The following is a 144,179-nucleotide window of genomic DNA, read 5'->3' on the forward strand; positions in this document are numbered from 1 at the left end:
ATAATAATGAGAAGCAGAGCGTCGTCCTCTGTGGTTTCTGTATAAACTGGTGTGAGAAGAGAAAGATTTCTGGAGAGAATTTAAAGCCATTTGAGCCCGACGTTGCCAAGCAAACCTCACAGTTTGTTCTCTGCGAATAAACATGAAGCGCTGAGGGTTTGGTACTCTGTAATTTGGCTACTTTTATTCGAGCAGGGTCATTTTCAAGAGAAATTACAAATTAAGAATTCAATAATACTTTTACAAAGACATTTCAGGAAAGATTCTTCTTCAGTCATGATATCATACATAGTATTTAACAGTCCCTCTTCATTTTTTTTAGCTTAAAAAAAGAAACAAAGATGAAGAAAGTGGAATTTTTCAGTCGAAAATACAGTGTTTTCACAATTGTATAAAAGTTCCCAAATTTGGAATTTTCCTGTAACTGGAAAATAAAGGAAATAAAATAAAATAAGATTAAACTTCGCATTTCACAATGTTTCAAAACACAATAAATGCTCTCTTTACGTAAAATTTGCCCCTATGATCGACACCATGTTCCTTTTTACTAAAATATATCTATATATTGAAGAACTATAGTACTGTACACAACAGTATGAAATAAATAAAATTAGGAAATATAAAATGGGCCACATAAATAATGTCTTTTTTCAACCTACAAATAAAATGAATGCAATTTGCTGTTTTCAAAGAAAAAAAAAATGGTTTGGTGTAATACTGACAAGTTAAAGAAAAGAAACTGAAAACATTGCACAACATAATGTAAACTAAGGAACTGCTGCCTATAAGTCTTAATACTGACACGGGTGCTTCAAAGAACAACGGTGAACCATTTTATAATACTGAAGCTGGTGAACAAAAGTAACCTTCCTTACACGATACGAGGGTGGCACTTGCAGAAAACACACAGGTTAAAAGGTTTGCATATAAGGCTTCTTTTTTTTTTTTTTCTTATCAAAAACACCTTACAAAGGCTTCGTCCTTCATTTTTTTTCCCCCCATACCATCTGTCCATAAACTGTATTTTCCCTTAAAACGAAGGTCTCTTTAAAACTTCATCCTCTTAAGAAAAAAAAATAAAACCCCAAACAAAAAAGAAAAAGAAAAAGAAAAACCCCTCTAAGCTTCTTCATACAGTCTTTTGTTTAAATTCCTTCATTTGAAGTTGATTCAAGAGGCCTAAAACAGTGTGGCTGGAGATGTTTGTGGCCGGGCAACAGGGCAAAACTAAAGACAACACCATAGGTAGGTAGGTGATAACAAAGGTAATATCGAAGGACTGTAGTGCAGACACTACTGCTCTTTTTCCAACACTGTATAAATATATACATAGGCAATACTTTTTATTATTTTTGTTCATGATTATAGAAGCGGAGTGCAATTTGTACAAGTCACTAGTTGTGCTATAAATACTATGGAACACAGGGGGTTTATTTGAGGAGGTTAGCACCACACATATTTTTAGGCCTTAGTACTGTACATTTTTTGAAATGTATTCATTTATTCATTGTTCGGTTTGCATAATGCAGCTTATTTCACAAACCCATGCCTCCCTTCCCTAAACGCCTCCTCCAGATTGATTTTAGAGTCCATGTCTTGTTCGGCAGACATCTATCCCCTCAGAGGAGTCTGTCAAAGAAAGCTTCCCGGAAGCTTCAGGCACGTGCATGTACAGCTTAAAACACGGTGTTTTAAACCAAGTAGGTAAGAATACTGAACCGAAAGAGAGAAACTTAAAACTTCAAAGATGGGAAGCTTTTGAAACGCTGTCGCCGATTACATGCCATCCTCCATCGTGTCCTCGTGATCCGATTTGGTTTCCGTTTTGCCGTCCAGCGAGCTATCGTCCATTGAGTGCTCTCCGTTCTCCTCCTCGTCCCTCAACGTGTCCGGGTCCGTGTCCATGCTCTTGCTTTCCTCCTCTTCCTCCTCGAACTCATCCTCCCTCCGTCCGATCTTGGCATACGTTCCATCCACTTCCTTCCGTCCCTCTCTGATCCCTCCGTTCACGGCGTCATGCCTCAGGATGGCCTCGCGCTCTGCCATCTCCGGGTAACCCTGAGGTGTCATGCCCTGCAAGTACGCCCGGCTCATCAGCAGCTCCGTGGGCTCCAGGTGGCCCTTCTCGCGGGCCTCCCTCTCGGCCGCCTCCCGCTCCTCGGCCTCTCGCTTGCAGTAGGAGTAGCGGTGGTTCATGTGCTGCGAGTAGGAGCCAGAGTGCGAGAACCTCTTCCCGCACTTGTCGCACTGGTAAGGCTTCTCACCCGAGTGCAGCCTGGAGTGCTCGATGAGGTGGTGTTTGTGTTTGAAGGCTTTCTTGCAGATCTGGCACTGGTGGGGCCTCTTGCCTGCAGAGACACAAAACACACACCGGAGGGGGGGGCGTGAGTGGCCTGCCTCGCTCATCCTGCTGCTACAACAAATTACACAAGTCAGCAGAAAGAAAAACGTTGAGGAAAAACTCTGATGAATTGGATGGCATGGAGTAAAATGACATCACAGAGCATTAAATCCAACTCTGACTTACGACTTAAGGCTATTTGTTTATTCAAATGGTGAGCACGATGAGAAAGTGCGCTCGCATTCATGGGTCTACATTATGGAAATTCCCTCCCGTGGTTGAAGCATGGAGAAACTCGACCACAACTACTTATTTTTAGGCCTGCGTGAAACATTGATGAATGCAACATAAATAAACTACCCAAAAGCAAACAAACAGAAAAGGCGCAACAAAGGCGGAAGCAAATCCGAGATGGGCCGGCGGGGGGAGTGGGAGGCTCCGAGGGGTTGCCCTGCTCATCTCCGAACACAATTCAGGTTCATGGTGACGCCTGGCCCTCCATTAAGTATTGGGCTGGGGCTGCACGCTGACCAAATGTGACGGAGGCTTTGGATGCCAAGGCAGAAATGAGGAACCCAAGCTGGCCACAGGGGCAGGGCGAGATAGTTTTATGACTCGCGGCCATAAACTGTCTGGCTACACAAACGTCCTCCGGCCTGTACTGCGGCCGCACGGCTGCTGTGACACTTGCCGTTTATTCCCAAACACTGACTGCTCACCAACTTCGACTTCTTCACTCGTCCAAAACCTGAAGTCACCGGCACATTTTTCTCCTTCCACTAATAAGTCTCCAAACATCTCATTTTGGCTTCTTCTCTGAGTCACTGCTGCTCACCACGTGTGGAAATATGGCCGTCTGTCTCACACAAATCACATGACTCCCCTCTGACACTCGTGTCCGCCAGCCAACAGGCTTTCAAGCTGCATTTCTGTCCAACATCTGGGCAGCTCTTGGTTGCACTTCTGAGCCTGATATTGTTAAAAAACAACACACGGCGACACGAACATGAAAGCGTCGCGTCCTGAGCGAGACGCAGGGGCGCTCTGGAGATAGTGCGTCCCTTTTTAAGGAGTTCAGTGCACTGTTCTGACGGTGCACCCTCCCTCTCTTTTATGTCCAACCAGATAACATGAAGGCTGCATAAAACACTGAGCACTGTGCTACAGATAGTGGATAAAATAAATGATGCAACCTAGTGAAAGAGGATCTCTGTATAATAACTATAATGAAAGACTTGTTATCAGTGCTCTGAAGCTTCTGAGCGCTTCCGTGCTGATGTGATCTATCGCCAATAATGGGGCCGATAAAGGCATTAGGGGCCCTTTGCTTGGTTTTATACATCTAGGTGAATTGATGTGTGTCTTTTGAGATAGCAGGATGGTTCATACAGCAGGATATGATTGGAAAATAAAGAGCACAATCACTAGAAAAGATAGCTGAAGTCTCCCTTTGCTTCCCTACCTGCATTAATTACAGATTACGCTCTCTTAATATTTGAGAAGAGAACACACAACGCTATAAAAACACACACCAAAAAAAAAAAAAATAAATAAAAATTAAAAAAATAAATAAAACTTTGTGTTTTGAAATTCGTTGTCATCTCAACCCTGTCAATGAAGAAGCATGTTAGGTGTTGGTTTACATATACAACTTAAGGGTAAAGCAGAGGAAGAAAGAAAGAGAAAAGGGGGAACATAATATATATTCATACTGAAAGGATTTGGCAACACAAACATTTAAAACATAAAAAGCATGGGGTTTAAAATAAGGGTCTAGAACAGTATATACCTGTGTGTTCATATTTGTGTCTTAGAAGGGAACTGCTCTTCTGGAATGTTTTGTCGCACAAGTCACACGCGTACATACCACTTTCGGTCTTCTTAATCTTCTTCCGTGACAGACAGGAGTCGGGGTCTGTCATGTCGTCCAGCCCTGACATGTAATCTGGTGTACCGTCGAGCAGGTCCCCCTTGAAACACAGAAAAAAAAAAAAAAAAAAAAAAAGAGAGAGGAGACAAAACATAGCAATGAATTTGCTGTGCGACTGATGAGAGAAAAGATAGTTGGGAGTTGTAGTTTTATTTTCTGCAAGTTTCATGTTTGTTTCTTTTCTCTTTTTTTTTTTTTTTTTTTCTCTCCGTAGGTCATAATGTTGCAAATGATACGATATGCAAATGTGCAAATATTGCTTTTATCTGGATGAAACTTGCTCAACATTTAAGACATAACTTTGTGTGGCACTTTGTGTCAGCCGATAAAACGGTAAACTGAACTGTACCCCCCCCCCCCCACCAAACAATCACACTGTGCTCCGTGTTCTCATGAATTTTTGATTAGCAGCACATAGCAGCATTGATTTCTTATAAAACTTTCAGCTCTGGAGTAATATCCTATCTATAACTGACATGCTCCCCATTATGAAGCTCAGCCATAATGGTATATTCAGTGTGGTCTAATTTTGTACAGGAGCGTTAATTCTGCACATTCCTTTAAAATTCTCCTTTATGATAAAGATTAGTTCCCGACTTTAATTGATGGAGAACAATATTACAAGCAAACTGCAAACTCATATAATGATTAAAATCAGAAGGTGCACCTTAATGGCCAATATTGAGCCACCAAAGCTTCCTTTAATGAATATATGTGTGATAATGTGTGGACAGCTCTGCACTGTGTTTTAAGAAGGGACCACTATCACTCTGCAATCAATTTGAACTAAACGCCTGTAGCTGTATTTTTAAAATCTAATTTAATAACTTAGAATAGGAAACATTATTAATACTTTTTTTCATCAAAATGGTTCCCTCTATGTTAAACAGCCTTCAGCATTCACTGGTAATGAACATGGAGACTGTGCATTATTAATCCACATGTAGAAGCTCATTTTGGCTTTGGCTCTCTTTAAAATGCAGCAAAGTTGCGATGGGAAATTTCACAGAAGTGCACAGCTCCAGGGCTCACCTTTGTCATTTTTACAAAGGCCTTTCACCCATATTTAATAACAAAATATGCGAGTTCAGGCCAGGGCTGAAAGAGGACTGGAGTCAGGAGCATTAATGTGTTCCACACGCAGCAGCGGGTAAAATTTACAGTGGAGAGTGGTAACAATTAGAGCTTTAGTGAGATTAGATTTTAGGGCCAACATCGTCCCTGTTCTTTATTTGAAACCGATGCTGTTTGCTATTTTTTGCCAGGGTCTTTTTATGCTTAAAGTAGACTTTTCTGAGGGTGGAAAATTAAAAACTACTGCGATTCTGGATTAAGGTTCAGCGTGGAAACCCTTCAGAACAATTTCAGTCAATTATTGAGCAGTCATAAATCTCATCACCAACATCCACAACCATCAAACGGAGGGCTGGAGACTCATGAAGGCAGGATGAGATAACTCTTTTCAAGTGATGTGAAAGAAGAAGAGAAGGATGCTGCAGCAAATCCTGGAACCGGCAAAAGTTTGCTCCTTTAGCCAGAAAAATGACTAAATTAGCTGATGAAAATGACAACTTCCTGTGTCACCTTCTCCATCACTGACTGGTATTCACCACGCTATCACTGCTAATATGTCAACCCTCAACTGTACACAGCTGAACCTTGAAAATGCCTCCTGTCCATCATGACACCACTAATTACGTCACTTTCTCTCCGCCCTGCGGTCGTGTCACAGCTGTTTATCTTCATCGCCTTTGTCAGTTCAGTCTACCTCAGGTGAGAATGTCTCTCTCCTGACTCGGAAGTCATTTTTAATTAGTACAGAAATGAGTTCAGATCATCTTAGGGACTCTGAGTGAGCCTGGGGCTTTTACAAAACCACAGGTGGCTTATTTACCTGGAAACCTGGTTTCCGCTGGTACTTTCTCCTCTGCTGCATCTCTGCAAAGGTAGCTGCCCCTGCTGCGTAAGTGTAGGCCATGTGCGGTAGGAAGCCCATTTGATCCATGCCCGGGTAGGGCCTAAGACCTGGTATGCTGGCCTGCATCGGGGGCATGAATGTGGCAGGTGGGAAAGCGCTCTGAGGTGGAAGTGACGTGTACAGGGGTTTGGCAGCAAACGGGTTAATGCCAAAGATGGGGCTAGTGCTTTTTTCTAGGTTTCCGTTGTTGGTCGAGCCTGAGAAATCCTTCTTGAGATAGGCCAAGTTTAAAGGCTCTTCGAAGTGCTCTCGGGGAGAGGGGACGCTGTTGTGGTCAATGGTGATGCTGTTGACTTTAGGTCTGCTTTTGACAGTCAGTGCGTGCTTGGGTTCCTTCATGAGTCTCGGCAGAGACAGGTCCAGCGGCTCCGCTTGCAGGTCTTCGGACGTCAAGCTGTTTGGAGTGTAGGAGCTGCTGTGAGAGTTTTTGGAGGACGTGGAGGACAGGTTCAGCGGGGAGGGGGTGTTGCTGCGGGAGTGGTCCAACTTTTCGCCTGCAGGCTTGGCGCCGCTGCTGAACTGGTGGTTTTTCAAATGTCTGAGTGTGTTGTCACAGTTGTTCACGTTGTTGTGGAGCTCTGCTATGGAGGGGGACGTGATACGGTCAGTAGGTTTGATTAGTGACACAGGTGACCTAGCTGCCATAGAGTCTTTTGGTGGAGTGTGGTGGTTATTTGTTCCAACAACCATATCCGTGTTGTTCCTGTGCTCTAGTGGTGGGGTCCTGGTGGTGCCGTATTGGTACATCTTTCGCTGGTCGAACCACTCCTTGACAAATTCCTGAGGAAGGCCAACTGCTATGGAAATCTTGAGCAGCTCCTCTGAGTTGGGCTCCATGTTCATGGCGAAATAAGCCTTCAGCACAGACATGTGGTCCCTGTAAGGGTTTAGGGGCCCAGTGAGTCCCTTATCAGACAACATGGGGGAAGTTAAGTGGCTGTTCTTCTCCATGAAGATCCCTGGTTTGTTGGGCATCATATTTTCACTCGGCTGCAGCACAGCTTTGATCTCCTCGTTCATTTTACACAGGTAGCGTTCATGCTGATGCAAAGGTATTGGCCCAGGGAAGGTTTCTTTGCAATATTGGCAAGCATAAGGCGTAAACATGTTGTTTTCCTGCACCTTCTCATCCACACCTCCATCAAGCATGTGGTTGGATTTCTCGCGTTTGATATTGCTAATCTGTCTCTTTGAGTCTGTAGTCAAGCTCTGGAGGCAGGCTTTGGCTTCGTTCACTTTTTCTAATGTGTAGTCAATGATGTTTTTGGTGGCGCCGTTGTGATTGACGAGTGGAAGGCCGACCTGAGGTCCCCCTGTTGAGGCCAGTGCCTGTTTCTGCTCTTCAACCTGGGACCCCAACTCCTTCATGTAGGCCTTCAGCTTGGAGAGCTCTTCTGGCTTGCAGTCCATTTTCTGCCTGCATACTGTGTTGTCCACAATCTGAAGAACCTTCTGCACCTCACTCAGGTTGTTCCCCAGTGCTCCTGGGTAGCCCAGGAGCTGGGACTCGAGCCCTGCAAGCCCGAGGTGCTGCAATGGACTCTGGGCCGTTGAGCTGTGATGGACCCCCAGTGGGCTGTTCCCTCCCATGCCTCCATTCAGAAACGGTCCGGGGGCACCGAATCCATGTGACGCCATCATCAGCTTGTAGTCGTTGAAGTCAAGCGGCTCCGTCTTGATGCTAAGGTGGTTGTTATGCTCAGGAAGGCCGAGTGGCTTGCCGTTCTCCAGCTTCTGCCGCAGCTGGGTAATGGCAGTGTTAGTGGGTGAGGAGGAGGCCGAGGTGGGAGAGGAGCCGGTTTTCATGTTGCTGCGCATCCTGCCGTTGACAGCTATCAGACCAATGCACTTTTTGCTGCTGATATGGGAACTGTAGGAACCCGAGTGGGAGAAACGCTTCTTGCAGTTGGGGCATTCATAAGGTTTTTCACCTGAAACAAAAAATATATACTGCGTAAGCTGGCTGATATGACGATAAAAAGATGAAATGAAGTTATATGGAACAGTCAATCAGACTGAAATCAACATTAACCTCATTACAGTTAAGCTGTTAGAGCCAGGTCAAGGTAATTGGTTACTTTGAAAAAATAAAATGCGAGAGTCAAATGAAATTCACCAGAAGAATCTACTGGGAAGTTGCTGCTCTCAGAGTGCAGCAAGATATTGCCTAAAATAAAAAAATTAAAAAATAAAAAGGAAACGAATTTTGGTGGAGAAAGCAACTAAAGGTATGAGAAAACAAGAAAGCTGATATCTGCAAAGGTGAGATAAAAACATTAGTGTTGTGGGCTAGTAGTAGTCGTGATATCAGACTTGAGCTGTGGGTTTTTTGACACATCAGTGTTGTAACTTCACATCCAGGACAATAGATGAAAAAGGCCATTTTGAGCCAAATCTGCCTCAGTTTAGTTTTTCTGCTGATCGGTGGACATTGTTCCCGACAAACAAACTGACAGATAATATGAAACTTTTGATATGCTACACACACACACACACATTTCTTAGCAAATATTACACTTGGCACGTGGAATGTTTTTTAACGCAGCAGTTTTCAGCGTCTATTAACAGCAAGGAAGGTCCAAAATAAACCAAAAGGAATTTCTGCGGATTCACGGTGCTCTTAAATCATGGTTATGAATATTCAAAGAGGAGGGACAGCATTCCTCTCTCCACTCACCACTATGAATCCGGAGGTGTTCCTTCAGATGGTGCTTGTATTTGAAGGCCTTGCCACACTCAGTGCATTTGAACTTGCGGTTACCGGCCGCTTGGTTGAGCAGTTGGTGCTGTGAAAGATAGAGAGCGTGAGATTCACGTTGGGGGGAGAAAGAAAGGAAAAAAAAAAAAAGGCACTAATGTCGGAGGGGTGAGAGTTCAGTAAATAATCACAATCGGTCGGCATGACAACAAGCAACAAGCCGAACAGCTCCAGTTGCCAATGAAGCATCTTGGCTTTCTACTCCCACCTCCGTTGAGCGACTACAGGCAGCGGCAGTGATAACAGAGAGAATCACATACTTTTTAATTTCCTGGCTCTGGAGCCAAAGGAGGCATGCCTTTAGAATTTGGCAGCCCAGAAAATAGAATAAATGAAAAGAGTTGCTTTTTTTTTTTTTCTTTTTTTTTTTTAACAGCTTTTCCCCCTCATTACAACCCCCAATCTGATCTACTTTTCAATTAATTTGGCCTAATCAGTCTAAAAGGTATTCAGAATCATCTTCGAGCTCTTTCACCCTGCGTTACCTGTATTCACAGCATTTCTATTGCACTTTGTACTTTTTCAGAACAGTTTCAAAAGTCTTTTTTAAAAAAAAAAGAAAAGAAAAGAAAAAACCCTCAAATGTCTCTTTAATAATCTTAGGATACAGAACACAGTGTATAGGGCCGACCTTGATTCACTATTCAAAGGTAAACATCAGTTGCAATCCATTGATTTGCAATTCAAACAAGGGCTGATCTGTGAAAAGGCAAATAAATAAATAAATAAATAAATAATCTAAATGTGCAACCCAACAACAACAACAACAACAACATTGGGTGTGTAAACCTGGCTTGTCCCCCACAAAACAATTAATTCCATGAGGGAGGTGAGGACGTTAAACGGTTGGCGAATTAAAATAAAAAAAGGAAAGAAAAGAAAGAGACATTTTCTCTGAGCTCGCTGGGGGGAAAATACAGCAACTCCCTCCTCCCAGTTCAGCCTTGACAAATGCTGGGGTGTGTGCTGACTCTACCCACATTCCTGGGGAGACAGATGGTGGCGCGCAGGACACTGGGAGGACTGGGAGGAATTGTTCAAACAGCCCCAACCTTCAAAGATCAAGCAGGGAGAGTCGGGGGCCCCGCCAAGCGCTGGAGAGGGACCCCACTGCTCGTATGTTGCTGAGTTGCATAAACAAACAGCAACAGCTGCTTCAGTGCCCCCACCTCCACCGCCGTCCCCTTACTTCCCCCCTGAGGACCCCTGCCCGGTAAAGTTTAGTCCCGCCACCACTGCTAATAAGACACAATTGCTCAGCGCTCTTAATTGTGAACGGCAGCGGCAAAATGCTCCATCTCTCCTTCATGGCTTGTTGTCAGTGTGAACCACCACTGCTGATTGTGGGCGGGGACCCGACTGGATGTTTACATATGTATAACCTCTAATTAGTCATATTTCAGCTAAGTGCTTAAGAGGAGGCGGAGTATTAAGGCTTGTAAACATACGAGACAGAGCAACACGGCACATGATTACCTATCAGGACATTATTCTTCATCTTAATCTGATCGCTCCTGAGTCAGCTGCTAATCGCCAAATGTACATTTCCACATGAGCATGTGCTCATTTTGATTTACTCTGTCTTCCAAACGCGTTGATGAGGACGTGATAGATTTAATTTGTTCGTCGTTTGCCCGTCTGAGCAGCGACGCCATGGACAAAAAGACAAAGAACAGAGTGCCACCGACAGAAAATCGAACTGAAGCCACAAAAAGAAAAAAGAAAGGGGAGAAAAAAAAAAAAAATCAAAAGAGTAAGCCATAACCTCGATGATTACCATTTAAACAGGCCAGCTAATTTACAAATCAAGATAACCAGCTTTGTGGGTAGACCTGCACCACTTGTATAGGAGTCTTTGGCCACTGACTCGACTCTGTGGTGGGGGGGGGGGAGCAGCTACAGCATTGTAATATGAGGATTGGGACGGCGGCTCACTCGGTCGGCCCATCTGCTCACGTTTACACCCAGCTGGTAGATCAGGTGAAAGTGCTGGCTGCTGACATCTGATCAAATCAGCCACAGTCTGAGCCTGTCATCCTCGCTTCAGAGAGCGCAACACCCACGACCTGGGACCGAACGCTGCAAAGCATCAGGGTACATGATATCATCTGTGATTGGCTCAAAAGAGGACTTTTTTATCCCCCCTCCGCTTTATTATATCACTGTAGATTACGAGGGCTTTCTATTGGAGGAGGTGCGTAAGAAAATGATCAAAAAAGTGATTTTTTTTTTTTTTTGTAATAACTTAAAAGGAGCATAAACAGATTATTCACCAGCGCTGCAGTTATTCTGCTTTATTAAAAACATCCTGTGCATCACAAAAAAGCTCATTGCTGATTCTTTTCCTGGAGGTTTTTTTTTTTTCCCCTTCACAAAATTAAATACATTTTACACATATTTTAGAGATCAACTTTAATATCTTTGCCACCTCTTAAACAAATTATTTTGTGATAATGATCCATACAAACTGCACCTGCTTAAAATATTACTGCTCAAATTTTTGTTTGCTGAGAAGTTTTAATTATCCCCCAACGTGCAAAAACTCTGTAAGTATGCAATTTTATTTTTTTTTTCTTCTTTTTTTGCTCCAATCTATCTCGCCCCGCATCTTCAACTCAAAGCTGACAAGTGAGTTAAACATCCGTGACTGCTGGATGTGTTTTCACCTCACAGGACTTTAAGGTGATTCATGCCAACTGCCAGCAGATTCACATTATATTTCAGACATATAGGATATAAATCGCTTGAGAAGATTCAAGTATACACAGATGTTTATGCAGTGCATGAAATTAGAAGTGGAGCGAGGGGGGTAGGGTGGAGTTTGATGGAGTGCTACGACTGCAGGCTGCACCAGAAGAACATTAAAGGCCAGGAGTGAAGTGAAGTTAAGGAGCTGATAAAAATTTCCAAATTGGAAATTAACACAATCATTCGATCGTGAACATGAGACTGGAAAATCATATCAGGGAGGGCCATCAAAAAACCATTTAGGGCCTCAATTAAAGTTATTACCATTAAAGGATCTGCATCTTCAAAATGCCATGAAAAATTAATAATGATTGCCAATCAGAAAAAATGATCTCTCTTCTCCGAGGGATCACAGCACATTAGAAATGAAATGAAATAGGCAACAGACAGACAGAAGGAGGAGAAACAGTGGAAGGAGAAGGGAGGGATGATGAAGAATAAAAAACAAAATCAGCCTCACCTGATCCCTCGCAGGCTTGTGTGTGGCCATATGCCGCTCGAGCTGAGTGCGGTAAGCAAACGTGTAGTTGCACAGGGGGCAGGCGAAGTTCTCCTCGTTCTTCTCATGGCGGTACTTGATGTGTTCCTTCAGCGATGTCAAACGCTTGTAGCCTCGGTCGCAGTAGGGGCAGGTCAACAGTTGGGCGAAGGCATCTGGCGTTCCAGGTGGCAGGTCTGCACAGGAGACAGCGGGAGGAGTGGGGAGCGGGGGAAAGGAGGAGGAAGGGGAAGGGAAAGCGGGCCAAAAGGTCAGCGAATCAATGGCAGCTAACGGGCGGGCTGCCCAGAGTGGTATGGGAGTTATCTCTGCAATCTGCTCCACATGAGAGCCACAGTGTCAGGCTGGCATCCGCTGCACTACGACCTCCTCCTGACTCCACACCCAGCACACACACACGCAGCACACACAGCACACTTGTGCAGCTTAACTTCCAGCAGTCCTCTCAGACAGAGTAACAAACAGGGCAATGACACTGTATGTACACAAACACAGGGAGACGCGTACAAAACCAAGTGGACAAACTCGTCGGCGCGCACGTACAAATAATTCCCTGTGCCGTCCTAATTGCTTCAAACTGCCCACACTTTGCTACTGCCACTCGCGCTGACGCGCTCATCGTGTCTGAAGCATGAATCATAGAGCCTGTTGCAATTCAGCTCCTTCCCTCTGGGGAGATTCGGAGGTGCGCTATCTGATTTCAAGCCCCTGCCCAGCTGTTGCTTAAGACTGTAGGTAAACACCAAGGCATCCGGCGAATCTGTGGGACCAACAGCTGCCCAGTCGTGTCAGCGGGAAGAGCTGCTACTCGGTCCAGACTCCTTCTCCCCCGCCCCCCCCAAGTCTTTGCTGCAACATTCATGCTACAGGAGGAGGTTCAGTTGAAGTACAGCCCAGTTTCATTATCTGGGTAATTTTTTTGGATCAACGTTAATGTTGCAAAACCTCTTTGGAGGTTGAATCTAACAAAATGCTACAGTATTTCATAGCGTGGTGTGAGCTTAGCTCGCGAAAACTAACGGACGTGACTGAGTGCGTTCTATACTCCTTGCCTTTCGGTGGACAAAAACTTTATGTGACCCCTCCCAACAGCCCCCCGACAGGCCTCCTACCGTTTTCTTCCGGTCCAGTGGCCTCAGGCGTGCCCAGGCGGGACAGCTCCTCTGGGGCTTCTGGGTAGATGATGGCCGTGTCGCCGCGCTGCAGGTACTCGGCGATGCTCACAACGTGGCTGTCGCTGTCGTCCAGCTTCCGTTTGGCAAAGAAGTCCTCAAACTCAGAAGTGCAATCCACGCTCTTGACTGAATAGAGATAGTAAAAGTGGAGGCCAACAGAGAAAGAAGGAAGGGGTGGGGGGGGTGAAATTGGATTCATTTCTTCCCCAGAGAAATGTCTTACAGGAGGATATTGGGAACCTGTTGGTGGAAATGCGATGAACACTGCCACCCTAAAACATTACAGCCCTGCTTTGAGGAGAATACATCTAAATTACTGGCTTTGCTTGTCATGCCAGCTAAAATAAGAATTGTAACTTAATCCGGCCAAAAGTCAAGAGATAAACACTGCTGAAAAACAAAAAAACTCCACTGACCTAATTTACTCAGGACATAAAATCAGATTTTGAGTTTAAGACTGTAAAATAAAAAAAGACTTGTCTACGTACATGCAGAGCCCTTAATCAGCAACAGAGCCACGTTTCTTTGTATCGACTTTCACATATAAGGTCAATCAAGAGACTGTGGCTTTTGTTGATTCTGTGTTGAACAGATTACCAAGGCCAAACCACAAACCAGTGCAAAAAAGAGAGGGTGGGGGGTGGGGGGGGGCATGCTTTGCCATAGCTAAGCTGTATGTATCTTAAGCCATCCAAAGTGCTGAGGCCACACAATGCGTTTTCTCAAATTATTTCCCAGTCCCCTCTCTTCAGGGAAACTCTTAAGCTGCAGTGTAGAGATAGCTGCCTCCAAAAACAAACCGGAGCTAAAAGAAATCAGCAGCCTTCATTAGTCAAGGGGATGGCCGACTTTCAAAAAAAAAAAAAAAAAAAAAAAAAAAAAAAAAAAAAAAATCGCACACGCTGTTTACATCCTGGAGATTCTGGAGGCTGTTTGGCTATGCTGAACTGAAAAACTGAGTGAAGTCTCATCAGACTTCATCCCCTGTTAATTAGGCTTTTAGACTGTAAGCCAAGGTGAGGTTTAAAGAGCGATTTGTTAGGCTGTGATGACTTGGCGGTCCAATTTGCAAAAGGTCAAGGTAGTAGATATTCGGTTGTCAAAAATGGCACCGAAATGTCATCGGTGCCAATGGATCACTTTTGATAACCGTGATAGCATAATTTACAGCAGTCTCATTAGATGATTCTCTGGCTTTTGAACACTGCGAAGATAATTGTGAGAGCCCGAATGCTGAGATGAGTTTTTTTTAAGTGGTTGTTTAAGATTGAGTGGTGATTGACCAGGGTGCGGTTTGGTGCAATCAGCTTCTGGACCTCAACCTAAGAACCGTCGGCGTGATGAAATGTTGTTTATTTAATGTTTTACTCTCAGTCACTGGCGCTTACCAGCCCTCTTTGTCACTCAGCTAGGTAAAATGACCTTCGCGTTTCTTGTTGAGTCGTTTCGAGATGAAAAATATCAATGTTTCTTTCGGGAGGAACCTCTTGACTTTCTTTCCCCCTCGGTGAAAGGAGGAAATCACCTGGATCACAGTGTGCTTTGGCACCGAGACGTGATCAGACTGCTCATGTCTTTAAATGAAATCACATGTGATCTGGTGGCAGAGAGCTTCCAGAGCAGGGCAACAGTATTGTTTCCAAAAGTCCATTAAGTAGTCAAAATGGAAAAAGCATTGCTATGCCTGACTTTTCAGAACAGAGAGGGGGGGAAAAAGATTAAGAATAAAACACCACAACGGGCACGAAAGAAATAGTAATGACAGATGAAGGGAGGGCTGCGTGGCATTCTGTGGGGCGAGTTACCATAACAGCATCCGGGGCCAATTGTCAGGGTAGCCAGGATGATATCATGGAAGGGAAGGGGTGTGTGTGGCTGCAAATCAGCTCTTGGTGGCTTAATGAAAAATGGCAGGTAGTGTTGGGTTTCACCAGGAGCAGGCGACAGGACGCCAACACATGTAAGGCCTCTCTCAGCTCAGGCTGAAAACTGCACCTATAATCACGGGTTCTCAACATTAGGCTCACTTGAGCTGCCATTAAACATCCAGAGATTTGTCTCAGTGGTCACTGTGTCAGCGGGACAAGACTGTTCCTCTAATTACAGCGCAGTTTTTAGACGGCATTGTCTTGTTCCTGTTTTACGGAGGCCAGAAAAATGGAGTCAAAAGCCCCAAAAGGGGCATAAATCTGAGGTGTCACAGGACGATGATAAGAGAGGAGCAAAAATATATATATCTGCTCCAACATTATGGTTTGCGTGTGTTCCTTTGTATGCATGTGAGGGAGGGAGTGTTACTGTGAATCTTCCCTCAACAGAAAATACTATTTGCTACTCACTCGCCTCTTACCAAGAATTTGGACGCGAGTAGTTTATACAGGCACTTTAGTGTGCACTGGCTGAAATGGTCATAACCTGCGATATGTCACATCGAAGCGACACACTACACAACACTCGGCATCCCGAGTTAACTCACCTGTACCATTTCCAACTGTCTGCAGAGCGGCATCGGGCCCCAGTGTGTCGAAATCATCTTTTATTTCATCTGTGCAGGAAGAGAGCAGAAGAAAAGAAGGGGCGGGGGGGTGAGTAAGTACCTTGTTGTGCAAACCGACAAATGCTTACAATGAGGCATTTAAAGCGAAGGTATAGAGAAGGCAATAAAGGCACCGCTGTGCATCGCGGCACGCCGCAGCTTTGTTCAGCATGCTTAATGAATGCTATCATCTGGGCCAGACAGTGACTTATTTACCTTTAACATGACAACAAGCGGTGGGGGAGGTGAAGAAAGCTTCAATCGCCAAACAGAGCGATTAAATACAACATGGAGCACATCCACCTGAGCAATCATAGAGCTCCAGCCAACACGCAGGATGAGCTTATTACTCCCTGGCTGTGACGCCGCTGCAATCCTCTGCATGCAGGATCACGTTTGTTTTATCATATGTCATTTGGTGGATGCTTTTATCCGAAGCTGCCTGGAGTATTGCGAGCGCACACATTTTTTTGATTTCCCACAACCCCCTGGCAGAGAGTTGCTCCAAACTAAAAAGAATACAACCCTCAACCGCAAATTAACAGTTTTAGTTGCACAAACATTTCTGAGGGGCAAAGCTACTCTGGATGCAGAGATAACCTCATTGGTTAGAGTAAACCTCAAGTGGGCGGAGCCAAAGAATTAATGCTTTCTGGCAAAGAATGTTATGGTTGAAACTAAATCAAAAGACAAGAGGCCATTGTTTCAAAGTCATACACAGTTAATAGAGTTTTTCTCCGTGTTCAGGGAGAGGAGCCTTTTGTCCTGTGACTTCACAGATTTAATACATTTCTCTAATTCAATTTTTCAACGATGGGAATCGGAAGCTCTTTGGCTCCGCCCACCCACGGCTGACCCGCCGTCATTCACATTTGTCCCAAAGAGAAATGCTTGAATTGCTAAAACCTCCAGGAGCCTCGGTTCAGACAGACCAGGTTCTTACTGCCAATCAGGATAATGGCACCCAGTCTGTGCAGACGGGCAGATATTGTCCTGGCACAGGTGAGGCTGCTGTAAATAAACGGTGGATTGACAGACTCATAAACAAACCCACCCTTACCCCCACCAACAAATTCATCTGTCCACGGTCGACAGGAGGACACTGACTGGACAATCAGCTTAAGGAGTCCCTCGTCCCTCCTCCTTGCCTCGCCTGTAAAAATTAAATCAAGGTGCTTCCGAGAACACGGGGGCTTTGTATAAAAAAAAATAAATAAATAAAAATAAGGAACAAGAAACCTGCATTGTGTGCCTGACACGCATCTGTTCTTGCTCTGCTGCTCCTGCAAGGACGTTACAAGTGTTGCATTGTGAAGAGTTTTTTTTTTTTTTTCACTAGTCCACAGCAGGATCTGATGTATCTGACTATCCCTTGGCTATTAAACCAGGATGAGCGCCTACATTGAGAAACCTGGCTGAGATATTACAGGAAAGGTGGTGGGTGTATTGTTGATAATAATGTTATCCTGCTTACATTACTCTACACAAAAGCCAGAAGCAAAAAGAATTTTTATTTTTGTTGGAAACAATGGGCTTAATAGTTGTGGAATGCTTTTTGAGGCTCACAATCAGGGTTGTCTCGAAATTAAAGATTTGGCTTCTGCGGTGAAATGATAAATACCCCTGTCAATGGCTCCAGAGAATAATGACAGACTCTTCTGGTTGGGTATGTCCTAGTTTAACTTTCCCCTCGCTAGGATTTTTTTTTTCCCCCCTCTTCTGTTTTTTTTTTTTTTCTGTACATTTGATTGCATGTCTGCCAAACTGCATCGAAACCACAGGCGCAGGATGAGAAAATAAATGGGTTTTAAACAACATAAATTAAACTATGACAAAACAAAACAGATAAAAAAGAAAACAACCCCCTCCACCACAGATTAAAATATATCCACAAGTATCAGATATCAGCATGTATGAAAACCTCCCCCAGTTCGCGCTGAACACGGTTAAAAAAAAAATAATAAAAAAACTCCCTCACATTTCTGTGTCCTCGTAAGCACCGTGTTTGCTTTGGGTAATCAAATTTGGCTGCATATTTTTAGTCTGACGCAAGGGGATGACCGGTGGGATTTACTGGCCCTCCACTCTCCCCTATTTACCTTGGACAACTTTTGTTATCTGTGGTCTGAAGGGAGGGACCGCTGCTTCCAGCAGGAGGTAGGCTAATACCACATACACCTCTCTGCTACGGCCTCTGGCACACAGACGAGCACGCAGCCATGCCAGTCCTGAATCACATTCAAATGGGACAAAGTGTCGAGTTGGCGAGCCGGGAGCCGGTGAGGAAAGGCATTGCAGGTCGCTGCTATGGAGCAGCGTTTACACGGGAACTGACATTTCATGACTTTATCTGATTGGATAGTTTCTTTTAATTTTTAGATGTTGAGAGAAAAAAAAAAAAAAAAAAAGTCAAGTCACGTGAAAACAATGGGGGGGGGGGCGCAAAAAAAAAAAAAAGAAAAAGAAAAAGGGAGCGATTCGATTTCTTCCACAAATATATGCCTATTCTTGGTCATGGAAAGCAGTTTGGATGAAACTGTCCACTAAATGCTGGAAAAGAGTGTTTTGTCAGCAGTAAATCACAGAGGACCTGAGGCGGTAAGGTACACACCTCCTTGAAGAGCGATGTTGAGGTCTGAGAGCCGACTCTCGACCCAGGAGGAGTCCAGAATACCTTGGCTAGACCGTAATTCCACCTATTTTCATAGCAGCTCTGATGCTGTTTATTTTGAAAACATTCCTACTTTTATGGCTGGTCACCGCAGTCGCAAGGGCTTTAAAGTTCTGCCTTTGTGCATTTAGCCTCATTTATCCAGAGCCGGTCCCGTTTGAGTAAAGCACTTCATGGTTTTCTCAATCTCAGAAACAAAACACAGTTTTGCTAAAACATGTTTTTAAAAACTGCCAGTTCTGATATTTTTAGACTTAAGTTGTCACAAGTAGATAGTTTGTGTCAGTGCTCCATCTCTTCAGATTTGAGCATTTTACAGCCAAAGAATAGCCAAAGTCTCTTCCTCTGAATTTTATTCTTGGCAGCGAGAAAAGCATCAAAAACGCTGCACTTAAAAAAAAAAAAAAAAAAAAAAAAGTGGAAAAAATTAATCGAAAAAAAAAAAAGAAAAAGAAACCTGACAAATGTGCACACCAAGAACCACTGTTTTATCACAAACAGAAGGCTCAATTTGGCCAAATAATATCAGAAAAGAGACAGATTGGGCCTTTTAAACATTGCATCTCCAGGAGCGAGCAAGATGCTTCCATCGTCCAAGAAACATGCAGAAAAAGTGGGATTTCCACAGCCTGTGATTACGGCAGGGCTCAGTACGAAATCCCCTTGAGCTTAAAAAGGGCGAAGGCAAAACAGGTGATTTATTTGAAAATGTCTGTCAGTGATAATGATGTCATAGTTTCCAGCACATCGTGTCCAGCCTCACTGTGGGATGAAGGAATGTCAAGGACAACAGACAGACACAAGACTCTGATTGTGCCCAGGAATCAGAGGAGGCTCGGTGATAAACCTTTTTTTTCCTTTTTTCTCCTTCTCTGTTTTCTGCAGTCAGTAATTATGTCTCAGGAAAATCAGTTAGGCCGTGTTGTTGTATAGCCGAAGAGAAGTCCATAGAAGTCCGGTGAATGTGTTTTTTTTTTTTTTTTGGGGGGGGGGGGGGGCGACAATTCTGGGCTTTTACCGCAATTCTCAAACTGAGGACGTTCAGTCGGTTACAGTCACTCGCACTTTCAAGATCTGTGTTAAATAAAAAAAAAAAAAACAAAAAACAAAACTGAAATCTGTGCGATTAGGAAGGAGGGAGGGTGCTCACTTATCTCAGACCTAAGTTATGTGCTGAGGTATCACTGTAGACACTTAGGCACCGAGGAAGAAGAAGAAGAAGAAGGAGGGGGGGAAAAAAAAAAAAGCAGGCTGGGAAACACAGCACCCACAAGATTGGGAAAGAGACTCCCAAATGCTCTAATGAACTTGACTTGCTCTCTGAAATATGTCAGACACTTTATCACACAAGAAGCATATTATCTGGGAATTGCAACATAGTTGAATTACAGACATTATGGCACCGCGGGTCTTTATCAAATAAACAATTACCGTATGCAACGACAGCTTGTTTATCCTTTATCTTGATATATTTACCAAACTGTCCCCCCCCCCCTTAAGGAGCCAATGTTACTTAGGAGAAGCAAATGTTGATACCCACTCAGTTTTTTTTCCTCCACCCCTAATAAATGTGTAATTTTCCCCCATATTAAAATTTAAGACTGCTGAATGTTCCCCCGTTTTTCGGCAGTGTGCACAGCTAGTTCATTAGCAGAAATGAATAGCGAAGACCGGCTCATTTAAATGGGCTGTCTTACATGACTTCTCGCCATACTCTGTTCCTGTCACATGCTTCCAAGAATCATTGACTCTTATTATACATGTAAATGGCTATCATAAAAATAAAAATTTCATTTAAGATTGTTAATGACTTTTTGCAGCAGTCTGGCTTCCTTTAATGATTATACCCTGCCCCCTAATTAAAAGTATTTATCTTTCAAGCATCCGTGACTGGAGCCCCCGCAATCAGAGTTGCTCAACAAAAGACAATAACTCAGTCAAGTTTGGGAAGGTCTCACCTGCCTGGGATTAAGCAGCTTGTTATGGAGGAGGTATCGCGTGGCATCAGTCACTGTTGAGGTGGGAGGGGGGGGGGGGGGCGCTGCTGAAATACCATGAACGCTCACACAGTTTGACTAAAAACTAACCTGCCATCTCTTGCAGAATCTGGAAACTGAAACATTGAATCGTATCAACCGCACACTCACCTCCTTTTTCATTTTCTGCAGCTCACAGGCTTTTTTTTTTTTTTTTTTTTTTTTTTTCCATCCTGCAGTTATACATTACTGTAAATATTTTTTGTTGTTTGGCTCAGAGCGGGACTTTTCTCTAAGCATGAACCAAATGGTCCGTCGCCCGCAGAGAAACTGTTTATCGTGTCTGTCTGCTGAGGGGAGAATCATCAGGACTTCACCATCAGACCTGGCTCAAATCATGTTTGCAAAACGCTTCGCGGGGTTTGTTTAAGTCTACTCGGGCACCAGATGGGTGGGGTTTACGGCATAAGACGACACCACGAGTGGCAGGATGTGCACACAATCGCAATGGCGCGTCTGAAAGTCAGCTTATTGGCGGTTCTTGTGATTGACGGCTCACCTGAATCCCACACATCTGGTAAAGCAGATAGGACAAAAGCTAGAAGTGTTTTTTTTTTTCTTTTTGGTCTTTCAATGAGAAATATTGAAAAATAAAGTTGTTTTATTTCATATTATACTTTAACTCGATCGTGCATAGTGGAAATCTCAGTTTGGAACAAATCTCTCCACATGGTCTTTGTCACTCAAGAGAACAGATTGCAGATTTGATTTCACAAATATTTCCTGGAGGCAGAAGTAATGTGACTGGTTGGAAACCTCAATGGGCAGAGCCACAACTATTATGGTCAACAAAACTGACAGTGAATACCAGTGGAAACTATGATTTAATTAAGAAATTGTCGCTTTGCCCTTTTCGAAGACTTCCAGCTTGGAAACCTAAACCCTACGTTCAACCTGAAACACTCACCAGTACCATCCACCGAGGCACTCAGGATGTCGTTGTCAGGCCAGATGTGCTCCACGCCGCTGTCCCGCATCTCATCGTCCTCGTCCTCCTTGGTCAGCAGGCCGTGGCTCTCGGCGTGCGGCGAGGCCTCCGGGTTGGTGAGGCTGGCTGGGCTGCCTGTGCCGTTGATCAGGGGGTCTTCCTCAGACACTGGCAGCTTGTCCTCCTCCTCTGTCTCCGAGCCTGTCTCCACCACATTCTCATAGTTGAGAGCTGTAACACAAAAGACACACAAAGGACAAGTCAGCACAGCTGAGTTTGGGAGAGGGGACAGTGGGCATATACTCTTTCGACTTGCTAAACTGCGAGCATAAATGACAGAGGAATCTGAAAAGTGTTTGTGACTTGTTTTGGAAATTGAAGTGTATTCCCAGATTAAAAAGGTCACCCCACATCAGTGCCTCCTCCAAGGCGTGGGTGCTTTTTTTTTTTTTTTTTTTTTTTTGTGGGTTACACCCCAATTACAGCATCCACGTCTGGAATTTGTGACTGAACCACAGCGGTGGGCAGACAGCTGTCGAGGAGATGCGAGCCAAAATAGCCACTAATTTTCAGTCCTGCTCACATGCCTCGGATGCCAACGAGCTGCACCTTTCAGGACGGCTCTGCTCCGCAGCATGCCTGTCACGTTTGAGATGCACCGCATAACACATGCAATATTACAAATGTCGTTGCTATGCATACAAAAGGCTTAACCTATAGTAATTTTGATTATTTGCTGCGCGTAGCCCTTGGATGTCTTCAAATTTGCATTGCCAGTGAACCATGAACATAAATATAAATGTTTCCTAACATGAAAATATAGAGACACGGCAGGGCTTTAAGGCCGATTGACTGCACATATTCAGGGTGGTAGGCTGACATATGTACCGCACACACACACACACAAAACTCAGTAGAGCACGTCTGGTTCCACAACATTCAGGTCCCAGACATATGCCTGCTTTGCTCAAAATAGACGCCCTGTAAATAAGGGCTGTGAACTCAATCAAAGGTGGCTCGCGTGCAAATTAGTCACCGCGATCGACAGCCATCGGCCGCAGCGTAAATCGTGGCAGAAAAGGACGTCAGAAGAGTTATTGGAGGAGTGCAGATGGAGCACTAGGCGAGCCAGAAGCTAGGCATGGGGACACACCTCATTGGCAGCTTGTACAAGAATGTTCTGTGGTGAGAGCCAATCATGGGAGGGCCCAGACTGAGAGCCACCATAGTGAAGGTGGAGGCTTTTTTTAACGTGCTTCAGCTGAATTTGTTTTAAGTTATATGGAAAAAAAAAAAAAAGAAAAAAGGAAGCTGCAGCACGGCCACAGATTAGCTCAGTCTTTCCTGAAAATCAACATATGACATGTTTTTATACGTTCACATAAGAATCTAAAATATGTTACAAACATGCCTCACATTCTGACCTTGCACTACATCAACAGCCTGACTTAAAAGACATTATTCCTGAAAATTATAGCTGCCGACGCCCGAGAGTGTCCCCTGCCTCTTGAACTTTCCCAGAATCAAGAGCGGCAACAGGATGAAGTTCACGCATGACATTTCTGAAGACATTATACATATGAAAAGATAATCCTCCCCACTTCTCCTTCTAACACGTCTCCATGCGATTGACTGGTCTGCACTTGCCTTCAGCGAACAACTGCACAACAGGTGCAAATTAAAATGAAAACAGGGCTTTCAAATGTGGGAGGGGAGGCGCAGGGTGGGGGGTGGGGGGGGTTGGCGAGGGTGGGGGGGGGGTGGCAGGCAAGCAAGAGGGGGGTAGGAGGAGGAGGAGGGTGGGAGTGCAGTGACCTGCCTCGAATACCAATCGACAGAGGAAACAAAACCTTTTCAAGAGGTGTGATCACAAGGGTTTAGGCAAGTTCAGACTTAGTAATGCTCCTTGGAGATGACAAAAAAGGCAACCGAGGCTGGAGACCCAGGAGCGGAGAGAGACGTTAGGAATTCCTGGGTGGTCCACATCTACCTTGGTACAACTGACATTGTGCCTTGTATTGATATATTCGTCTTTTGAAGGGGAAAGCTGACCTGTTGAACCTTAAACATCACGATTACGTCACTATAAACCTGGTCAAACCTGGGAATCTCTCAGCTTGCGAGTCCCTTTAAAAAAAAAACTAAACAAAACAATAAAGGCGTCATTTTGAAGTCTCTGTGCCCGTCAACCCCGAGGTTTCGAACTTTTCATAGCAATGTCCCATCAGTTGTGTGCAGCCAGACTTCCAGAGGAGGGGGTGGCCGCGCGGAGCTGGTAGAACAAAGGGCCAAGAGGCTTGGGAAGCTATCACCCTGTCGCTGTGAACCTGATCTCTGGATGCAGATTCAATGACGGCGGAGCAGGGGCTGGCTGAATGAAATTATCTAAGGCTGGACAGGTTTTAAAGGACCTATTCTTCCCTAATAAAAGGAGTGAGGGAGCTTCTTTTTGTTTAGTAACACATCCACCACAGCAACACGCACCGGACTGACTTCTCTACTCCCACGTCGGGAGCGAGGGAACGAAGCATTGTGTGGCGCTTCCCCAACAAACTTTTAAAAGTAAACCCTGGAGAAGCAAAGTGGAGCCTTTACTTTATTTTAGTCAACATTTTGAACTTTTTTCTTTTTTTTTTTTTTTTTTTGTCTCCCGCTGTTTTCTCTCTCATCTCCCATCTCGTCTCGTCCTCAAGTTTCTGAACAAATTTGAGCATGGGGGCGTTGAACTGTCTCGGAGAGCTGCAGTACTCGCAATCTTCTCCGAACGTCAGCTGTCTCCTCCGCATTCAACGTATACCTCCAAGAAGGCAAAATGACAGTGGGGTGCTCGTCAAGTCAAACGCGTAGTATTAACGTCAAGAAAGCCGCCATTGTTTAGGTGCCACCGTTGACAAGAGCCTCTCCCTCTCTGAGCACGAAGCATCTCTTGGTATTGTGTCATGCAACAAAGTAATTCTAACCTACTAATATTTCACAGGCAGTTACCCCCCCCCCTCCTCAACAACAAAAAAAAAACAAAAAAAAAACATCGCTCTTAATCAGCCTTTTGTGTTGCTGAGGAGAGAAAAAGACAAAGAAAAGATAATGTTTACTTCTCAAATGCCTCTCCTCTCCCTTTCTTACCTTAAGTGTCATCCTCAACAAAGGCAATTACGACTGCCTTTTCACAAACTGCAGCTACCTGTTTGCTTTTCTTTCTCCTTTCACTTTTGTTTTCAAACCTCTCCCACCATTTAAGGTAAAAAAAAAAAAAAAAAAAAAAAGGAGCCTCTTTGACTTGAATTTTGCAGATAATTAAAATGACACATGTAACAGCACAATTCTTGCTTAATATTGGGTTTTAAACTATCTGACATAACCCTTTCACAGCCCTGGCATTATTCTGTCACTCACAAAAAAAAAAAAAAAAAAAAAAAGTACAGAGGGGAGAGGAATATTGTATATTGATTAGGTGGCTAGACGCATCAGCAGTGACAGCCTGTGAGAGACCCAGAGAGCAGGGGATAAAGTCTTATTAAAATCTCATCATTTCTCTGATGAAGATAAATAAATAAGAAAAGAAACAATGGCACAAGCAATACTTCAGCTGTGACAGTCGTATTCGGCAGATACTGAGGAGCCAGCGGATTAATTTAGTGCTGGCGAAACAAGCTCCAAATTTAAAATGATTGTATTTACAAAGCATCAGGTTTGACAGTGCACAAATGGCTCCAGTGATCAAAAACGCCTTTAATGTTGGAGTCATAATCAACTCCTGCAAAACTCTGAGATAACTCACTTTGTGTGTGCGCGTGCGTGCTTCCGACAACAGTTGTCGGACCACATGCTGAATTCAAAGACACCCAAAGTCACTCGGCAGAATACGCGGCCACCAACTTGTGCCTTTGATGCTGACCCCATACAACTGTTTGTCAAAAAGAACGGTATATGTGTGGCATGCGCACGCTGGGTTTTCTCTCATGCTGAGAGAGCCCGACGTGAAAGCGACGGCTAGAAAAATTAGCTCGTCTCGACGCTTGAAATGTAAAGTGCCGGGTTCAAGTCAAGCAAATTAAAATTAGATAACACTACAGTACACGACCAAAAAAAAAAAAAATGTAACAAAACCAAATTGTGCCCCGTCCAATGACTTCAATGGCTTCATTACCAAAACATGAAGTTTGTCCAATTCTCAGCAGCTCGAGGTGGACAGAGAGTTCCTACTTCTCTTCAATATCTTAATCCGGCAGAATCAGAAAGTTTCATCTGTAATGTATTTTAACTTATATATGCTATTATAACTTAACTTATATTTTAACTGCTGCAGTCTGAGAGACAGAGAGCTCTTTGTGCTCGACAGGCCAACGGTAGAGGTGATCGCTGCAGGGGGAATGACTAACACCCACGTTCGCACTCTCACGCTAACCCCGGCTGACTTTTTAGTCGAGTGTCGAGGCTTAGCTCCAGGTGACACGCTCGGCCTCCTACGCCGATAATGAGCCAGGACATTCTCCCTATTGGACGATAACTGCTCGCGCTCGCTCCCTGTCTCATGAATGTGAGCCAAGCAGATCACCTGGATGGCTGCGAGGCAGATGGGTAAGCAGGAGCGCTCTCTTAGTCAGTGTGTGTGCATTTGCATGTATATGTGTGTGTGGGAGGGCATTAAGGTGGAAGCGAGGTCGCTGCCTCGTGGCTATGGCCAGAGGTAGGGGATTCTCACGATGACCTTTTGTCTGCCATTGTTCCTCTCTGCAACTATTTAAACACTTCCCCGGGTAAGTCTTACTCCTGTCGGAAACCTCGCATCTACAGAGAGACATTCTCCTCACATAAAACTAATCATTTCAAGTAGTTTAAACGACCTCCGTGGCATCTTTACTCTTGCTTCTAACATTTGAAAATGTTACCTTCCCATTATGCTTCAGATTGTACTGTCTTGGAAAGCCGGACTGCTCACAGTAACCACAGTTTAGATAAACATATTTCTATAAAACCGAGCTAAACGAATCAAACTGCTGTTTTAAAGCTATGAAACTGATGGTTATCCATTCATGAAGCTCAAATCCAACTCACCGAGATAATCAAACTGGAAAACAAAGAAAATATCAACTCCATTTTCAAAATAGTGAATCTCACAAAGCCGCTGTCCAGAGAACAGATTTATTTCTAGATTAAGCCACAAACTCACCAAGTGACTAAACAAGAGAACAATTCAGACAATATGACAGCTATGTTTAAAAAATAATGAATCGCAGAAAAGTGTCCTTCAAACAGGACATGGCAATAGTGTTGTTTAGAAGTGAACTCAAACATAAGTCATGCCAGACAAAAGAATAGCAGACATGTTTGGATATTTTGTGCTATCTTGTCTCAGTATAATGGTGCGATCGAGCACAAGGGGCAAATCAGGGCCAAGTCGGTGAAAGGACGGTGGCAGAGGGCAAACAAAAGCCCTGAAAAGAGACGGGAGAGAGTGAGGGGTGAGGGCCAGCAAGGGGAGGGGGCGACTTGGGAGAGACGATGAATGGTGAAAACTCAGTGAAGTGTAAACGCAACCTGGGAGTGTGTATGTGTGTGTCTGTCTGGCCGGTGTGTGTGTGTGTGTGTCTATAGAGTGGGGGAGGGGTGTTGCCTCAAAAGTGAAGTGAGTGTGTATGTCTTTGATATGAGTTGTTGTGTTTAAAGGATGCTTTTATTTATTTTTTTTTTTTGGCCTTAAACTTTTGGAATCAAACAAATAACAGGAAGTCGGGTGCTAAAAACACCAAAACGTGCCTCTTGCAGTAGAAATGAACATCACTAATTTGGGATACCAAAACCAAGCAGGCCGTATTAGGTGTTTTCAAATAAATTCAAATGTATTCCTTGTTGCCAATGAAACATTAAACTCTCATTTCAAACCAGTTCAAATTGATTTTTTTTTTCTCTCCGAACCACCTGTTCAGATATTACTGGTGTAAAATGACTTTTTAGCCTCTTAAAGATCAATACTGGTCTAAATCTGCGGTCTACAAGTCGAGGTTTGTGCACACATTTAAATTCTCTAGACTCGGTTATCACCCCTGGCAACTATATCACTGTTTCACAATGTGTAAAGCAGTGTGAGCGCGGCAAAAGCAGATTCAAATCGAACTGAGGAATATTTTTTTTTGGGAATCTTTTGGGCTGATGGGGAAACTTCGAACACGTTGCCTCACATCCGTCACATTGCCACTGGGTTTTGTCCACGAGGAGACCCTCGCAGCAGCTCTGACTCTAATTCAATTAAAGTCCCATTTATTTGCCGAGGAGGCCCGAGCAACAGGCTGGGGAGGGAGACGGAGGCAGAGAAAGCTTCAAGGTTTGTTCAACAGCTCAGAGGTCCCACCTTTGCTGGGTCCTGCATGGATTCACCATCTGTGCCCCCCCCTCCACCCACCCACTCCTCCTCCTCCCCCAGTTCACACATGTTCCTGCCTCCAACAAATGTTCGGAGTAAACCTCCCCACTCCCCCCCCCCACCACCACCACCACCCCCTCCTCCTTGTCACACAAGCCAAAGAAGAAGAATAAAAAAGACACACAAAAGCTTCCCCTGGCTGCCCTCAGGACTCCCAGGCCAGGAGAGTGGGAGGGAGATGAAGAACAGAGGAGGGGAAAGGTTGTTAGGGGAAGGGAGAAAGGGGGGAGGAAATGTATGCGTATGGATTGTGTGTTTGGGGGATGGCGGTTGCAGAATATATATATATATATATCTTTTTTATCCCAGCTCAGGTAAACGTCCCCCTTGCCTCCTGATGTTACCCTGACACACGTCAAGCAACGGGAAGAGGGGGGGAAAAAAAAAAAAAAAAAAAAAAAAAAAAACGGTTAAAATTAGAAAATTTAATTTATTTGATAATTTCCCAGAATAATTAGAGTTAATATGGGTTAATTAATATGCAAATCTCTCAGCAGATGTTCGGCAGCGAGGCTGCGCGTGACTGAGGAAAAACAGCCCCCTTCTACTTTCTCCTGCCTGGTTTTGGCTGTCAGTTATTGGGCCGTAATTACTGTAACTAACCAAATACACACACACACACACACACACACACACACACACACACGGAGTGGGGGAAAAAAAGAAAACGCTTGCTGGGTGAACTGCTTCCAGTTTTGGAGTCGTCGCAGGCAAAGCGGTGCTTCTCACACACATAAAGGGAGACCATCGCTAATTTCCCCTCCACTATAAAGGCTCTTTTTATGCTCCAAGCTGAATGAATGCAGCAAGTACTTTAAACTATTTGAAATTTGCGGGGCTTTGTGTGCGCCGTGATGTATAAATGTAAATTGTAAAGAAGAAGAACAAGCAGCAGTCGAGGCACCGACTACTGACAAGAGCACCTGCATGTTAATATTGAGCAGAAAACAGTGCTAATAAAAGCACGAGCGTGGAATTTGTCTTGCCATAATAATAGGGTAGATATGTGTTTACATGTGTGTTCTCTGCTGAGGATTAATCACATTATATTACATAATACATACATACAAATAATACGAATATATTAACAGGAAGGAGAAGAAGGGGAGATTCATCGATAACGAAAGAAAATCACTAGCTGGGGCCTTGAATGAAACATTTCTCTCCTCTTGTTTGTATTCTTGTGGGAGGAGGGAAGGGTTACCTTTAATAGAAAGATTTAATTCATGAATTCTTCCCTGGGGAGGGAGAAAAATATAAGAGCCTATCTCAGAGTGCTTGCCAGGGTTCTCCTGTGGTCAGCTCTCTCCAATAATAATGTGTTTCTGATAGCAGGGAGTGTGTGTGTGTGTGTGTGTGTGTGTGTGTGTGTGTGTGTGTGTGTGCGTGCGTGTCTGTATGTGCGCATGCCAAAAGCTGAGACTGTTATCTAAATCGTTCCTCTTTCTCTACGGCCTAGAGTCTCCCTCTCCCTCTTTCTCTTCGTTTCCACTCCTCCTCCTCCCTCTCTTGCCCAGTCTCAAAGGGACACCGTGGCTCAATGCCATGAGTCCACGCCCTGGCCTACACACACACACACACACACACACACACACACACACACACACACACAAGCGCACACCTACACGTAGGACACAGCAGCAACATGCATTCATAAAAATAGATGCACAAGCACACATGATGAACCAGCGTGCAGAACATTTTTATAAATAGACGCACACGCTTTCACACACATAAAAACAAGGGCGCACACACACACAGACACACATATAGACACAACACACACACACACTCAGGTGGTGGAATCTGCTGACACGGCCTCGTATCAGGTTCGGGGTGGAGCGGAGAGGGGGCGCCAAATTGATAGTCACAGCCTTGTTTTATCAGGTCTGAGTGTTTAGTATGGAACCTGGCTTCGTGTGTGTGTGTGTGTGTGTGTGTCCATGTGCAGGAGTGTGAAGGCGCCATGAGAGCCAGTGTGGCCTAGTACTTTGTGCGCCTGCTGTGATAACGCATCTGCTTTAGGTTCATCTGTTTATGAATCACTCTTATCTGCCCTGGAAGTGCTACACTGTTCCTGTGTGTGTGTGCGTGCGGGGGAGTGTGCAACAGTGTTCCTGCGTGCCCTAGTGTGCGTTTCTCTGTAGGCTTGTGTCATTGTGTGTATTTACAAGAGAGGAAAGGAGGGAGCTGAAGAGAAGAGTGATGAAGGGGAAGATCTGCCTCAAACGAGGATGACAACGGAAATAAATTTGTATGAGGTTGAATTTAAGGTTTTAGAGCTGAACAGATGACTTTACAGACATACGTATCAGGTCAGTATAATAAATAATTAGCTATGGGACTGGTAATATTTGATTTATGCGAGCATCAGCTTAGAGGGAACGTTTCTCTCTTTGGTCTTCGGTTGCCTTTGATTTTTGTTCTCAATCCAAATCTGGTAAAAACTTGCTAAAGCTCCACAACTTTCCAAAGCCAATGCCGCCTTAATTACAGGCTCCAGGGCAGGATATTGAACCTCAAAACATTTGAAATACTTGTGCATTTTGTTGAAAAGAAAAAAAAAATAAAATAAAAATAAACAGAACTGAGAGCTGAAAGATATAGTTGCTAGGCTTGCGTACTTCATTCTAGGTTTCAGAAGTTATCTTGCAACCAAATCCGACAACAGGTGACCAGTCACACAGCAGCAGGCCAGGTGGGACCCGCGAGGACACTCTTCTTTGCAGCACAGAGTAGCAAAATCCACCAATTTTTTATCCCTGACGGCTCCCACGTGCCTCGTTTTAATAAAAAAGAATCTATAAAAATAAATTACTTGCACTAAGTATATGCAAATTCAAATGTAAGCAATCATTGCAAAATTAATTTTGCCAGAACTGATTAAAAGCTTTAATAAATCTATATACAGTATTGCGCCAATCTGATATTGTAAATTTATTACGCTCCCTGTAAGATTAATTAGAAAGCTACGGTAACATATTGCACTGCCAGGCCAGATTACTGTACTTTTTTGTTAATAACAGTTAAGCAGAACCTGAGCTGTAATTACCGGCTAACAGAAGCTTTTGATGCTGATTTCCTTCACCGGGAGAAGAGAGAATTGAGATCCAGACGATTCACTCTTCAAATGCTATGCATCTATTTAGGAGGGGGGGGGAAAAAAAAGAAAAAAAAAATCACTGCTTGAAGTTCATCTTTTAATATTGCTAAAAATCCAAGCTGGAAGATTTCAATTTGGGAACTGAGCACATGAATTAAAAAAGGATCCTAATTTGGTCTCTGAGTTGAGCAAAGCAGCGACGGTTGAATTCCCAACAAGTCCAGCAAGGGAAAACTATTAATGCAAAAAAAAAAAAAAAACAAACCAAATCCTTGCTCAATTTTTATGACTAAATCTTCATATTCCACCTTTCCCCCTGATATGTTAGCGCTTACTCAGACTCAGTGAGGTTACAGGCACTTATCCAACACTCTTTCACCTTTTTCCTCGCGCTAGAACTGTTGAGCTGACTGCAAGAACGTAGCGAAAACAACTGGTTTGACCTGGCCAAGGTTGTTTGACATTCTTGTCCACAGTGACACGGCCATGGTCATGTTTATCTCTGCAAAACAGCACCTGAGAGCTAAAACAACCTCCTTTTTTTTTTTTTTTTTGCCGCTTCTGCAGCCTCAATACTCCTCAAAAGAAACGACGGAGGGTTTGGAAATGTCTGCTTATTATGTTTATGTTTGATGAAGGGAGGACCACTGTGTTTCCTTTTGGGCTCTTTCTTAAATAAAAGTAGTAAAATATCTTCAACTGAGGCTGACAATTACAAGAAAAAACAGGAGCGAGCGAGACCTCCTGCTGTCATAAAACTCTGCCAGTCACCAGCTGTTTAAAGGTCGATCAGTGTGTGTGTGTGTGTATTCGGGGGGGAACAGAAGGGGGAGTCAAGCAGGGACCTCAGATGGACTAAAGAGATCAGACAGGATGAACCAGGGGGATGGGGGTCCAGGTGAGGGTCCACAGGAGGGCAAAGAGAGGGGGTGAGGAGAGTTGAGTCCTCTCCTTCCTCTGGCCCGAGCCAATCTGGGGGCCCGGGGCCTCATTCACATGGTAATGAGAGTGTAAAATCACATCTGTTACCCCCACGACACACACACACACACACACACACACACACACACACACAAATGCACACACAGAGCAGATCTTTGTCACCTGAATAGCATCCCCACCAGGTATCAAACAAGCTCCAGGAAATGGTGTGTGTGTCTGTGTGTGTCTTGTCCCCAGTAGGCAACTGGCAAACTGGGCCCTCCAATCAGTAAATGACACACGCACACACACACACACACACACCTAGATAAGCACACACTGGAGTGGTGGCCTGGGCCCTTGCAGAGAGGCAGAGCCCTCTGGAGAAAGGCATCTCTCTCTGACACTGTTACCAACTTCCCAATTAGCCACCAGCCAGCTAGAGGGAGGGAGAAAGGGGCGGAGTTTGAACAGATAGGGGGGCTTCGCTTATTGTCACGGCAACAACCCTCGGGCCCAAAACCATCTCCTCAATTTTTTTTTTTTTTTTTCCTAATGTTGGACATAATTCTTCAGTCAAATCTCAGCGGTCTCTTGGGCGTTGCATGGTGTCAGTTTCTTGCTCAAGGGCACTTTGGTCAGACTTCAGCTGCCGAATAATCACCACTTAAATTACTAAAGTTGGGAGATATTTTAGGATCTTTCTGTGAACATAAAGTGCATAACGGCTTTTCTAAATCTGTTTTATTTCATATCCATGCCCTTATTATGTCATCAGCTGGATGTGAGATTTTGGACACCTTCTCATTCTTATGCACCGCTACATCTGTGTGTGTGTGTGTGTGTGTGTGTTAAAAAGTGCCAACGGCAAGGTATGCCAGGTGTAAGACAGTAGCGAGATGACACAACTTAACCTCTCTCTCGATCTTGGTAAACGGCACAAACAGGCAGCGCTGCAGTCAGAGGCCCAAGAGCCCATGACTTATACATGACGTGGGTGGGAGTAAACGGGAGCAGAACAAGGCATTTTGTTTCCTTTCTTCCCTTTTTGCCGGTTGTATTTTTTCATGTTGTACCTGTCTTTCTTATCTCCCCGCAGGAGGGCAAAAACTACACTTTTAATTACATGGTGAGAGTTGAGGGTGGAAGCGGGGGCGGGGGGGGGGGGGGGGCAGCGGGGGGGACAGCGGGGGATGTGGATACCTAGGGCTCTTCCACATACTGTGCTACACCTTAATAAGACAGCCAAGTCCTTAACTGGAAAGTTCAGAACGGCAACGGCCTCCAAGTCCAAAGGTGTGACCCTTAATATGCCCATCATTTGTGTTTTTATCTCCCATCACCTCCCTATGCTACGGTTTCTTTTTAAATGCTCGGGGGAGCGAAAATATAGAATAACTGGTTTCAAGTTAAATCTAAAAAAAAACGAAGGTCAAGGGTCAAACTTGTGAAAGCTGCGTGATAAGCGGAGGAGATGCTCCAATGATACGGTCCACCATGACTGATCTATGACTGCTTAAAAGAAACCGAGTCTCCAGCTCACACGCGTTTAGCATAATGTATTAGAGTAATTTGTAACATGAATATTTGATTTTAGGAAATACTTCGTGTGAGCAGACTTTACTTTTCCCACACAATAATTAGCACAGCTCCACGAAGAGTAAGGTAAAAAGAAGGGCTACATCCGGACTAAAATCTGAATTTCTTGCCATCAGCTGAGGCGACAAAGACGTGTGCGCGTATATATGGCTTACATAATTGAGCACCATTGGCATGACGTGAACGCCTGCAACACACGAACGCTCACATTCACACACTCTGTAGTCTCATATACTGTAAGTAAAAAGGAAATTTTGATCTAAGGCTTTACCCCCCCACCTACCCTTGGGTTCTGCCTCCCCGTGTTTCTGTCAATCCTCTCCTTTTTTGATCAGTGGCTTGAAAGAGTTGAGCATGTGTGAGTGCTCAGGTACCTGGGGTATGCCGAGGTGCTAATTAGCTCAGCAGGATAATTGATGTGTAGATTACACCGTTGAACAAATGCTCTGACTTGTTTGTTCTTCGCACTTCTCAGCCACCATGCAAGGGAGGGGGAGAAAAAAAAAAAAAAAAAATCTCCTCTGTAGCACCTACCGCCCCCCTTTTACCTCAGCCCTAATGAACAATTTACCTGGCTTGTAAAGGAGGTGGTTAAGCCTGCCTAGGCGGAGGGAAAACAAAGACTGGGTTGCACAAGAGTTCATTTCCCACAGGTGGGACTACTGTCTCTTGTGCTTCAAGACCCTGCCTCTACTCCCTGGTGTTAGCAGGGCTGGCTGTGGAAGAAGAGTATGTGTATATACACTTTGCCAAACCCTGAAGGAGAGGATGGCGAGCATGCATAATTCCAAAAGGGAAACAATTTTCAAAATGAAAGAGCATGCCATTAAGAGCGCCGGTAGGCTTCCATTGTTCTACCCCCCCTTTCCTATAATGCTATTTCCTCCATCTTTTGTCTTTGGGACGCTATTATTAGCAGAGCACGCACGTGAATAACCTCCCCCTCCCTCCTGCGTCCGTTCAATAGGGTTTGAATTTGCTCATTAACGGCTAAGAATCCGCAAACACATTCGCTGGAGCTTTTGCTACTGCTAATAAACTAATCATGCCCTCTCGTCTAATTGGGAAATAGAATGAGGGGAGGAATGAGAGCTTCGCCTGAGGATTTTCGGAGCTGGGTTTCTATCGCGCTGGCAGAGAAGTGGAAGTGAAGCCCATTAGCAGGACAGATGTAGAGGCAAAAGGTGAACGGCTGAGACGTCGGCTCCTCGCCACACTGCTGGACCGCCCGTAATCTGTCACCCACACTAGTTTACAAGTTAAACACATTATTGTGCTTATTGAGTCTCATTTCTAGGATGCATAGTGCTGGCTGCTTCTTTTTTTCCCCTCCCTCATGGAGCACTTACAAACCTGCCAGGGCACTGTCACTGCATGCAAGCTATTATCATTTGTCTCAGCAGTCCTGATTAGTCAGGCAGGCGGGGCAGAGAGAGCAGAAAAAGAGACAGATAGGGGAGCTAAGCCAAAACATAAAGTCTCACACACATTGTTTTTTGATACTTCCTTCACATCTTTCAGAAACCTCATCTCAGCGGCACAAGAAGCCCCCAAATGACTTCACAGGTCTCCAATTTTCACAGCTCCCGGAAGTCATATCATTGCTATTTTCCCGTGTAAGGGGCAAATGATTTGCACAGTGTAAATGAAAGGGAATGTGTTCAGTAAGATGTCCAATAGAGCTGTTAACTCTGTGTTTACCGATGAATTAAAGCCCACCAGGACAGAGTTCAGCCATGAAAAATGCACTCAATACAACCTCCCTCAACAAGATCATTTTATTCTCTTGTTATTGTGTTTGTGGCCTTAGGCCCCTCCAGTTTGCTATGTCGGTGTGATAAGAGAGAGAAAAGATGAGTTCTCTCTTTTAGATCAACCCTGAACTCCCTGGGACAGATTACCGTGTCATCGAAAACCCGGGGCGGCATGTTTGGACTACACCGGATTGGGAGTCTTGCTGACTAAATGGCAGTTTCCGTCGCCAACCTGATAACTCTTCTCCAACATCCCTAACCCCAGCACAGTAAGCAAGCCAGCCAGCCAGCCAGCCAGCCAGCTAGGCAGGCAGGCAGGCAGGCAGGCAGGCAGGCAGGCAGGCAGGCGGGGAGGCAGGCAGGCAGGGAGGCAGGCAGGCAGGGAGGCGGGCAGACAGGCAGGCAGGCACATTTTTCTTTTTTTTTTTTTTTTTTTTGTTTTTCCTCCCTGCCTTTTTCCTGTCGCCATCTCGGTATTTAATCTAACACCGGCAGGCGGCAAGAAGGGTTTACTTTTCCCCCCTCAAAGACAGCTTTGCGAGGCGGAGAAGGCAAAAGTGGGAGGAAGAGAGCTGAGCACTCAGGCGGGGAGGGACAGGGGAGTCTAGGCAAGGCACAGGAAACCTGGGCCAAGCGTCACTTTTAACAAAAGCCTTTCATCTTTCTCTCTGCTTTCCCCCAAGACAGTGCGCTTCCAGCAGTGGGATCCTTTTAAGTACATACCTGATAAGGAAACTTTTTTTTTTCTTCCCATTCGAGAGTGCATAAAGGAAAGTATCCCCCTCCCACACACACACACACACACCCCAGCGCGGTTAAAACCCTCTCATCGCTTTGAACGTCAGATACTGTTCCTTTTATCCCTGGCAAACGGGTTTCCTATGGCTATTAACTCATTCAAAACAGGTAATTACGGCGGGCAAACAGAGACGCCACGGATCAGAGTGAGCTGCTCTGGCCCACTCCACCTTTGCAATCAAACCAGGCAATGTCTTGGCTAGCGAGTTAACAGGACAGAGGTAGTCGAGGATCCATTTGTGGATAACTGCACCTAATCCATTTTAGTCTGGAGTCACTGTGGCAGGGCTGTGTGTGCACCGGGGGAGGACCCATGGGATGTATCTGATGGAGAGGTCATAAATCACAGAGACGAATTTGAAAAAGTGGAGCTCCCACGAAGGGAGCGAGGTAGCAGACAGGGGGGAAGAAAAGAGGCCCGCCCCACAGAGGAAAACAACCGAGGCTATCATCACCTTAGTTAAAATATCAGCAACCTCGGGCTGGGGAATGAGTGTGAAACAATGCTCTCCTCCCTGTGGTTGGGGTAGAGAAGGATTCATGCAGAACCTCTGGTGGGCGGTTGTTATTGCGGGACAATTCCCCCAAGTGTAGTTAACATATCATGAACCGGTTGGTGGACATTTTTATCCAAAGCGCCTTCGCTGCGTTCATTTTTAGCATGGGTAATCCCACGGGGAGTTGGGGCTACTGGTCTGCCAGTGTTAGTAATCCTGGCAGAGTTAGCACATAAATTCCAATCCAGAGACAAACACTTAACTTCAAATTTGCTGTCTCTCATTCTCAAAAAGGCAACAGAGCCATATGAGGGAGGGCAAATGGAAAAAAATAAATAAATAAAAAAAATAAAGAGAAAAGAAAGAAATTAGAAATTTTTAATCTAATCTCAGGAGTCAAGTAGACCTTTTTCACCTATCTTCTCATCTGCACAGGAAGTAAATGGCGCCCCGGGGGAGCACTCACTCTTTCCTTCCTCGTCTCCTTTTATTCCCCTCGCTGTTTGTTGTTTCAGGTAATGAAAACAGAGCGACTGACAGAGACGTTTTCATGTTGTTTTTGTGACCTGAACGACATGCTAAGGCCTCCTGCAACGCTTGTTCAACCCAGAGGTGAAGTTTGACAAGTTCCTTAAACATTCTCCCCCTCATCTTCTCCCTCTCGACACTCAAAACTTGGAGCAAGCTGTTGCGTAAGAAACTCTCTGTATCTGTGGTAATGGGCAGCTAATTGATCCCATGGGGTTTCGCTGGCATGTGAAGAACTTATTTACTCTTGCGACAGGGATATTTCGGCTCAGACATTTTTCCTCCCTCCTCTCAAGCCATCCTCTAATGTGACTGTAACTCTCAAATTCTTTTATCTTTACAGGGCCCGGTAAGGTGAAGAGGAGGCCAGTGTCTACACATTTTCCCATTTGAGAGGCGTGTGTTCACGGGGTGACAACCAGCCGCCCGTTGCATTGCAGAGAGGAACCAATCATCCTTTAACACCTCGACTTCTCTCCCTGAATGTGGCCGCTGCCGCTGAGCTGCTTCACCCGCCTCAGTGTCAGTACTACAAATTGGCTTCCAACAGGAATCCAAGGTGCCAAAGACCCATTAGACAGACAAAGGCTTGAAGTCTACCCAGGGATTAATGTGTCAAAATCCTTAGCCTGTGTGATACACAGGAATCAACCCTCTTCATTAGGACCTGCCATAAAAGAACAAGTTAGATTCCCTCTCTGCCAACGTCGGTTCACCTCAGCATGGATTCTTCTTCTAGTGAAGAGAAATTGAACTTGTTTTACAGCTGGTTCAAATGCTTGAGGCCCTCATTAGAATTATTTTGATGTGCCACAGTAGGCTACTCATGAAGTATTCATCAACAGGCCTGTATCGTGTTAGGAGATATTTTATTTTCATAGGTTGGATGAAGTTAAATGATTATCCGAACTAGGTCATCAAAACGTGTTTCCACGATAAGAATGTGGGCTTAGATGGACCCCCGGAAAAGCTGCTGATATTAGTGGATGCATCATCATGCATCCGGCCACCTGGGCAACAACTGGGCTGACTGTCAGTGAAGCCCATCTCCAATTAAACAAAGTCTTAATCTGCTCCTGACAGAGCGGATTACGTATTGTCCTTGTAGGGGCCTGGAGGAAGGAGGGAGAAAGAGGCGGGGGGCGGTGGGGGCAAACATAGCTGGCAACTTCATTTCCTGCGAATCCGCCCTTGTACTCCCATGGAGTTACCTGACTCAGCGCAGTCAGTCAGCCGGGTGGCTGACTGGTCGGTCAGTCGGTTGACTTGCCGTCTGCTTGTAGAAATCAAATCCTGTCCGAGATAACAGCTAATCATTTGTCACCCCAAGAAGCAATTCCCTCCAATCACCCGGGAAGAGAGCGCCACTTTATTCCGTGCTGCTGTCAAGATGGCAAGAAATTACATTCGGCCGTGCTCAACTCCTTCCACCCCCAAATCTCTCCTGAGCCCCGTCTGGAACGACAGCACAGCAGCTGACAAGACTGGAAATGACTCTGTGTCTTTCCAACAGCCAAACACAGACATACACATGCAACTACATATTTCTATTGAGGAGGTTCCTTAAAATATTAATTCTTTCTCAGCTTCAGTTTGAACCCTAAACATGGGCCTTACAAACACAAAATGAATTTGGTCTAGAAACACAACACATTATCACACAGGAGCTTTGGGAAACTCTGGGAAAACACATGCTGCTTAATACATTAATGCAAGCCTGCATATACATATATATATATATAAAACACACACAACTGAACACCTCCCCCCACTGACACACACACACACAGTGAAGCCTGTCCATGCAGCTGTTTCCTTATGGGAATTCTTAGGTTGTTACGCCGTGACACTCTCTCGGCTTTCTCAGTTAGACAATCATTTGGATTAAGCAGCATCCACCAGCCGAGCGCCTGAACCGAAAAGTTACGTGCGTGCAAGACCGAAGCTCCCTCAATGATGAGGACAATTCGCAAATATAACAACCCAGACATGCAGATATTGCCCGGTACAGCTTTCCCAACAGATACGCCACACAGTTCTGTTGGCGACAGCGAGCAGTGAGCGCTGAGGCTCCTTCTTAAACAGATCGACGCCTTTTTCTTTCTCCCAGGAAGCAGCTTATCAAGAACCAACTCCAGTTTCCCCCTCAATTCCACCCAGAAAAAGAGGAAAACACCTTAAAACTAATCCAAGACTAATCAGATTCACGTTAAATGTCTTTTCTGCGAATGTTGCTTGGCGCATCAGTGTCACAGGAGCTGAATGAAGGAAAAGCAAGAGAGTGGCAGTTCACAAGGTTTCATATTTGGAGTTAGGGAGCTGACTGGCTCTGGGATGGCTGCCCACACTGCATTGGCCATACTTAATTACATTATGCACGGCGTGGGGATATTCATAGCATCCATGAGCAACGAATTAAAAGGAAAAAGAGACAATATTGCCAGTGTGGAAAAGGACCTCTGACATTGAACGAATTTGGCGATTTATTTAAAAAAGGCACCGTCCTATTAGATTAGCAATGCTAAATTAACATTGATTTGGAAAGAGGAGAAGAAGTCCAACCTGAGAGGAGATCAGCACGACGGCAGTGTTTGGGAGACACTAGCTTGTTGATGGCATAATGCTAAGTCTGTGTGTTGAAGATAAGAGTGCCATACAGTAGGCCCTAGGCCCAATTCTGTGTGTGTGTGTGCGTGTGTGTGTGTGTGTACAGATGTGTCTTATGTGTCAAAGAGTGGGGGGAGGATGTGTGTTTGTACACAGATATATATGTGTGTGTGTGTGTGTTAGTGTGCAAGACAAATGAGAAAGATGCTTGACAGTGTGAAGCGACTTATCTCTCATTATGGGGAAACATTGGATGAATAAGGCAGTCGATAGAAGGCATAAACAATTAGAGAAAAGCATCTCCGCCTGAGTATAGATTGTTGAGGTGCAGTTTTAGGCGCGTGTGCATTTGTGATAGACATGGAGAGTAGTGAAAATAGCTTTAAAACTGTTAGCCATAAAACCAGGTTACAGGTTATATCAAAGAGACGAGCTGCAAATGATTGCCTAAGCTCCGACTTTGAAGAAGAAATGTGGAAAATTGATTATTTCAAGGCTACACATTTTCTTTTTTCAATTTTGAGGTAGTATTTGGAAAACGCTCCATCAATAAATGGATGGAGCAATCATGAGAGAATAAGAAGTGCAATTGAAGCGCGCAAATACCGATGGGGATGTCTGATTTCGCTCAGGTTAAACGGAATAAGGTATGCATACTTTCACTTTGGGCATGCTGAAGCAATTTTGGCCTTTCCAACTTGCAGGAGCAGCGTTGGGCTTCGCTTCCTGCTCTTCTGAATAATTCAGACGGCCAGGTGGAACGCCTCTAAATACTTGCTATCTTTTTTTTTTTTTTTTTTTTTTTTCTCCCCTGGAAATTAAAGGAGCTGGGTTCTTATTCAAAATGGCGTCGTGAGAGATGAAAATGGGTTTAAAGATAGGGGGAACGAGGGACGTTGTTGTGCTGCGGTCTAAGATGACGCATGCATTCTGACACCCATATGTAATTTGGATTCGAAGCAGGTTTTCAAGACATTACAGGAATCAAAAAGGTCACAAACCAAACTAGGAACCATGATAAATAAAGTCAACAGCCGACCTTTCCTCCTCAACTCGCACACTTTCACCTACATCTGAACATTCAGGTTCAGTCCGCTGATGCACTCTTTGCATGTCACTCTGGATGAGCGCGTCAGCTAAATGGCTAAAATGTAAATGTAAAATGACAGGCCCTGGAGATCTCCCTGCCCTGGATGTGTATGTGTGTGTGTGTTTCCATGGAGTTCAGGTTTGCCCTTGATAAAAGAGGGAGAAAAAAGGGAAATATATTTGTGCCAGAGAGGAGAAAAATGAATAGAGGGATTTGGTGTCACAAAAGTGTGTCTGACAGGTTGAAGGGCTGGAACCGTGAGCGAACGGACACCTTGGTGGGCTTCCTGAGCAAATATGATAGAGGAATATGTGATGCTGGGAACACTTGATGTGAAGAATTACAATCGCACAGTTCCTTGTCCTGAATAAACACAAACACTAGGCTCTGTAATGTAGGGGCTATGATTTAAAAAAAAAAAAAAAAAAAAATCAACACCTGAAAATGGGCAATTACTGAAAGATGAGTGTTGTAAGTAACATGTTAACTGCCTCATCTTCTGTGTTTCAGAGATACAACATGCATTTACTGTGTCTCACCTTCCTGCTACTTCTCGCTGACATGTAAATTTCCCTCTGGGATAAATAGACCCTGTATCTAGCAGAGGCCCTGCTGTCTTAACACACAACCACGCTGAGCTATCTGAGGGGAAGGAAAAAAAAAAACAGGTACTGGTCCCTGCAGAACCTTCAAATTACTTTAAATTGATGCAGTAAAATAAAGCAAAATGCATAATAATGTGTTCGCTTTCCAGTGGGAGCGCAGGAAACCGAGAGGAGGGTAAAGAAGCAAAGGTTTCCCAGGCCAAGCAGCGCTGTCGGTTTCTAGTCTCTCTCTCAAACTCCAAACACCCCACGCTGCTCGCTCCTCTCGCTGCCCTCGGTGGCCAAACAAAGAGGAGGATGTTTGTCAGAAAAGTAATGAAAATCAATAAAAAGCCAGACCCCACAACCAACCACCTGGCCAAAGGCTTGCGTTGTTCATACGCGCTGTTACGAGCGCAGCTCCTTCCTCTCATAGGTTTTTCCTTCCTACGCTAGCCTGAGCAGAGAGGAGCATGGGAGGAGGAGGCTGGGGGCCACGCAGTGATGCCCGTGGGCTGGTTGTGTCAGGGCAGGAGGGCAAATAGGCCACAGAGCAGTTGGACACCATTACCACACACCACGACTACCTACAGCTCGATTTGAGGCATTTAAAAGAGGTGCCTGCAAAGTCAAAATGTTTCTTTTTTTTTTTTTTTTCCTACTTTGTTTCCATCTTCCAGAGTGAACAAAAGGTGGGTGAAGTGGATTAGAGCTGAAGCGGGTGTACTCTAATTTATCTTTCAGATGGAGATTTCCATGAAAACTCAGAGCAAAACTATTGACTTCTTCAAACTTTCCCCCCCCTTTTTTTTTTGGCTTAAATCAGGTTCCTTTTCTGTTATGCTCACGGTCATACAGTATTCCGTTGTTCATTTAATGCCAGATTCTCCGAATGTCATCAGTCATGCCCTCTTTAGTGGCAGATTTCGCTACATTACACAATTTCTTGTTTGTTTGTCAAAGGGGATTTTGTGTCTTGGGTTGTTAACACCGCTTGCACCACTCTGACCCTGGAGTGTATGTGTACATCACAAGAGCTGAGTTCACTTGTTAGCACATTTATAGAGAAATTCAATATTTTGCTTTGAGGAAAAAAAAAAAAAAACAAAAAAAACCCATCTGGAGCTGATTTTAGGATGAGCTAACCATTAAATAGGAGCTTTGAACTTTTGTGAAGTGTTTTCTGTCCTTTTTCCGCCTCAGTCTTCTCCTCCACTGAGATTCGCCATGCTTGTACTCGACACTGTTGCTCCAAAATAAAAAAAAAATAAAAATAAAAAAAAGGGTGTTGAGTTCCTGTGCCACCGGCCATTTCAATGTATTCCTCTGACATCATTTGTGCTGGATAATGACATCAGCTCAACGGCTAAGATGAGCATATGACTCAACGCTCCCTCCCTCTCTCTCCCGCTCTGACACACTGTTCTGGCAACACACGGCGAAACGACATAAACCCCAAACGCACTCCAACTGTGGCTCTCCCCGAAAATGCTGCTGCGCCCTGCAAAGAGAGCACTCGTTTCCTCCCACACAACACGAGGGCAACTTAATCTCAATTACACCCAGAGGTGAACACGGCCTCCCTTCCCCACCTGAGTAATTGGCCAACAACGGCGAGCGGAACTCTTTAAGAGTGGTGCTATTCTGCTCTCCACCGCTCCACTTACCCAGAGAGGAGAAAGAGTATTGTGGTTGAGGTCAGCAGAAATGGCAGCCAAAGCCTTACAATTTGTATTAGGGCATCTTAAAGGAAGGGCTTTAGTGACCGCCGAGTGTTTTCTTGCTGTCTCCCCCCCCCCCCCCATAACTGGATATGCTGGTTATGCCAGCAACGAGAGAAATCCTTTGGATACTACTACTACAGCTGAGGTCCGCCCACGCTCAGACCTCACCGCGACTGGCTGCTTTAGGGGTCGCAGCTTTTGCCCCTCAACCCTGCTGCAGCATCCGGGTGCAAATGTAACGATGTAGGAGAAGGTTACGGCAGACACGTGATACTCTCCTTTCCGACTTTCTTCCTTTTCCTTCGGGAGCGGGGATATTGTTGTGTTCGGTGCGAGTCACCCGATACTGGCATCGCAAGATTGTATTTTTTATGTGATTGTATTTCATTAAGCACGTGCTTGAAGTTGCCCTGCACAACCGCTGACTTGCTTTGCAGCGGGTCAAGCAGAAGAACTGGTGTGCTCAACCTACATGTCCTCGGAGTATAAATGGATGTCGGCACAGAAATAGCTGAAAAGTCGTCAGCGCTCATGGACAAGTGCAAGTTTTTTAATAGGCTAATGCACAGCAGCACACGGTTTAGCCCTGGGCTCCTCAGTGCTTCACAGCAGTTTTCATCTGAAGGCACAAGCCTTTCAGCGTAGCCACCAGTTTGCTTCGCTAACTTCATTTCTTTTTAAACTTTTGCATCGACTAGACATGCTCTCATGTGTTTGGATTATAAGTCACTGTCAAAAATGGTGTCTCTGACATGTGTTCCAGGCCAGAGAACTGTCTTGAGCTCATGATGATTGCGGCCTGAGAAGTGGAAAAGACACAAAGCCATGTTTGGATGAGTGCGTAATCTATCCTGAAGTCACTTTTCATGTCCTCACTCTTTGTGGAGTCCAACTTGTTCTATTTGTGCGATCTGCACTCATTAAGCTCCCTGCAGTTCCCACCAGCCACCACTGAAGACAGCGAAAAGTTCCACCCCCCCCCTACTCTTACCTGCCTCCTCCACCCCTTCAGAGAGGATGGGGTGATGGGGGGGGGGCGGATTGAGGACAAGGACAGGAATGTGCGTTGGTATTTTAAATAAACATGACCCTTGTGGTTTCTCCCAAGGCGAGACATGAAAAAAAAAAATAAAAAAGACATGCCTAAGTACAAGAGAAAGGGAAGGGCTCTCAACAACAACGATACATTCGCCCGAACAAAAAGAGACAAGAGGAGTTATCGCAAAGAGGTTGAAGGGATTGGTGGGGGACTCTCGGCAGAAGTGCTATTCACCACCACTTAGACCTGCACTCTCTGCAAAGGCTAAAAATAGCATCGAGTTAACCTCATGACATTGCTGGATAAGAAATTAAGAAATTAAAAGTCACATGCTTCACCATATCCGAGAATATGTCCCTGCAACTTTCTGCCCTCTCATATTGTTGCTGGCATGAGCTGAAGCGAAACGCTTGTATTGCATGTGAAGTTAAGGGCACTGTGTTCCCGAAGATAGTGTTTATCTGGGGGAAAATAACAATCAGAGGTCAACAGGTAAGAGTTCAGACTCCAGAAAACCAAAGCACTCTGTCTCGTCACTGATTATCTTCACATCCTAATCTCATTTTCAGGGACATTAGTAACACCGATTCCTTAGCACAGGTCACTCAAGCTGTTTTTTTGTAGCTACTAAATAAAAAAAAATCGTTCAGGCTCTTCCTGAAATAAGTGCAAAAATGTTTCTTTAGAAGCATAATCACGCTAAGAATGACTTGTTTCTCATGTGCACTTGCCTGAAGTCACCATTGATAAGAGTCTAAGTAGAGTATAAGACTAAGAAGCCCAGACAGAGGAGCCAGGGAGGGAGAGGACGGAGGTCGGTGTCAGGGAAAGGGGGGGAGGAGGGGGGGGAGTCTGCTTTGTAAAACCTCCACTGAAATCTTCCAATAAGAGATTATGACATAGCTCATAAATATACTCAGCCTTATAAATATTTGAGCTTGGCTACTCCCCTTGCCTAATGTGCTGTACAGGCCCTAATTAAGCCAGTATCTGATAGATGCCACTGCATAATGATGTGCGGGTGTCTGGCGGTGGCGGACGGGAGGCGGGAGGAGTGGCGGCGGCGGCGGCGGCGGCTGGGGACAGAAGTATCATCCGAACCGCTCGCTTTGTAATAATGATAGCAATGGTAATGATGGCATTGCTACTTCAATTAAAACTACTTAGCGACTCCAGCTGCCGCCGCCGCGCTGACCCCGACTGAGCTGGTGAGAGCAGAGAGGTAAGCCGGTGCTCTTGCTCCCGCTTTCACTTCAAAATCCTCAGGTACCAGATCATTTCTGGCCATTGTTGAGTCTTTTAAGTCTCCTTTTCTTCGAGCGGGTGGGAAAATCTGCCTTGTTCCCAATAGAAATCAAACATTTTAAGATCCTAGCAGGTCTGGGTTAAAGCAATTTTCATGAAAGGGAAAAGAACAAACTGGGTATTTGTGTAGGATTTTTTTTTTTTTTTTTTTAATAATTCCAGTACATTTTCTGACCCAATTTCATCTATTTTCAAGATAATGACACGGCTAGACTTAAACTTTTGGTGATGAAAGTCTAGAATGACTTTCGATATCTTGTGTTCAAACTCAAGAGCATTGTGAGATTGAACTTTTCCTGATTCTCAGTCGGCTTTCAGGTTCAGCGCTCCTACTTTTTCTACAAATGACCATCAGTATCTTGACAAAAAGACAGATTGTGGCTGAATCCAAATTAGAACACACACACACACACACACACACACACATATATATATATATATATATATATATATATATATATATATATTACACATTCAATTCATATAATATGATTTGTTTTGGAGACCGGTTGAAATTAAATCCCAACACAGGCTGAATTTTCTTTCATTTTTAGAAAATTACAGCTTTAGGGCTCAATAACAGCCAAAAATGACTTGACTTGAACACTGTTCTCAGTGCTCCCTGCCTCATCACACACACACACACACACAGACCAACAACATACTCACAGAGCCCCTATCTGCATGAGATAGACCGGGCATTGATTTACACGTCTCAGTTTCACTCCCTTCGATCACAGCGAACTACCCTCTCCTGCCGTTAACGCCTGTAAAGCGACGGCATTCTTCCACTGCACCTATTTGTAAATTTCCTGCTAAATTTTGCAGCAGTAAATGCAGCTCCAGCTTTTCTGCTGATGAGGTCCATTCGCCACGCAAGACTTGCTTTGCCAAGCACTATTTGAGCTGTGATTCACTCAGTAACATGGTATCCCAGGTCCCCGTTTGAACGGGGGGGTGACACAAAGAGGAAATTTCTCACTCTTGACCCAATGTTCCTCCAGTAAATTATTCTAATAAAAGAGTGATAAAAGGTTATGAGACAATATATGTTACCATTTTAAACTGAGATGCATGGCTTTTATTGCGCCTGGTGAAAGCTCAGTCAAACAATCCAAATAAAGAGAGGAAACCTGGCCTAGTTTTTGCGCGGGGTCTTGAGTCAATTTATAAGAAGAAAATAGATGCAGAAACATTAAAGCTTTACGATGCTCTGGGGAGCAGCCTAATCTGGGCTCAGCTAATTCTTCTGAGTTTCCCTTAATTTACAGAGCTGACTGGTAACCTTGTTAAGACCCGAGACTGACTTCTCACCTCGAGTTCAAAATGTTGAGCCATTGTCTGCTGAACTTGTGCTGCTACATTTAACCAGCGAGACAGAGGCGCAAAGCAGCGAGCTGGGACCTCAAAAACTTCATGACTCAATTATTCCGCCATTTGATTCATGTGCTAACCAGATGATCAATGCAGATTAATTATGTAATAGTCGTTTTGGCGGCGCGCCATGTGAAGTGGAGGTCAAAAAAAAAAAAAAAAGGCACTGTAGACTCTTGGCTCGGAGACGGAGGTAAAAGCCACAAGGGCTGCGGACTTGCTCAGGTACTCGGGACTCATTCAATTACTGTACCACAGAGCTGCACTGGAAGCATAATTTCTGGGTTTTAGGCTCCTCCATTTACACACACACACACAGACACACTCTCTCTCTCCCACTCCACTGACCTGGCTTGCTTCTGACAAGCTCTTATTACTGAGCAAACATGCCTGCCAAGTAGCCATGAAGCAGAACCTAATGAGCACATTATTGTATTTACCTTAGATAAGGTGAGCCCCAGAGGTGATAACAGCCAGATAACACCATGTTTGAACAGTGGATGCATACATATTGGTATTTTTTCCTTTTTTTTTTTTTACTTCCAAGAACATGGCAACCATGTTTGAAGGGGATATCAGAGGATCGGGCCGGAATGCTTCCAGATTAACCGCAAATCGTAGAAACTGTGATCGAGATCTGGATGAAGTGAAGCCTCAGCAACCCGGGGCAGGATCAGTCAGCACAGTTTTTAAATTGCCTCCTGCTATTTGGATTGCCAAATGATATTTCCAATGAGGGCGATGCAGTAAGCAGGATGGGGGGCAGGGTGGCAGTCAGACACTTTGGCAGGAAGTGACCTGATGAGCTGACGCCGGGGGTAAAAGGTCATAACTGAGTCCTTTTACTTCAGCTGGCCTGCTGCAGCCTTCCCTGGAGATCTCACATTTAAAGCGCTGCTGTATTGCAAAGTGGGCCTCTCAAATTTATCACCTATTGACCATAGTTCACAGGGAGGTCATAAATCCATGTTCTAGCCTCCGCAGATGGCCACCTCAAAGCTCTGTTAGCTCGATAATACGAACAGGATATGGGCAGAGAAGAAGAACAAAGCCCCGGACTCGGTCTCGTGTGAAAAGGTATCCGCTGCTGTCAATCCTGTGCATTCACAGCTTCCTGATTCAGAGGTTTTTGTCCCCCGGTGGCACCTATAGTGTGCCAGATGTGCCCCCCCCCCCCCAACAACTCCCATCCTCCTGTATGTGACCTGAGACATGCCCAGGGCTGAATTCTGGGTAATTTTTCGCTCACATCCAACACCGTCGATTGTGGCGCCTTTTTGAGGTGAGAGAAAGTGACAGCACAGACTCTCCAGGGCAGAGCTTCTCAGTCGAGTGGATCAGCGGACTGAAAATCGCTTATGAATAGTCATTAGACCTTCATTACAAAAGCCCCTCACTACCCACTTCTTCCTGTGCAACCAAATGCCTCTTGTCATCTTCACAAGGTGTATCATTTAATTGCCAATTGATTTTTCTCCCCCCCCAGTATATGACAACATATCGCATCGCAAAATGCAGCCTCGACCAGCCCAAGGCGGCCACATATTCTTGGCATCCTGAACTGCCTCTGACTATTCTTCAGAAAGAGACAGGATGCTTCAACCCAAAGAGAGCTCAAGCGCCTCACACAATAATTAAACTCAGTACGTGTGTGGACAGAAAGAAGCGAAGAAGAAGAAGAAGAAGAAGAAGAAGAAGGAGGAGAAGAAAAAAAAAAAAAAAACATTCTTTGAGCAACAACGGGCAATTGTTTCTTTGTGACCCATTTTATTTTTCAGAGGCCACAGCTCGAACACAGTATGTTCCTTTTTATGTGCAGGGGGACTAGTCGCGGTGGCTTTTTAAAATATTACATATATTTTCTCCCTACGCTCCTGTTTGTTGCTCACAGCCTTTGTCCGTGCCATTAGCAGAAGTGACACACCTATTTTATCTCAAAGTAAATGCGGGACAATCGTCTCTGATCGCTGAAAGGTGACTGTTTTTTTTTTTTAAAAAGCAAAGGCAACATTTCAATGACAGCTCGACAGACGTCCACTCAAATCTCTTCGATAGATATTTGCCATTTTCTGTCAGCCTGCCTCTCAACCCCTGAGGTTTGAGCCTGGAAACTACGGAACATTTGGTGTCAGAAAAGGCACGAAAATGGCAAGGCTGTGTCACTTTCCTCTCTCTCCGATCAGATGCTGCTGGCTTTTGGTTGCATTCACTAACAGCTGCCGGTAATGTTGGTGTGTGTGTGTGTGTGTGTGTGTTTTTTTTTTTCCCTTGTTGTTGTTGTTGTGCTGACGAATTGCACCGTGTGTTCCTGGTCTGTTGTAATGACATCCAAATCGGCAGGGTTATCTGTCAGGTGCACTTCGCCTTGGGTTTGACTCCCGGGAGGAACGCGCATTGTGTCAGCTGAGGCGAAGAGCATTACACGTCGCCTGTATTTACAGAGCAATTTCATCCCGCCTGCATGCGTGGAGGATTGAGCTCGGAGCCTTGTCTAGCCTTCAAATGTGGCAAATCAGCACAGTCGCCCCCTTTGACACGAAATGCTGCACGATTATCGAGTTGGTGCAGCCTTAATAAGCTGAATAATGAGGGAATTTCAGAAATGCCCAAGCGCCATTATACCCCAACAATAAGAGCTAGGAGTGAGTAAACCAGTGCGGGGCAGAAGGTAGGCGTCAGGGATATAATGAGACTACTGTGTAAGTAATGTAGTCTCTATTGTATACCCATGTAAATGCCCATTTCTTCACATGCACAGCAACGACGGCATTAAGCCAGTCAGAGATTTCTGGAAGAATGGCACACACAGTGGCACTCTTTTTTCTACTTCACCCCTCTCTCCCTGCCTTGTTTCTTTCTTTTCTCCCTCCTTTTTTTTTTTTTTTTTACCCTCCTTCCTTTTTTTTCTCGTCTCGGTGACAGCCAGTGACAGTGGCTGGCAGCCGCCTGGCTTCTTGAAGGCAAACATTACAGCGAAAGATGAGCTGCAGGTGTGCCAGACTTGTAAACATGCGCTAATTACACATTTTTCCAGCAGATGACAATGAGGTCACTGAAATAATTGCTGTTTTTTTTTTTTTTTTCCCTTCCTTGACTCCACGCTGTAATCTAAGTGAGAGCGACAGCCTTACAGATGCTGATCTGCCGCCGTGTCCCTCTGAACATGCGGTCTATCCAAAATCATTCTGCGCGTGCAGAAATGAACAAAGATTCACAAAGGAAACGTTTCACCCCCGTCTTTGTGTTCGAACCCTCACCTTAACCTTAACTTGACGTGTGTTTCAACACGTGCAGTTCAGTCCCTCTCCACTGAGTCATTTCAATATCAGATTGGGTACTAAAAGACTTTTAATGGAAACAATTGATCACGAAATTGACTTGCTAAAGAGATTTTTTTTTTCTCCAGCTTTGCCCTTTACTCCGTTTTGTAACACAGAGCCAGATCTCTATTTTAAATCTGTTAAAGTGTATGAATGGGGCAAGAGGGCCAAACCGTTTCCAGCTTATGATTGCAATTAATTATATTGGCAGTTCACTCAATACTGTTTGTCCTCAATTTTTGAAATATGACTTGCCTGGACGGTAAATTATGTCAGGTACCTTGCAAATCACGCCTTGGGCCAGCTGAGTTACATCAGATGGAAGATGGCAGGGGAGGTTTGTTTCAGGAAAACAATCTCTCTCCTGCATTGTCAGATAGGTGGAGGGGGGGGGGGGTTAGCAGCGAATAGGCACATATATCAAAAGAAGTGCCAAACAATTGTCTGTTTTTTTATTAATAAGCTCCGAACGTAGCTGCTGGACAAGGCCAGGAGAAATGCCTGGCTTGCACTTTTTTTCTACAACACAATACAGGTGCAGAATTTAGCAGCCCTGTACCCGGTGCATTATTTTCCCGTAGCATAAAGACGCTTGAAATGTCCTAATCTGTCAGGCTGCACTGAGGCACTGATCTATTGAGACAGAAGATAGGCCTCCGCCAGGACGCCTGCTCCTTTTCAAGCCGAGGTCACAAAAATCCAGGTGGATCGTGTTCATGAGCCAAGTCCCCACTTTTACTCCCTCAATGGAGTTAAAGACATGAATACAGATCTCCCTGAGCCTGCAGGGCCTGGCAAACCTCCACAGTGAAGCTAGTGTGAACAATCTCCATCTTAAAGAGTCGGTTTCTGAAAAAGGTGAAAGAAATCTGCCGGTGCAGAAAGAAAATTTCCACCTGTTCCCAAAACATATAATGGGCTTATATTTTTGAAAAACATGTGATGAGGTTGTAGAACAAGGGGGAAAAAAAAAAAATGGAACACCGCTTTATAAATGATTGTCTCTGCATGTTGGCTGACTATTCAGGTTTCCAGTGGCAGTCCTGATGGTGTGTGTTTTTTTTTTTTGTTTTTTTTTACACGTTAGGTGAAGGTTTGAACACAGAGACAGTCTGCTTCTCGTCATTTTTCTCTGGAACTGGTCCACTAAAGCTTTATCGCTCTGCTTCCAAAGAAATGTCTCACAGCAGTGGAAGTTTGCGCAGCGCTGTGCAGCAGGTGTCGATCTTGCTACATAGAAATTCTTAATCAAACTATACCAAATAAATAAATAAATAAATCAGCTTGGACATAAAAATCTTTTGATATATGCAGACGTATTTTCCTTTTCCTGCAAAAGTGTCCGTCCGCAAGCTCAGTGCAAACAGATCAGTTTCGGCATTGTTTCGAGAAACCCAGAATCCACCAGGGCAACTTTCACAGGAAACAAAAACACTTTGGACTACGATCGGTAGTTTTCTGTCCCGGGCTCGATCCACTGCACTTTGTTTAAGTATCCCTTTCCATTTGGTTGGGAGGGCTAATCCTTCGCTGTACTTTTTTTTTTTACAAGCTGTTAATATTGATTGCCACCGCGGATGAGAGAGGGGCGGCTCAATCTCAATAACAGCATTCCATTATATGGGAGACGACAGCCGTGCCGAGTGTGCATCTTCTATGCAGCCACGCATTTAGGGTATTATCAAATTGATAGTGACTCAAATTGATTTGGATAATGAAGGTCGCTGCACCTTGAAATATAATGGCCACTTATTGTAATTACAATCACAATTATCAAGGTCACCGCATCGAAAACAAAGGGGCTGACATTGTGACCATATCAATGGAGCCAGATGAACATTTATTATATAGTCTGATCATGGAGATGTGATACTGTGAAATATTATATTGGTAAAAGCAGATAAAAGGTCAAGTTTGACATGACATGATTAGTAAAAAGTCACTCTTCTTTTTTTCTTTTTTTTTTTACTTCAATGAGTCTTTCCTAAAAATCAGTCCCAGTAGATCTTGAACTTATCTGATAGCGCTGATTAATTTCCTTGTCAGACATCTAGTACTACTAATAAGGTGATAAGGGCTCACATGCTCGTTGCAGTTGATGAAACAGAAAATACAAAAAAAAAAAAAAAACCCCAAAACAAAACATGACACCTACTCCTGTTTGATTTTGCCCCCCTCCTTTCTTATTCCTCGCTGCCTCTGATTCCCATCAGCATATCAGGGAAAACAGGGATGACGTCCCAAACTGAGCACACTGTCACACTCGACACCTCGGCTGAGGTAGTGAGAGTTGATTCCAGCAAAAAAAAAAAAAAAAAAAAAATCGTGGCACTGAAAAGAAAACTTCTAACCTTCAGTTCAGATGCAAACAGAGCTGGTTGATAGCAATAATATGGTTATATACAATACAAAGGAAACAGCAGGGATGGCTGCCTACTATCTCTGAGAATCAAACAATGTTGGATTGCGTTTCCTTTCACACAGTTGAGCCTGCAATAAACCCTTGGCCTTTGTTTCGACTACGCTGAGCAGAAGGATGACCTCAGCTGTGAAACAATAAAGGGCCTGTAATGGTCTCTCTGGAGGCCTGCTGCCTCAACTTTGTTTCTCCTGAATGTGTGAGAAGAGGGGAAGAAGGCAGAAAAAAGGTTGGGCTATAAACTTTTCCTGCCCCTAAACCGTCCGTGTAAATTGATGGTAATAATGGTGCCACCTGGGGAGGGAAAAGGAAGATTTATGAGATAAATGATCGCGAAAAAAAAAAAAAAAAAAGTGCTTATCTTGTTGTAAAAGTGGATGAGAAAGTTTAGAGTTTGTTTAGACAATGACAAAACTATTCAAATGTCATTACTGCCCTGATGTGGGGAAACCCCACCCATCTGGCAGCCAATTTAGCTTAAAACAAACACACAGAGTTGTCTGCGAGCAGACAAACAGGTGACGGGAGGGGGAAGAAAATGCCAGACAAAAGAAAGTCGGACTGGAGGCCCAGAGGTGGACAAACGTCGAATGACAGTGGGAGAGCATGTGTGTGTGTCTGTATGTGAGTGTGCTAATAGTAGTAGTAATAGTGGCGGTGGAGGAAACTAAGGGGGCGGAGGCATGGCAAACTGCTAAGAGGATCAAATATCGAAGCACAACAAAAGCTGTGTCACAGGGGCGTTTGAGTCACAAGTCTCCCTTCGACAACCCCTCCTCCGCCACCCACCTCTTCCCCCACCACCCCGTACCTCTAACCTCCTGTTACCACGACAGCGCTCTGCCACAAAGACAGCCCCTGATATGACAAAGAACAAAACGGCAGACAGATGTAGGTATTGTCATGCAGAGTGTTCCCTCCCTCCTCCTGCTCTTTCCTCCTCCATCCTCCTCCTCCTCCTCCTCCTCCTCCTCCTCTCTGCGAGGAGGAAAAACAACCTACGCCTGGTGTGCGTCTGCCCAGAGCACCTCTGGAAAAGAGCAACCGAGTCTCTGGCCTCAAGTCGCCGCCGCTGAAACTTGGAGACGGCTGTGACGGTCAGTGGGCAGGTCAGCGCTGCGGTCACGTCTTCGCGGCTCAGCAGTGGCGAGCCGGGTTGATTGAGAGGCGCAGAGGTGAAGGCGATTTCAGAGCGACGCTGGAGTTTGACTGATTCTGGCTTTTTCGAAGTCGACTGAGATATTTTTAAAAGCTGCCAAGGTGGTAGTTTGTGCTTTTATTTTTGCACATATAATCTTGAGCAACCTTGTGCCAAAAACATCCAAAAGTTCTGGGTTTTTATGACTGTCGACTGAAAACCAGACTGAGAGAATTTAGCAACTCTTTAAGGCTGGGTGAGGCCAGCTGATACACTGATCTAGTTTCAACATCAAACAGGTTTTATTTTTAGCTTGTTGGTCAACTCTGCGAGACTGGATGCTCTCGTTTCGCTCTCAATTCACTGTCCTGGCTGGTTATTTTGACTGACTTAAAAGTCAGGAATCCAGCACTTGACAAACATGGCGGTTTAGGGCCGAGTTTTTGTCAACAAGAAAGGTTTGGCCGTGACAAGAGAAAGCAGGACTCACTGGCGTCCTTCTCTTCAGGTGTCAGGTCATCTGTGTGGGACTGACCCACGTCCGAGGTGGGCTCCTCATGAAGCCGGGACATATTATTACAGCTGCGAGACCTGGGGAGACGCTGGCGTGGGGATGAGGTCTGATTGATTCAGGCCAGATGGGTGTCCCAACACGTTGCAGTGCTGCGACCGAAATAGCTCCACGCCGCCTCGCTGCATTCCTCAGGAACACATTTTGCACTTCACGACAGAGACGGCGGATCTATGAGTTCCCTGTGAGGGGAACCTTAAATGCAGCGTTTAGTATGAACTGCTGCCTTACCAAAGTAGTCAAGAAGTCAGACAATTATATAAAAACTAATATTGTAGGAGGAGAACTCTAAAAATCACCCTCACAAGCTAATTAATAAACTGCCCAAAGACAAATAACGCTCCAGTCAACACACACTCCATCACTGGAAACCTGCAGAAAACTTTCTGCAAACCTGATTTTTGAAAAAGTGCTGGAGGATTTCATAAATGTTCACGAGCTCACGAGAGAATAAGTTTGTGGCTTCAGAGCTCACCTTCGAACTACTGTTTTAAGCAAAACCCACTGAGCGTGTGCACCAAAATAACAAATTACTTAACGCCATGGGAGCTGAGATGGCTGGAGAGGCACCTTAAATTAGCCGGGGATTTAATCTAATTGGTGAAAGTCATCTGCTCCAACCTTCACAGTGGTAAATCCCCCCGCTCTCCAGTCTAGACTGAATTCTTGACGGTGTTGCGTTAATGTCCTGGGCCAGCGGCGGCAGTAGCGGTGGGACAAATTCAGAGCGGCAGGCCAATCTGACATGAGGCCCGTCTCGCGGGCTTTAATGCGGGGTGGCAGCACAGGCCTCTTTTTAAGAGAATCAATTAAGGTTTAAAAAGGTGATTCCTGGACGCAGTGTCTGGCTTTATTCCTGGGAGGGAAGAGAGGTAGGGGGAGGCTGGCGGAGGAGTGAGGGGAGGAGGGAGGGAGCTCCCATGGGGGTTAAATAGAAACCCCACACACACACACAAAATCACACACCTCAATAGCACCATTGTCGCACTCAAACTGCATAACTGCAAATTCAGCCATGCTGTCTTGCCTGATTTGAAAGTTTACATGGTTGTTTTAGTGTTGATTGACTAGAGGACCTTTGAAACCTGTTGAAAGTCTAATTTCTCTCCCTCCCACCACCCATAGCTCATCTCTTTCTTCTTCTTTTTTTTTTTCCTCTTCTGCGCCCTTAAAACAGTGTCCCTGATGTGTTGAAAACAGCCAAACGTGGGTAAAACATCGTGCTTGAATTGAAACATGACTTTCTCGCCTGATTCTGAACTTCTGACACAGCTCCTCTGATCATAAAGTGGCTTTTGGAGAAAGCGCGGACCAATTTTTCAAAGACGAGATCAAATCTAAAACTGAAAACAGCTGAGTTGATTTGGCTCTTTCCCCTTTGGTGCTAAAATTGTTATTTTCAACTCACTTCTTTCCCTCTGATTCCCGATGAACCCCAGTTCACCCTGTCACCCTCCATTTAAAACCACCAGCCACTTTCCAAATTTCCCTCTGGTCCTGCGCTACCTTCATTAAAACTTGCATCTGCTACCACTCTATCACTCACCAACAAAACTTCCAAACCTGTGGGAAAGGGTGGGAAGGGGGTTTTAGCCTTCCTCCGCACCGTTTAGTGGCGAGCTTGTTGGATTTCACTCGGTTACACCATGTATCAAAGGGAAAGAGTCTTTATCAACACAAAGGTGCTTCTACACCTTAGCATCGACTTTAATCTCCGCCCTGAGGCAACAGAAATACTATTCTTTCCTCGGCAAGGCACCTTGCATAAGACGTCGAAAATCAGCTTACGACATGGTCTTTTAAGCAAGCGCACTCGTGTGCAGGTTTCAGACAAGGTACGAGCACTGCGAGGCGTGCAGGAACACAATAAATGCCGTCGTGATATTTGAAAGACGAGCATCCTCCTCATCTCCAAATCAAAAGCCTTCAGCACTCAGATCCACAAACACATCCAGGGAGTGAGGCTCAGCGCGTAACTGTTATTTATATCATTCAATTTAGCCTGAGTTGCTCCGCAATTCATTTTGGTGATCAATTACAAAACCTTAAGGCATCTGTTATGCATTTGACTTGACAGAGCGCATTCACAGGCACTTACTCAAATACACTAACGTATTCAGCCCCAGTGCCTTTGAGCATATGCTGAATTGGCTAATTTTCCTCCTTTTCAGTGTGTATTTGTTTGTATTTGTCCCATGGGAGTCAACTGTTACCTACACCTTTGATGCTAATAGCAGCCTCTGTGTTGCGCTGAACTCGCTCAGTCGTGGTGCGGTGCATCTGCAGCTGACTGTGCTCGTGTTCAACAAAACGGGGAAAAACAGGTGATTAACACGATTAGAACCGCTTTTCTGTCTTTTGTTCTTTGGCCTTGGCGTTAGATGACACGAAGCCGAGCAATCACCGATGGTGATACTATAATCTGGGTGAGAGAAGTCAACATTTTTTTTTTTTTTTTTTTGCTGGTGTCAATTTAATGGCTTTTCCAACTCCTAACCTTTCACCTTTGGACCCAAAGTTGACCTTTTTTGTTTGATCTGGCACTCAGATTGATCCATTGGGCCCCACACTGACATCTTATTAAATTTATTGAATATTAGATATCAGGTAGTCAGTGTCATCCGGTCGCGTCGCCTTTTGAACCTCTCCTATTATGAAGTCAAATGGCACTTTTTAATATTCTAAACTAACTCACCTATCAGAGCTGTTCCATGGAAAATGCACCTCGTCTTTTGAGATGTTTACGATCTATACACCATTTCATTTTGGAAAAAAAACAAAACAAAACAAAACAAAAAAAACAACTGAGATATGAACTAATTGAAGCTCGAAGCTTATGGTTATGATAAAAAAAAAAAACAAAACAAAAACAAAACAGTCCTGAGACTGAAAGGGCATAAGCCTCTACAGCTGATGTAAAAAAAATAAACAAAGCATTTAAGAACCACAATTCTGCTCTCTATTATTCTGCTGTTTCTCCGTTCTTTCCTCACACCGAGTTCCTCCTTCAAACAGGTTCGATTTTATGAATCAGTGCTTGCTCCTCAAGGGAATGCATTGTGCCTTCCTAGAGCCACGGCTGCGACGTCTCTGCTCATATACAGGGAAATTCATTTCAATATTTATCTCCATGAATATTTTTCTTCTGTTTTCCTTTTTTTCTCTCCTTTCTTTTTTGTGGGGTGAAAAATAACGTGGAAATCACAAAACGGGTTTGGGGGATGCGCGCGCGGCTGCAGCATGGAGGTGGGAAGCTCGGAGGAGATCATCAGAAAGGGAAATTGTGCACAGCGGGAAGAAAAATCATTGCATTACCCCAGGTGAAAAATATTGTTGCTTTGCTTAAAAGTGCATGCAAGGCGAGCTACATTATTAGAATGTTTAAATATTAATTCTTCTGCTGGGTAGTAAAGATGATGGAGTCGTGGAGTCAACTACTTTGTTTTTCCCCCCTCTGCTTGTAGGCGACAGCTGCATTATTTTTCCCATCTAACCTCACTATGCTCTTTATTCCTGCAGAAAAAAAAAAAAAAAAAAAAAAGATACATTTCCTCTTTGCACTTAAGGTCACTTTTTAGATTCCAGTTTAACATGTTAATTTTCGATGTTTGAACAAAATGCTGCACCATGCACATGCGTGTGATATTACTGGAAGGATCCAAAGGGTGTAATGTGTCATTTGAGCAGCTTTGATCGGAGAATCAATACGCCTCGTCTTTGTCTTGACTGAAGGTGAGGTCAGGTTTCAAGTGCTCTGCGCTGTTGACAGTCAAAGGTACAACAACATGCACTTGATATAACAGCCTCCTTTTGAGATGCAGGCAAAAATAGAGCAAAAGGAGCTTTCTGTCAAGGTGACTGCCGTCTCTGAGTGGACATGGAGAGGTTTCACTCCACAAACACCGCATACATTTCAAAAAGTAATTATCACCTGGCGCTCATTTCTACATCTACCGCTCTTCAGATGCCATTCTGACAAATGTTAATAAGTCTTATGTAAATGCCTCAAGATGGCTGATAACTTTGACTTCCATGAGGCAATTTGCAATAACAGGGAGCTCATTTTGAAAAGAAACTCCTCATACATGAAGAAGCGCTTAGTGTTCATGGGGAGAAAGGAGGGAAAGTGTTTGCCCAACAAAGCCAGGTGCGATTTAGGAGGATCTCCGCCGGCACTCAGGTAAAGTGAAGTAAAGCAAAGTTGCCTTGTTATGTCAAAAGAGATTTCAAAGCCGCCGGCTTAAAGGTGGGTATTAGGCTGCTCAGATCTGAAACACTTTGGGATCCTTCAGGCTGAAAATGGATAAAGATACAAAAAGCCTTGTGCAGGGATCGGAGGGAGGGGAGGAGGGAGAGACTTGGGGGGGGGGGCACTCACAATGCAGATGAAATTCTGATACTTTCTAACCAGTGGCTGCGAATGTGGTCGATGTTTATTCAGAATACCTAGCTAACACTAAAGTGCTTTACCTAACTGCCCTGTAATAAATCCTTGCTACATGAAGGTGCTAATGTTCGGTGGCGTTGCTGGGTCAACTGAGTGATCAAAAAAGTTACTGATAACGTCACAAATCATCAATATTGAAACTACTAACATGCAAAATTTGTGGTCTACTCGTGAGAGCATGTTCAGGAAAAAACACCAGACAAACCTTTGGCTGTCATTTTCTCGCCCCCGAGAGTCTTGTTTATGTTTGCCGTAACCTGTTTACCGCTTTCTTCGGAAAACAGCCAGATTCCTCTGGTTACAATAAGGTTTTCAGGACAATGTGTGGCAAAACAAAAGGGAGGGATGAGGAGGACTCAGACAAAGCAGACAACAGATAGAGACTTGAAGGCCCCCAGTGCATGAAAGTGAGAGTGCTGTCACTCTCCACTGCCCCTGCCAGCCCTGCCCCCACCCTCCCAACCACCCCACCACCACCTGCGAGCGATTGTGATGCATGTTCTAGTCACTCATGCAGGAGAAGCAATACACAAGTTCAGTGTACAGCCACTTTAAAAGCTCATCAGGCGCATATTCTGCTTGTAGGAAATACCTTATTCATGACGGACCCGGCTGCGGCCTAGGTAATTACTTGAATCAAGGTGGCCTCGGAAATGTTTAAATCTACAAGGACTGGGAGAATGCATGAATAATGCAAAATAATTTGCATCTAAATTTTTTAAGTGTGCTTTATTTGAAAAAAAAAAAAAAAAAAAAAAAAACCAAAACGCGGGCTTCCGATTAAACTTTGATGAGTGAAAGCTGAGCGCTGCGTACATGCATGCGGGCGGGCGTGCATGCTTGCAGCAGAGAAAACCTCCTCATTTGCAGAAATTATTTAGAAAGGCGATAAAGGGGACAGAGGAGGCAAGAGGGGAGCCGAGGAGAACCAGAGGTAGTGCCAATAAATAATAATTAAGAGAGAGAGGTATTACAGCGGCGGGGTGTCTGGAGGACGATGTGAACAGCATCCACTGCGGTGCTGTCAAACAGGTTGCAAAAGAGCTCTTACATTTACGCTGCTGCTGAGCATCTTGTTTGGTGAGGTTTTTTTTTCTCCCCCCCCCCCCCCCCCAGACACACGTTTTTACAGCTCCTCTCGTGTTCAACTCTTTGAATATTTATGAGAACGTGTTGTTCATAAAGAAATATTTCCCTCTTCGTTATAGCTTAGGAAGTCATTGGTCTAAATGGGCAGATTTGAATGTGCACCGCCATCCGTGTGCGCGTTATGTGGCGTGATGGGCTTTGTGATCATTGTTATAGGCGAGGAGGTAATGCAGGTGTTTGTACACCGTGACATGCACGAAGAGCTGGAGGGCTTACCTGTTTCGGAGTGCAGGGGTGGAGGAGCAGCACCGAAAAGAGAGAAGAAGGAAAAAAAAAGAAATCTGATTATTGATTTTGTCATGTGTCTAAGAGCCGTCAGACATTTGACCAAATAGCGACAGACTTTTTCAGGCAAACTCTCCAAAACATCTCAAGACAAAACAAACGCAAATATTTCGGGAGGAAAAAGCAAGATGTCTTTCTTCCCCCTTAACTTATTCATCTTTGACTCCTCAGAACTGGTCTGGTGGCCACTTGGAGGGTCTCTAACTCCAGGTTTTGGCTTTCCTCGCAGACACAACAGCTATTAGTATCTGAAAAATATCATCCATCTGCAGTTCTAGTCTAAAAATGTCTCCACATCTCCATATCTGACCAGGAAAAACAAATCTGTCACATGAAAACAGACAGACACAGACACACACACACACACACGAGACATACACCTCTCCCTTTGTTAAACAAACCATATATCACTGCTTTTTTTTCTCTGCTTGGCCCAAGCTGGCAGGGCCAGGGAGGTGATAGAGGAGTGGGGGATGAGGAGGAGGAGGTGCACGCTGGGTATTTTTAAACGGAGGCTGGAAACAAAGGCCCCTCCTGAGGCCGGCCCCCTGCCCGGAGGATCACCTAGTCCCAGGCTACGCCGCTCCACTTTTCCCACGCTAACCTCCAGCCTCATTTGCATCCGCTGCTGCCCCTTGCAGCGATTATTTTCAGGTGAGCTGCTCTCTATAGAGGACCCTTGCTGGAGTATGTGTGTGAATGTCCCCTCATATGTCTACATGCATGTTTGTATATATGTGATTTTATGTCCTTAGGTCTATCGGTGTGCATGTGTTACAGTGTGTGTGTGTGTGTGTCCACCCCCTGATCCTGCTCTTAATTACGACTGACTGGCACCAGACACAATCGCCCCCTTGATTCGTCAGCTTGCCCCCCCCTTGCTCCCCCACCCAGCAGCTCTGGGTGACCCGAATTATCTCCCAGCAGCTGGAGGAGGAGAAAAAAAAAAAAAAAAAAAAAAAAAAATCGGCTGCACACGATGACGACCGCAGACAGAGATAGTTGAAACAGAGTTGTGCTGTCTTTCTCCGTCAATACCGCTGCTCTGACACTGCGTCCACTGTCGCTGCCATTATAGAAGGGTTTCTATAGGTTACAACAGGACTCTGTGTGCTACTGTATCGGCTCGGCACAGCAGGGGTGAAGCGGAGAAGCAGCTGTGCTGTCCTGTTCATTCATTAACACACACTGTCATACATGTTAACCACACTCACAAGTGAACTGTTATGTATTAACACTACAGGCTACACAGTTCTGATGAGCACAACGTGTACTATCAGAAGTACCGCACACCACATCGTGCTCGGTTACTCCGGGTTTTCTGACAGCTACAGTAATATGAATAATGCTATCGCAGCACTCCTCCATGCGAACTTATCCTTCGCAGGACTAAGAATACAGTGGATGCGCTGTAATTGACCATAATGCATCATACTGGACTAACCTAATGCCAAACAACTTGACGAAACAACCAACCATATCCGCAGATGAAGACGGTGAGATACGGTTGAAAGCCCACGAATAAGTAAGTTAAGATCACAGCAGAGAATGAATTGCAACTAAGCTTGTGCCTCTTGTTATGGCAACGGCCAAATGCCCCTGACCGAGGGGGTCAGTGGCCACAGACGAACCATTGTTGAGTATTTGCTCGAAACGCTTCAATATTTCGTCAATATTTGCTGCGAATAAACAACATCGTCATTTTCTGCAATACATTTGAGGAAAAATGTGCATATCTTGGGCGTTGTTCTCCCAACTAGACCTGAACTCCGTCACCCCAGCTGTGTCAGTGCCTTGTTCCTCCCAACGAGCAACACACACAGTAAACCCACTGATCTCTGCCCCAGCAGTCCAGTTCTTCGACGCGATCGCGTACAGACAAAAACAATTTCTGTCCTGCTACAGCCGGGAGCCGCACACATTGCTACACCTTATTATTTCATATTATGAGCTCCAGACTAAGTCTTTCAGCGGTGGCAAGGGGAAAGGTAGCTACAAGGCAATGCACAGGGATTTACACACACATACACCCACACAGAAACAAACACACGCACACACACACACACATCACTAATATAATTGTCAGCATCTGTCCCTCCCCATCTCAGAGTAAAGCCCCAGCGTTCACAGAGAAGGGTAATTATCGTGAATCCGAATGGGAGGATGCAACCATCTCTGGCTCTGATTAGAGGGGACAGGAGAGGAGTGTCGCCTCCCTTTTGCAAGCCAGCGTTTACAGGGAGGCGCACCTTTCACTGTCCAAACAATGTCTGTCAGTCACTATCAATAGCTGCCCTGGGAGGAAACAGTAGCCAAGGTGCCTAGACTGCCTTACAGCCTGAGAAATGGATATAAATTGGGTAAAAAGTGCATTACAAGGCTCTGGTAACTCCACAAATCCCTGTGTGGCAATGAAGCGGAGCAGCCATTGTCCCAGAACATGTCTGACAACGTCCCTTCGCACTTCTACGTGGCTTCTATCACAAATCAGCGCGTCAGACTGTATGAACTGAGACTATTTTGTACCTGGCAGCTCCAGCGATTATGATCTTTGGATGGATGCAACAGAAAAAAAAAAATAAAAAAAATAAAATAATAATCATATTCCTCTTCCACCAGAAGGAATTCTGTCAAAATTGGTCTTGTCAGAGGATTTTAGTTGGTCTGTGTGTCACGCTGCCTTCCTCTTTCCTCCTCCTGCTTCACTCCCTCCACCTCATTTCTCCTCCCCTGAGGTTACCATCTGCACCCCCCTCCTCCTCAGCACATTTCAGCCTCACCTCATACTTTATATTCTCCTGTTTTCATCCGCGGCCTCCCCTTCAGTTGTGTTTCAGAATTTTCACTTTTCTTTACTCATCTATCTAATCGGTTTTTGATGAAATGTACCATCTCCCACCTTTTTTTTTCTTTTTTCAGCAGACTCTGAAGAAGAACTGTAGCCCCTTTTACAACACACATACACAAACACTCACACACACACACAAAAAAAAAAAGGAAGAAACTGCAAACTTAATGTGCCGACTGACTTTGAAGTTCAAGGGAAGGAAGTTGGCTGCCACTTGAGATGTCACAGCTAATTGTCCATTGCAAATACATGTATGATCATACAGCAAAAATGAAAGTAGATAATGACAAAACAGGGAGAGTGGAAGAGTGAAGGAACATATGCAGAGGCCTCATTTAGTAAATAAATGAGCTAAAAAGGAAAAAAGGGGGCCAGGAGACCGTCAAAGAAAGAGAGAAATTGCACCTCTCTGCTCCCCTCACACACACCCTGGCTTAACGCATCGCAGAAGATGATCGTCTCGACTCAATATCTGAAAATTGTCACTGCTGCTGCAACCCTCCACCCCCAGAGAGAGAGAGAGAGAGAGAGAGAGAGAGAGAGAAAGAAAGAAAAAGAAAGAAAAAAAAAAAAAAAAAAAACTTATCAGTGGTTACTCCTCCTTCATTTTATTTCATTTATGAATTACAAGGAAAGATGCCATTATATATTATTAATTCTCTGCTGTTGCTTTGGCTCTGGCTGCTGCAGCGGTGAGCTGCGGATGTCGGCGGCGGTGTAATTACGTTCTAGCCGGGCAGCCATCCGTTTCCTTTCAAAAATTTACAGGATTCTTAATCACGTTGCTCATTTGGGTGCACGGTGGCGGGGATGGCGAAACACAAACAGGGGCACGTCTGTTTGCACGGGAACACCTGCTTAGCATTGATAGCAGATGTCAGTCAGTGAACTGAACAAAAAAAAAGTGCAGGGAGGGGAGGGGGTGGAATTAAAAATGCAAGCATCACCAACTTCTTATTATTTACTTACTCCAAAAATGAACTACTGGAATGGGAGAAGGAAAATCCTGGCAAAAGCCGGGGAAGCTGGGCCTCGTAATTGTGCTGCTTCCTCCCTCCCTAACTCCTTCACTCCCCCTTTCCTCTCTCCTTCTCTCCTCCTTCCTGCCTATCTCTTCCTTTCTTTCAGAAATCCAAATAACAAGTGAACACCAGGAAGCATTTTTAACCTTTTCCCTTGCTTTACCTTACATTTTCTCTCTCTTATTCCACTCAACCTATCGCGCGATGGAGTCTTATTTCTATCTGTTTGCATCAGTCTTTGCTGCATTATTCATTTGCATTATAGCGCTGGATGGTAATTAAATCTTGCATGGGATGCCATTGTATTTAAATGAAACTAGAATATTTTAGCGAGGGGAAATGCAGAATGTTTAATCTGCGCCCCCCCCTCCCTCCATGTTTTTTGCCTTTTAAAAGCTTGAATATTGGCTAAGCTTTGAAATTGCTCATTGTGCTCACTACTCTGTGTAAACGGCTTCTTCTTAAGAATAATAGTGTTGAGTCAACAGCCGCATTGACAAACATATTTCAGCTGATGTGTTTGCCTGGACGGGGATATTTGATACCTTTGAGACCCACACATGCGCACACACACACACACACACACACACACACACAGCTTCCGCTTCTACACACATATGGAGACATGCACAGAGCATGCATGGAGGAAAAGACAAAATCCCCAACAAAATGGCCACTGAGGACCTTTGTCTCACAAAGACAGATAGAGCGAGAAAGATAACAGGAAGGGAAACCATTGTCATACGCACATATGTAGAGCAGAGATAGACAGATTCATACACAAAGAAAGAGGCGAGAAATAAGTGTATGAAAGACAACAATAAAGTTTTAGACTGTTGAGCCGGTTAACAGGTACATTAGGATTAAAACAGCCATCAACCACTCAGTAACGGAAACGTATATCTGCAGGTGCAGGTGATCACAGACAGCCGACAGGGACTCAACTAGTTTAGGAGCAGCAGACAAGCCACCATGATTGTCACACAGCTGAGCAGATGTTGGCTGTGATTTACTTTTTATTGTTTGGCAACCAAAAGACGTCGCTGAGAAAATATTTAGCCGATTTCCTGCTGTTCAGGTGTTTCAGTGTGATGCATGAAAATCTGCCTCCTCCTCGGCGCTTATCAAAACTGGTCGAGCCAGCCTGGACGACACTGAGCGAGGAAGAGAGAGAGAGAGAAAGAGCCTCACACTAAAAGGTGACGGACTTTTGTCACATAACATTTGGGGCTGAAAAAGGAGAAGAGGGGCGAATCAGAGGAAAAAGGATGCAGAAAAATGAAATGGAGTGGGGGGGAAGGAGGAGGACAGACAGTGATAGAGAGACCCTGTGAAGGAGATGACAGACGAGAGGGAGAGAGAGAGGTTGAGAGGCAGAGGGATGAGCCGTGCCTTTAATGCCCATCTGGCCCGGAGATGTAATAAAATTGACATATTGATTCCTTTGAATTTACGAATGCCTGTTTCATAAACTCCATTTCCAAAGCCGAGGCCTCTTTAGAGCCCTGTCATTTTTCCCCCAAATGGATCAATTATGTGCCCACGTAATCCTGTTACCTGAGAAACCCACGCATACTTCTCCCATTTGCGGCGCTTCACTGGGCGCACAGACTCGCATTATGTGCACATAAACAAACTCGAGGGTTTTTTTTTTTTTTTTTTTTTTGGTTTTGTTTTTGTTTGTGTGTGAGTGTGCCCCCCGCCCCTCCTCCTCCTCTCCTCCTCCTAATATTAGCAATTGTTTTCTCGCCCCTGGTGTCGTCGTACGACTCTCTCCTGGAGGCTTTCGGGGAGGCTTTTCCTCTTGTTTAACTCTGGCTTGTTTTTGAAGTTGTAAAAATCACTTTCACTACACATCATCACTAGCGTCAGATCACGGCCTTGTTAAAAGCCCAATAAACATGAATTCCATTTTAGGCAGATAAAAATTGTAGTTTGATGAATCCACTTTAGCCTTAAAAAAAAAAAACAACAACAAACAAACGAACAAAAAAAAAAAAAAATCCCCCAAAGAGTCTCAACGCTACAACATGATTTTCTTCAATAAATAGATGCACCTCTTCCAAATACATCTTAAGTAATAAAGAGTTTGCACAAATGCACACAGGGGGTCTGTTTATCTCCAAGATGAATATGGTTTTATATTTGAGTAGCTGGTGAAGAGGAGAAAGGCACTCACCGAGCCAATAGTGAAAGAGCTGATTTGGAGAAAATGTTCTTATTTGTATTTTTAGCATGAGGTAGGGTATGACAGTATAATCAATCTTTTTAGGACTCTGTAAGACAAATATGAGTTTTGCGCTGTAGCTTTGAAACAAAAATCTCCCACCAAGTAATGGATCCCCCCCCCCAAAAAAAAAGAATTTCCCTCGTGGATTACAATGTAGGGAAATTAAACTCCTTGAAATTGGCAGAAATATTAATATTTTTGGCATTTTTGTTGTCCGACACGATTAGTCGCCTCGTCTGTGTGTGCTCAGTGTGCACGCGTAATTTAGTGAAGTCCATAAAGTGCCCAGAAACGCGAGCTGGCTTCAAAGACTAACCAGAAACAGAGCTAGAATTTGTCTTGGTGTCAGTCGTGCAGAAACGTGTCGACAACTTAAAGAGTTCCCGTGTTGGCGGGGCAGGGATGGCTCACATTCATAACCTGGGTGAAAACAGAGGAGTCAGTATGGCTAGTGCCTGGGCGGTAATAGCATAATAGGCTGCTACAAGTGGTCACGGGTCAAACCGGTGCAAGTGTAAATGTTGGAGTAATACAGCGCGCCGTCAGGTGGAACGGAAATGTATGAAGAGCGACAGCAACGGTGGCGCGCATGAGCTCTCGCTGAGCCACAAGATATCTATTTTACTATCTCACACTGCTATAAAACCAAGAGAGACTGAAAGGACTGAGAAGGGAGGGAGGGAGTGGGAGAGGGAGGGAAAAAAAAAAAAAAAATCAGTCCTCGATCTTATTTTCCACACTCCGGCGAGCTACAAGCGGCTCAGTTACACTACACTTGCACCGAACAATCAGTCTGGCAAAGGTTCACAAAACGACGAAATACCTTGTCACTTACTGCCTGACCTGTTCAGCGGAGTGATTCGGAGGGGGAGAGAAGAGAGGATGGGGAGGAAAAGTTGTAAAATAAAATAATCGTACTCTGGGTGCGACGCCATGACAAATTCTTTTATGTTCTTGTTTTTGTTTGTTGCCAGAAATGAAGGCAAACGTCAGGGGATATTTGATTTTTAATGAAACAAAATGAAAGTTTGTACTGGTTGGAATCTCCTCTGGATTTATGCTCTGTGGGACCAAAGTGTTTTTGGTGGCTGGCCTTGGACTGGTCAGCAGTTCAGCCAAGTTTATTATACTTATCATCCAAAGCTCCTGATTTCTTGAGATGCTCGTTTTTTTTTTTTTTTTTTAGTTGAAATCCACAGAGGAAGGTGAAGTTTAGGATGTGCTCTCTTCTTCCCCATCTAAACAACAACAACTACGAAGAAGCTTTAAAGCGACGTATGCAAACACGAAACACAACTCGGGCCTTGGTATGATGATACTCCAGCGAAGGCAGCAGCGCAACAAGCAGCTTGGATGTCAGATAGCGGGGCGGAAGGGTGTAAAGTACATGATTTGTCACATAGCAGCTGTAGAAAGTTGGGGGAGCGTTGAGGCTGAGTGAGAGGGGCGATTGTTAAAAAGTAAAGTGGAGGAGGCAGGGGGGTGTTGGGTTTAACAGGCGGCTGGGTTCTGCTCACTGGACTTAATCTCAAAGAAAAAAAGCTCCAGTTATGATGAAAGGTCAGCAGAGTATGTCTCAGCAAATTGGCTTTTTTTTTTTTTAAGAAGGAGGTGGGTGGGTGGGGGTGGGCTGACTGATGCTTTCACTCCACTGGCGTGGAAGCCTAATGACCTACGGCCTGCTAGCTCAACCCTTCCTCCCACCTGTCCTCCATCAGATCACCGGTTTCTTTTAAAACTCTGAAACTTTTCCTCACCCCCCCAAAAAAAATTAACACTGTTGACTATGAAAGGTCGGCCATCAAACTCATTTTTTTGAGCCTTCGGCTTTTCTCTCACAATCCCATCCCTGAGGGCCACTTTGTGATTTTTCGGCTCATAAAGGAGGCAGAGGAGCCCTCGACAGGCACATCTGAACTTATGCAAACTTTGACACGTCAAGATAGAAAGATAAGCAATATAGGTCAGATAGATAGTTGGGGAATTCAGAGAGAACTGTGACCCGGCTGTGGCCAAGTTCATAACACGATGGAACATTTTGGCTCTGTCGCGCTCCAGGCCTGACATTTCTCCGAGGCCAACTATAATGATGGACAATGACAGGTAATTACTGGGGGGAATGTACACGAGCGCACAAGATCAGCAGTGTCGGCGAGTTTCTGGAAACTCTGAGCGGGACAAAAGGATGGCGGCCAACATCCCGAGTGGTTCCGCTTCGGTCCAATCCAGAAGCCCAAAACATGCCACCACAAGTCTGATGCTGTGTTTTCGCTAACTTGAACTGAATAGTTGCTGTGTGTGTGTGTGTTGATGGAGCTGCTTGACACTGGTAGCTGCGACAACCAAAAAACGACTGCATCGTCATTATTTCTTTTTGTGCGGCAGCGTTGGATGTTTCACACCTGGATAAAGCTCCACTTCCTAATGAGCTACATGCACTTCCTTGGTCGCCATCTTGGCGTTCGCTTTGTATTTGTTTTTATCGCTGCGAAGGGAAAGATTTGGGTACGTAATGCCCTTCTATGTCATTATTTAGTCTTGGGTGTTTACTCTAGCTGTTGTGAGGGCACAGATGAACTCCTAACGAAGTCGTAATACCAAATAGATTCAATATTTTGCAAACAGCTTCACCTGCATGCTGGAAAAGCGGGGGAGGCAGAGAAGTGGAGGAGGGGGGGGGGGGTGCAATCTCTCGTGTTGCACACACTCCTTGGTGCTCCCCCTTTATAAATTACCTCATCAGTGACTGAAATTAACACCGATTCTTGCAGGCAATTTCTCAATTTCCAATGCTAATTAGCTTTTTCTCTTTACTTTTAAATTCTGTAGCACCTGTTTAGGGGGAAGACATCTTAGGCAGTGCAGCCGCATTTAATCACAATTTTAATTAACCATCCCCGTAGATGTGAAAGAGAAGCAATTATAATGCAGATGAATGATGATTTTTTTCCACATTAAATTGTTTTGTTTCTTCGTTATGTTGATTGCATAAATACTGGTGCTGCTCAATTTTATCTACTGTAATTTCGTAATTGTTTTGCAAAAAAAAAAAAAAAAGAAAAGAAAAGAAAAGAAAAAGCAGCAACTGAAAAGGTTTGGATAGACAGAGTTTGTTGACAAATTGTTTCATTTAGTTAACCCGTTAATCACCACACCAGCATGGAGAAGATTTGACAGGAAGAGTCTTATTTGCTTTCTTTTTGCCGAAACAACTGTCGTCAGCCACCTCTTGTGTCGGTCATTTGGTTGGGGGGGGGGGGAGCGGGATTACAGTCTTATTTCTTTTGACCTTAACAAACTATTTAACCAAATGAAAGTCATCCCCTGTGTTTCCTCAGCCTCCCCTTTAACTACTGAGCATATAGTCACAAATGAAAGCACAGATGGGTGCTACTGGAATGGACTCATAATCTTTATGTGCTCGTGAAAATATCATTGGGTTCGATGACGCCGCTTTCGACTGTGTTTATTGCCCCTTGTTCTCTGAAACTTTGCTTTTATGTTAATGTCAGAGTGACTGTTGCAGTAAAAACAAAAACACACAACGGTGGCAGATTTCCTTAAAACACAGCCGCCTCCTTCAGCCCTTAATGGGAGATGTTTTTCCGTAAAAAGCTCACGTTAACTTTGTGTAAAAGCTGTTCTTCAGAGTGAAATCTTGTTAAATTGTAAAGCGAAACGGTTTCAATGGGGAAAAATTATTTGTCTTGATACCTCAACTATCCAATGTAAATAGTTTAAACTGAAGCTGTGAAAATTTCACATCACCTGAACATTTCAAGTTGAAGTTTAGTTGTTGCTAAATCAAATTTTTATTTCCAGAAATGTTGTATCATGGCCGAGGGGTTTCACATATACAGCCTTTTGGAGAAGGCTGAACAGTGACTGGGGTTTGTAGTGGGCTTCTTCAATAGAGGACTGATGGAGATCACTGCAAAGAGCCTGCTGTAGGGCAGGGAAAACTCCCACAATCCTCCTGTGCTCTGTCCCCTGCCCTCAGCCACCCCCAGCAACACTCATTCTCTAATCCCACTGAGCACTGCTTTCAGTTTGCCCAAAGACCATGCAGGGGAACTCCAATGGACCAGACAGACACACACACACACACACACACTTTTGCTCTCTGTGTGTCGCACACACTTGCTTCATATCTCTCTCCCCATCAGTGACAGACTCTTAGTGAGGGGACTTTGCTGTGTAAAACTAGTGCGGCCATTTTTAACGTAGCTACAAGGCAGAGGTTTTACTTTGACTTCAAACATTCAGTGCTCTTCATCCACATTAGCAAACAATAAAAGTGCCATCATCCAAAGGTTTTTTTGTGCAATATGCAAAACCTACAAAAAACCTCTGAGTTTTTAAACTTAAACAATTCAAGTTAGTTGCTGAATAAAACCAGTCACACCCTCCCCAACAACAAGTGGCACAAATTAATATGGGTCAATATTTTATTACTACTACCATTACCATACTATCAATATCCATTCGTTTGTTTTTTCTCATAAACAGAGTATGACGTAAACAGCAAAAGTGCCAATTTGCAATTGAGTCACTCCTCTGCTGTTTTTTTATGGATCCATCTTAAACCATACTGAGGTGCGTCTAAAAGGAAGAAGCTCCTCTTTAAATATTAGTGGCGATTGGCTGGAAGTAAACAGAGCATTAAATCCAGCAAAACTGTGGCAAGGCCAATATTGGCGCGGGACAATGGCTTGCCCTGGCATCTCCAAGCCTTTGTTCTCGGCTTAACAAAACTCTGCCGTCACACCGTTTTACCTCAATGCTGCCCTGTCGAAACGGCCATCAGCCCATCAGAGCACATGCATAGCTGAGTAAAGGGCGGGAGGGAGGCGGGAAGGAATAAAATGAGAGGTAGTTGGGGGGGCAAATATGAGGGTGGGGCGAGATGGGAGGGAAAAGAATGATTAAGACAGGAGAGAAAGAAGAGGGTGGCAAAGGAAGTGCTGAGAAGACAAGTAAAAAAAGAGGGAGGGCAGACGATGCAAGCAGTAAAAGGAAGGATAAAGGCAAGACAAGGTGTGACAGTGAGAAAAAAAAAAGATATGAAAGTGAAGTAAAAAGAGAGCGAGAGTGTCAAAAACCTCCAACGTTGTTAAAATTCAAAGAAAACTGAACTGTATGCTTGGGGACAGTCGCGGGAGAAAAATAAATGAATAAAAACACAATAATACTCACCTCTCCCACACAACCTTAATAAGAATATATGGCAGCTGTGAGGAAGGCCTGGGAGGCGGCGGCGGTGGAGGGACACAGCGTTTCGAGCTTTGTGACGTGGCAGCGACAGAACTGGAGCAGCGAGATTCACTAAAAGTTTCATTACAAAGTCCTTATCTGCTTCCCTCCAAGGGCCACAGCGAGGTTCAGGAGGAGACAGACAAAGAGAGAGAAAGCGCACATCTCTGTCTGCCAGTTAGCATGTATGCGGTGCGTACGGAAGTATATATATTAAAAACATAAAATCATTTGTGTTCATATATTTCTCGTTGTGCGCTGCAAATGTGGATGTCTGTTATACAACGCGCACTGTGTGTGACACTGCATGTTCAAGGTCTGTGCGCTCAAAATGTTCACTTGCCTGGTGAACATGTGTGACTATTTGCTTGTGTCAGCCATTTTCAAATTGATGGCACATAAACGCTCACTCATAACTCCACCCCCTCCACCGTCCAGTGCCCTCTTAAAAAACATTAAAGGCTCACAAAAATGTAATTCTCATTCCAAAATCTTTATCTATATTTATCTGGTAAGGCAGAAGCTAACATGTCTCAGCTCCTTGCTAATGCAGCAGGGACTCCTTCTTTTTTTTTTTTTTTTCCATGGAGTTCACAGAGGGAGGAAAAGTGCTAATGTCAGCCTCACAGTGATTATGGTGATCATCATCAGAGAAGTTTTGGCAGTTTGTGATTTGGCCTCCAAATTGCATAACATGGTTAAGGAATCCACAGATGTTGGTGGGCAAGAAAAAACCCAAAACTATCATTTTGTATTCCCACTAATATGGTTGAGTCTGCCTGGGAAAAAAAACAAAAAACAAACAGTATCTCCTCCAGTTCAATTAGGGTTGACTTATTAGCTGTTAACCCCAAAACTTGACCTCGTGATCACCATCTTGGATGTAGTTCAGGCTCGTAGTGCTGAGATTTGCCTGCTTTTGGTTGCTGCCCCCTCCCTCTTTCTCCCCTCCACTGTCAGGTTCTGGCCTGCCAATTTCCACTTGAAGCTTGACTGGGCCTGATTTGATGCAAACTACCGCGGGGTGAGGTGGGGAGTCGGCGGGAGAGAGGAAGGGGAGGGGGGGGGGGTGCAAGAGGGACTGAAACTGATGAACAGTAATGTCAAGTCGATTTTGCACCGTTGGGAAAAGGTAACCTCTCCTTCGGGGAGGAGACGGCAGAGGAGGAGGAGATAAAGGTAACAAAAAAAAAAAAAGGGGGCATAAAAAGACAAGGTTAGTGGAGTGGAGGGTGCTGGGGGAGAAAGATGGGGGTTTGGGGGGGGGGGGGGGGGGGGGGGGTGGCAGAGGGGGCGTGTAATCGCACCAGGGTGCTTCCACTCTCTCGCTGCTTCACCTCGCCTCCCTCTGCTTACCGCCCCGCACAAAACGCTAACTGTCAGTGTGAGTACTAATTGCAGATGTGCCAGTCTGCCATCATAATAAAATCAGAGGCAGGGCGGACATTAAGCATGGCTGGCTCATTTGTGAGACTGCTGAAAAGGTAGCATAAATGAATATTTCATTACCTTAATTACTAAGGAATACTCCTTTCCGCCAGTCGTGGAATGAGTGTTGCTGTAACTAATTATGAAAAGTAATAACATTAGGGATACTGTGATTGCCAGTTTATAAGGCGGCGTCTGCTTGCTGTTGAGGTATAAACCATGTTGGGAAACATGCGGTGAGAGCGGAAGGAAGGAAGGAAGTGAGGGCTCGGTCTCGATCAAACCCACACATCTGCAAAAAAAGAAAAGAAAAAAGTGGGGTTTGCCTGGATGAATGGGGCTCTGATTATTTACCCAGGGATGCTTGTGTGCATTTGAAATTGCTGAGGAGGTTCTAACAGGTATGAAGGAGCTAAAAGGTTGTAAAACTCACTTGGTGTGAAAATGACAGCTTTCTTTTTTCTTTTACAGGGAGCCCTTTAACGCGACGTTTTAGATGAAATACAAACAGTTGAGTATGAAAGAACTTGGACGCTGCAGCTACCTGAGCTGCAAAGTGCACTTTGAAAAAATTTGTCTGCAAGCAGCCTCGAAGTACCTACATGTCCAAAAAAAAAAAAAAAAAAAGCCAGGCCTCAGCACAGGGCCGCGAGCAGCACATTTGCATTACTTCATCATCCGTCAAAGTCTTTGATGTCAGACACACGGCTTGATACCTTTGTCCGTTATTCACCTCTGCAAGCCTGCGGGCACGTCCCATGCCCGGCTGTAATGTACGACCACTGATAAGGTCGTAAGGGAGGCTGTGAGAAAAAAGGCAGAGTACAAGGTCTGCTTTGATGGCCGTGCTAATTCCTATACCCCTAAGTAGTAAGAATAACAAAGTGGTGGAGAATTTATCTCAGGAATGCTGGAGCAAGACGGCCGGTTGATAAGGAAGTAGCTTCCCTTGGGTGGGGGAGAAGTAATTAGAGTGGGCTGACTGGTTACATGACTGGCAGACTGGTGGCATAAATGGAACTTAAGGTGGGGGAAACGGACTGGAGCGTTGGAAAAAAAAAAAAACCCAAAACAACAATTTGACAATGTTCCTAAATGTGTCACTGTCAACTTCTGACTAAACTGGAGTACAACTCCCTCTGGGTAATCATGTTTACATTGTGGGCAACAACCTAATGACTTGATGAACTGACAAATTCTGGAAATTTTATAGCCATGGAAATACCAGAAAAACAGACAGAAAAAAAAGTCAGAGGAACATCCTTGATTCTAAAACCACTCCCTGGAGAAGTTTGAAGAGCCACAGAAAGAAATCACTAGGAACACACTAAACATTTAAAACCTCAGCGATGTAAAAAAACAACCTCAGACCCACAAGTCACAAAGCCTTGACCTGACCAAAGACTGGGCTGAGCCTCAGGATGAGTCACAAGGGCAAGTCTGAGTTTGACTCTATATCTGACCCAATCAGAGTCATCTCCCACAAGGCTTGTAGATCAGGAAATACCCGTCCTGCCCTCTGCAGCCAGGCCTTCGTTCCAGCTATCCAGCCCGAGCAGCAAACGCAACCAAAATCTGCCATAACTTGATCCCCATCCGTCTTCTTTAGGGCAAGAACATAAGGCATTGATAGAAAATTACAGCCACAACCGCAAACCTCAGTTTTATCACCTCATCATGACATTAAAAAGTCGATAATAATCACAAAGCATCTATCCCAGAATTCAGCTTCGGTGCCTTTTCCAAACCCAAACCAAATCCTGGATTACTATGGGACCCAAACCAAAACTACAACCACATCCACAGAAAGCCCGCCCCTGTCGACTTCCAATATTTCGCTTAGTGTCGCGTATTAAATACTCCTAAATCCTTAACCTCCTTCTTGACAACCTCACCCCAAAACTGGGACCCAAACTGCAGCCTAAGACCGCAGAAAGCTCAGCTCGGCTGCCGCATCAGCCCCCTGCACGTCAGAAAGGCTGAGGACAGGGCTGTCGGTGTGATTATCCCACCGCTACCTGAGGAGGTGTTTTGTTTGACATTCGTGTTTGACAGCGACGGGACGTGAGGCGTTCAGGGGAGGGGGCTCCCTCTCCAGTCACAACCCATTAACACGTGAATTCCCCTCTCACAGTTTTTAACAGAGCTAACTTCGCCACACATGTCCACTGACTGCACCGCAGATCACATGTAAAAGGGGGAAGATGTGCCCCCACCCTCAATGTTTTAGCTGCCCTTGACTCACTCTTGCCAAAGGTTAAATGTATGTTTGAATAACAAGGAGACCGGAGTGTAATTTCTGACCATTTCCTCTTTTCCCTGCAACCTCCGGTTAAGAAGGTGCTTGATCATTGCCGAGATGAAAGCGTGGAAGTGAGTGAAATTTGTGCAACCGCAAAATGACCTAATTTTGTCCTAATCTCACTTGGCAATCAGCTGCAATTAAATTGAGATAACACATCTGAATTTACTTCCACACGAGACGGGGGAAACCGGAGCACAAACGAAAGCAAGCAGCAGACATGTCCTCGTTAACAAAAAAAAAAAAAAAAAAAAAAAAAAAAAAGGTAACGAGAGGGGAGGGTTGCACTTAGGTGGCAAGAAGCAGGACACCTTCTGAATAATGAACTACAGTAAGAAAGCGAGGCCTGATCAAATAGCATATTCTATTATCCCGAGTTAAAGGTAGGACTTGAAATGTGTGCAGTTGTACGTTGAAAAGGCCTGGATTTCCAGATGTCATCATGCCTTAATCTGGTGATCTGTTATTGATTGTTCCACACGGCTGTGACCTTGCCAGAAGAGCTCTTCCACCCGACAATCAAACATACATCAAAAGAGTGTGTGCGTTTCCCTAAATGCCCGCGCGTGTGTGTGTGTGTGCCCGCACACATGTGGCAGCGAGCGTCGCTTGCAGATCAGCAGTACCGACATCAGAGCAGAAAACTGGAGGCTGCTTTCAACACTTGTTTGCACAAAGGTGTCATCTCTGAAGCAGCTACCGTAAAAAAAAAAAAAAAAACAAAAAAAAATAGAAAAAGAAAAAAGAAAGAAAGAAAAAGAGGAAAAAAAAAAATCATTTTAATGGCATTTGAGGTGATGACTTTTTTTTGTCTCTCCTCAGAAACGCCATGAAAGCATGCCCTGGTATACAGCTGACAGCAGTGATAAGTCACACTCTCTCTCACACACACCACAAACACACACACACACACACACACACACACAGGAGGAAAACATTCACATACAAGCCCTAACCAGCTGTGATGTGTTTGTGCTTTTGATTTACTCTATATTTGTTCCTTCGGTGTGCTATTATGACACAATCCTGTTTGCTACAAGCACTTTAAAAATAGATTTGATTTGACAGATCATCCTCGTTCTGTTAATGTTAATACATATTGTGAACTGTGTCGAACATGACAAACAACAAAAGGTGCAAGATTCTACACAAATTCTACCAAAAGGGAAAAAAAATAATAATAATCTACCAGCCCAAACAAAAAAACCTGTAAAATTCTGAAAATATCCTTCATGGCAGTGTAAATCTGTACACTGCAAGAGGCAAATCTGCAAGGTATGCTTGGCTTGAAGCTACATGACAAACTACATTTAATATGGTGGAACAGTTGCCATCCAAACCCCTCCTGTGCGTCCAGACGAGGACTCGCATGCACACACATTTCCCTTTGCCTAACAATGGTTCGGCAAAACAACGTATTTTGGAAGTTGTTGTTTGCCCCCCTGCCATTTAATTATGAAATCTAAATGTTAGTTTACACCTGCTCAGCAACCTGTCGTCTGTCTCGCCCAGACTCCCTCGCAAATGGGAAAAAGTCGACGCGTGGAAAATGTCGAAAATCACACGCAAGACGCGGCGCAACAACTGAATAAGTGCAAACAGCAGGACGAGATGGAACGGATGGGCCAAATAAAGACTTTGCATTTTCACTTGAGAAAGACTCAAATGAGGCATGATATTTCAAAATGCATTTTCCTCCTACGTGATGCATAAAACATGCCGGCTTAGGGTAAAGAGTGTACACACGTAAATGAAAAGTCCAAATGCATGCAATTATTTGCCGGACCACTGAAGTTTCAATTTCTGTGTTTGCTTTTTGTCAAAATCACAAGGTGTGAAAGGAGGAAACAGAGAAAACAAAGGGATGAAGGGATGACGCCCGGGATAAAAGAGAGAGGCAGAGAAAACACGCAAAAGGCCTGATATAAAGTCAGTGAAGCTCCACAGAGGCATCTGAGTGTGTTGCAACTTTACTCAGAGCAGCGTGTCACACAACAGGCACACATCAACATAGAGGGGGGAGCTGATACGACCTGTCAAATCCTGAGAAAATGAAGGTGGGCCCGTACTGGACAGGCAGAACGCCGCTGCCAGGAGCACCTCTATATCTGTCGCCTTTGCTCCATCACTCCTCATCTGTGCTTCCTTCACCCTGTCCTCAGCTGACGACGTCTGAGTGACCCAGACTTCTGACAATCGCCTCAGCTCATGCGATGCAGCGACAGACACAAACTGTACTCATCCTCGACTGTGACACAAGCAGAGCCAAATGAGCACCATTTAACTCACAACTTTAATCTTCACTAGATATCACAGCGCGCTCACTTTCGTGTCTAAAAAGCCGAGAATAACCGCTCTTTTTTTTTTTTTTTTAAGGCAATTCCTTGTGGGAAGGAAGAAGTTCAGGAACAGTTCAGCTGCCATGCACTAAAAACTGGGACTTGCTTACATGTAAGAGAGCTTTTTTATGATGCATAAACAAAATGCAAAAGATTAAGGCCAAAAGCATGCAGGGAATGCCACGGTGCCGCCTGTGTCACCACATTGTTTTGGACGATACATCATTATTGCCGTTTAAACATAAAGGGAAGTCACAGGGGCAGAATTGGCTCTCTATTGGCTGATTCATGCCTCGGTGTTAGTCAGGCAACGGATCCCAGCCACCGCGCTTGCTTTCATCGTTCTTGGCAGTGGCAGTTGCTCTCTGTGTGTTTTTGTGTGTGTGTGAATGTGCATCTCCCTAAATACACTGCAACTTCTGCAGCTCTGCTTTAACAAACCCAATATGTCCCGTCACACACACACACACAAAAAAAAGAGAGAAAGGAAAAAACAAAACAAAATAAAATGGCAGGAATGTCATGTTTACCAAAATAATCACTAACAGCACTTCGTAAAAGGGAAGAGATGGAGGGCCGGTCACAGAGTGTGCTGAGAAAATATATGAAGAGCAAAGGGATGCCACACAAAGAGTTAATGCCCCTAACACCACCACCTCCACCCCATTTCTCCAAAGCACGGGTTAATATCATGGCTGCCTGGTAAGGCATTATCCAGAACCTCTCGGAACAAAAGGCCCCTTTTGCAAACAGACTCCTACTTTCTCTCAGTGTCCAAAGGTGTTTGCTGAAGTAAATCTGCCTAAATCCTGCACAGCTTGGCCAGGAGGAGGAGGGAGGGAAGGTGTACCGATAATCCTTCTTCTTAACCAAAAAGAAAAAAAAAAAAAAAAAAAAAAAAAGAAAAAAGTTCTGGGTAAGGAAAAGAAAGAGAAGAAAGAAAAACTGGAATCCATATCACATGATGCCATTTAAAGAGTTGTGGTACCCCCCCCCCCTCTCGTCTCCCCATCTTTGCTTAAGATTTGCATACATCCAGCCTGGGAATCAGATGATAAAGATATCTTGCTAATCGTGGATTAATCAAGAGATAAACTGCATTGTGTGTGTTTACATAAGTGAACATGGTGCATGTAAAGGCTCTCCCCACCCCCCGTTTTGTTTTTGAAAAGATGTGACATTTTGACCACACCTGCTCTGGGAATCCACAAAGATTCGAGAAAAAAAAATAAAAATAAAAAAAAAATGTTCACGGCAAACGTATTCCTAGACATTTGTGCAGCTACTAAAAAGTTCCGTATTGTCAAACAGAGAAGGGGAGGAAAAATAAAAGTGTGTCGCTGAGACACCTGCTCCTGACCCCGATCGCCTTCCCTGAGCACAATCCAATCAGTTGCAGCCAGGATTTTTTTTTTCTTCTTCTTAAGTGTGACTGGCCACGAATAGTGTGGGCATGCCATCTCGTAACACTATCTGTCTGTCAGGAGGGGCCCGGGTCCCTGCTAGAGTAGGGAGGCTATAAAAGGCTTGTAACCAGGGGACGACCAACAAACAACCACAAACACCCTAGTTATTTCTCTCCACCATCCACCCACCCCTTTCTGCCTCTCTCCCTATTTTTCCCCTTCCTCTTCCTTTTTTCCTCCTCTCCTCTCTTGCTCTCATTTTTTTTTTTTTCTTTTCTTTTTTCGCCCCCCTTTTCATCTCAGGCCCTTTTCTGATGCTGAATGCAAATGTGTAGCCCTGCTGCTGGCGGCGAAAGGGGCTGAATTGTGATTAAGAGGGAGAAGAAGAAGAAGAGGAGCTCCTTTCTTTGTTCTCCCCCCGGGGGATGTTTACCAGGAGAGACACGGCGGATCAGATATGAAAGGCATTCAGGTCAGCATTGATGTGAGCGAAAGTGAAATCGTACCTAAGGCATTCCAAAGACCCGCGGTGTCAGGGGTCTGGGCTTGCGGTGCCTCTGCAAGTGTGTGTTCTCTGGCCGCCAGGCGAAAAATATCTTCACACAAGCAGGGCGGTCGAAGAAGGAAGAATGAAAAAAAAAAAAAAGAAAGAAAGAAAAAAAAAAAAAAAAAAAAAAAGAGAATCATGAAAAAAAAAAAAAAGAAGGAGGAGAAAATGTGTCAAAATGTTTTTTGGCTATTTTTTTGGGAAGAGGAGGAGGGAGGGATGAAAGTTTTCTGTCCAGTGTCCAGGATGGAGTTGAGATGATCATTAGTTTCCTTTTTTTTCTGGTGTGTGTATGTGTGTGTGTGTGTGTGTGTGTTGGGGGTGTACAGCCACAAGCCATGCTATTTGCTTTTATCTGCCTTATCAAAGCGCAAAAAAAACTGCGCTTGTGTGTGTTGCTGTTGTGTGTGTGGAAATGCTGTTGCTCAGCTACATTCCTGATTTAATTCCTTGTGGAAAGCACATATTAGAGGATTTGTTGAATAACATCAGCTTGAAAGCCGAAGATATCACGCTGCGATGACTGTATCGCTGTCTCTATGACACACACACACACACACCCACAAACAATAAAATAATATAAAATCATGTGAATGGCAATAACTGCAAATACTCCTGGCCCTTTGACAGACTGATCCCATGAAAAAAAACCTTTTCTTTCAGCAGCGACACTGAAGGAAACGTCTTTTGCTCCTATATACCAACGCCACGCTTGAAATCACAATGATCTCGTAAGGGAAGTCCATTCATTTTTATGTGCTTGGTTATATACACTTGACTCTCACACTTTGAGCAGATGGATATATTTAGCTCGTGACGACTGCAGCCGGGGGAGAGGGAGTTTAAAAAAAATAAATAAATAAAATAAATAAAAAAAATCATGTGATGCAAAAAGCTACCGTACGCTCCGGAAAATAATAAGGCCTCATACAGCACGCCAAAGTGCAATGTGAAGTTGTGACAGGACAAATATGCCTCCTTATTAGCCTGCATTAAGGGAAACCTGCTTGTATTTTTTTACATAGGGTAATTGGAATGTATCTATTTTGATTCAACCGCAAGGCCGACGATATAAAAATACTCCAGTAAGAACCATCCCTGGCTATCTGCAGATCTGTACACCACGACACTCTGAGTACAACAGGCCCCCCTGCTGCACGCCGCTTCCTGCCGGCCCCTGTAATATCTCACAGTAATTATTTCACTTGCTTAAACAAAATAATCCCTTATTTCCCTCAACATGAATGCACTGCAGAACAATTTCTTTTCTCTGCTTCTTCCTACAGGAGAAAGAAAGAAAGAAAAAAAAAAAAAAATCCATCAGGAGTGTAAGGTGTCCGCTTTGGCTGCTTCACACAATTGCCAACCCGTATGGGAATGGCAGCAGTGAATGGCGCAGTGGACAACCCCCTGCCACTATTGACGGTATAAACATGTAAATGAAACACATTACCACTGACAATCAATTGTCCGCGAGCGCCCTGCGAAACCTGCCCTCGCACCCCCCCCTCCTTTTTTTTTTTTTCTTACCTCCCCCTCCCTCTTCTCAGTGACGATGGCAAAAACTACCCGTACCTTGAGGAGGGAAAGGAGGAGGTGGGAGGGATGGATGGAGGTTGGTGGATGAGACATGGGAGGAAAGAGGAGTGAGGGGTGTGTGTGAAAAGAAGGCAAAAAAAAAAAAAAAAAAAAAAAAAGAAGTGGAAGAAAGGGAGCACCTTGTCTAACCCCCCCCACCCCCCAATTCTCTACTGCGGGAGCTGCGAACACAACTTTAAAAAGGCGGAGGAATAATAGAGATGGACAAATTGTTTAGACTGGCAGAAATCTGCCATTGTCTGAGTCTGAAAGCAAAGCTACCCCCTCCCACACACACACTTTGCCTGTTTTTCCTCCACCTTAAGCAGGAATCTGTGATAGCCTTAATAACCACATTCAGACTATGATATCAAACTCCTGCAGCCACAGGAAGATGCGGCGAGAGGGGGACAGGCCTCGTCTTTCTGCTTCTTCCTCTGCTGCTGCTGCTTCAGATTATGTAATCAGTGCATTTCTGAGGGTATGTCCTGACATCGAAATGTCATCTGGGATACAGCAGCAAAAAAAAAAAAAAGACAAAAAAATGTAAAAAAGAAAAAAAAAAAAAAAAAGAAATGGTTCGCCGAATCGAGCGTTTACAGGAAACACCCTGAGAAAAATAATGCAACATCTGTATTTCCTCTTTCATCCTCTCCTTCGACAAAAGCTGGCACAGTTTGATGCAAAGAGTCTGTGTGACATTCAAATCAAACACAACGCAATCAACCAAACGCAAAGAGGGTTTTTTTTTTCTTTTTTCTTTTTAAATTCTTAAAAGGCACGTTTGCGATGCTCACGCTGGGTTGGGTAATATCAAAATAAGGACAGGTGTGCGAGTGCTTCTCCGTTGGGCGCTCACAGCTGGATCTGACAAGCAACACCTGGCGAGGGCCAAACTCTAACACTTCACGCTGCCGAGATCAAGTTACACACCAGGAGAGGAGAAGGGGGTTCTCTCTTTGGAGCGGTTTAACAGTGGAGGACAGGGTGACAAAAAAAAAAAAAAAAGGAGTCATTTCTCAGGTTTTGTGGCTTTTAAACATTGCTGCCATTTCAGTCTATCAGCTCAAGACAGAGGCTTCACAGCGGCATGCAGGGGCTCTGGATGAGGAAGGGATAAGTCATGAACTGTGGTTAAATACCACATGACAGACTGGGCAGTGAGTGAGTAAAGCTACAGTAGCACCTCCAACCCTGAAGGCCAACAGTCATCTGGATGAGAATGTCATTGGTTAGACAACTTAGTGAGCAAAATGCCTCATTAATACTAATTGGCACAAATGCCAAAATGCCCTCTCCATTTTTAACCAGCAAAAAAAAAAAAAAAAAAAAAAAAAAAGCAAAAAACAAATCTCAACAATTCCAGTTATTCAATCTGTGAGGATGCAGCGAATAAAAAAAATAAAAAAATATCAGGATAAATTTCAAATGGCTGGCTCGCTCAATTAAAAGATAAAAACTAAACCAGATGTAAAATGTGTGATATTTTTTAACCAAAAAGAATAAATAAATAAATAAATAAAAATAATGGCAGGTGGCAAGCAGATTATAATTTACAACAAAACATGCTCGCTTACACACCACCACCTCTAAAAGCCACTGAGTCAAATTAGCTGTAATTGTATATATTTCTGATTTGTGTATATTCATCTGATTTGTTAGTTAAGGGAAGAAAGACTCGCTGCATCAGCCCTCCATCTGCTAAAATATTTAGAAAAACCTGTGTGTCTGTACGCGATACAATTTTTCCCCCCCCCCCCCCCCCCCCCCCAATGCATTCGAGGCGTTTTGTTAGTTACTGTTGGAAGAGTCAGAGTCTGTCCTGCCGGCTGTCACACGCTTCGCCCTGCCCTACCATCCCTCCACAGAGCCAGGCAGGAAGAGGACAGGGAGACAGGCAGAGAGACACAGACCGAGAGTGGCCAAGCCTCAATAAGCCTCTGCATTCCCAGGGGGGAGGATTGGGGGTGAGCAGGGGAGGGGCGGGTTGGGAAGGGAGGGGGGGGGGGGTCATCAGACAGAGCTAGTTGTTATGGCAGAAAGAAAGAAAAAAAAAAGGGGGGGGATATTCACTTTTCATATTTTAGAAGTCGAGCCGTATTAAATCCATTTTCTTGAAATGTGTATTCTCTATGAAATGAGACTACATTTTTATAGGAGATATAAATATTATTTACTCACTCTGCCAAAGCTCGTCGTCTCTTGTCAGGTTTAAAGGTGTGAAAATTATATTTGCTTTGCTAATATTATTTTATCAAATGCTACATTTGGTACAAAAGCCAAGACTGGTTTTCTCCCTCTCACTCCCCCTTTACAAAACAGGTGGCCAGGGCTAAACAGGCTGTCATCTCCCTCAATGTGTCTTATTATTTTATTTTTCTTTTAAGTACTAATACTGCAAATGCACATATATATTGGAAATCTCCCGCTCCACTGTTGTGCTCCCGTGTTATTCGGTGTGGAACAAAATGCTTGTCTGCTATTGATTGTATGAAATCAATAAATGAAATCTGATCTAGATAAATAACCTGTGGGGGCAGAGATTAAAAAACTGTTGTGGAGAAAGCAAATAAAAGCCTCGTCTGAGCAGCTGAATCACAGCCTCAATATTTTACACACACTGCTTCAGCTCGCTCAGTGTGTTTGGAGCCTATATGGAATAATCAGGAGTAACGGGGCCAGGAAATGTCACTGCATATTTGCCTCTTGTGGGAAAGTGTGCAGTCAAATGGGGGAAAGAAAACCAACAGATCTCCACCTCCAGCACTCCAGTCCAGACCCAATTAATGTCCAGCATTTATCTGACATGTGATTCTATTCCTATATGATCGCTCCACCGCAATAAACTTAGTGATAAAGGTAAACAAAAGCGCACAGGGCTGCAAATTGAGCCAACAACCTCATCTACCATCTCCTGTGAATAATGTCACCACTCAGCTTGTTCGGGAAAACAGCGACTGTGTGTGTGTGTGGGGGGGGGGGGGGGGGGGGGTGTTGGGGGAGGGGGTGGTCGAAAATGTGCCTGACAGAGGAGATGGAAGGGCCTATTTAAGAGAAAAACATCACGGATACCGCCTGCCAAGCGCGTTGGTTACACCAAATCAAAACTCAAGTCACAAGAGCGGACTTTTCCACCGAGCAGCCACCGATGCTCAGCGGCCGCTCCACAGTCCCCCCCATGGCGGGGTTTGTCCCACCCGGCTCCAACTTTCCAACATCCACAAGTTTCCAACTAACCGCCTCCAAAAGGCTCCTTCGAATAATCCCCTTACGAACACACATAAAAAACAACAACAAGCTATTTTAAAGAGTCCAAGTGTGGCGTGGTGGGGTGGGGGGGGCGGGAAGGAGGGGGTGGGGGGGTGGGGGTGGGCTGGGGGGGGAGTGGGGGTGCAACACGGACGCGTTTACGCACAGTTTCTCCAGGATAACGGTCCCGTTATCCCTGCGTAAAAGGAGGAAGGCAGATATGCGCACCAGCCGCAGACCTTCACACATCCCGAACCGCAGTGGAAACCTTCAAACCAGGCTTGCATCCAAACATTACCCCCCCCACCTCCCCGGCTGCTTGTTCCGTCCCCCCCCCCCCCACCACCAACACCACCACCACCCCACCCTCCCCGGGATTTTTCTTACCGTTTTTCCGTCTCGGGTTGGCTTGTTTTCGCCTCTTACACCTGGGGCCATCCGCCATGATCTCTTGCTTCATTGATAAGTGTGTGTTGGGATCAGATGGCAGCTCGCATGGACTCGATCCCCTTGATTTCAGCCCGATATCTGACGGGAAACACACACACGCGCGCACACACACACACAGACAGACAGCAGAGACCAACAATGTGGGAATTAGCGTGGAGGTCCACTTGCGCCGGACGCGGACAACAAACTGCGAATGGAAGTTGGATGGAGGGACGGGTTTGAAAAAAAAAAAAAAAAAAAAAAAAGAGAAAGAGCCGTGGGTGAAAGTATGAGAAGGAGCAGCGAGGGGGATCCGTGTCCATCTAATTTTGATTTTCAGCTGATCGGCTGTCAGCTTAGTGGCATTAACAGCAAAGCAAACAGCAGGAGGAGGAAGGGAATTAGAATTTCTCTTATTGGGGAAAACCACGATTCATTTCGCCAACGAGGAGAGCAGCGAAAGGCTCAAACTCTTTACTGTTATTTCATTCACCAAAGTTTCACAATCGCTTTATGTTTTTCTCCACTTTTAGGAAAATGATTCCTTTGACCACCCCCCTCCAGGCACATAACTGACTAACGTTTTGCGCTTTCAGTCCGGGTTTGGCACAGGAGGCGAAACAGGTTATTAAATCTAATTTGTGCCAAATTTTAGGGTCAAATCCAGATCTTACACGACAAAGGCGGCGAAGGAGACAATGAGCCTCAGCTTGAATAAACCTGATTAAAAGTCCCACAACTTCAATAAACACTTTGGTTCGCCTGGGAAAAAAAATGGACTATATGTTTTAGGAACTAAATCCAAGCTGTTTGGAAGCAAAAGATGGGAATTAATTGTTTAAAAAAAACGTGTCAACTCGCGCCGCAAAATAAGAAAAAAGAAAAATCTTTGAAGGCACAAATGGCGCATCAACAAAAGCGATAAGAGTCAAATCGCCTGTGTGGGATGTTCGCTTCTCCGGCTAATTTCTCAGAGCAAATACCGTTATTGCAGGAAGTGAATATTGACAAGAGCTTTTGTTTGTTGTGGACACTTGAGCGTTTAGCTGAAATATACAAAAGACAGTAATATAAAAACAGGCAGGAGAGACTCAGAGGGGGGGAAACGGGATGCATATCGCCTTTTTTCTTTCCTCCAAGGATAAGCGGTGCTGTGCAGCGCCAAAACGCCTCGCAAAGAGCACATTTCCCCGGCTGGCAGGAGCCGGCAGGACGGCTCTACACCACGGAGATAAAAAAAATAAATAAAAAAGAGGTGAGGGGGTTAATTTCCAAAACAAACGCACCTATTTCCACCTGTGCAGGTAAGGCAAAGTTGAGCTCCAACTCTGACGCGGAGCGCGCCGAAGTTTTATTATCCAATATTTCTCCGAAAGCAAAAAAAAAAAAAAAAAAAAAAAAAAAGCAAAAAAAAAAAAAAAAAAAGGTCGGTGCCAGAAATAAAAATAAAAATAAAAAAAAAATAGAGAGGAAACACATACCTGTTTTTAGGAATGGAAAGAGGTGTCGTGTGGATAAGAGTTGCGAGGAAGGGATGATACCGGAGCGCGTCGGTGAGCGGATCCTTTTCCACCGGTGATAATAAAGCCTTAGAAATAAAGCCTTAGAAATAGTTGGGAGGAGGGAGGGACCGCTATTCCTGCTAGGGCAGGTTTACAACTGATGTCTTACACCCACTCCAGGAAACAAACCTGGGTAGGGACTGACGTGTTACGCCTCTTCTAATGACATTTTTTTTCTTTCCACCTCCTTTTCTTTGCCGTGTAACACAGAGGAGAAGCCCCCTGAAACGCACGCCACCTATCTTCACGGGAGGGGATAATTGAGGAGAGCCAAACGTGAGCATCTTCTGGGTTGAACGTGAAGTTTTTTTTTTTTTTTTCCTCCTCCCTCCTCCCTCTCTCCCTTTTCTCCCCCTCTTCCTCCTCTTTTCTTTGCCTCAATCTCCTCTCTCTTCCTCCATCTCCTCTCTTTTTGAGTGAAACCAACTATGTCGGGCTTCGACGCGGAGCAAAGAACAGGCGACAGTGTGTTTTCTCTTTCTCCGTGTGAACGTGTGTGTATGTGTGTGTGTGTGTGTGTGTGTGAGTGAGAGAGAGTGTGTGTCTGTGTGTGTGTGTGTGTGTGGAAGGGGGAGAAACTTGGAGCGCGTCCACACCGGCCGCAATCATGTAAGGATTCCTTTTTTTATTTCTATTTCCACTCCGTTTAATTTGCAGAAATGGCAGGGCTGATACGGCGGGATGCGGGAGTTGGGCTGGGGAGCTAATTCCACATATTCTCCTTATTGTAATTGGCTGCGACTGCAAAAGGTTTGGGGATGTCGGGCTTTTATCTCCGCTGTAAAAAATAACCGTCCTTTAGAGGAAAACATGCTTGTTGTCGCTAAAGACTCCGTCAAGTGTGGTGACATTTGCCCAAGTATAGATAATTAAATATTTTCTCATATTGGGCACAGTCAGCTTCATGTCAGAGGGACTGTATTTTTTTTTTATGATGATTTAATTTGTTTGCAGAAAATGGTTGGAAGAAGATGAACACGGTTTGGAAACAACTGGAGTTTCGGCGTCCTTAAGAGAATTAGATTGTTTTATATATTTAAAAAGAACTGTAAGGTTAAAAAAAAATAAGACCCGAGTAAATCATTTTGTTTCTGCAGCGTAACACTAAATAATTGTTGGTTTATTCCCTGTGGCGTACATCACTGTCTCTGTGTAAAAGTCGCAAACGCTCACACAGTGGAGGGAAAATATCTATTGTCATTTTTGCCTCTGCTTATTTGCAATTTTAAATTGTGCACGCAAACGAAATAATAATAATAACAATAATAATAACAATAATAATAATTAAGTGTGTTCTAATACAACCAATGACTGCACAAGCGACAGCCCAGTGACAGGCAGGGCTGCAGTAGGAATAGTCTGATGGTACTAAAGGAGCAGAAAAATCCCAGAAAGTACAATAAAGTGGCTGCAAAGTCACTACAGAGAGACGCAGAGGCGCCGCGAGTCCCCGCAGGAGTATGAGAAGAATATCACAGGAATATTCCGGGTGTATTAGAGTGATATTTTTTTTTTCTCGTTCTTGATTCCACTTAACAGGATGAATCTCGCATTTATTACAGAAGTCAACCATCTCAGCCCCGTCCGGTTTACAACACACACAGAGAGAGAGAGAGAGAGAGAGAGAGAGAGAGAGAGAGAGAGAGAGCGAGGGGAAGCTCCACCTTTGCAGCTCCGTGATTGGTTATGTACATAAAGTATTATTTTGTGTCCTGTCCTCCTGCAGTTCGCCACTGTATGGCTAATTAAATCATCAATCAAGGGGCTGAACTGGTTCAGACCCCCCTCCACCTGCCATCCTTAAAAAATAAATAAATAAATAAATAAAAAAACTAAAACAAAAACAACTAAAAAAAAGAAAGAAAAACAATGCGATGCAAAAAGAAATCACCCATTAAACAGGCTCTTAACTTCTTGTGGGGATTTTTGGAATTATGTTATTATCAGAAAGCCGTTTCTCACTTTTCTCACATGTAATATTATTATTACAAATATCATTATCGTTATTAATAACGCTGTTTCTGTCATGGGCCAGTGGACTCTGATTTTCCTTTCCTTTTTTTTTTTTTTTTTTTTAAACCAAGTTTTATATCATCTCCATCTTGAAATGTCGTCATTATTTTCTCCCTCTCCTCGAACAACAAGGTGGAGGGCGGAGGGGGGTTAAACCGGTCGGGGTGAAGCTGCTTCGCCTCTCGCTTTTCTCGGGTCGAAAGTGGATCCGGTCCTGGGTGAATTATTGTCATGCGTAATTTACTGCCACGGTGCTCGCATGTAAACGAAGCAGTCCAGCTCCCTCTCTCTCTCTCCCTCTCTCTCTCTCTCGCGCGCGCGCACACACACACACACACACACACACACACACACACACACACACACACACAGTTTCTCTCCGCTAGACGTGAACACGCGTACACACACACGCGCGCGCGCGCGCGAAGCGTCCCATTCATCCATTGGAGCCTGGAGTCGCACCCCTTGCCTGTTTTACGCACACAGGCTCTGCTACGTGGGGCCACATTTTCACCGTGAAAACGGATTACAATCGGTGTGTGACCTATAGGGGGACCTTGTGCTGAATGAATATATTGATTTAAATGAGGGCAGGCCGATCAGAAACACATCCTGCGTGGCTGCGGGATTTCTTTTTTTCTCGATCATTTTGATCTTGATTGTTCATTTCAGATTAAAAAAAAAAAAAAATGCAAACATGATGCCTGCTGTAGATTCAGTGAGTAATGGGGAAAGGCGATTGCTTGTTGTGCCTTTGCTAATTTATACTGAGGTTTTTGGGGTGAAGAGTCCAAATAAAAAGGCAGATTTGTAATTAACAGAATTTCTGATGCATTGTGGTGATTTTAACTGTATTGCTGTTTTTCTTTTGTGCATCCCCCCCCAAATAAAAACATGACGCTTTTTGCAGCACATTATCCTCCCTGGCTTATTTTCTGAAGTTGAAATGTTGCCCCAGAAAAATCAATAAGTAGAAATTCACTTGGGTTTAATGGTTTTTAATGTCCAACACCTAAATTTGGAGCTGCACAGTTCTGCAGCTGTCTGCCTCAGGCTTGACTGCTGATTACCAAGATTATAATCCTAATTTTCTCTCCCCCTCTTTGCTTCAGTGTGCATGTGTGTGTTTGTGTGTGAGAGAAAGACAGACAGAGAGAGAGAGAGAAGGCCCACTTTTAGTTTTTTGACGGCACAAACACATTAAGGCGGTGGTGCAGTGGGGCTGAAGAATTGTTTCGCAGGATTTCCAGAGTTTGCCAGTCTTATCGCCGCTTCCGTTTGTATATTCAATTGTCAGGTTACACACACCGCAATAAGTAGTATGTCAGAGGCTGCAACACGATTGAACGCCGAGCAGCCTTCAATGTTTACGTGACGAGAGGGCTGCGCAAACAAAGATCTCCATTTTACAACGAATAATGCACTCTCCTTTACACTGGAGTCATTCAGCTGATCATAGTTTTCAGATTATGTACAAGATTGAATTACTGGATCAGCATAAGTGACCAAAAGTGAGAGGGGCCAAAGGTCACTGCAGCATGACAATAACACTCTGAAAAGGGTTTGATGATTAAATGTAAAATTCCTGGGGTAAATTTGCTCATTATTACATTTTCCACGCCCAGTACTCACAGGATTGTGTTGCTTGAAGCAATTTGCTACTGTAGTCAAAGTGGGAAATTCTTGAAAACGTTCTGTGCATCGCCACGAGACATCAAAACTGTCCAGTGAAAACGAAAGCCTTGGACGAGGGGAAGGTCTCTCTGCAGAATAAAATCAGATCTCAACTCGTGTCGGCAGTCAGCATCACTGACCTTCTGATATGAGATGATTAAAAAAAAGAGGACATCAGTCCACTGATACGTCCGTCCAGCCCTAACCGCACAGAAAAGACAGCCTGATCTATTTAGTACAATCACTGCTTTTATTCCATTTTGTTGTTGTTGGGTTGTTTTTTTTTTTTTTGTTTTGTTTTTTTTTTTTTGAGCTAATCATGATATACAATAAAATAAGAGGCGACGCACTGGGAGACAGGGATGCCACAGCAGAACATGCCTCGGGACTGAAACACAGTTGCATGTACATGTTGTGCATTCAACAACTCAGCCGCCAGGCGTCCCTGATTATTGGCCTAATTTAGATCTGTGAGAGTCACATGACACTGTGGTTCATCCAGTGATGAATCTGTGCCCAGTCCAGCTCTCAAGGAAAAAAAAAACAAAAACAAAAACAAAAACGACCAGCTCACCCAGACCCGTTACAATCGTTGTGATCATTTGTGATGCAGAATTCAGGACTCTTTCATTTTGTGGGTGGGCTTCGTGAAACTCAAAGGCTCGAAGGAATAAGAGATGACATAAACAGCCTTTTTGCTGCAGTGTGTTTGTTGCTGTTTTGTTGTGAAAGCTTGCTCAGAGGTGGGCGCGACTACTGGCAAAGGCTTACCTGTGACTGCCAGATGTGGAGACCGGGGTCCCCGCTGCAGGTTGTCATCAGAATTCAGGTGATCGAGGATTATGGATGGATGAAATTTGCCCATTTCTCTTGTCTCCCTCTATTGACGATGATTCAACGTGAAGGGGAAACAAAACAAAACAGAGAGAAGGGTGATGATTTTGAACGTTCACTGAACAGATATTTCTACACAGGCTTTTTTTTTTTTTTTTTAAATCTCAACTGTAACTGTAGATGGTTGATTCACACAACAACAACAGCTGGGAGGTCAAAGGTCAGAGTAACACAGGGCTCAGCTGATGTGGCTACATGCTATGTGATGTTAACACTGATGCATTCGGCTCGAAGCTGCTGACTGTCGGGGGTTTGGTGCCAACTGTTAATCCTTTTATTGTTGGAACAAACATCTTGACACGTTTCCAAGTTAAATAATGATTCAGCTCTCCTCCGGAGTTTTGTTCTTATCATCAGGTAAGATCGTTTAAAGCTGACTGTTGTCTACCGTGGGACTCTTCATACACTAATTAAAAGCTTTTTCGAAGGGAGCCTCATCAGTGGCATGTTAAAAAAAAAAAAAATAAAGAAATAAATTAAAATTACATACTTTTCTCTCAATAACTAGAAAAAGCATCTTGATACAATCCTTTGAAGAAATAGTCTGATGGCAGTTTTGTGACAGGAAGACTCCAGCTCTGCATGGATCAACATGGAGAGCACGCTCAACAGCATTAGCTCAGCATCCTACTCCACTCTCCGTTATAATAATAAAAGTCAATTAGAGAAGCTGACAGTGACACACTGCAGTCCTCCACTGCCCCGTCCACATGTGTCAGGTGGTGGGGCTTTTCTGAGTAGTTGCATCGTGCATGTATTTGACATGACATGAAGCAAGGGGAGATTATTTTTATTCTTTTTGGGTGAAATCCGTCATCATGACTCAGACTTCCCTGCAGCAATAATGGCGTATACATAAAATGATACCTGAACAAGAATTAAATGTATTTTAATTGTTAGGTCGGGTAAATATTCCATTAAGTGGCTAAATTACTAAAAGAAAAAAAAGAAGAAGATGGGCTTATCTTTAAGTGAACAATATAGAGTGTTGAGAGAAAGGCTAACGTTGTGTGTGCAAGTTTTTACAATCTGCCTTCAGCTGAACGAGTTGGTGTAAAAACAATTATAATCACTTCATGTGATGTTGAAAATTAAACAAAGCTGGTCTGACCATGGAGTGGGTCTACAGAAAAAGAGAGAGGGACATTTTTGAAAATTCACTTCTACAATTCAAAACAGCTGTCAAAGTGACTGCAGCTCGCCCTCTCGAGTGCTAAACTCTCAGCATTCCGTTTATGCTCGAGCCCTGAAAGCAAGTTTTTAATTAAAATAACGGTCGTTGTAGTGTTCAGAGGTTTTGAATGCATGACAGAGAAGGCGTAGTATCCTAGATCACATCTCCTCTCTGGCTCCTCACTGTGCTTGTTTGTGGCTCTTCCAGCTCAACATCAAACTCAACATCTCTCGACGGGCCCTGGCTCTGTGATGGCCACCGCAAGAGCTTCAGCACCACAGCAACTCCAGAGATTGACGGACAATTAAAGACCGAGAGGCGAAGGCTGAAGCGTGTGAGCTGCAAGAACTCCTCAAACATGCAAAAAGGATTTAGTTTACATTTGCCATGAGCAAGAGAGAGAGAGAGTGGGGGGGGCCTCTTCTTTCTCTGAGCATTTCTGATCTCTCTCAGTCAGACACGAAAGCTTGCAGAGAGAACAAGACCGCTGCATAGCAGATTGTTGCAGAAACAAATGCTTACACCAAAAAAAGTATTGATTTTTTTATGTTGGTCTTGTTAGCCGAAAACCAAGCAGGAGGCTTCTACAAATGACCACTTATTCAACTGAGACCCTTGGAGGAAAACAAAAAACAAAAAAACAAGACATATCATGTGTTAGCCATCTTTCTGTTGTTGTTGTTGTTCTACTCCTGTGGAAAGAGGTCAGATTGTTTTTTCCAGCTCATAAAAACAAAAACCATATAAACACCCGGTTTGGAAAGACAAGATGAATAAAAACTTTTCTCCTTATTAAGATACACAAGTGATGCCTGATATTCTGCGCGCGCACGCACGCACGCACACACACACGTCAGTAAAAAGCAGTGTGATTATGCCAAAAGAGATGCTAAGTGGACTTCGACTCACACCGTTTCTCTTCAAGTCAGGAATTATGTATGTGCAGTTATCACTAAACTGGCTGCACGTTCAAAGACTTAAATTATTATGAGAAAGCATCAGAGTTAAAAAAAAAAAAAAAAAAAAAAAGAACTTTCACTCGTATTGATTGCTGGCATGAAAGTGAATCTTGTTATGTATCAGTATGAAAGTTTGTTGCTTATTGCCTAATGAATCTTCAGCTGCTATTTTACAAAGCAGATGAAGTATAGACCACTTCATTGGCCTTATTAGCAAATCCAGTTTAGTGAAAGCCCTGCAGTTAGTCCTGTGTTCAGCATGTGAGAGGTTGCAGTTATACAGAATGTGCTTCTAATATTTTGGCCACTCTGTTCTTGCACTCTTCTTCCAGATTAGCCTTTCATTTTTTTTTTTTTTTTAAATGCATCTCAGGTGGCACTCTAGATTTCACGCGACATGCGGCGGTGGTGGGTGTGACACGCGACCGAGGTCAATGATCTGCAGTCAGAATTAAAACGCGGAGGCTGCTGCGGCGCGAGGCTTTAACCATTAGTGGAGCTGTTCTGTGCGTTGGAGGCAGACACAAAGGGACAGCGCACATTTATGTAATGTGATATGCAGAGTCTGACTGTCTACGGGCTGATCTGAGCGCAGTCTGTGCCAGCGCCACCAAAACAAATCCTGCACATTTACTGCGCTTGACAAGTGAAATGGTTTTGATTGGGATTCTGATAGATCCCACATGAAAACTTTTACTCTGGGAGGAAGAGAGGGGGGGGGAGAAAAAAAAAAAAAAAAAAAAAGGACGACTCATTTCTTGCTGAAATGAATAATTGACAGGGTCTCCGATGAATAATTAATCAAACATTTGAATAATTGTTGTAGCTCTAATCTTGACAGACATTTGCATATCGGCATGCTCTTAATATCTGCCTCTGTATATGAATTTACATCCTCTCAGGACACAAAGATAGAATGAAAAGATCTTACTGAAATCTGTAGAAGCCTTGTCCGACGGCTCAGAGCTTCCGATGTCTTGACATGAGCCGTGCATCAGCTACCGTGATGCACTGCGAAGAGAGGAAAAGAGCTTATAAACTTACTGCGCTCTGATTAAAAAGGTACAAAAACAACATTTAACACTGCGGCGCTTCAACGCCATCCTGTGTACACATGCAAACACATGAACTTTCTTCATGGGTAAATAAGGCGTGATTTCAATAAGAAGGCATGCAGGATCAGAACGATGATTTGACTGATATTTATCTAAACTAATACAAGGATGTTTGAGTTGAAAGAGAAATCTATACTGTTCTGATACTTTCGAGCCTAAATGGTTGCAAAGAAAAGAAAATAAACCCAATTTCGAGGACTTCATTACCAAGAAACATTTCACCGGACTCACATTTGCCAACAAACGCAGTTCCTTCTCAACGGAAACAAAGCTGGAACAAATCAGCAATTATTTTCAGCCATAGTTTATCTGAGTGCAGGCAGATAATTTCATAAAGCTAAAATGATTTAATGATAAACGTTTGGTGCCGGATATAAAACACATCAGTCTTGGGCGGAAGAATAGCCCCTTTTAAGTTTGGAAGTTTCCCCCTGTCTACTTGTTAGCATTGCATCTGAAGACATAAACACATTTATCTCAAATTTGGTGGAGAACTGTTGGACAGTTAGGCAAGCAAAAAAACAAACAAAAAAAACAAACAAACAAACAAAAAAACCACCTATTTACCCAGACTACCCAAACCACTTTTTTTTTTCCTTCTTTGCAGGAAAGAAAAGCAGCTGATTATAAAGTGGGAGTCAGGTTGGTCATGACTGTGGCATCATCAGGAGACCAGGACTTGTGACCTGCTGATGTTTTAATACAGTGTAGAATGGTGAAATGAAAAAAAAAAAAAAACTGTGGCTGTGAGGGGAATAAACACCACACCCGCAATCTTCTTCTTCTTCTTGAACTTAACTAAGTGCTTTCGGATGCTTCAGATGCCAGGGCTGGATATGACAGAATAGTTGCTAATAAAGAATATTAAGCGTGAACACCATTTTCTCTATATTACATATACATGCTTGTGTTAAAAACATTTGGAAACTTGTTGTTCGGACCAAAAAAATTAAATATAGAAGCTACCTGAATTAGCTCCCAGTTTAACTACAATTGTAACACATGAGACCCAACTTGTCCACTTTACAATAAAAAAAGATAAACCACAAAAACAAAGCGCTGGATACGATTGTCTAAACCTACTATACCGCAATTCATTGCCTCCAAACACGGCTAAAACAAGTGTGCGGATGTGTTTGTGTGTCTGCCCAAAAGATCGCTAACTCTTAACTAGACACTGGCAGACTGATGCACCAACTGCGGCAGAACTTTGTGGAGAAGTCAGTTTTGAACCTTTGGCCTCTTCGATAAGAGTATAAGTTTGGAGTTTGTGGTTCTAAAAGCTTTGCATTATTTTTCAGCCCTGGCACAGACAAACATGTCTGTTTTATCCTGCGCTAAAGTTTATGGCCCTGCAGGAGTTGGGAGAAAAGTCGGTTCACGGTCTGCTGTATACCTCCACTGCTCATTTTCGACACGCCATCCTTTCCTGCATTGTCATCCGTGGCGTTTGTTATCTTGACGCACAGAGGATTTTGGGGAATGTTGATATAAGCTGGCGTGCGAAGCAAATTGCTGTTGTGTTCACCACTTCCCTCATCTTTCTGTCCTTACTGAGTACAGCTATCACTCTCACCTCTCACTTTTGATCATTTTTTTCTTTGCAGCCACCGGTGTGTGTGTGTGTGTGTGTGTGTGTGTGTGTGAGGGGTGTCGATGATTCGTCTTTTGATCCTGGCGTGCTTGTTGTCAAAAGCTGCCTGGATTGAAGAGACTGTTGGCCACAATTGAATGTGACAATTAGGGCGCGATCACAGTCCCCGAGTGGAGCACTTAAAGGCTAATTTACATGTCACTTTGCCGCATTAAAAAAAAAAAAAAAAAAAAAAAAAAAAAAAAAAAAAGTCAGAGAAAAGATATTCTGCTTTTGCTCACCCTCCCTACCACCTTCTATTTTTCTGTCTATCTGCTCTTTCTTTCTTTTTTTTTTTTTTTTTATTCCTCCATGCCTTGTAAACTGTAATTTGTACACTGCTTAAGGGAACCTGGCAGGAGAGAGGCGAACAGCATTTCCATTTGAAAGGAGGCAATCACCAGGCCACTGCTGAGCCTATTGTCCGGTGGCGGCGGTGGGGGCTGGCAGCAATTTACAGGCAGTGAAGTTAACCTTCTGGTGAGGTACATTACACACAAGGTTTACACTCGTATGTATGTAGATCTTCTTGTGTTTGCTGATATACTAGCTCAGCTCTGTTCTTTTATCAAAGCCTGGATATCTGTCAGTCAGGCTGGGCAGGATTGTTATCTCGCTGCCCCTCCTGCTGAGAGACAGTTACTCTGCCAAAATGAACTGCACTCAAATGGTCCAGGCCTCATGTGGGATGCTCCGATTGGTATGAAACACGCCTCATATTTTCAACCACAACTTTGAGGAGACGAAGGAGTATCTTCGCTCAGCTTTTCGAAAGTTAGCCTGGATCAAACCTGGAAATAAATACATTCGAGGGCAGGCTCGAGATGTTGAGAAACATCAATCAGCTTGATGCACGAGGTCGAACTCTCTTTCCTCATTGTTATATGACAAGACTAAGACGAACTTTCTGCGTGAAAAAGGGCAGCCCCTTCATTCATCCTAACGACATTAGCAAACAGACCTCCCCCTCCTCCTCCTGTAGCTCTTCCTCATGGCTGAAGTTTCTTTTCGCCTGTTCTGACAGGCTGTTTGTGACAGGTGCAAAGTGTGTGTGTGCATGAGCGTGTGTGTGTGAAAGGACCCCCGCACCCCCACCTCTTCATCCATCTCGCTCTCTCTCTCTCTCACACACACTCACACACACACACACACACACACACACACACTCCTGCTGTCCTTTCAAAGAGAACATAGAGGGAACAGAGTGTGTACAGAAACAGCAGGTTGATGGGATAATGCCCATCATCTGTTGCACCGTGTCATTTCTGTGCTGCAGTAACCTGCTTTTGTAACGGCCCTGAGCACACAAACACACACACACACACACACGTGTGTGTGTGTCTGCATGTGTCTCTACATGTGCATGAGGAAAATGATAGAATACAGCGATAGAGTGGAGCTGAGTAGGAAATGATGCATGGCTGATCCTGACTGGGATATTTATTTAACGTGCAAGGGACAAAGACAAACCTGAAGAACGTTGTGAAATATAAAAATGTAAATGTGAGTGCATCAGTTTAAATGAGTGAATAGGTGTGTGTGTGTGTGTACGTGTGAGGTGTTCAGGCATACGTCAGGCCACACAGGGATTGTCGTGTGACTCAGCCTGCTCACAGTAATCATTGGAATAAATTCCTTCTTCTTCTGTGAATGACCTAATCCAGATTTGATAGTCATTATATCAGACCTGTTTCATTATGCCGTAAACATACAGAGGAGATAATCTTAATCTCTGTAATGCCACTGTAAATGAGAATAGCACTGCTGTCGAGCCAAAGCCACCTCTGGTTGTTACGTTTGCATCTCCTGGCAACATTTTAAAAACTGACAATCACTGTCCAAGCTTCCTGATATTTGAAACATCTGAGAAAATTTCCCTTAAATCCTTCAGAACATACTTTCTGCGGATACTTCAGTTACTAATATGAGTATCAGGTTGAATGTAGGTTACTAATCCCAGCGATTGAGCCTTTAATTAATTGCACAGTTTTGTAATAAGGCTGGGGGGATTAGTGTGTGGACAGGTGGGCAGATTTAAACCTCACTGGGCTGGACACATGTTGAGACTGAGGGAAAGCCATCATCCCGAACAAAGAGGGATTTTTTTTTTTTTTTTTTCCCCCGGTGGAAATAGTCCAAGTGTGTGTATGTGCAACAGAAACTGATTCTGTTGCATGTAAGCTTGGACAATCCGTGTACTGCTGCACCGTTTTCACAAAAGGCTTCAAAGGGTTTGACAACAAAACCTTCATGCAGCTCGAACAAATAAAACGTTCTCTATAGAACCGAGCTCACATTGATTTGTATTTTGGTGCTTTAATGTTTGCTCTTCAAAAGGACCTTCCATATGACCACGGTCAAAGGTGTTTGTTGGACAGAGTCGGGAGTTGTCTATGACGGTCGCACCTTTCTGAGCTACAAAGACTCTTCTCCGCATCCCCAGGCACAGTATCTTCAAATCTAAAGGACCACACACACACACACTTTAACATAGCAGCTGGTTCTATGTGTAGTTTTCCCCCACGTAAATTCCCATTTGATCATTTTTCTCTTCATGATGCACTAAATCTTCCTCCCCTGGATGATTTAGCAATATTAGATGTAGTATATTTACGTAATGGCCACCAGTTCTAAAATATTTTCAACTTCTACTGGGAAATCAGCGAGCAGGCCAGTGAATCAGAGCTTCGGCAAATGTTGCCTTTGTGAAAGGTGGGGGAAAAAAAAAAATGCCACAGTGAATTCACCTCACTGTGAGCACCATGAATTTAAATGTGAACTGATTTAAACTGCTGTGTGTTTTATCAGTCTCCTTGCTGTTTTTCCAGTGACCGGAGCAGAATTTAAATCTCTTACCAAAATGGTTTCTGGGAGTTGCACTATTTTGTCGGGCCAGTTCAATGTTCAGCCAAGTCCTGGAAGTGATCTCCATCAGCTGCCTACAAGAAAATGAGCAGGATTCCTACTGAGCTTCTTCTTTTTTTTTTCTCTCCCTCTCCTCTCTTCCTTCCACTTTTCATCTTTATAAACTAAAAACCAAGTCGCATGTTGTCATCACACTGACAGGAACATTTTGAGTTCCTGAAGAGCTGATATTTTAGATACAACTGCAGCAGTTTTCATAAAGCGTGGTAAAACTGAGCTTCGTGCCATTTTAGCAGAGAAAAGTTCTCTATGAAAGTGTTTATGGGGAAAGAATAACACTGTTCTGAGTTTAAATGAGTAACTGAACATCTCAGGCCTGAGGAGATTACACTTTCTGAAACTTGCTGCGACATTGTTTTAGAAATCTTCATAAACACAGGGCCGTTATTAATTTCTGCAGTATACCGTGAGTGTTTGGTCTTTAGTCTAAAAATCTCTCATCAGTAATAGTAGCAGTATTTGTATTACTCACCCACCTACGCATATCTTTATGCTGCACATGGAGAGATATGCACGTCTCACACAAATGTAATGTCTACAAAGCCCAACCCGCACACACACACACACACACACACAGAACACATTCCAGCACATTTACCTGTGTTTTATGTCTCTCCCAAACAGGCTTGTGATGATGTGCTGCAACCTGCTGAGTGGCTCCATGGGAGGGATGACGCAGATATGACTGAGGGGGAAAAGGGAAAGGGATGTGACACACACACACACACACACACACACACACACACACACACACACACACACACACACACACACGACACAATTAAACGAGAAGTTCTGCGGACATATTTTGTTCTTTCACATTTAATGACCCTATTTCATAAACCATTTCCTACAATACACATTTTTTTTTTATTGTGAATTATTTGGTGAATATATTGGGAATAATAGCAAATAAATAATGATGTCGGAACACACAAAATCAGCTTGTGACAGTTCAACTGTGGCTTTAGAGTTCCTGAAGTTTGTTAGTGAAGAACTGTTCCTGACAGCAAATAAGATGCCTGCTGCTGTTTTTAAAGACAACTCAGAAGGGCAGTCATATAAGATCAGATTGAACTTTCTTTTTTTCATTTATTCATTTTTTTAGGGGTCGTTACATTTGAACCATTTCTTTTCTAATAAAATGATGACCAAAACTGGCTCTGACACACACACACACACTGTTGTTGAGCATACGTTTCAAAGATGTTGCATGGATACAATGTGAAGATGCATACACTATTTTCATGTTCAAATTCAAAAGATGCAAAGTGCATCGAAAGCATCTTTGGGGGCATCCGTGGCAGCGTTTGAGTTTCGGAGATAACCACATTCTGACATTCATGAGATACCGACAGATGAAGACTTTTAACCTTCAAATATTTTATTCTTTCAATTTTTTCCTGTGAGAATTAGAATTCAAAACAAAATCAACAAGAAGCTGGCGGATCTACTTTCAAGTCAGTCATCGCTTTCTACCAGGAGTTGTTAATTCTGTTTAATACTCAATGTCTCATTTTGCAGTGAAACTCTTCATTTATCTCCAAATGTCAATTTAATATAATTAAACACATCTCAGTAAATAAATCATGGTGGGCATCACGTTGGATGAGTTTTCACGGCTCCGAGTGTGTGCCGTGTTTTGGGTTTCTCTCTCCCTCATTATAAGCAGCCTTGAGCAGTATACCAAGTCTGTCTCCTTCCCCACACACACTCATGTTTGCCAAGCTCTGTGCTAGTTGTTAGTGGCCCCAAACGGTTTCACAGTACATTGAGGGTTTGATCTTCTGCTAGTGATATGATGGCACAGCATGGCCGAGCTGCTGTGCACACTGTATATGGAGACCGGAGATGCGGACAGAAGACCACTTCAAGCCGCCCAGAAACTCAGCTCTGTGCTGACTGCTGAGGAGAATAAAGAACTGCTGTTTGATAGCAGATTTACACTGAGTGAAGACTCCCCCCCCCCCCCACCCCCAAACCAGATGATAACTCAGGTGAAAGCAGCAGCAGTCTTCCACGCTGTCTTTTATTGTAGGGAAACACCAGAATCCAGTTTCCATGTATGTTAATATACACACTGCGTATTCATATCTATAGTACCGCACGTCTGTGGGCGGAGTCACAGTCAAATGTTAAAACATAAAGAGGATCCCCGAAAACATGAATGGCTACTGTTTGTCCAAGACCGTCCGCTTTCCTGTTTCATAGTTTCTTTTAGCTTCACAGGCTCATCCTCATTTAGAGATTTTCTTCGACCTGGTCTGGATGCATTCAGTATTTCGGTGACCTGGTCTGTGTTGAAGGGCTACTTCATTGAAGTGCGCTCTCTCTGGCACTAACACTGAGACACTGCAAAAAGCAGCCCCTAAAGCCAAAGACTAAACACAAAGCCTCGTGCAAACCAGACAGTAGGGGTTTAATACTGTGCTCCAATCAACTTTTGTCATCTATTTTTGGGGGCAAAAGGGGGCACGAGGAGGGAGGAGCGTTTGGTGTTTGGGAGGGTCGTTGGGGTCCGTCTTTACAGAATTGTCTATCAATAGGTGCAGCCAGTGTCAGTAGTCCTTCTCATCAAACCGGGGCCTGACAAAGAGGCGGCGGCGCATGGGAAAGGGGCAGCAAGGTGAAACTAATGCCATGGATGTTTGATTCATCAGGGCCTCATTGTTGGCGGCCACGGCTGATTGTGAAGGTTCAGTCAAGCAAAAGGGGTGCGGAGTAATCAGTCGGATTTATGGTGCCGAGGGCCTCGGAGAGAGGGAGAGAGAGAGAAAGAGGAGAAGAAAGCTGGACAGAAGCTGTTTGCAGTGCAGCCGGAACAGGTCTGAAACACACATACCTCATACCCAGAAAAACTGTTTTTGTTCCAGCTTCCTCCTGTACTGACAACCTGACCCACTGAAAGAGTGAAATACATGGAAACATATAAACCTTGTCTCTCTGCAAAGGCTTAAATTCCCACCTTGTGTCTAAACCCAAAGCTAGCGCCGCGTGGAAACACAACAGTTAGCTGTCTGTGTACAAACAGACACATACAGTTTGTACAACTGACAGACAGATACAATTATATAAAAAACACACAACCGACTGATGTGCGCCAACTGTGTGAAATCCCTCCTGAAATGAACAAGATTAATAAACATCTTTCTTGTTAAAAGGATGGGAGCTAAAGTTTTTCAGATTATGGGATGTAGAAACATTTGTTTGTTTCGTTTATGCGCAGTGAGTTTCATGCTCTACTGTAAAGAGAGTGGGAGGGGATTAATGATTACATCATCAACATGCAGAAGGGCAAAACCGGAATGAGCCCCTTTATCCAGCAACGTGCTGTCCGACTCGGTTGCATACTGTTGTACAGTCTATAAAATCTATTGTACAAACGACCGACTTCTTTATGTTGCAGCTGCAAAGTGGAAGTTAAAGTGTCTCCACCTTTCCTTCGTGAGCCACCTTCCCCCTTTACTTCCTCCTCCCTCCTTTCATCCCTCCATCCAACCTTTCTGATTGGTTGACGCGGAGGGAAGACAGATGTAGGGCGAACAGCAGCTAAGCCGTTGTACTCTTAAGCTTAATGTGGAAGTTTTATATGCAAAGAGGTGATGCAGGGAGGGGGGAGGGAGAAGGATGGAGTTTGAACTGATTAGGATAATTCCTGCTTTTAATACAGCTGTCCCTCCAGCTTAAGGTAAACCAAATGTTGCCATCGGAGATTAGTGTACCTTGCCTGGTTATTAGCGGCACCCCCTCCTTCCCCCCCCAGACACATACACATGTACGTCAGAAATGTCTCTAAAGCCGCTCTCGCTGGCATTAATTTGAGAAAGAGAGAGGCGGGAAGGAGAGGAGGAAGGGGGGAGAGGAAGAAAAGTGTTGCAACTTGATCTTCTTCTGCACCTGTTGGGGAAACAGTGTGTGTTCTTGGTATTATGCCCTCTGAATTTCCTGCCGGGAATTTTAAGGACGGTCGTTGTAAAGTGATGATATTCTGGCTCATTGTCACTTCAGGATCCAACTTAAGCTACAGCCGCCAGTTGAAGTATTGAGAAGATAAATTAAGTCTAATCCTTTGTCTTTGATCACAGCTAACTATTAGTTTTAACTGATGTAAGTTTTGTTCCCCGTTTTAAAATTGGATTACCATCTCACCTGATCAGCTATGCAACAAGATGTCTTTTCTTTAAGGAGGTGAAATGATTCAGAAAATTGCAAACCTGACACATAATATTCTTAAAATAGTTGGATGTTTGTTTTTTCCTGTGGCTCTTTTCATCATATCCTAAAAATCTACAACCCTTTGTGAAAGTCTAAGAACAAAAACGTCACATTAGGTGCCTGCACGAAGGCACAAACGTGCGTTTGCATTATGACAACTTAGGTGCTCGGCTTGTTCCATTAAAGGGAAGAGAGATGGAGAGTAAAGTGATGTACACTTCCTCCACAGTCGCCATCTTGGCTGTTTTCCTCAGGGGAAGGATCACTAATGTGTTCTAAAAACAAAACAGGGAGGAGAAGACATTTACATGATTCACGGAAAAGGCGGCATTCGCAGGAAAGTAAAATCTTCATATTGAAGTCAAGCAATCTGATTCGCCCTGTTGAAATCCACACACCGTGCCAGGAAGTATGCTGTGTACACAGTGTACTACATATGAGCGCACAGACTCAATCCTCTGATTTGAGACACAACATGTGTCTTTGTGTGTGTACCTGCACATCTGTTCTGGCCCATCAGTCCACACAATCTCGGCCAATCCTGCCAGTTGGTGTAATACCTTCACAACCAGAGGGGAACAACACACACACACACACACACACACACACACACACACACTTCCAGAGTTCCTCACACTTGGCACCCCATGTCAAATATTATGTCACCCGCCCTGAGCCAGGGCTGTTAATGCAAACATTAGTAACTGAATACAGCAGACTTGGCTCAGAGGTTCTATTTGAAATCTGTCTCAATACTGAAACTACTCGGTCAAGTTCAGCTGCAGACTTTGAAACGTTTTCAGTCCAGAGCTGCAGCAGAGCAGGAGCACAAACCACCAACGCTCCAGTTCTGGAAGTCAGACTTTTTCCACAAGCACATCATTGCTGAAATGGTTCGATCAGGGATATCTGATATGCAATTTTTTTTTAATCCTTAAGTTTGTCTCAGTAATGGGATCTGCTTTCTTTTGATTCTTTTGATCGTCGCTAGAAAAACTACATCTCACACTCTTACACAGCCAGTGTTGTGCCAGTTTATACTTTGAAGAATTAGTTCAAGGTTCAAGTCATACAGATGAAATTAACTCATCCACATTCATAGCTCATTTGCTCACTTTTTTTAAAAATCAATCAGCCACAAATTATTCAATAGAACCTCCTCCTACCCCTCCATCAGAAAATATTTACATTTAAATTTAAAGAAATTATCATACACCAATTAGCCAGTAGCACTGGCTTCTGCAATGCAAATATCTCTGTCCAATTTTCTACTATCAGCCTGAGATCTATCCAACTCACTCTCTCTTAGTGTAATGGCGTTCACATTCTCATGTATTATTTGAAAACAGAACTATTCAGTTTACAAAAAACATTTGTCGAACGCGTTCATTAACCTTAACAGGGTGTTTCATATTTTTTTGGATTTCTTGGGATTGAAAAGCAGTTTCGCATTGCTAAATTCACGAGCAGAGGCACAATGTGTGTGAGATCCGCTTCAGACTCCTGGTGTTACATTAGCAGGGTGGATTTGATTCTTGTGTCTAATTTAGATTAAAAGCCTGCAGTTACAGGAGTCGATGGAACAACTCTCTTGAACACACTAGGTGGGCACAAGTAACCTCTTTAAGCACTGGTAAGTAAGTATTCTAAATACTATGTGACCTAGTTCTCACACGTGTGCTGTAGCTGTCACAGAATCAACCCTAATTTCTAGAGCAAGCTACTTTTGACTAAAAAGGGAGGAGAAAAATCCTTTGCCTGCAGCATTTGACGTGCAACGTGTGAAGATTTCCTCCCAAATGAGATATCCACTGTCAAATGAAACCACATCAAAAAGTACTCAACTAAAACAAGCGATGGCAATTTTCCACGGACAGTGAGTGTGTCTAAACTCTTTAGATGACAAAATATTCTCCTGGTGTCTTTAACTGCTGGTTCCTCACCACCAAACCTGGATGTGAGCTGAAAAATAAACTGGAACTCGTTCTTTATTCATTTATTTATGTCTAAAAAAAAGATGTAAAGAGAATTTTCACATCTAAAATGAACAATGATTAAAAACAACTGCATTTGTATTTCAGGTTTGTTCCTGCAGTGCACCTACTGAACTCGCGACGTCTTTGACAGCTTTCCAGAGTTTCCAGGAGCGAGGCCCAAACAAAGCACAAAATGTCAGAATTTATCACGTGCCTTCAGTCTGTTTATGAGAATACTGAGGCCTCTCTTCAGAGCTGACAGAAAAGTACACTGTCATGTCTGCCAAGAAAGGTAAAGGTGGAGGAAAAAAAAAAAAAAAAAAAAAAGCTCACACATGTTGAAGCAGCAACGCTTCACAGACACAAAAGGGAACGCTCAGGCTGAAGAAGACATTAGAGGTGATAACGCTGCTCGTTCCTGCCTCCCTGACATGTGCCGAGACGGTTCAATGGCTAATGTTCAACAATAACACGTCACCACACACACACACACACAGATACACTTCATGAAGGTCAGAGGGCAGAAGTAGAGAGAAATCATTACAGACACTGGCCCACACAAACGGATGATTACCACCACGGCGGCCCTGTGTGGATCGATGTGGAACAATTCACTCTATTATCAGGGCGTGCTAGTTAAACATCATATTATGCGTTAAGCTACAAGAGTGGAGCCTGATGTTGTAGCTGCCATGCGGGGAAGTATCAGGAGGAAGGAGTTTAGCCGGATGATCTGAACCACAAACAGAAAACTATGTGCACATGCCAATTGTGGCTGGAAGTACAAGAAAATAAGACGTTACTTGCAGTTCTGCAGAATTATGCTCCTGCAGAAGAACTGTAGCAGATCTGTGTATCTGACAAACAGTATGGATTGCACGCTGACTTCCTATTGTCCTCATTACTCTTTGCTTCACAATATCCTTGTTTACATCCTAAATAATAAATCTGACTTGACCAGAGCATAGCTCCAGCTGGCTAAGAGGGAGCAGAGGCGCGAGGCTACAGGCGGGTCAGTGGGTTAATCACACTTGACTCGGAGCTCATTGCAATTGTCTGGACCACTTTAGACGTCGAGCACAGACATTTCAGCGGAAATCCCATTAACCTGGCGAAAAGACCATTTAAACACGGTGACTGGAGAACCGATTACGTTCAATTTGAGATTCCTGCTAAGCAGTGCGTGGCATTCAGCCAGAGCGAGTGCAGCGAAACAGTGAAGTTCAGTGGGGTGAGCGTCACCCAGGCCAGAAGCGCAACTCGTCACGAAAACTCTTACAATGGTGAGGGCTTCAGCAAATTTCTGGGGCAGCTTTGTGTGTCCTGTTCCACAAAACAAACAAAATGTCTTTTAGCGCAAACTGCTAATTTTACCCCTGCTCTATGTATGACACTACTTTATTTTCTTCGAACACTTGTGACTGTAATTAAAATGAGCGGAATCTGCTTTCGCTACAAAATGTGACAGGTGGGGGGAAAAAAATAAAAAATAAATAAGAGAACATGGAAACAAGAAAATGAAGCACAGGTGGAAGACAAGAAAGAAAAGGAATATGTGGAAGAAAAGCAAGACATTACCTCATGCTGCTTAACAATAGCTCTCACCATCCTGCCTATGAGTTCAAACTAGATCTAAAGCTCAAAGTTTGCTCCACTGCACTGCTGCACATTGCATTACAGTTAGAGAGAGACGAAGGTAAGCGAGGGAGATCTCATGCATCTTCTTACACTCCAATAATCCCGTGTCACACGGCGCTGCTTCGGCGCGGAAAAATGGTGAATAAAAGGTAGTATGCTAACACACTGGGGTGTCTTTCACCCTTCGTGTGATGAACAAGGTGCACTCTGACTCTCAGGCTCGGCGATAACACACAGTCCCGAATTTGAGCTGTAAAGGGACTTAATGGGATTTCAGAAATTCCAGTTGTCTCCTAGAAGTGGAAATTACAGCATCTTTTGCTTTAAATCTTTTAAAGCCTTTGGTATTTGACAAAGAGCTTTATTTTATTTGGCAGCAGGTGAAAAAGGTTGGAACTGTGTTCCAAAAAACAAGTCCAAGAGATGCAAAGTGCAGGCAAACTTTTTGGTATCACAACTTTCTAAAGTCAGCTGACATTTCAGAGTGTGCAGACTCCCTCCTTTATTTTGCGCTGATCTGGTCTCTTGAATCAGAAGACTCAAGGGTCACGAGGTGCTGAGCGCTGTAAAAGACAAAATGGTCAAATATTCACAGCCTGAAAAGAAGTGGCTCTGCAGTGCTTCCTTGCCTCATCACTCGTAGAAATCTTGTGTTTAAGACACTGAAATTCTGTATCTCATGGATTTGAATACTAGCAGGCCGTTTACCAGAGCGAAACAAATAATTGCCCCAATAATGTCGAGATCTGTTTTTTCACCCACGTTCCACAGACCAGGCTTTTTTTTTTTTTCCCCTCAAACAATGAGAGACAAATCATCTAGATAAACAAAAGGGGGAACTTTTGAAACGGCAACCTTGAAACTGGCGTACGCTGCAAAATGTGAAGGACAGCTGAGGGGAAGAGCTCAGAGAGACATTGGCCTTCACGTGCCAAGAGTTTCCGGGTGCGTGCAGATAAAATAGAGCCAGCGAAAAACTTCCAGGTGAGAGGCGAGACGAAGCGGAAAGGAAATTTCTCAGCTTGGCCTTTAAAGCTCTTGTCATATCAGGGAAACTTGGCTCATCACACACCAGCTATGATTATGCGGTCAATAAATTGCAGGTGATGTAACACATAACATAATGCGGCGGAAAAAAATAGCACTCCACCTCAGGTGTTACAGCTGAGAAGTGTCTGAATACATGCTATATGAAAGCATCCTATGCGACTTCCTCGCCACATAATCAAACCTAAATGGCTGCGGGGTGGAGGGGGCTAGGAGGGGCGGTCTGCACGCACAGCTCTGACAGCCTCGACAGTTGGGATGGGCGACAGCCAAGCTGCTGCTAAATATACACGGGGGGGGGGGGGGTCAGTCTCTGGCAGTTTCTCAGCTTTGTCACAGCCGCGGCTTCAGGTTTTCTGATAAAAGCACTTTCTGCACGCGCAAGTCAAGAGACAGTTGTGACAGGGGAGAGGTCACGGGTTGGGGACCTCTTCATGTGTGTGCGTGAGGACCTGACCTGTCGGAGGTTGATAGGCACTCGGCGATGGAGGGGGTAGGAGTTGTCACAGAGGTCACTAGATATCCAGCCAAAAGCACTGAGGTTGTCCACTCCTTCCCTGTCGGGGATTTGTGGTATTTTTGTTTGGATGTGTGGTACATCTACACTATAAAAAGTGTGTACACTGTTTTTTTTCCCCTCTCTCTCTCTCTCTCTCTCTCTTCCAAAAATTCTCTTACTTGCATCATAGAAAATGAACTAACAACCTACAATTTCACATAATGACGCTTTTTCTGTTGAAATTATTATGAAAAATATGTGAGTTATACTTCGAGACTTATTAATACAACTAATGATATCCATAAAACATTTCTAAAATTTCCTACGCGTTATGAGTGAGCCAGCACTAACAGAAACTCAACCCTCGGCAGCTGAAGATGTAAAGCCCAGCCTACATTTCTGACTGACAGGTGATTTGACAAAAATGTATCGAAAGAATTTAAGTATTTCACAGATGAACATTTTATAGAAGGGGGGGGCATTTTTTTCAGTGTGCCTGTATGTGCATACATTTCCCTGTGTGTGTGTGTGTGTGTGTGTGTGTGTGTGAGCGACAGAGTCAGTGTGTGTGTCAGCGGAGCATTGATGAACTCAGCACAATGTTGAATGGGACTGTTTTGGCAGCTGAGACAGCGGGGCCAAACCTGCGGGTCAGAGATAAACGCCCCTCACAGCTCTGAGCTGCAGAGAGGACATCCCATCAGAGATGAGGAGGAAGTGCAGAAAAACAGCTCGCTGAGGGAGCATCGATGGACGGGAGGGGGGGGGGGGGGGGGGGGGGGGGGGGGGGGTCAGACAGACTTGAGAATGGAAGGTTGCTGGTTGAAATCCCTGCACCGGGTTTTCCTCGCTCCCAGTAAGACTATATGAAAATCTGGACTACAACTGACAACTATCTTTACAAAGAAAATCTATAAATCCTCCAAACTGCATCTTAAAACAGAATGAAGAGCCACATTAAGCCACACATGAACACCAGTATAGCTGCTTTTTGTTTTGGAAGGAGGCGGAAGAGAAGCTGATTGGCTCTGCTGCACGAAAAAAAAAAAAAAAAAAAAGCCAATCAGCAGTTGGACAGACTGAGTTGTTCCATTACAGCGGCATGTCAGAGTGCAAAGATCAATGCAAAAGGTAACCGATGAAACACATGACCTACAAGATAATGTCAAGAGCTTTCAGTACACTTGGAAAATCATTTGAAAGGGGGAAACATTAACTACAGTAATAAGGCCAGCTGGAGGGGCAGCAGTAAAATGAAAGAATAAATATATGCTCATGTAGCATTAATATAAAAACCCGTTCAGAAACACACAGGCCCACCTACTAAGTTTTCACAGACAGATGTGGCAGATTACTGCTGGACTACTTTTAAAAAGGTTATTTTGATATTTTTCTTCAAAACGGGAATCCCTTTATGACTCAGAGCTTGAGAAACACTGTTCAAGACCACAGTGAAAATAATGGGACGTGGACCTGTGATATAGTCACCAGGAAGCAGACTAATCACCGTGAGGAAATGATAAGGTTGGTGCTTGATGCCTGCAGCAGGAAGCTGGGCGGAGATGACCGTTTCATTTAAACATGCAAACCTGCCAAGATTCAATCTACTCTTGTCTTCTTTTTATTTTTTTTTTTTTAAACTTGTGAGCGGTCTTCTCAAGACCAGGAAAAAAAAAAAAAAAAAAAAAAAAAAAAAAAAAAGGGGGCCTTGGAGAGTTTCTAATGGAAACATGAAACTGCATTTAGGAAGGAAGTGAGTAAATGATATGATGCACAGACAAAGGTTACTACTTCAACGTAGGGGCTGTGCGATTGGAGAACACTTCAACTCAAAACGACTGAGCTCAGCAATCCCTCAGAAGGGAAGCTGAAGTAAAGCCAAGAAGCAATATGTTTCTAGAGCTTCAACTGCCACTTTTGAAACCTTTCCTTTCCGTGACACATCCTTGACCAAGACAGCTGCAAGGTTCATGCTCTGCAAATGTGCACAACCTTTCACAAGTGATGGGAAACTGCTTTGGAAATCAGTCCAGTGTTAGATTATTCTCTAATTTCCTGATATAGGTGAATCTGAAAGGACAGTTAAGTTCATTGATGCCATTGCTCTCTCGGGCCGTTGATAGTATAATAGCACAGCACAAAGCTGGAGAGAAAGCTGGGCACCTTTGGGAAAAGGAGAATCCAACGTTCAATTTTGTATTTGATAGACAGATCCTGCTGCTGAAGTGAGGAAGGGCAGAAACCAGAAAGGTGATGGAGGTGAAGTCCACACTTCCACTGCGACTGCAGACTGAGACACTGCAGTACACCGTCTGACAGATCCCTGATAGTGCATGTGAAAGGCAAAAACAATCAACTTTTTGTAAAAACAATGGAGAGACGCAGCTGATTCCTAACTGGGTTGAAGCGCGCTGAACTGCCATCTAAATTTCCTCCTGTGCCAAAAAACAGAAAAAAAACTATGACAGAAAACCAACATGGAAGAGTTTGACGCAGCTTGGTTGGTTGGTCTAAGGTGAAATAACTTCACGCAATGGACACACTGTTGATGAGGGCAAAGTAACCTCCACATTTAACGGATGATTAAAGTGAAAAATTAAAAGTAATTCGGCGTGGCACTCATTTTTGCACAACCCTTAGAGCAGCACCTTCAGCGCTGTGCAGCACAAGACGGAAGAGCTACGCGGATAACTCAGAGCCCCTGTAACAGAGCTGCTCCGAGGTGCAGATAAAAACGAATGTGAAGCAGGGAGCTGCTGAAAAACTGCATACCTGCACAGCAAATATGTCCTCTGTAAATAACAGCCGGAGAGAGCCAAACCCAGTGTGCCGCAAATAAAGAACCACAAACATGTTTGGAGGAATAATCTGACTGCCACGGAAGCTGCATTACACCTTTCATCTCCATGTTAGAGAGAGTGGATTTGGCTTTCCATCACGAGGACAACACAAACTAACGTGGCAAGAATAGAGCGGGGGGTTTGATCTTCCCCGTGGAGAGAGGCTGCATCCAAACAGTTAGCAAAATGAATTGAATCAGCGGGATTAACGGCACCTGTAAAGACCTGTCAGGTAGATTTACAGGCCCCGCTGATAAGCCAGCCGCGAAAGATAAATACGCCTGGTGTCCCGTCGGCTGCCAACCAATCAAAGAAAACCATCCACCCCTCCCACCCCGTCTCTTCTGGCCTGTCTTTCGTTTTTTTTTTTCCCCCCCTGAGCTACAGACACCTCCACCTTTGATAAGGTAATAACATCAGTCTTGACTCGGGCTGCAGAGGTGAAAGCTGGCGGCAGGATGGTGCAGACACGCTTTCAGGGTGATGAATGCAGTCAAAAAGAGGCAGACGGTGCGCTGGTGTCTGTTTGGATATCAAAGGTGATCGCACCCTCCTTGTCAGGTGCAGACCCTGTGTTATGGAAATGACAGCGTTTCAGAAGCTTACCGAAACTTATTTGTTTTTCTGTTTCTCTGATCGTGTTTTTCAAAGATGTTATGAGAATAAAACCTTTGCAAACCCACCAGGGAGCATGTAGTCTTCCTTATTGTGCTGTAAATAATACAAATGGAGCATTGAATTCAGAATGTAGCTGCTATAGAAGATAAAGCTCCACATTTCTGGGATTTTAAACAATCCTTCTATAGCATAAATATGGATAATGGTGGGTCTTTTAGACAGATTCTTAATATTTGAATACATTTAGGCAATAATAATCATAGAAAACACAGTTAAAAGGTTTAAGAAACCGCTAATAATGTAAAAAAGTAGCTGATGGACCGATGACCTACAGCCCCGGTCACACAGTTTCAAATAACATTACTTACTTATGTGTTCTGTGTTTCATGTTGTGCACATAGAAGTCGACGTGTGTGTGATGTTACAGCTGTCCTTATCCACGGGGGAAAAGCCCGAAACACCAGGAGGGAACAGAGAATCTGTGTTTGGTCATGTTCTCCCCACTGAAAGCATTACGTGTACATGTTAAAAAGGGACCCACCTTTGCATTAAATATGACACACTGAGCTGCCTGACGAGTGACTTTAACTTCTCACAGACGAACACCAACTCCCGCCCCCTCTAAGATTCCCTCTGAGGTCATGTGAACCAGTGACAAGCTGCGGAGGAAACTTCGTTCCATGGAACTCAGGGGCGTTTCTCTTCTCTGCTCTCTGTCGCCTCTTCATTGCTCATAAATTTTACAAACTGTCAAAAGGCAGGGAGAAAATTGTCTCAGCTATTACATTTTGTTCTTCATTTTAATCTTAATATAGTTTGATTGAGCCAATAATAATAATAATAAAAAAAAAAAGACCAAATATTGATAATTTTGATCACGTGGGTAACGTTGATGAAATACAGACTGAGACAAAGAGAGACAGGACCCGGTCAAATCTACAGCAGTCTCTGCTCTGATAACTGGTGAGAAGTGGCCTACAGCAGCATGTTTCTGAGTTGATTTCACATGTGCAGGAGTATATCCTCCCAGAGCTAACATCAAACCTTCACCTCCTCTCACAGCTGGACCTGTTCTTGTGTGGCCGACCTCGGTGTGCCTTCACCTCACAGAGCGTATTTCTTCACAACAGCTCAAGAGATACGACTCGATGAAAACTTATTAGGGTTGGTTTATGCATCAAGGGTAGAGACTCACCTCTGAGTCCACTTTAATTGAAAACATCGGTTCTCTACATTTATAAGACGACTGTAAAAACGCTCTCCTCGGCCATGACTTAACACAGCACAAGAGGATACGACATCCTGCCTTGTTTGTTTAAGCATGTGAAACCGGTTTATGATGGTCAGTTACTGATTCCAGTTACCACACCTTATTTATGTCCGCTGTGCAGCAAAGCTTCCTGCAAGATGCATCGAGGTGCGACAAGCTGCATCCATCCAGGGCGACCTGGGACAGAGTCCAGTGTCGGCATGTAGGCCACATCCCTGGTGAGCATGTTCTCATGGTGAGGTAATCCATGATGTCACTGCTGGGAGCTGCAGGTGGAGAACAGACGAGGAACCAAAAAGGAGCATGAGTCTGACTTTTTGTGCACATGTTTGCTCTCAAACTAAAGCACAGAGGCCTGGCTCACAACAGCAGCAGCAACAACAACCAAAAAAATAAATAAATAAAAATCACTGCTGTCAGGTTTGCTGTGTGACTGAGGGTTTACATGGTTGTTGGGCGTCTTTTCCGGCTGGATGAACCCCAACCCTCCGCTGCCGGCCAAATAGTGATGTTTTGTTTTTCCTTGGGATTTTAAAGTGAATGTGATATCTCATAACGTTCTGATTTATTTCCAGTTTATTCATGGAGACAGGCGATTTAATTCGAGTATTAATGTGCGACCTATCGTATATGGACACCCCAGCTAGGTACTATTTTTGTCCACGGGGTTCTTACCTTTTGTGGAGACGTGCATCAAACCCAGGTCCATAAAGAAATGGTTCTTTTCGCTTGGCATGGAAACATTTGACTGGCTTGCGCTGAGCCCTGATGTCAAACGCATCCAGCACCTTGGGGATGAACTGGAACACGGAGTGAGAGGTCCAATATGCTTAGTGCTCGGTCTGGCTTATGTAATGCAAAGGGAAGGGTCAAACTTCAAACACGTTTACATCTCACACTAAAAAAAAAAAAAATAAAAACGTATAATTTAATCACTTTAAATGACAGCTAAAGAGAGAGATTACTTGACTGACTTCTAAAACCCAAGAAATGTGTAAAATTGTACATATTTTTAACTTTTAAAAAACACCAAGATTTCTACTTATGGCAACCAAATCAAGGTTCCACCCATGAGGTTTTTTTCCCCCCTTGTCCTCTACCTTGTGGAATCCTCCCAAAATAATCACAAAATGAGGTAAAACTCGAATTTTCATGACATGCTGTACGTCATTTAAATTAAACAGCCATACTTGGAATCCAATGGCTTGGATTTCATCTTAAGCCGCATGACGAGTACCTGTGTGCAAGCTAAGCTTAATATCCTAAACCCTCAAAGGACCACTGCATGGATACCGAGGTAATTCCACCAGAGCATCGCTGGCATGGCTGCACTCTTCTCAGAACTACAGTTTAATGTTTACCCATATTCCCCACTGGTCTGGAATACTATATATCTGTGAGAGGTAATGTTTTTCAAAGGCATGACCAAATGTGTTTGGGTTGGCCGTAGAATGCTCCTTCAGATTTAACACAGACTATAGAGGCTGATAGCTCGTCCAAAAAATATATATTCTGTGAGCAAGATGGCTATAAAGAAGTAAATTTAATGAATATTTACATAAGGCTGGATGCATGTCAAACGTGAGGGAGTTGGAGTTGGGACACAGATTACTCACTAAGCTTTATGTCGAGGTATTGTGTTATATTATGGAGCCACGGCTGAACAACTCAGCGTGTGTGATGACACACAAAAAAAAGGGGGTAAACTAATCCTTTCTTTCAGCAGGTACTCCCATCAAGCATTATTAGCCAAAGGTTTGGCAGCCAAATACATAAACACAGACATGATTAGAGGAGAGAGAGAGGAGAGAAAAAAAAAAAAAACCAGGAGGATTTTACAGCTTCGGTGGAGAAGCACAGCTAAATATCATGATGGCTGATCAATATAAATGACACGACCCCAGATTTTCTCTAAGACATAGTTTCTTCTCAATGTGATAAGGAAATAACAATGACTCAATAGCAAACTGTGCTACATGAAACATAAACCAGCCTGTAACAGAGGCTGGGACACTCCTTCGGTCCACTTCAACATACACAATGCAGAGGCAAACTTCAAGCACTTACTTACGAGCAGGCAGCGTTGGAATGAATGTGTTCACTGCAGCAGCAACAGGAGCAAACGCATTGCTCCCTCCACAAACAGGCAGCTTCTCAGCAGCATGTGTGTTTAATTAAATCAAGGGTGCTCAGGTGGAGCTACCGTCCCCTAATACACAACAGCTAAAAAGGAGCGGAGAGCAACAAACAGCTGCGAGCGGAAGAGGTTCACTAAGAAGATATTTCATAAAATAATTGAATGGAGATTTTATAGATGAGCAAAAGAGAAAATTGTCTTGAACAGGGACAGAAATCTATCTTCTCCGCTGAGGCCTCTAAGTTGCATTCAGTAACTCACTACCTCAAAAAGATAAAGCGCAAATTGCAAAGTCCACAACTAAAACCGACCGAAACGTATGAACAGATATTTCCCATGAAAGCTTAGAAGCATGCAAACCGCACTGTGACCAGCCTGGGATTTTATGGTGCCCACATGCAGTTTGTGACAGATCGCCATTCTTAACTAAACTGGGCAGTTTTATTAAATAACACCATTAAAGTGTTGGGGCCGAAGTCAAAGAATCGGCCGATTACCTTTTAGCAAGGCAGATCCATTCTGCCGTATTAAAATTTTGTGAACGATTGGAGAAGGGGAGTAAAGTGAAACGGGATTTGCGGCCAGAGAAAGGACAGTTTGCCAACTTTGCCGGTTTCATCCACAGCAGCAATCTCTGAAGATACTGAGAGCTGAGCGTGCGTACTTTGTCGCTGAAATGAGCCTTTTCAAGAGGCACATTGTGATGTGTATCGGCCGACAAGGCAGATTGGTAATGATTGCTCAATTGTAGCTGTCAGCTAGTGAGAACAAGGTATTCATCCTTTGTCAGCGCGACGTCTCCTCTCTCATCTCGCCACTGAGAGCGTCCCCTTCCTCCCCTCTCCCCACCTCCACCGTCACCCCACCCTCTTAACCTCTTGTCTTGATTTGGAATTACTGTTCAAAGGCATGGTTTACTGGTGCAGCCTGCTACCATTACTGTCAATGGGGAGAGATGCAGGAGTGTTTGCTTCCACAGAGCTATCAGACGGCTGCTTTTCGAGCAATCGTGATTGTATGTTTGTGTGCAAATTTGACAGTATGTCTGCCATGATCAATACTGCGACTGCATTCTACGACGCATTCTTTTAACAGATTACAGTAGTAACTCTTTAATCCGCATGTGGTGGAGGGGGGTTATTTTTATGTTTATCTTTCTGTTTTTAAATATAAGCAGCGTTGCTTATGTTTAAAATATTGCCAGATGAAAATTAACTTCTGCATCAAACCGCTTCAAGCCTCTCAGTTTTCCATGTAGATTTTTCTCAATGATGATGATGATTTTGAGTTTCATTATGTACCACAAATATATATACGTAAACGTGGGACTGGGGAAAAAGAAGAGGTATTTTCTACCAGCTTTAACATATTCATACACCTGAATAGGAAAATCGCCTTTAAACGGTGCCACATTTTTCACGCTCTGCTCGTTTGCTTCCCATCTATTGTCTTCAGATAGCAGCAGAAGTGTTGCACCTTGATATTTAAAAAACCCAGCAAAAGCAACAACTGCACAATCTCTAACCCCGAATTCTCTGAGGGGGGGGACGCTACATATCTGTTTTGGTTGAACTGGATTTCGGCCCTTTTAAACTGTTGTTTTTTAAATCTCTGTGCTTGGATATCTGATGAAATTCTGACAAAGCCAGGAAGTTAAAAAAAAAAAAATGGTGCTTCAAGCTGGAAGCATGAATACCCAACTTTGTTTTTAGACTGGCTGAATTAGATGTATGTTGTTTAGCAGTATGATGACAAAACTTAAAAGTCTGACTTTGACAAAGTGCAAGACACACACCAGCCTTAATATCACCCTGTCCTGAATAAATGCACACACTTATAGTTTCTATAGTACCTCATTTATTTCCTGACACTAATGCTGCATACCGTGTCCGTGTTGTGTGTCTCTGCTTTATTTTCCCCCTTTTCTCCCATAATTCAAAGTGAAATACTTCCAGCCATTTGACACAATTAGGCGCTCTCTTCCCACCACATCGCATCCCACTGGATGGCCCTCATTATCACGAGCCCTTGCCTTTTAGATAACTTATAATGAGGCCAAAAATGTTTCACATTTTGCTTTTTCTGCTACACCGTCGGTTCAAAGAGACCTACTTCAACCTAATTAGGAGTTCCAACCGCTGCAGTCAAATGCTTTTCTTGTTCTTATGGGGTTAACAGCGGTGAGATGTACGTTTCCACAAGACAGGGTCGAAAACCATTATGTTGAATCTGTGACAGATATCAGTGGTGTCCAAGTCCTATGGAAGAGGCCTACAGAACTAAGCGCCGTGCTGTGTGAAGTTACTGCACCGATGGCGAGGACGTTGTTTGTCAGATAATGTAGGGCTTTTTGCTTTTTATCCCAGAGATCAACTGACATTTCCATCTGCAGAACTGGGACTCAAATTTAAAAATCACAATAAAAAGAGAGGAAAACCTGTTCTCCTCCTTCGGTATGCTGTTAGATGAACAGCTGAGCCCCAAATGTTCCTGAATAATCCACCAAGGACCATAGATCAACATTGTGTCTGTTTAATTGTCTTCCCATTCCTCTGGAGCACCTGGTCAGGAATCGTCTGTATACACTCCCTCTTGGAGTTTCTTGGATGCTGAGCAGAAAACGCGAAGCATGTGCTAATTCCCATTCTGAAAGCTGTGCACCAAACTAAATTGAAAAAAAGATGCACCGGACCTAACCCCCCCCCCCTTCCAGACATCTGCATGTTAGATTTATAGTTCCTGCATTTTACCCAGCCCTCTTTGCAAAGTGACTCAGTGAAACAGTAAACTCAGCCTAATTATAATTACAACCAACTGCTGGAAGGAAACAGCGACAGACCTGCTGCAAGGCAGGGTAGATTGACACTCGCAGACTGAGCTTCATCAAACGTGATTTCAATGTTCCTCATCTATGCAATTTATAAGCTAATAAACACGACGCAGCTGCAAAGGAGAAGTATCTGACATGACTTTTGTTGTGCTCATCTTTGCTCATTAAAATCCACTTCTACACACGGACTGTTTATATTCATAGCCCTGGACTTAAATCTGAATGGCTGCACCTCATAAACCTGCAGTAACAGATCCGGCAGTTTTTAAAATAACCTGAAGGCTCTAATGCAGAAGCAAACCTACACGTATGTTCGACTACGAAACAAGAGATTTTGAGTTCGATGTTGACTGGTTCAGATCGGTTCCAGTTTTACATTGTGAACTTGCCTCCCGTCAGGAAAATCAGTCCAGCAATCAGCCAGTTTAATGGGTGGGTTGCCATATAGGTGTGAACAACAGCTCCTCTGTAGGAAACTTATTTATTCAACCTGTCTCTGTGAGGATCTGCAGAAACTTTTATGCACAAGTAGGATTTCCAGAGTCAGCTGGCTGAAACTGGTGCATTGGTGAGCTCTGCTCTCTACAAATAGCATTCCCGTTCAGGAAAAAGCACAGAATGATGTGTCAGTGACAAAATCTGGTTCGAGCTGAATTATCAGTGGATGGAGAAATGAACCAAATATGAGCTAAAAGATAGAGCGCCAAAGCACACGTCTGGCTCAAAACTGCTTTGGAGCAAGACCATGAAAAAAAGTCTTTTTTCAAACACAGGGTCCAGCTCTCAGGATCCCGTGGATCAGCCGGCGGTCCACTCAGATAATTACAGCCTCGGACCCGACCCCTTCGACCTCTCTTGACCCACAACAATCCAGCTTTCCACTTGAGTAAGTTGTAGGTGTGTTTACTGGGCGCCAGCTTGTTCCTGTTAATAATATGAGCACTGAACCTTGGACCTCACCTGACTATAGTATCTGGGACAATAGCCAGCTCGAGTGTGTCTGTGTGTGTGTGTGTGTTTCCTTTCCCATAATCTTGTTCCCCTCGCCGAGCCACAGAGCCTATAAAGCTGTCAGTGAACATGTAGAACACGTCACCTTTGCCAGGGTTTCTCACACACACATCCACGCAGACGTGCACATGCACCGCACACACGCAGAGCTGCTGCAGCATCGCGCGCGCGCTCAACAAGCCACTGTTACACATGCACAAAGGTATGCACATGAGAACACACAAGAAAAACAAAAGAATCACGCTTGACAGGATCAAAAAAAAAAAAAAAAAAAAAAGAAAAGAAAAAATATCCGCACAAACACAGACACAGTCAGGCGTCTGATTCACACACTGCAGAAAGGTCCAGATAAACACACAGTATTAACCTCTGCAGATTACTGTGCTTGTCTGTAATGCGTTAAACTGGAAGCTTGACAGTTTAAAGAGTCATTCAGTGTATTAAGAATCACCAATGTTTACACACTGCAGCCAGTGGACGTTATGTCACAGAGTAAACACCCAGACAGACGAATCAATGATGAGCCTGCTTATTTTTTTTCTTCTTCCTGCAAAAGCGCTGCTGCTACCCTTTTCTCTCTGTTCTAATTGAAAGATACAGTGACAAAATTAAACAAACCAAACACAAAAAAGCCTCCAAACTGAACAATCTGAAACTTTACGCAAACATCCAAACTCCTCGGTGAGACATCAAGGAAATTCTCAATAATTGTCCCGCTTGAATTAAACATGCGCTCCATTCTGTGTTTTATTGATAACACTGTCTCCCTCCTCGCTCGCTTTCTTTTTTTTTCTTTTTTTTTCAATTTCTTCATAAAAGAGTATTTATCCATGACCGATCCGCCAGCGTTCAAGGCTGGATCACCAATTGGACAACTGCCCCAGGGCTCCCGACCCTCAACGGCTCCACAAACCCAAGGTTCCCTCCGCTGATCCATCCATGATCTGCACTGCTTATCAATGCAGGGTCACAGGGAGCTGCAGCCAATGCCACCCGACTACGGCTGGGGTTGAAGTGCACCCTGGGCCGGTCACACGCAGACACGCAGCCGTTCACACTCACATCAGGCCCAATTTTAGAGCCACCAATCAACACAATGTGCGTGACGTTGGACTGTGGAAAAGAAGCAGGAGTAACTGGAGGAAACCTGCACAGGAGGGGCATGCAACTGCACACAGAACCCTCCGGCTGTGAGGCAACAGCGCCAACAACTAAACCAGCACGCCCTCCCAAAACCCCGTTTTTCCTGAACAACTGATAACTCGATTAACTGAAATTCTGTTAAGGAATAAAGCACTAAACTGTAGGTGGGTCCTCCACTTTTATCAGATCTAGCTCTAGGATTTCTTGAAACTATGAAGCCCTGCTGATCAGCTCCCTTGAGAAAAGGAGTCTGACTGCACTCTCGCTGCTGTGGGGGGCCAGCCAGCTCCTGGTCTGACAGAAGGATTATGGGAAACAGATGACTTACGCTTCTAATTTGCAGCCTTAAATTGCAAACAGAGTTTCAGGAGTCCAGGAGAGTTATAAATGGTGAAAGAAAGGTGCGTGTCTGTGTGTGTAAAGGGTGGGTGGGATATGCCACACACACAGCGAGATCACTACATGTTGGCTACAGGTTCGCTCGCACATAGAATGACAGGCTTTCTGCTGCTATTTCATTTTAAATCTCAGACATTCACGTCAAGGTTTCATGCAGTGATGTAAACTGCAGGAGGAACGCGCAAAGGTTGAAACTTCAGAGCTTTTCCGGGAGATATCCCTGTCTTAATTCAGGCGTCAGGCCTTGAATTCAATGTATTTCTTTGTAAAGATAACATGACCGTCAGTTAATGCTTGAGTTTGAGTGGACGCTGTCGTGAGCGACAGTGAGTTAAAAAAAAAAAAAAAAAAAAAAAACTGCATCTGCCTGTAACATGTGGTCAGTTGTCTCCTCCATGAAGGGACGAAAATCCCACCGTGACAAAGCTGTGGTCCGGCAGTACATTTGCCGTGAAGGTAAACAGCTGAGCCAGCAACACATAAACCTGCACCTGTTGGTGATTAACCTTCTCAGCTAAGGTAAGGCAGAGCAGCACGCGGCTCCCGTGGCGAGGAGGAATGCACTGCTGGGACATCGGAGACAGACTGCGGATTCCTGACCAATGAGAGCGAAGAGACTGCAAATACCCATGAGACCACTGAGGAGAGTTCACCTGGCACCTGTTGAGCAACCGGAGGACTCGACAGAGAGAACTTTAAACGCTGTAAATCTGGTGTGAATCATTACATGATGGCTCTTTAGGGATTCACTTTTTTTTTTTTTTTTTTACTGCACCTGCTTATCCTGAGAGTAGGGTGCTAGACTTCGAGGTCAAAGACGAAGCGGGAATTTTAAACCAACTGGAAAAAAAAAAAAAGTGTCACTATCCCTTCAAACCAAACAACTTCTCAAAGAACAGTGATGGGAAATTAGCGTGAGTGAGAGAGAGGCAGGAGTCATCCCATCATGTGCTTGGGAAGAGGAGTTAATGTGTCTGCGCGCCGAGTGGGGGGTGGTCAGGTCAGTGTCACTGTCTGGACAGATTTGACACACTCCTTTTCATCTCGTATTCCGAACAGCATGCCATCACACTGACATCACATGCGACAATAGAATTTCTTTCGCCCTTATTTATAAACTCTGCTCCTCCACAGCGGAGACTCGGCCGTGGAGCGCCTTAATGTATATTTTATGGATGAGTTGAGTTATATTTTGTACGACAATAAAACAGGTCTACACCAGGTCTTAAAAGTGCTTGACAGTAGGAAAACAATCCTCTCTGGTTCTTTCGAGTGTGAAAGAGAAATAAAAAAAATGATTTATCAGTGTACACAATCAATTTAGAGCCTTAACTATGGCGGGGACTGCTGAAAAACCAGGGGGGAAACTCCACCAATCGAGATAAGATTACTTGTCAGGAGTAGTGTTCAGCCTGTGAAAATAGTTGTATAATGTCTTCTGCGACTCTCAAGAAGTCTGAGAAAATAACCCTGATGGCGTCACTACGATGTCTCATCTTGGGCTTTGGGATTAGAGATATGTAACAGGAACTGTGGAGTCTGAAAGTCATGGGTGTATGCCAGGCATGACTTGGTTTAACTGCAGGGGGAATACAACATTGATGGTCTTTGGAGATCCACACTTAGGACTTAAAGTCAGGACTTCTTCGCCTCTGATGTATTCATTTGGAATGTTCTGCTTTCAAATCTGTCCTTTGCATATTTCCCTGGTGATGCTTTCTTTTTCTTTAAGCCGGTTATGTTTACATGTGCAAATTAATGCAATTTGTCCCGTGTTGATACAGTAACATTTTAGAATTATAGGCTTTACTCCTCAAACCTTATATTGAATTTAAATGCACGCTGTTCATTTCTTAGGTGAGAACGTCATCTTCCAAACCAATATAAAACAGAATAATGGCACCATAATGGCTGAAAAAGTTTCAGTCCTCAAAAAAAAAAGAAAAAAAGAACTATGATGTGGTCCGTTAGATGTTAAAATGTAATCCAAACCAAGTACGGGAAACAACTCAAGGGATTATGGGTAGAAGGAGACAGAAGCAGCTCTGCCTGCTTGGAAAGCCAAGGAGAACAAAGTCAGCCATTTCTTTATATGGATTTAATTTGAGCTCCAACACTGCTGCCAAAATCTCTAACCTACATGACTTTTATTTACAATTCGCGGCTGCCTTGTTACTGGGTAGTGTGAAACTAAACTCAAATTAAATTTTCCACTCTGGTTTGGACCAAAGAAAACAAACTGTAGGTGTGATTGTAGCTTTACTTAAGATAAGAGCAAAATGCAACTGAAATAATCCCGAGTTTCTCACGGGCCATTTCCTTAATCATGTTACTGTTGTATTGCCCGTGTACATCAAAATGTGGGCAGTTTGGATTGTATTTGCAAACATGGGAAAATTCTTTCCCCTGAAAATAAAGCCCACCTAAAACTTGGATAAAAGATGTTAATCTGAGGCACTTTGGGTGTGACAGAGCAAAACTTGGTTCGGACAAAAAAGGCAAAAAGATGTACTATCGTGAACTGAACCGCTGAACGTGCACACACACACACACAAACGCAGCATAAAATACAATTTCCCAGAGTGGTATACTTTATATACCAAGTGTCAGCGCAGCTCTTTTTACAGTGTCTGGACCAAAACATCAAAACACTGTGAAAGTTATTAGGTCTTTTCCCATAGTGCATATGGTATATCATAGCACTGAACAATAAAAAAAAAAAAAAAAAAGAAAAAGAAAAAAGAAAATGTGGGTAAATAAAAGACTGTGTCAAAATGCTTTTGTCTTATTTATGCTGAGCGACTTGCTGAAAATGGATATGATATATTTCACCAAGCCACATATGATAAAAAGCAGAACAAAGGTCACTAATGTCTGTCTCTGATTTCTAACACATTATGGTGAAAGATCTTTTCATTCAAACATGAATCAATTGCTTCGGCTGCAAAGGTTCCAACTGTAAATAGAGTCAGACGTGGACAACAAAGGGAGACAGACTCGAGCTCATTTGAAGATGGAATGTGAGACAAAAGGACAGACGAGCTGGCTACATCCAGTCATTCAACACAGGTACAGTTTTTTGGCTTTGTATCATCAGACTGGGTCTTCTCTGTGTCAGAACAAAAACTGGACTTCTCGGGCCAAAACACAATGCCATGCACATGAGAGCGTCCGGGGATTTACACTCTGATCGTCTTCATTAGCTCAAAAGATGGTTTGCATCTGACTGGTTTTGCACAGTTTCGCATTTGAGACCTGCAGGATTCGCTACATTTCCACTGACATGAGTACATTCTCTGGGAAAATACCGACGTGATAAATGTGTATGTGACTGAGCCACCACAGTGCGACTCTCTGAAAACTGACACATGGTGGAAGAATGCTCCGATTCGTGTGCTGGGGAAAGTGATATATATGGGAGCGATTCAACTTTTGCAACATGATTGGTGACTTATGCATAAACCCATCATGTGTTAAAACCATGAAACAATAAACCGAAGCAACACAAACACCAACTCTCAGGTGGGCCTGAGGCAGCATTGGTCAAATCCCAAATCTGATCACACTCCCTCATGCCCTCGGGGGACTTGCATTGTATTAGCCTTAACAGTTTGTGCTTTTTGGCTTTGCAGCACATGAAAAGACCTGATATATTAAACTGAATGTGCAAAATGTCTTGCTGCCACGTCAAGGATCATTTTTTGTATTGTGTATCATCAAGTATTAGCAGTCTGCGTGATCTGCCCTACATGTGAAGCCCTGCTGTTCCAGGACACCCTTATCTAACCGTTTTTCTGCTCCAGTGTCAACACAACAAAATTCCTGTACAACAAAAACAGCATTGGTCCACACTGCACTTGAAACTGGGGGGGGAGGGGGTGGGCGGGGGTTGGAGAGTGAGGGAGGGGGAGTGCTCAAGCTGGGGTTGCTGCTTTGGCATGGCAGTCCATTTAGCAGCCCATGCAAAGTGTTTACAATAAGTCTGTCTGTGGCTTCATTGTCTCATAAATGAGGACAGCGAATCACCTGGCGAGGGGGAAAAAGGTCCCGAAGCGGAAAGGCTTTTGTTCGGCGAATGGCGAAACCTTTCCCCATTGCCTTCCCAGGGAAGAGAGGTATTTTTTTTTTTTCCTTCTTTTTTGTTGCTAAACCCACAGTCATTAGTCGGCTACAGTGGGGGGAGATGAAGAACAGGGAGGAGGAAAAAAAAAAAAAACAAAAAAAACAAAAAACGTGAGGCCCTTTGCGGGACCTGAACCTTTTCAAATGCGAGCGCGCCTTTTGTTTTTGCAACCCTGTCAAGAACGGTCACCTAATTAGACCTGATATCTCTGGCCAAAGAGAACCCGTTTGTTAATGGCTCTTTACGGAATTTTCTTAATGAGTTTAGATGGCCATTGTGTGGCAGGGAGCTCCTCTAAGACAAGAGCATTTTCCAGCAAACGCACACACACACACACACACACACACACACACACATATTACAAAAAAGAAGTGAAATGAGGGCGAAGATTGAGCAATGGGAGAAGCGGGCTGACATGACCGTGGGCTAAATAGTCAAGGTGTAGCGAGAGCTGCGAGCATTATGGATGGAATCAAGGCAGGATCATTAAGGCGGAACAAAAGCGAGTGAGAGCATACCCAGGGGCCTGGTTCCTATCTGGCTGCGCATTGTGCCGGGCCTTGACGTCGCTCGCACATTTTCAGACACAAGTCGTGCACAACACCTTGATCACATCGAGTCGCTGACGCCGTTTTCTTCAGCAAACTCCAGCGGCTTCATTTGGGAGGGGGCGAGACTTTCCTTTCATTTTATTATTTTTGACCCATTCCCTCTCCTCTCACACCCAACCTCGACGTCAACCCCCTTGTCTTCTTCTTTTTTTTTTTTTTTTTTGCTTTTGTTCATGTCTCAAGGCTTTCCCTTTCTTCTCTGCTCTATGGAGAGGGAACAAGCTTGTTAGCTGGCATGGATATTTTGACTGGAGATATACTTTGGCCACTTGCCTATGGAAACAGTGTCAAAGCACAACCTGGTTTAATTGTCACATCGGCAGTCCTGGGAGAGGTCTTTGGTGAGGTCCAGGCCTAATAAATATCAAAAGCTCCTCTCATCTCTCTCTGCTCTTTCTCTTTTCACCCCCCTCACACACCCTTTTTTGCCAGTGAGGGAAAACTTGTAAATTAATCTTAGTGTCAAAACAAGACTTTCTCTTCTTGCCTCAGAATCTCTAGTTATTTTTCTGTTTTTGTCCCAGAAGTTATCATCAAAGGGTAGCGCTTTCTGAAACCTAGTGTAAGACCATCCGTGCAATTTATAGATTTGATGTTTATAGAGGCTTGCTGTTCCTCAGTTGATTTAATGAGAGTCTAAAGCTTCAGCAAAATACACAGTAGTGAAAACTGAAAAAAAAAAAAAATCTCCCTCTCTCTCTCTCTCTCTCTCTCTCTATATATATATATATATATATATATATATATTATACATCAACAACAAACAAGCTGTTCAGGAGTCAAACATTTACAGCAGTTGAGAACGTGGAGGGAGGCTGAAATTTAGGGAACTCCCATTTGATGTAACTCTGGGTTTTTCAAATGGGTCACCACACTGTAGCATAGCGATACAGTAGCAGCGAGCATTGATTCTTGATTAGACACAAGATGTGCAGTGTAACACTTCAGCGAACACATGCACATTTTTTTCCCCTGAGCTTATCTTTTGCAAAACATGTGATGTAACTCTTCCCATTCGCTTTGATGCTGAGAAGTTGGACGTAGCATCAGATTTGGACCATTCCTCGCACGGTGACTGATGTAAATGCACATTTCATAGCTGCAGATTACTTGCAAAACTTATATTCAAAGCTAAAATGCATTATAATATTCCGCATTATTGTCCTGATACCTGCACATATCTAAAAGTTTCAACTGAAAACTATGTAAATCAGTTGAAAATGAAACCATATCCATCAACTAGTTTCTGCAATGGTCTCTCCTTGTGCTCACCTGAACCAGAACCAGAACCTGTCACTACTTCTTCTGCTGCAGAAAAGCCGAACAGTGTGAAATTCTCTCACCCGGGATGAAGTATTTAGTAGAGCACAGAGAAATGGTTATTTATGGTCATATTAAACTTGAAAACCTACGTCAGACATCTTTGTGGTGTAATGGATTCAGGCCCAATCCTAACAGCTAATCATTCGAAACCCGGCAAGAATCAGCTTTTTTTTTTTTTCTTAGCAGATTGGAGCAGCGGACCAACAACATGTGAATAAAACGGATGACACACTTGCCCTTCAGGGAGGCCTGCCGACTGCCCTGCTCTCAGAGAAGCCTCCTTCCCCAAGTAAAGGTAGGATAGAAAGACTTTGTACAGAACCACTGGACAGACAGAAGATAAAATGGGCTCACATTTGGGCTTCAGATAGGATGTACGTTCAGGCAATATGAGTGTGTAATGGCTGGCTATAAAATGCCTTTCCATCATTGTCACATTAGAGATGGATGATGTCATACGTGTCTAGGCTTTATTTCTAATGATGAATAAACCATAGCTTCATATCTGTGCTAAATCATATCGCTATCAGCGCGCCCTAAAGGACTGCTAAACCTAAAAGAATTCAGAGAGTTTCAGCAGCTTTGACACCCGCAGGAATAATATCCTGGAGGAAATGTCATATTATTCTGTTTTTGGTATGAAAAGCACCCTGTTGTTGATATCTCCCAAAAGTTTCAGAGCAAAATAGGCTATTGACAGTTTCAAACATTTAAGAGTATGACGTGCTTCTAGCATGCTTTTTGTTTTCGAATATGCTGTCAATAGATCTTTATCCTGCTGGCTCCGAGACAAAGTCCTGTGCATGCTACACGGCGCATTAAGCGACTCTAGGTCTGATTATAAAGGGGCAATTCACCCAGTTTTTTGTAAACATACCGCTTCAGGGTCAAACTGTCCCGTTAAACCACGACTGATGCACTCAGACAGTCACCGCAGCCTAGTTAGAAAAAAAAAAAAAAAAGAAGAAAAAGAGAAAGGGAATTTAGGCTTTTATCTTTGCCTGTCCATTTTAATAAGCACACTTTGTGACAGCTTAGGTTTCCCCAGCATCTGAGGTGATGCACGAGCAAGGCGGGGACTTCCAATTAAAGGGGGAGGGAGGGACCAGGAGTGACATGCAAGAAGGTGATGAGAGATAAAATGTGCCAGAGAAAAGAAAAACACGGCTGTTACGCTTTAGAAAAGGTTTAGATCTTCACGGCCTTCTTTTTTCTTTTTCTTTTTTTTTATAACCCCACTTTTGTCTGTGCCCTTGCCTTCGTTAACTGAGTTAGGCCTGTTACATTAGCCGCTGGAATGCTTTATGTACTTGTACCAATTCAATTATTTGTTTCTGCGACTCAGCTGCGGCAGGAAGCGAGGAGAGAGGCACTCACATAAATTCTAGCTGTTAATTTCCAAGTAATGCAGTGGCCGTGATCATTTAAGACAAGACAATTGATACCACTGTCAGGAAAGAGACATCTCTGAAGGATGCTTTTTTTGTTGTTTTTTTTCTCTCTGCTTGCAGAACATCTCGGTTCAGATGAAAATCCCGGAACCCCGTTGATTAATGTAATACAATAAGAGAAATGGGAGGCTAAAATGCCCGTGCACGTCTCCTAGTTGAATATTTGACTCAACAAATGAAATTCTCTCCGTCTGTCTCCTCCTGCCCCTCTGTCGAGGACCTCTCAATCGTTTTCTTTGTCATCAATCAATAGACACGACAGTGACAAACACGCCGCGGTCTCAGTCTCGCTCTTTTTTTCTGGCTTTATTGCTTTATGGCTCCTCATTGTCAGGCTTCCCGACACATGTATTTCCATGTCATCTTTCGGAGGTGTCAAAAAGAAGACAGTGGAAAATGCATGGGAGGGGTAGGGGTACGGGTGGGGCAGCTGGGGCCATGAGCAAGAAGCGATGCCAGTTCATTTATGTCAGTCTTGGATGGAGATGGTAATCGTAAATTCATACGTTAACACACGCGGAGCTCCAGGCCACTCAGTTCTGCGGCGTAAAAATTTAGATTAAGTGTACCTACTCTGCTCATGTAGACAGCATTTTAAAATTTACACCCCGCAAGATCAGGATCACTTCATCATTTACCAAGTACAATAAATGGACGGGGATTAGTCTTGCAGGTGCCGGTGCAGGCACATACTCAAAGAGGAATTGGTTCGCTTTCCACAAAGTGTGAAGCCTAAAAATGCTAAGTGTATTATTGTATGGAAAAATACACAACTGTGTTCAGTCCATCACCATGTCAACCTGTTACAGGGCCCAAGGGCAAAGAGGAACCGCTTTGGCTCCTTCAGTCCCGTTACGCCCCCGCTCAGAGTGCTGTATGCAGTTTGTCTGCACTAGAATGTGAACAGATTGATTTAAAATGACACAGGTATTGTTTTCTAATGAGCGCAGACGGAACAGGGTGCAGGTTGTCACAGCCAGAGTGAGACTCAACCTACGAGAGCTGATATCATGTCACAATGTCTGAAAAGCAGCTGACAAATCATTCACCGCTGCTGCTCAGCACTGAAAAACAACAGCAACGCAAAAAAAAAAAAAAAAAAAGTGGTCTTTGTCCTGCTCCTTAACCAGCGACAAAGGTACAGGGGAGCTGCTCTGAAAACTGAGGGCAACGAGAATACATTTGTTGACATCAAGGCAGGTTTTCTGTGACACAGTTGATCTTGTGACAGTGACATGAAACATTTAGATGTGAAAGCGTCATATCACACGTGTTAACAGGCCTGTTTTATCTTGGTCAGTGCGGTACGCTGAGGCTATGTACAATAAGGCAGCACAAATTAGAGCACCGATGCTCTGGATTCGACCGATCTGTTCTTGTCTACAGCGGCTGGACTGGCTGCTCTTGATCAAAGTGATAATGAATAAAAGTGCTTCAATCAAATTTGCTTTTAATACCACACATGATATGGTTATCTCTGAGGGGAAATCAGATCCAGGAGGGCTGCTAAGGTAAAGGGAAAGGATGTGTTCCCTTCTCCATGATGAAAAGTTTGAAAGTACAGAATCAAAACAGACTCATTGGCCAGCTACAAGTACCGCAGTCTAAAAGCACATCTTTTTATGAATGCCACTATAAATTCTGGATAGGCTGAATAGCATCTGAATAGGCACAGATATTTAAATAATGAGAAAAGACCAGATTAAAGCCTGGAAATAGTCAGAAAGGAGGAAATCAATGCTGACTACAGCAATGGCTCCCAAGATGCTTTGGGATTGGGAGCATTTATAAATACTATGAGACAAGAGCTGTGAGGAACATACAGATAAAAGTTTTTGGACTGATAATAATCATTATCTTATGACCCATTTAAATTGTGAAGCAGTAGCAGGAAGTGAATAATATATAGATAAAATATAATTAAGCTTTAACCCTCTATTTCTTAAACACCTGACTGCTCCTCAAACAGGTTTCGCTAATGATTACACATTACCTGTTAGCAACTCGGACAAAGTCCAACATCTGTTGCTTTTTTACTTATTTAATGGTGAGACCAGGTGGAACTCACCTGTTTTTGCAGTGAAAACGCAGAAAGGCTGGAGACGATGCTGAGAAAAGTTAATTATTGGAAATACTTCAGGTTCATGTGTTAAATTGTGCCCTGTTTCCACAGACGTGGGGTTAGGGTTCAACCAAGCTGATTAGTTTTGACCACCTGAACAGGTTTAGCATTTTCAGAAGAGGGACGGAAACATTTTCTCGTCTGGAGTGGTTGGGAAGTCAGTGGTCAACATTTGAATCGGGTCGGGCAGGGCAATCAATCTGTTAGCAGCAGGCTAAAAACAAGGTCTCAGTAATTGCAGAGATCAGCCAAAAATACTGAATTCTTTCCTTTGCACTGATATTTTCCGGCTGTTATTTACAAGGTACTTTTCAATCCAACACTCTTCTGCCAGAATGTCTGGTGTGTGGCGCATGAAGTTCCCTTGTGGCTGGTGACTGAATGTACATTTCTATTAGTCAACTACAACTTCCTCTCCAGAGACTGCTAGAGCACAAAAAGAAACACAAGTGGTTTCCCCTTCGAAGTATGCAGTAACAGTATGCAGGAACCACAGTTATCAACTCAAGGTAAGATCATTTGCTGCAAAAAAGTACTAGCCACGTGCCATTGTCGCGTCGATCATCGATGATCTCTATTTGATATGCCTGCCGCGGACACTGATGACGGTAGGAACACTGTGCAAACGGGACACTAGGAAGCAACATCCGACATACGTCCGCTGGAACACAACGGAAATGGAAGTGAAAGCTCAAAGGGTGTAACAACAACAGTTATGCTAAAATTGCGACCATCATTATTATATTAGAGGTATACCTAAATTGTGTGAAGAAATTAAAGGGCAACGTTAATTGCCTCCAGTGTGTCCTGCTGCTCCTGTTTTATGTGCATCACAAATGTGTTTGCCGTGTATTTGTTTTGCCAGATTTATCCACCATCAATTAAATGAAAAAAGACATCCTGATACACTCCTTCAGCATCCCCGACACCTTTGCCTAATCCACTTACAATATTTGAGCTGCTTCGCAAACAAATTGATATCATCAATTGTGATGTTGGCAAATACCACAACCAATCTGCTCATGAATGTTTATCTCCTCTAACACTCACCCACCTGCTAAGAGGTGCCACGCTTTAATGAAATTGTTTGGACTACCGGCGCCCGTTGCTAAGGAACTGTGTGTCTCCTGGTTTTTTGCCTGCAGATTTGTGTCATCAAATAATGATTAGAGATGAGCACACCTCAAGGTGCTCAAGCCAGTGAAGGGTGTATTCAGATTCATATTGGCAAACAGCTCTGGGGCGAGAGGAGACACTGAAAAATGAGCCTTTGTATGCGGAGCCTCTGCTGGCATTGACTCCAGTTGTGGCCCTCTCAAAAGAAACACCATTGGCTTCAGAACGTAACGCGATTGGAGACGCATCGATGTTTCCCGTTTTGAAGGTAGGATGACCAGGAATTCGTCAGTCTGTGAAATTACACGGCGGAGTATTCTGCTTCTCTGTACCTCAGACAAGGTGTCGATATAAACCTGTTTTCACAACAACACCTCTTCCTCCCGATTAAGGATTGTCACAGTCAAATTTCGGTGCTGCTCCTTTCATCCCCGTTTGATGTATGATTTCCTCTCCTTTCATATTTTTCAAGCTCCACATCCACACACAGATGCTGTCAGACATAGGTGACATGAAAAGAGTCTAAGATCAGGTGTTTCATGAATATGTTTACACATAGCAGCCTTTCATTGCAAAATAATCCCTCACTTTTACGCTGCAAAGAGGTGTTTTGCAAAATACAGCAGTTGGGTCCACGTTTGACTCGATTTGTGCTACTTCACGCTAAACTGAGGCGCTGACTTTGTGTATCAAGAGTCAGAGCTTCTGTTTTTAATGTCTGGTTTTTTTTTTTTTTTCTTTATAGTCATACATATCCATGCATTTCAAAGTGGGAGCTGCCCCGTATCATTAGAATGTTTTTTTTTTTTTTTTTATCTCATAAAGCACCTGCAACAGAGTAGAGTGTCTGATTCCCCATTTTAAAGTCCTGCAGGAAAGAATAAACTGAACAACGCTGGAAAACAAAAGTGCATGCAGGGAAACGCACGCAGCTGAAAACAGTGGACACTTAAATTCTGCTCTCTCGTCTCTCTGCTGAAGTCAGTCCACTTAAGTCGAGATTTTGTGGGAGCTTAAGTTCTCAAAATTGAAACAAACACCCCCTTTCTTTTGTGTGATGTTCGGCTTCCCTCCCCCTCTGTAGATCTACGCTGGCAGGAAATCAAAAACATGCTCCTCTACCCACACCATAGTGCCACCGCCCCCTCCTGCACTCTCTTTACCCCCACTTGGTGACTGTAGGTGAGCATCTGGACAATGGCATACGGTTACTAGAGTCTCTCCACAGGCCCTCTGCGTGGTATTCAATCAGGTTGAGGCAGGAGGGCCTCTAGATTGTATAGATCCACAGGGCTGATCCATAGGGGTGCTCAGCCTGTGCAACTTCACTCCCTTAAAACCGCCTCCTTTTAAGGTAGTCCTATTGGCCCATTCACCACATGTTTAGATCAATTGTATCCCTCTTAATGGAAAATAATTGAAGTTTTTCCAAACCTGCTGCTGCTGCACAGCTTTGTACAAAGAGATGACCAGTGAAGGATGTTTTTAATTCAAAACCCTGTGCTAACAGGGAGAGCAGGGCCTAAAGTGACATCTCTGTTCTCTGACGAATAAAGATGTGTGTTTTATTTTTCGTTTCTTTTTCTTTTTTTTTCTTTTCCCCGGTCGTGAGGCTAGGAGGCATCCTCGTGATAATTACTAATGCTGCAGAACAGAAGGAGAAAGAAAGCTTTCTATAGAAGCTGTCTATAGAAAAAAAAAAAAAAAAAAAAGTGACGGTGAAATGCAGACACATCAGAGCCACAGTGAAATGGTCCCCGTTCCATGCATTAATGGCCATATCAATTGAATACCATCTAAAGTGCTTTGAAAGGAGGTCTGTGTGAAATACACACAGACACACACACGCATACACGCACACACACAGCTCATACATACAGTCAGCACATCTTGTGATCTCCCTCTCTAATGTAAACTTAGCGAGCGTGGAGGGGGGGGGAGTAAGGATGTTAACTGTGAGAAATAAATGTCATCATTGGCCTCTCCTTCAAGATGGTTTCCTCAGATAAAAATTCTATGGTCGAACTCAGCAACTCGAATCAATCAGTGCAATTAGGGCCCGCGGGCCATTACACTGTGCACACATCTTCCCATTCGTTACACTGAATGCTCTCTACTCTCATTGTGCACGGTGAGGCATTTGTGAAGGGACTCTATAGAGAGTGGAAGTGGAGTCTTAAGAGACTCTTTGTGATCCGGGTAAATATAGCTCAAGGTAAATGAACATGTTAAGCGAAAGAGGTTCTCAACCTGGGGGTGGGAACCTCCACGCAGGTCAGAGCAGAGTTTGGGCCATCAAGCATTGTGTGCGCCGTGAAAAGCGTACTGCACACTCCGTCTGTGTGACCTATTATGTAAACACATCTTGTTTACACTTCAGCGGCGGTAAAATAATCAAAAAATGTCTATAGTCTACCTATTTTAAGTCTGCTCCACAAACATTCCAATCCTGAAAAAGACTTGTTCTAAAATCGAATGCACAAATACCTACATGCTGTTGAGGAGTCACCAGGAAGACATAAAGTTATGTGTACATGGTTCTGATAAGGCTGTGATGCAGTCACTGTTTGTGATTAGTGAACTGTATCTTCGCTGCAGAGGTTCTGACATCTAAATTTACTCAAAGCCAAGACTCTCGTTTGGTGGAGTGCAATCAAAACCCCATTGCCACATGCCAGGGCTTCAGTCTTTAAAAGGCCCACTGAGCTTCTCGCTAACAGGCTTGCTTGGCACACTCCAGTCGTCTCCTGACTTGAGACGCCCTCACCTAAATCAGCGGACGGCCTGTCCCCGATTAGCACTAATTGCAAGCTTTGTGAGCGAGCCAGGCCTGCAGTGGATCGGCACCAGCGTCTTCTATTTTAATTTTATTTAATTTTTATTCAATCGGGAAGGTCAATTATAAGAGCAGAAATTCTGATTAGCAGCAACGGTCTGGCAGATCATCTGAACCAGTGGGTTGATGTAAGCGGCACCATGTTGAGATTGCCTGGTGTTACCTCATCCACTGCGCACCATGCCCACATTCAGATCAGAACTAGGTACGGAGGAAGGAGAGCATGGAGGATGCATGGAAGGACCTCTGGGAATGACGAAACAGACCTCTCACGTAGCGAAGGCGCAAGCTCATCTGTCGAGTGTCGGCAGTCAAAACGTTTCTCCCCTTTTCTGTATATCATGTTTATGCAACGGGAGCGCTACATAAAAGGTGGAAGTTGCAAACCTTTATGTGTGGAACGCACTCCAGACATGCAGAAGTAGGTGGTGATTGCTGCGCATGTGAAACTAAGTCTGATTTTTCATCTAAATTGTTTGTGTTTGGATTTCATCCATTTCACCAATTTTTTTTTCTTCCGATGGAAAAAACCTCTTAATGAGCATTTAGATCCTTCAGACCTTGCCAAAAATATGTGGACAAGCTTGTCCATAAACTGAATATTTGTGTGCCTTTGGTTTGCAGTTGATTTCATAGTTTGGACTCTGTTTCAATGAAGGGGACTTTTCATGCTAAAGCATACAATGACCAGCTGTCTGTTTACGGTCTGTGATTTCACAAAATGACAACATACAAAGACATAAAGTGCCCATAAAGATGTGGTCCTCCCACTTTAGAGAGGAGGACCTTGACTGACCTGCACAGAGACTGGAACTCAACCACATCCAGCTCCGATGTGATGAACCGGAATACATTATCACCATCAGCAGCTCGTCCTCTTCTCACTGAAAGACAGAGCACAATTTTCGTTTCGATTGTTAAACAGCTCATTCAGCAAACATGCTGATGTCTATTTATAAAAGTCAGTGTCGGTGTCACCTCTGTTAGGTATGTACTGTTGAGTGACAATTGTGTGTCTGGCATCCCCTTTGGGAAAATGTGAGGTTGTCTTATTAATCTGCTACAATTATGTAATTTGTATAATTATACCAGCATGCGCGTGCTGAAATCCCAGCAAGCATCTGACAAGATGGCAGCGCATCAGGAAGTGACAACCTGGCACGGGAATTTCACATTTTCAAATGATGGCAAAGCAAACAAAGAAAAACTGTGACTTTAAAAGGGTTTATATATTTCTTTTTATGCACAAAATTATGTGCTAAGTCACATTTTAACATTTTACTGCGCAGTGGCTTCATAAACTTTTAGATACGAGGTATCACTCTGCTGGAAATAATAAAACGACGCAGTTCTACACAATGTGGCATATATCTGTACACAGTGTGTGGAGATGCATGTCGTACAGGTGAGGCCTCGCCGATGGGCAGGTGAAGGGTTACGAGGCCGGGCTCTGTCAAAAGGGTAATAATGAATGATCAAATGAAGGCGGCGGTGGCGGTGGCGGTGCTGCCGGGCTCCACTGATGCCATTAATTCAGCTCAGTGGAGCTCAGGCCTTTTGCTCGGGACCTGCTGCAGCTGTCACCGTGCGTGCTTAATTATCCCCTCACCCCTCCTCCCTCTCGTCCTCACCCCTTCTGCCTGCGGCCGCCGTGAGGCTACAGCCTCCACCCGCCCCACTGTCCTCCCCCCCCCGCCCCTTTCCGTCATTTCCCGGGGTCTGCAATGATGCCCAGGGCAAATAACAAAGAGGTTAAAGTGGGTGAGTGAGTTTAGTCGTCTTCTCCATGTAAACTATTGCTCACAGTTCTCAGCTATAATAGCTGTGCTCATGTGTTTTTCGCCTTGTAACACTATAGATGTCACATACATTGAAAAGTGACACCATGTTCCTGCAAGTTAACCCAGTTACCAGAGGTAACAAAGGGATTAGCGAGTAATTACATTCTAGAGTAAGTCTGAAATTAATAAATGCTATCACATACAAATTTGAATGTATATTCATGATGGGCTCTGCTGAAGAAATTGTTTAGTTTTAGTTTTTTTTCTTTTTTTCTTTCCCGTTTTCATGTCGGCACTTTGAAGAATTTCCCAGCTCAGAGTAGGAATACAAAATGGATCAAATCTCAGTGAATGATCTGCCTTGTGCTTTGGCCACAAATGTTTGCCGCATGTGGGGGAAGAAGCAAACAAATTAAACTCATGTAAATTAATGGTGTATCCCAGTAAATGTTTGTCCTCTCTCACCAAAACCGAGGCTGTGTCCCAACTCACTCACAGCTCCCTCTATAGTCGACTATAGAGGGAGCTGGCTAAATGCTTTTCGTCTTTGTATTCTATAAAATGGACTCAAACTGCATTAAAATGCAGAAAAACGGACGATGAGTAAGCATGCAATATAGACCAACTACTATTCCTCAAGAAGGAGCTAAAAGTGTCCTCATTTCACTGGTGACCTCAGTGTCCTCTGCATAGACGTCCCTGGATAGAGAGTAGTGAGGCGTGACTGACTTGACCTGAAAGTCCTCGGAAAACAAGGCCTGCTCTCAACAGATATTTAGATTTTTGACAGCATCAGTATTGACATTCAACGGGTCAGGTGAGCTACACTCTATTTAACAAGGAAGAGATTTTAGCAGTAAGTTATTTTTGCCATTGTATTTTTTTTGTTTATTTATTGATTTATTTTTTGTAACTTTTGCTTACTTCTCCACTGCCTCCCCTTTTAGGAAGCTCTCTTCTCCTCTTGAGCTGCCACTTCTACTGTTGTGTAAGATCATGACATACATGATGTACCTTGTTACGTTTTGTTTTACATTTTTATTATTTACTGGGCTTAATCTGTACTCCTTTCTGCATTGTTCCAACTTTTAAATTAGCAAAAATTAAGCAATATAAGCTTGCCAGTACACCCCCCCTCACCAAAAACAAATACAAAATAACCTAACTTTGCAGAATGTGCAGCCAAATGTGTATAGATTGGATTTAAAGTGTATCAAAATAGATCTCATGCACAGGGGTACTGAGGAAGACCATGTACACATAGGAAATCATCTTTGATCAAATAAAAGTAAAAAAGATTTATGCTGTTTAAAAATAAAGGAGACTGAGAGTCTGCAAAATCAGCTTACCTGCCCCTTGGCTAGCAAACACTTCCATGTAATATTTACCAGTGTCAGATATCTCAACCTGTCTACTCTGAGAGGGAAGTTCAGTTTACCTGCTTGTCTCAGCACAGGAGACATTCAAGAAGCACACTCTCACGCTAACCAATAATCTTTAATATTTCATCTGGCCTGGGTGATATGTTTAGAGACCTCTCTGCACTTCCAAGTTGTTTGGGAACCAGCAAGAGAGAGAAGAGGAGGGGGTATATATCCACTCTCACTTTGCTGAGGGATTATTTCTGTACCTGTTCAAACATGCTCCGGTGAATTATTTATCCTGCTGAGCCCCTGCACTGTGCACTCGTACAAGTAAGTATAAAACATCTTACCCAAGCTTTTACCTCTCTCAGATGAAAATGTACCTTAGGACACAGGGCAGACAAAGATGGGACAAATCAGAGCAGGGGAGGGGGAAAACAAGGTTGCTTGTGGATCGTAAAAACGCAACACACGCTGATTAACCTGAGTTCTGGGTGGAAGTTTGAGCTCGACTCTGAATTATAGACGAATTGGAGCGGATCAGTCGACGGTCTACATGTTGCACTCTCGCAGTGGGGTGGTGCATACCTTCCCATGTAATAGCCAGGAAAGCCGTCTGAGTGGAAAGTTTCAGGTGAGCTGCCACTGATTTCAGGCTATTCAAATTATTCTGCCTTTTGGATTTCGTCGTGCCAGAGCGAGAAAACAGTTCCAGTGCCAGTTAGGATGAGCTAATTTCCTCTAAAGATAGGAAAGGTAGCACGTCTGACTTAGTTCTTGCAGAGGGTTAATTCACAGTTTTCACGTGATGTCATGCCATTGTGGGAACGCCCCCCCCTGGAGGGCAAAAGACTCTACTTCCTCTGCCACAGCAGCCCAAGCTGTCAACGGTGGGTCATTTAAACTGTACGAACGGTTTACCTGACATTTGGGAGGCAGAAAGTTTTTATGAGATTTATGTTGTAAGGGACTGTGTCAACCTAAGCAAAATATCCATGCGTTGTCACTACTGCCCCAGAATGCTGACTGAAGAAGTGTCACTAACGACCCACAGCAACGGTAGCTAATACTAGCACTCACCTTTGCTTTGACAGTGAAGAATTTCTTGTCCTTCACCTCCCAAACGGCAGCATTACTGACCCATCCAGATTGGGTCAGTAACTGTCTGGCCTTTTGTATGCTGTCATCCCAGCAGCAGTGTAAGAGGATAGATTCTCCACGTGATAAATGGAAACCTGGCCGGAAGGGACTTACAAAATACGGCGGCGGGTGTCGCAAGTGCCCAAAACTTGCAGTTTAATCTTACATCTTGTGTTTTCTTCTTTAGAGAGATGGTCTTAATATTTTCTGGCTGAAAACCGTTTGGGTATTGACAGGCGTTTCCAGTGTGAGCCGCCATTTTGCAGGGTTCAGCGCGAGTCACGTGACTGAAAATTCTGACTCGATACCGCTTATCTCAGACAAGCGGGACAAGATGGCACAATAAGCAGCGTCGAGGCAACGCTGTTTCTATGGGTTGAGGGTGCAACCTCACAGGCCAAAGTGCAGCAATGCGACGCTCTGACCTCTCACAGTGAGGACAGGAAATGCATTGTGAAATTGATGGTGTGAATGTCTGCAGCTTAAATACTCGCATCTGCACAAATTGTTCCCCAGCCTGATTTTAAGTGGAAGGTGTGACGTCGAAACCACCTGAGCTGGTGGTGGGTTTGATCCCAAAACCTGGAGGAGATGCTACTTTGTCAGTATATGCTTAAGGACGGAGAGTTCAGTTTGTGAAATGATGTACTGCTGGCTGGTATCTTTTAGTGGACTAGTAGAAGCACTCTAATTACAAAATGAGAAGTGATTCTTTAATGACTATGGTGTAGGCCTCTTCAATTTAGTATAATCACACAAGAGAGTGTCTCGAGATGAAAGATTATCAAAGGAGCTTGTGTGCGATAGCTCAAAAAATTAATATCATCAAATAGCCTGAATCTTCACTTATCAAGAACACTGCATGGTAATTAAATCAAAAAGCACAAGTTTCTCCATTTTTTTTCCCATTTAAATGAAAATGAAAATGATTGTGATGGTTAACCTAAGTAAAATGTTTCAGTGCTGCGAGTGTGGGGGATTATGATCTTAGATTTGAACACTGGACTTCTTTAAGATCTGACTGATCTGCATTAGACATTTTCTGACGGAGGCCACAGGTGTCTCCTCGTGCGACATTTTGAGAATCTGCAGTTTTCACTCATCTGGGATATCAAAACCGAGGAACGTGAGCAGTCCTTATATCTGGACAAATACAATCCAAATTGTTTAAAATGACCAAACCACTGCTGAGAGTAATAGCAAAATAACAACAGAAGTAAAGTAGCATCAAGTGAAAGGAACCCTGCGGCTTGTTTGAGCTGGTAGTGGTATGAAGCAATGTCCTCACAAGGAGAAAAACAGAGCGTGTCAAATGTTTTATACTGATGCAGGAGAATAAGTCCTTGTTACAGCCATTGCTAATGTGTTTAAAATGCTAACTATTATTTTTAACTACAACATCCTGCCTGAAAGTCAAGTGTTCTACATTCCCGTCGATGACACTGACCCCACCCCAATCCAGCTTTGCCGCTAAAATAGCTCTAATATCATGATGTCTTTATCTTATCATACACTTGGATAGGATGAGGAATTCTGCACTACGGACAAGAAAAGCACGGTTAGCACTGAAATGATGGGAGGTTGTAGATCTTGAAAGAGATGACGGAACAATGCCATATGACCACTTTAGCGCTATTTGATGCAGTTGATTTTTCATTCTTTTTGAAAGCTGGAGTCCTTCATGTTTGTTGCCAAAACATGCAACGAGACGCAGTTGACTTCGAAAAAGGAATAACGTTAAATTGCTACGAACTTTGCTTTGTAATGACGGGAAAAAAAAGTCCTTGGAATTACACACAAATGTTGACAGAGATCAGTCCTATCAAAGCCGTCGCAGCACGGCACGGAAGATGGAAGAAAATTTCCTCTTCTTTAGATCCACAAAAGCAATAAGGGGGGGTTCTTCTTCCCATCTCTCCCTCCATGCACTGGGGGCGGCTTTCTGCATCAGAAGAATTCCTCGCAAATTAATGCACTACCTCTTGGGCTAATTAAATTAGGGGGGATCAAAACTACAGAGCGGCTTTTGTGGTGGACACAATGTTGTGCTTCATGCGCTCTTTGCTCTGGGGGGAATTTCTGCCATTTAGCCTCCTCTCTGCCTGCAGCTCCATGCTGGACTTGCTCTAACACAGTCAAGTTTCTCTAATTTGCTTGAATGAGAAAGAATTATTAACTGATAATAAGAAACCAAGAGAGAGCGAGGGAGAGAGCGTTGAAGAGCTGCAGGCAAGGATGAGTGGGAAAAGGGTGAAGTCTGCAGCACCTGAAGCTCATGAGATTTTTTATTTTTTTTTATTATTATTAATTCCTCCCTAAAACGAGGCATTCAGGAGTAAAATTGCTGTGCAAATGACAAGAACGATTATGGTTGTAATTCCTCTTCTTTGGGAAATGTGTGCAGCTTTGTTGCCGCTCTAACTGGATCAGGCTGCTAACAAGCTACTGCTAACCACGTAGCATCAAGCATGACCTCTGCAGTGCTTGACGGTTCACTCTGAGGTTATTCTGCTTCACAGAGGACAAAGACACAGACATCTTTGATATTATTCTGCAGCAGTAATGCCAGCTGCAGAATTGCTCAGCAGATAGAAGGCTAGTGAGGATGCAACGCAGTAAATAATGTCATTATTAAAGCAAAGCATAATGGGAATGTGATTAAAGTGTACAATTGGTCTAGTAACCATTAAATACAGAGAAATGCATGCAATTAGTTTTGAGAAGTTGAGGGCATAATGACTGGAGATGACTTGGTGCGGTTGTATTTTCTCCATTTGCTTTCAGCAATTCCATTAACCATGGATGTCTGCTCTGAAGAACAAGAGCATGACACCCCTTGATAACAGTTGACTTGTATTTTGACACGTTTCCCATCTGATCTGATGAGACTGCAAACCTACATTAAGCCATGTGACCTCCCTGGAAAAAAAAAAAAAAGGTCTGGCTTTAACTCACGTCTTACTGCGAGCCGATGAGCCAGTCACTCACCAGTTTTAGTTGCTTAAACTAAAACTACTAAACCAAACCCAAGCGGGTGTAACTGATTTGTGTTCTTGAGTTCTTGAACTTTCAGGTTGTACATTGGATTTTTTTTTTTTTTTTTTTTTTTTTACTATGACATGACAACCTGAAAGCAATAATGGCCTTTGGATATTCTATAAACAATACATAAATGGGTCAGTAACTATTAAAAAGCAAAGAGTTACAGACTCTAAAGTCTTCATAAAATATGCATTATTACACAGAGGAACCCTTCTTGTCAAGCTGTTTGAGGTACAGCTAATTTAAATACTATATACACCGATGGTTTCTTTAATGAATCACAATAATTCAGATGTGGGACTTCATTATATGTCTAGTACCTAAAATCTTCCTCTATAATTATTAACTAATTTTACATAACTAGAACGATCAAGAAGCTACAAATGAGTTGCTTCTAATGTATGAGGACTTTTTAATTTTGTATAAACGGGTAACATGAAAAACCAACTCTGATGTAAAAGCTACACAATGGCCGAGTTTTAAATAAATACGCTTTTCCTTTTGCTCAACTTTATGGCTGAACTTGTGTCCAAACTACTGCGGTTGGCAGCGTTATTCTCCCATGCAATACGCTTCTTGAGATAGTCACACATTATGACCAATTTACAGCAGGATTAATCAATTGAAAGAAGTTGTCTGAATGTAGCTGTGAGGCACAATGTCTGAGAGAAACAAAAAAAAAAAAAAAAAAAGAAAGTAAGAAAGAAAAGAGGCTGATTTGGATCAGCAACAGAAGTCTTGAGTGTGTTTTGCATGCCTTCAGAAAATCTCTCAGAAGTCAAAGGAAGTAAAGCCCCACACCCACTCGCCTCACCCAACGCGTCCTGGTACGTGTTGGCAGTGCCGTGCCAACAGATTAAGAATTAATTCAGCCATCAAAGCCTGCTTACCTTGACATTAAGGTGGGGTTCCCCCTCCTTAACAGCTGATTGAAAAAAAAAAAAAGACATCGGCATTCTGTGTTTCGTCCTGCCTCTGCAATTACAAAGTGACTGCTGCAATCCCCTGCAACACGTGAGGACGTTAATCATTCAGGTTGATAGGACTGGTGCTCATTTCCATCAGAGGGGGAGCTTAGTACAATGGCACAACCTGAAATCACCAGCACGGGTTTGCACAGTATGCGTGCGCATGCCTCTCCATGTTTATTACATGAATACATCTGCATGGTTTGATCTATCTCGCATGAAAACATGTTTACCAGCCCTCCTCCACTGTAAATATTGAGAACAAGCCCACCAGAGAAAGGTTACATCTATTTTTATAGCAGAAAATGCACCTTAGCAGTAATATAATTTCCATTTTCCTTGACAAATACTAAATCATATTAGAAGCTATAATCTCTGGGAGCAAAAGCATGTGTTGTATGTTTTACCCGTTACAAGGACGTTAAGATGCTGTCTTTTTTTTTTTTTTTAACACCTGGCTTACACTATCAAACCCTCACAGACACACAAAGCGTGCTGCTCTTCGCCGGGGACAATGATGCTGCAGTGGTTCAGAAACTTGCTGAAGGATCCTTAAGCTGGAGGACCCTTGTGGCCATCAGACTCATGACCTTCCGGCTTAATAGCCTCTTTAGTTGCTGGGCTTCCAGCTGATGACTTTAGTCAACAGTACTACTCCCGCCAAGCACGCGCTAATAAGAGCGAATGTGTCAGCACAATGCAGCTAACTATACGGATGTTGTGCTTCTGATGGAGGAGTGGAGCTCATGGAGCAGTGAGAAGTCACTTAGCCATCACTCTAACGCCGCGTTCTTTAACCTGTTTGCCTCTTGACCCATTGAAACGACGCATTTTTGTACTTTCTAATGACACAAACTATACAATAAACAGTTGTCTTTCTTCCACTCATAAGATTTAGCCTGTGAGTTCAGGCCCCCGGACAGGTTTCCCAGGTACACAGTGTTGAGTGACTGAAGGACATTAACACATGCATTTAACAGAAATGTGACATTTGGTGGAGGAAATGCTCAGCGAAGGGGAGGAAATGAGAACAATACGCCGTGTTTTCACTGCAGACACAACACTGTACACTGTAGTGCAAACTGTTAGTGTGTGTGCGTGTTGAACATATCAAGATGTTCCCTTCAGTAAATAAATGAAAGCTGCAAGACAGCATTTCTGTATGTTAATTTACAGCATGGAGGTTTTGGCAACTATCTGCCTAGTGCGTGTTACTTGGACATTTTTTCATCAGCTGGATTGATGATTGGATTCAAAAACTAGAGTTACTGAAAGCGAACTTAACTTTTTATCACAGGGTGTCTAATTCAAGTAGAAGTGAACAGAGTGGACCAGTCCTCCTGGGCCAGGAAGCGATGACCCATGCTATGACTTCACAGGCCAATCACAGTTGACTTCGTAACGCCAGCTATGCAATAATGAAAAATCAAGCATTTGTCCACATGGAGGAATGAGTGTGGACATGGCAAACAGGGCTTTTACAAGCTAGCAGCTGTCTAAATTGCAACTTGCTCTCTAATCCAGAGAGAATTAGGGTCCTTCCTGTGTACAAGGCCCTCTCCCGGTCAGGGCCCCTGTCCTGTTTAGATTTGTGGGCTTGATAAACCTCGACGGCCAACAGGTCTGTTATGAGTGGGAAAAAGCAAAGCAAGGGAGGGGGGCACATTTTCTCATAGCCAAAGTCAACCAGGGGATAATACCTCAATCCTAATGGGGCTCAGCACGGGCATTATCTGGCCTCAAATGTTTTTTTCCCCCACTTCCTCTTTGTCCGTGTGGAAGTTGAGTTTATCCAGACTCCCCCTCCTCGCTCCATGCCGCCAGAC

At 43.8% G+C, this 144,179-nt stretch overlaps 1 protein-coding gene and 1 long non-coding RNA gene across 5 annotated transcripts; one reads left to right on the forward strand and one right to left on the reverse strand.

The window, feature by feature from the left end:
• Window positions 1–899: 899 nt before the first annotated feature.
• Window positions 900–86,771, reverse strand: zeb2b (zinc finger E-box binding homeobox 2b). Of its 4 annotated transcripts, none has more exons than XM_029522986.1 (11): window positions 86,386–86,771; window positions 84,863–85,003; window positions 21,580–21,831; window positions 17,026–17,118; window positions 15,906–15,974; window positions 13,367–13,555; window positions 12,216–12,430; window positions 8,927–9,035; window positions 6,166–8,180; window positions 4,209–4,311; window positions 900–2,348 (listed from the first exon to the last, which is right to left on the reverse strand). In XM_029522986.1, exons 2-11 carry the CDS (start codon window positions 84,933–84,935, stop codon window positions 1,777–1,779), a joined length of 3,690 nt encoding a protein of 1,229 aa, XP_029378846.1. In that variant the 5' UTR covers window positions 84,936–85,003; window positions 86,386–86,771; the 3' UTR covers window positions 900–1,776. The 4 variants fall into 4 exon arrangements, with proteins under 4 accessions (XP_029378846.1, XP_029378836.1, XP_029378865.1 ...); XM_029522976.1 differs by having other exon boundaries at window positions 4,131–4,311; XM_029523005.1 differs by lacking the exon at window positions 17,026–17,118.
• Window positions 86,772–86,838: 67 nt separating this feature from the next.
• LOC115056515 (uncharacterized) lies at window positions 86,839–93,269 on the forward strand. The gene is made up of 2 exons (XR_003841801.1): window positions 86,839–87,075; window positions 92,429–93,269. It is a non-coding gene; the product is annotated as an uncharacterized LOC115056515 (long non-coding RNA).
• Window positions 93,270–144,179: the final 50,910 nt, after the last annotated feature.

The sequence above is a fragment of the Echeneis naucrates genome, chromosome 2 (assembly GCF_900963305.1).
Source record: "Echeneis naucrates chromosome 2, fEcheNa1.1, whole genome shotgun sequence".
Classification (NCBI taxonomy): Eukaryota; Metazoa; Chordata; class Actinopteri; order Carangiformes; family Echeneidae; genus Echeneis; species Echeneis naucrates.

Bases quoted from the DNA above. Each gene is read 5' to 3' on its own strand.
- zeb2b (XM_029522976.1), bottom strand. From the start codon at position 84,935: ATGAAGCAAGAGATCATGGCGGATGGCCCCAGGTGTAAGAGGCGAAAA. The intron at 17,119-21,579 runs GTGAGTGTTTCA...TAATTTTTACAG, and splicing joins TGCCTCGGTGGATGGTACTG to GCGAGGCAAGGAGGAGGGAC. The intron at 2,349-4,130 runs GTATATACTGTT...GTGTCTCTGCAG, and splicing joins ACACAAATATGAACACACAG to GCAAGAGGCCCCACCAGTGC.